At 38.3% G+C, this 122,156-nt stretch overlaps 4 protein-coding genes and 1 long non-coding RNA gene across 6 annotated transcripts; 3 read left to right on the forward strand and 2 right to left on the reverse strand.

The window, feature by feature from the left end:
• Nucleotides 1-7,185: 7,185 nt before the first annotated feature.
• Nucleotides 7,186-24,754, reverse strand: LOC149080876 (uncharacterized). Its single transcript, XR_016193397.1, has 3 exons — nucleotides 24,677-24,754; nucleotides 24,373-24,545; nucleotides 7,186-14,038 (listed from the first exon to the last, which is right to left on the reverse strand). It is a non-coding gene; the product is annotated as an uncharacterized LOC149080876 (long non-coding RNA).
• Nucleotides 24,755-29,453: 4,699 nt separating this feature from the next.
• On the reverse strand, nucleotides 29,454-60,545 carry LOC149080877 (uncharacterized). The gene is made up of 12 exons (XM_089237544.1): nucleotides 60,260-60,545; nucleotides 50,286-50,393; nucleotides 46,019-46,118; nucleotides 45,796-45,886; nucleotides 45,010-45,225; nucleotides 42,934-43,125; nucleotides 40,977-41,262; nucleotides 38,999-39,805; nucleotides 33,832-34,284; nucleotides 33,354-33,569; nucleotides 31,910-31,999; nucleotides 29,454-29,691 (listed from the first exon to the last, which is right to left on the reverse strand). The coding sequence occupies exons 1-12, from the start codon at nucleotides 60,276-60,278 to the stop codon at nucleotides 29,636-29,638; spliced, it is 2,634 nt and encodes an 877-aa protein (XP_089093670.1). The 5' UTR covers nucleotides 60,279-60,545; the 3' UTR covers nucleotides 29,454-29,635.
• Nucleotides 60,546-69,345: 8,800 nt separating this feature from the next.
• Nucleotides 69,346-75,082, forward strand: LOC149080878 (uncharacterized). Its single transcript, XM_089237545.1, has 2 exons — nucleotides 69,346-71,494; nucleotides 75,015-75,082. The coding sequence occupies exon 1, from the start codon at nucleotides 69,412-69,414 to the stop codon at nucleotides 70,681-70,683; it is 1,272 nt and encodes a 423-aa protein (XP_089093671.1). The 5' UTR covers nucleotides 69,346-69,411; the 3' UTR covers nucleotides 70,684-71,494; nucleotides 75,015-75,082.
• A 6-nt stretch (nucleotides 75,083-75,088) lies between these two features.
• On the forward strand, nucleotides 75,089-83,576 carry bai (Transmembrane emp24 domain-containing protein bai). The gene is made up of 5 exons (XM_089237546.1): nucleotides 75,089-75,396; nucleotides 78,794-78,914; nucleotides 80,526-80,596; nucleotides 82,473-82,599; nucleotides 83,032-83,576. Exons 1-5 carry the CDS (start codon nucleotides 75,217-75,219, stop codon nucleotides 83,151-83,153), a joined length of 621 nt encoding a protein of 206 aa, XP_089093672.1. The 5' UTR covers nucleotides 75,089-75,216; the 3' UTR covers nucleotides 83,154-83,576.
• A 4,877-nt stretch (nucleotides 83,577-88,453) lies between these two features.
• On the forward strand, nucleotides 88,454-96,283 carry LOC149080880 (UPF0415 protein C7orf25 homolog). Of its 2 annotated transcripts, XM_089237547.1 has the most exons (3): nucleotides 88,475-88,559; nucleotides 88,660-88,899; nucleotides 95,547-96,283. In XM_089237547.1, the coding sequence occupies exon 3, from the start codon at nucleotides 95,618-95,620 to the stop codon at nucleotides 96,233-96,235; it is 618 nt and encodes a 205-aa protein (XP_089093673.1). In that variant the 5' UTR covers nucleotides 88,475-88,559; nucleotides 88,660-88,899; nucleotides 95,547-95,617; the 3' UTR covers nucleotides 96,236-96,283. The 2 variants fall into 2 exon arrangements, with proteins under 2 accessions (XP_089093674.1, XP_089093673.1); XM_089237548.1 differs by lacking the exon at nucleotides 88,660-88,899 and having other exon boundaries at nucleotides 88,454-88,559.
• Nucleotides 96,284-122,156: the final 25,873 nt, after the last annotated feature.

Raw genomic sequence — 122,156 nt, forward strand, 5'->3', positions numbered from 1 at the left:
CTCTGTCGTCTGCATGCTCCGGTTTGGAGGGAAGGGAAAGAAAACACACAAGAGTGAAGAGAATATCAGCAATTTGACTCCTCCAGAAGCAGTCGGCCAATCACGCACGACATAAAACGCTGTCGTGAGGCGTATTGCGCTCTGTAGGAAAACAGTCATGCTGCTTTTCGTATTGGTGAGTGGACGGCGTGTCGCGCTGGGAGAATCACTCCTAGGAAAACCCGGCTTTACGCTCATGTACGAAACTACGTCATTGAAGTCGCCTTTTACATCGAGCCGTAGGCGTAAACTTGTATCCGGCCCATGGGCCCGAGCTCCCCAACATTTTTGAAGAGCCGGCTCGGCCCTTAGAGGAGAAATAAGCCCTTATATTTCTTCTCAATGGCTCGGCCCCCACCCCCTAAAAATTCGAATGGATATGTTTCTCACACTTGGCTCAGAAAAAACGTTTTAACAAAAAATTTCTCTAAATAGTAGAGATCATCTGCTCGAAATTCTATTTTTTACTTTTCTCTCTTTAGAATCTCAATGCACTTGTTCTGTGACAATAGTAGTCTTATCTCCCAATCACCCCGACAAACCAGTCACGACCCAGGCTCTGTCCCTCCAGGGATATAAGCCTTTTACCCTGGCGGGTTGGGTCGCACTGGGGAGTATCCCAATCACCCCGGCATCCATTCATCCTAAATTACATCCTCCCAGAGTACTGCTTGAAGGCACCTCTGGAGATAACTTGGGAGGGGGAGTCCTTTCTCTTGCTTGTACTGTCGGTAAAATTAAAGGCCCCTGCACACGCTCAGTTATACCTGTACAGGCATAACTGCGCAGGTATAACTGAACGGTTCGGTACATCCACACCACTCAGTTATACCTGTGCAGGCGAAGTCTCTAGAAGCGGTTATAGGTAAATTGTGGGGAAATTTTCATTCTTCGCGTCTGTCAATCAGTTCGAATTTTTTCAGCGTGCGAGCGCTCAAAAGTTAAAAATTTTCTAACATGATTTCCACAAATGATGCTTTGGATGTAGTTCAGAGTTGAAACTAGGCTGGGGGGGGGGGGCACTGCCCCGGAGCCTCTAACCGAATGGGTTAATCACAAAAAATGAACACTTATTTTGTGTAATTTTTTCTTTTTAAGGGGAGGGCAAGAAAATAAGCTGCCCAGGGGCCCCGAGAATGTGTGCTACGGCCATGGTGTAGTTGGATTGGTTACGGCTAGGCTGACCATATTTCCTCAAGAGAAATACGGGACATTGGGATTCAAAATACGGGAAAATACGGGACATCGCCAATTATTGCCAAAAATGACGCCAAAACCGAACGAAGTCGCCAAATATTGTTAAAATAATGGAGAAATCACAATGATGGGAAATGCAGCATTACTGCTAATTGCAGTGGATTAAAATGAATTCCACGAAAAAAAAATTTCACTAAGACAAATGTGGGAGATTCATATACTCATTTATAGTTGTAGTTATCATAATATAATTTATAACTTGAAAATAATTTCAATCTTTGACTTCAATAAAGAATAAAAATTCAAGTAGGCTTCGTGCATAATACGGGAAAAACCGGGACACTTTTGCTAAAAAGTCGGGACAGCCAAAAAAATAGAAAATACCGGGACTGTCCCGGGAAATACGGGACGTATGGTCACCCTAGTTACGGCAGTAAAAGTTATTAATTCCAAAAAAAAAGACGGGTAATGTGGTGCAAAGGTTCGTTAAAGAAAACGCAACAATTTTCGCTCGTTGAATTATTACAGGAATTGGAATTTGCACCGCAAAAATTGACATAATTTTATCAGAATGGATGAAGATACCTATTCGAGGCTGTCTCGATTGCTCTTCTACTCGTCTTTTTTATGTGTATTGTTGAAAGTACATTCTGGATTCCCAGAATAATCCGGATAAGTAACTTCTTTTAAATTCGTATTTGTGATTATCCGAATATTGAGAGAGAGAGAGAGAGAGAAAGAAAAGGTCAAATATAAGTTCATATCCCTATAGTTAATAAACCATTTCTGAATTCTTTGCACATATTGTAAATAACACTCCCCAGTACTAAGGACCTCCAATAATATACTAACTAGTACTAACACTCCTCAGTTAAATAAATACTGGATTCTTTTATTCATTTAATTACCCGTTAAGCCTATAAAACACGTATTGAAAAAATAAATGAAAATTTCTCAACAGATGATCTGAGAGGTTTTTTTTTTGTTTCAGCAGAGAAGAATACTTAAAAGCATTACATTATAAAAGCACTTTGTGACGATTGGTGAGGTGTATACGAAGCGACGAACATGAAGCATTCCTTTATTTTGCATTGACCTGCGAAACACACAACCCTTCGTCATGAAGGTTAAAATCGAACTCCTCGAGAATATCTTCGTCTCTCGATACAACTTAAATCTCACGTGTCTCGTGAATAAAAGTACTGCTGTACATCCTTGTTAACAGCTTGCCTCAGGACCAGGAACAATGAAATGTCATCTGATGATTCAAAACGCGGAACCGACACTTGAAAGTCCCGATTTGTCACAGCCGGTCGAACGGAAGCTTGGCACTTCTCTGCTTCTATCCTCAGTCTCTCGAGTTCGAACTGCATTTCTGCTCGCCGGTTCCTCTCTTCGGTTTCTTCTCGTCGAATTCTTTCTTCTGCTTCTTCTCGTCGAATTCTCTCTTCTACGAGGGTCTGTAGCACTCCTTTTGCGAAGACCTCGTCGTATTCTCTACTGGACGTAATCAGCTTCTTCAGCTCTATCACTTTCATCTCGGGTTCGGTAGGTTCGCCCATCTCTTCGGCAAGGCGACGGAGTTCGTCTTTTCGATATTTCGCTAAATAGGACATTTTCACTCACTTGCTACCTAATTAGGATGTCCGCTTAGCTAAAAAACACTCACGCGTCTATTTTAAAAGGTTGGGCGCCAATGTGACGATTGGTGCGGTGTATACGAAGTTACGAACATGAAGCATTCCTTTATTTTGCATTGACCTGCGAAACACACAACCCTTCGTCATGAAGGTTAAAATCGAACTCGTCGAGAATGTCTTCGTCTCTCGATACATCTTAAATCTCACGTGTCTCGTGAATAAAAGTATTGCTGTACATCCTTGTTAACAGCTTGCCTGTTACAACTTATTATTATCAGAATATTTTGCTTCATATTTCAGTGAGCTGGTTCTAAGTCTTTTTTTTTTTTTTAATTATAATTAATAAAATTAATCAGGGGTTCTCAACCCTTTTGTATTTCATGGACTATTTGTGCCAGTAAAATAAAGGTGACGGTATAACACCGTTATTAACGGTCCGTTAATAATATAAGAAGACAACCAATAATATTCAGTATATAGGATATGCAAAAACAATGAGTTAATCAGGACCGAAACTAGTGGGGGCGGTGGCAATTGCCCCGGGTGGCAAAATTTAGGGGGCGGCAATTTCAGGTGGGAACAAAGAACACCGTTATAAAATTATCAAACTTTAAAGTTTGAAGGGGTGACAAAAATCCTAGTTACGCCGAATAAGGCACCGAATCTCTCAATATTTCCTTGGAGCTCGTGCACACTGAAAGGGATCGTACATGGACGGCCGGACCAGACTCAGGCCAAGCTCACACCAGTTGTTAAAAGAAAACCCTTCGTATGGTAGCGGAGAGTGACGTCATCCTTATATAAGTCGCCATCTGGTGGCAGCGTCAGCAGTTGTGAGCTTGGTCTGAGTCTGGTCAATACCTTCTGCTCTAGAAGGTATTGGTCTGGCCGTCCATGCACGGTCCCTTTCAGTGTACACGAGCTCAAAGGAAAGATTGGGAGATTCGGTGCCTCTGTAGTCTAGTGCGTTCACCCGGAAAGTGAAAGGACGTGGGTTCGATTGAATTTTCTCTCTTTCCAAAAATATATCTTCGCAACAGTAAGTTGTTAAAAAAAACACACACACACCTTAATATACTGTATATTCGTAGAAGAGAGAAAACTTTTCATATTTTCTGTTCCTCGTCAGATATAGATTTTTTTTAATGAAATATTACCATATCTTCAAAACTGAAGTCGGCCTTTAATAAAATTAGGCTCACACTTAGGCTCGACCCTTCAACATCGAGCTCAGTACGTCGCGGTGGCCAGCTGCATATCTCAATTTTTCAATCTACTGTATATACAGTCGGCCCTCGGTATTCGCGGTCTCTTTCTCAGTTTTTTTGGAAAACGCTGTTGAGGTAATAATTCTCGTGCTGGAACAAAATATAATGTTGTACATGTTAAATAAACGTATAAAAAATCTCCCGCTTAAATATTTTTCTGGTGCGTCTGAAAATATTTATGCGAGACTGTCGTTTAAATGTTTCTATGAATGAAAAACGTGAAAGGAAAAATTCGAAATACGGACAAAGGTTGCTTCATTGCTGCCGGCTCCCGTCATTACGGCATCAATGAGTCTACAGCAGTGTTTCTCAAAGTGTGCGTCGCGGCTCCTAGGAGCATCGACAACCTTTTCAAGGGCGTCGCGACGAGCTGGAGATATTGATTTCTGCGCCTATATTTACACTTTTTGATGAGGTTCTTTTGTATATAAATGAAAATATCTGCAGAACTATTCTAGGGAGTCGATGGATATAGAGCTCACTCTTGGTAGGGGTTATTTTACAAATAGCTCAAAGATAAAGTCGTTGCATGGGGTGACCATATGTCCTGTATTTTCCGTGACTGTTCTGTTTCTTTTTCTACGTCCCGAATTTTTTGAAAAATGTCCCCTTTTTCCAATTTTCTGAAAATTTGCCTTATACAGGTATTCTGTAAACATAAACTTTATAATAAAATGAAATAACTTTTTGTTCTAAATAATAGTTATAACTTCAAAAACACGCTGTGCAATGCAGGTACACACAATTCAAACTTCACATCACACTTCGTTATATGTATTTCTTTAAATAATAATGCAATTTTTATGAAAGTGTTTAAATATGAATCATGGCTATAGGCCTACATTTCAGTATCGGGAAATTTAGATTTGAAAATTTCAGTGGATAAAAATGCTGCATAGATATAATAATAAAGAAAATTAATTCTCTCTCACACACACACAATTAAGAATAAAATTATCACTTTTTTTTGTAGTGAAAAGCTACATCTGTCAGGAATTGCTTCCTTGATATTTCTTTTCGGTCATCGTATTGTTTGAGAAGATTTTAAGTAACAACTTCCTATTTCTTGTATTTTTGATTAAACCATTTGCTATTTTGTCCACCGTTTATCAAAACATGAACTTTTAAATGAATAACTTTTAAAAAACAGAATATGTTTGGATTGGGATAAAAAAAACTGTCATTATGTACCGTGAATGACACGATTCGTGGTGCGTTCTGAAGTCACACAGGAACTTGCCCATATTACTGGAGGAAATTCTCCGTTATGTAATCCACGAATTTCTCAATATTTTTGCCTGAAGGTTGGTCCGACGTGAGGTCGTCTACGAAAGCGTCAAAAACATCTTCATGTTTCAAAAATGGCAAGCCGAAATACAAGTGAAGCCACTGAGATTTTTCACAATTCTGTGGTGTTAGGTCAGAACATATCACCAAAATGGACTCTGGACATCGAAAGGCTTTCGCAGCTGGCATATCCCAATTGCCCGCCAGACATCAAAGACGGATTGACCCTACAAGCCTTCGTTGATTCCGTCATGGACCCCGGCATCCAGCAGGCGCTGCGTCTGGGCGAGTACAAGGACGTGAGAGGTGCTCTTGTCTACGCCATGAAGTACGAGGTAGCCCGTCAAGCTTCGGCGGAAGAGCGACGAGTGGTCCGAGGCTCTGTTGTGGAGGACGTAGGGCGAACATCAGAGAGCTGAAAGATCTCCTGAAGAGTGACAGGAACGATTGAGGGCCCAGAAAGACAAGTCGTTGGGAAGCTGGAAACGTCACGAAAAAGTCAACCTGCGGATCGCATGCTCAGTCGCAGCTACCGGTGCCGAAGAAGCGCCACGCCGAGTGTACCACGTCTCCCAGCTGCACGGAGACCACGGACTACCACGTAAGAAGCGAGATAGATGGACTGCCGTGTAGGATGGTCATCAATACCGGAGCCAATGCATGGGCGGAGATAGGGGAAGTCATTGTTCCCCCCCCCCCCCCCAGCGTCAAAAGTGGAGTCGATCGATCTAATGTATATATCAATTGACATCATCGTGCCCCCCCCCCCCAGACTTCCAAGTCTATCTCCGCCTATGAGCATCGTCAGGACGGACCTGCTGACTCGGAAATTCCAGCAACGACTTCTCTACGTACCACCATCGCTGCAGACAGTCACAGGACAGAAAATGACTGCGCGAGGTAAATTGAGTCTCACTGAGGTTCGCCACGGTCACCTACAAACACACCGTCTTCGTGGAAGACGTAAGGGATCCGTGCATCATCGGAGTGGACACGGATTTTCCTTGGGCATGAGGAATCACCAGTTGCACACGCCGAAGGAACGTATCTCCCTACTCAGATGTGGTCGCAACGAAGTACCTCCAAGGAAAGTCTTGGACATTCCAGAAACAGAAAAAGAGTGCATCACCGATGCAGACAAGACCAATGACAGAAACTGTTCTATCACGAGAATCATATGGCATGAAGTGGACTATCCAGTCTCGTAAAGAAGAAGCACATGGAAATGCCGACGCCCTGAAGAGAGGACTGGATCCACAGAACCGTTGTCATTGCGTCAAGGCAGAAGAAAAATACCGGTCAGCGAACCCTGTAGTGAGATATAACATCTCAAGTCTAAGGTGACGACCCTTGGAATGACAAGAACACACGGAAGGCACAGCTAGAAGATCCTGATATACGACCGATCATGGACTTGAAGGAACCCACTGGGACTCACCATCGTGCAAGACCTTCCAAGTCTATCACCGTTTTCTCATGCTGAAACTTCACTCGAACTATTTGAATTACAATACGGAAAGTATAGCACAGGAAAATGAAAACAAAACATTCGAGCAAAATATGTATATATTTTATTTTAATTTGTGAACACTAAACAAATATATATTTATATTCGATATATTATTACAAACATATGTATAGGTCTTTGAATGATCTTATCTTGATATAACATATTCCATCTCTCTTTACAACTTTACACTAAAAAACTTCCACAGCATCAAGAGTCGAAGGGTGGAATGAAACTTAACACCGACTTTTTCCCAACTGAGTGAATCAAAAGTGACGTAGCAATGATGGGATCTGCAAATTTCGCCTCCGACATCTCGGCCCCAGCATGTTTCGTCCCCGCTACATTTTGCCTGCTCTGACCACACGAGTGGCCAAGTGATTGAGTGAGTGTATGAGTGACCAAGCATAGGTACCAGAACCTAGGGGCTGAGGCCATTTGACCCCCCCCCCCAATAAATTTTGGCTGAAATATAATGAATATACGATACACCACTCTCTTCCTCCTCTTGAGTATGCGTTTGAGTATACACGGGACGACTGGCGATTTTCAGCTCCCTCCCCAATGTTTTCATGTCGGCGCGTCGTCCGTGACTAGGTGATTGTTATTGACTGCATGAGTGAGCGAATGTATGAGTGGCCGAAGGAATGACCACACTCACTTGGTCACTTCCCCTTCAATATATCAATCATACGGTCACTCACTCACGCGGTCAGGCGGAATGTCCGAGATGAATTGTCGGAGGCGAAATTTTCATAAAAAAGATGCAAAACGTGCATCCTTTTGCTACTTCAGGATGAAAAAAAACCCCCTCATATTCATTTAATTCAACAAGATACATTCCCCATGTGTACTGAATACATTAAACAAATTTTGAACGCTCATAATGGAATGTTCGTTACGTTAAAGCAGACACGCAACACAATTTCACCGTTAAACAATCGAATACATCGCACACAGGCAAGAATAACATCACAACTCGAAAAACCTGAAACCACAGAAAATAACGAGAATAAACTTCACTTTTTCAATACAAAAGGCTGTCTACAAGAACGCAACTTTTGTTGCTTACAGGCCACTTTCGTAATCGCTACAGGAATGTCAATATTACCGACTTGTAGAGGGGAAAATAATTGCTATTTCCAATATGGAATCTAACTTGCATTCACGTGAGTCGCGACGTTATTCTTGAAGGTGTGCGACATGATTTTTCACGAGAAAAAAAAAATCATGCTAATTTCCAGATGGGATACCTAATCAGATTCTGCAGCAATTGTTCACTGAAATCTTCCGCTATTTCTATGCCCACCCCACGCCAGAGGTAATAGCGTTAGCCCTTTAACACCCAAAGACGATCCAGATAGGGAGTGCAAGTATGTTTTTGGAGGCTTTTGTGAACGGCGGAGAAGATGATGGAAGCTCTCGTCGGAGGTGGGGATCCAAAAGTACAGGTTGAAATCCCACAGGAGGGAATAGCTGCCAACTTTGTAGAATGAAAATTAGAGAGAGGGCCTAAATTCTTCGTACAAAAATAAACATAAAAGGCTGTTTTTGGGAAAAACAATGTAGGGATTTTCCCCACATTGGCTCTATGGCGAATTCTGTTTTTCCCCCTGAAAATAAAATAATTTTTTTTTGCATTACACTTGTGACGTCGTTTCGGGAATTAAAGCAGAAGGCGCAAGCATAGTCTTTTTTCCTCTGTAAATTGTTTGGAAATAATTTCTCCACCGCCCCTCCAAAAGTAAAGTTTTTTTTAAGATCACAACTGAAATTCTGGAGATAAAAAGAACTTTTCGGGAGTCCGGAAGATAGAGTAGAAATTAGAGGGCGGGTAGGGCTCCCAGAAAATTTGCGAGTCTTGGCAGTTATGGGAGGATGGGGAGAATTAGTCAAAACTTGAGTTCACTTGGAGAAAACATTTGATCTTTTCTAATCTAAAATGTATAGCCTAGGGAGGGGTCTTGGGACATTACTTGCCCCTGCATAAATATGATAGTGGGCTCTAACCAAGGGGGTTCTGGGAGAGAGACGAATCTCACAATTTTTTTTTTCACAAAAATGTAGTGGAGAGAACCCATGAAAAAAAATTGGGCGGAGGGCCTGACAAATATTTCGGCGCAGAGACCCTGCTCCAGATTGTAGGGGAGGGGGGTGGAAGACCATGCCTACATTTTCTATTTATAGCTTAGGATGAATCAGATGAAGAGACGGGCCCATTGACTGATACAAAAGTTGTCACACAACTGACAATGACTCTGAATAAGAGCTATTGCCAGTAACAATTTTTCGCCCCAGTAACATGATCTCTTCAGGACTGGAACGGAAACAGCACGAAATATGTTCATTTGATCATTTTTGTCGCACCACAGTCATTTTCTGTACACGAGGGCTAATTAGACGGGACCCACAATTTATTGCCGGTTCCGAACGGCAGGCTCGTTTTTTATACTCATCGGGGGGTTGGTGCGCTAACCCCTCGATGGGGGACTCCCTGCGGTAGCATGTTTTTGCTGCGGTCAAGTCGCCGTTTTTCGTTGCACCCCTGTGTCAGGACAGTTTTCTGACAAGGACGAACCGGGTATCGAACTCGCGACACCTCTAAACATCCTTTGGTACTTTAGGCAAGTATCTTATCGACCTGGGCTACTGCGCCCACAAGAGATATGTTTCACGAGAAAACAAGCGACACCTTATAAATTAACAGAAATGAAGGCAAAAAGTAATATGTATTAAACACAACAATACTGGTCTGTTATTGGAAAGATAGACAATTGGTGATGAAAATATAAATCAAGCCTTATGTTTGAGTGTGTAAGCAAATGAAAAGTAGGCCAGAGCTTAAATCATGAATGGGAATGTCAAAATACCCTAAAAAAAGGTTACAAATCGTGTCAATGGTCGTTCCGATAGCTGATCAGTACCTCTGAAACATTTAATCAGGACTCGTGAAAATGCAGTCTTATTATGAGGTCTGGTAGCACAAGAGATTCACATAACAGATGTTTTACAAATTGCTCTGGGTATAGCGAGACAACACGTATTAGAACAAAAAACTTTCAACACTTGAAGACATTTTTATAAAAAGGTGACTGAATGCATATACAATTGATTCGTGGTCCCTATATATAGACTCGTAAATAAAGTACACTTCTTGAAAAAAAAAAGTAATTTACAAAACACAAAAAACTAAACCAACATCAACAGTGAATTTGTATGATCCACAAAGAGGATCATCATATACATGTTTATCAGAATGTGTTTGATTGCACACCAGAATAACATTTACCGGCCATGAAAGCCTCAGACAATATTTACTGGCAAGTAAGTTTTAAAAAGTTGTAATAAAGTGGTACCTCGACTTACTAGTCTCTCCTGTTACAAGTAATGCATACATTGCATTGATACAGAAATAAGTACGGTGAAACCTCGCTACAACGATACCAGATGTAACTATAAATTCCACTACAACATTTTTTCGAATCTTGTTTGGAATTGCTCCAAACAAGTCCCCTCTTGATACAACGATATCCTTCACTACGATAAATCCCTCCATAATGATATTTTTTGAGCTGATTGTGAAACTGCTACAACGATAATTTTCATATTTCACTCAAAATCCTTTTAAATACCATTTTAAATTACTCACCAGTTTTTGTTCTTTCGTGGATAATTAACAACACAGCTATTTTGCACTATCTACCCTCTGAAAATGTTAATGAAGTTGCTGTTAAGCTACTTTGTGTACTACACAAAAAGCAATGCGAAGAAAGCTACTTTACACGGTAAAACAACCAACTGAATTTTATTCATCAACTGACCAATTAAAATTTGTTGCTGCCAAATGAATGAGTATAAATGCATTTTATGGTGGTACTAAGAACGCCAATTGAGAAAAGATGCCAACAGCAGCATAAATTTGGCGGCGTCTGATAAGGCTACCTCTCGATATAGCGATAAATCCCTCTACAACTATATTTTTTCCTTGATCCGCAGAGCATCGTTGCATCAAGGATTCACTGTACTTCCATGTTATAGCGAGCTTGATGAGAGAGGGAACTCAACGTGTTTTTGCGCCTTAATTTTAACAATAAAAATTAAGCCATTGTTAGCCTTAAATCTATACATATAAAAATAACATGTCCTGACTGATTTATCATCACTGAGCCAAAACTGCTGAAGCTACAAATATAAAATTTTTATCAGTAGTTCCACTTCTTGATGCAAAGACTCACTAAAAAGGGTTTTTGCGAAATTCTGAGGGTGGAGTTCAAAGGTTATACAGAGACATCACGCTGAGCTGAAACCGATGCAGCTATAAATATGAAATGACAATGCAGATATAACAGGGAGGTACCAAAAAAAAAAATTGCTAGAAATTTAAGTTGGTGAGCAAGATGGCGAATATTCAATTATAATTAATTTGTCCTTGAAATTGTCCTTGATGATTATTGTAAGTGAGGAACCACCTTATTAGTTTTTCGAACAAACAAAGCAAAATACAATCATTTGATCATTTTCATCTCACCACGGTCATTTTCTGCACATGAGGGCCTACAATTTATTGTCGATTCCAAATGGCAGCCTTTTTTACACGTACAGAGAGGTTGGTGCGCTAACCCCTCAGTGCAGGACTCCCTGTGGTAGCAATCTTTTTCTGTTATACCCCTCTGTCAGAAAAGTTTCTGACAAGGATGAAGCGGGTATCGAACTCGCGACACCTCTAAACATCCTTTGGTACTTTGAGCATCTTATCGACCTGGGCTACCGTGCCCCAGCAAAATACAAGACTGAGGCTGTGGAATTCCTCCACTGTTAGCAGCTATTGGATTTTGATTTAATACATCAAAATCTTATTATTCATCAAGATAGAAATCAATGTTGCAATTTGAACACAGGAATTTCCCTACAAATATTACTGTTTGATTCAGTCAGATTTGTTAAATCTGATTTTGTTCACCACACTATGATCCTCTGAATAGAAGCAATGAGGAGGATGTGGCGAAGATTGTATGGTATTTGTAAGATTGACTATGTAATGTGCAGGAGTAAAAACATACATAAATGCCATAACAAACATTTTTAAGGGGACGAAAAATTTCCAAATTTGGGCTAAAAATTTGACATAGACTAACAATATGTAAGGGATTTTCGATATAAACTGATTAATTTTTGAATTTTTGTTACACTTACAAATATTGTGCTCTTCCATTATAACCAAGGGGTGGGGGTGCACAACCTTTTCATCCTGCAGGCCAGATACGCAGTATTTCTGCCACTTGTGGACCAGAAACTTCTACATATAGGGTGACTATGTGACACGTGTATCCTTACTTTTTCATAAATTATTTCGTTTCCTTCATTATTTTTGATGATACTTAATCTTGAATTTTTGAAATCAAGAAAAAATTTCACATAGAAAGACAAACGTTTTTTGTTTTTTTTGGTGAATTACTTATTTTTTGGCTATAATCGGAAACCTTATAATTTTTTGGTGATAATTGATAACATTACTTGCACATTTGACAATTTTCATTTTTAATTTTGTCATTTTTCAGCCCCTCTCCACCCTCCGGTCAGGGCCAGACTTGAGCAGGTGCAAAGAGTGTGGCTGCACTGGGCCACTAAATTTTATGGGCCATAAAATGGGATAAAAAATACTTTGATTACATATATTTTGACTTCTTCACAAAATGTATGTGTATATATAGTTTAAAACTTTGTCCAAGACAGGGAACGCTCAGGACTAGGGTTTTGACATTTCCCCCCAATATTATGCTAAGGAGGTGGGGGCACTGTCACCAATGGAAGATCCGAATTCTTCTTTTAAACAAAAAATTAACTGGGGAGGGGGTATAAAATATATGCTTACTCCGGCTGAAAGAGTATCCAGTAGCGACCCTGGGTAGATGATCTGTTCTTTGTATTGTAGACCAGTGGTCCTGGGAGGGGGGGTCACATGTAATTTTTTTGCTGGGCAACAGGCACTATTGTGCAAATTCATTGCCAAAAGGCTTACTTATTAACATTAAATAGTCATTTGATACTACTCATTCTTGGGTGCCCACAAACACTGGGGGGGGGGGGGGGTGGGTGGTGAAGGATTAGAAAAAAACCAGTTTTAGAGGGCTGCAAAGCTGCTTTTACACCTGGCTGAAAAATACTCAGGTCCGTCCCTGCACTTGGTTGGACATTTCGTCTGTGGTGGCCTTCGTGATTTTATAATTGACATTTTTTTTTGTGATAATGGTGATATCCTGAATGCATCCCATGTTTTTGTGAATGAAATATAGTCACCCTTTGCATTTATCGTGTTGTGTTTATAGACTTTCCTCCCAGAACACCTTTTATGGGCTGGATGGAATCCCTTAGCAGGTCGCATTTGGCCAGTGGACCAGAGGTTATGCACCCTTGATTATACCATACCAATTGGCACTTCTTTTGTCTTGGCGAATTTTCTTCGAATCTATGCCTTCTGTTTACTGTTAAATATAATCTATAAATTATATGTCATGTCATTGTAGTGTAATGTCAATAAATTTGTCCCTTTTTTTGAAACAAGGCATGCAGAAAGAAAAACAAGCCAAAATGTGCCAATTTGGTGATGAAAATACATGGTATGGTTATAATGTAAGTGTACAAAAAATATATTAGAAACATGCAAAAAAAAAACATGAATTAGTAAACAAATCCAATATCAGCAGTTTGCAATGAATTGTTCTCTCATGCAAACTTTTGACGCACACAAAGCGATTGGGGCAAGATGGCACAAGAATTTCTTTGGCTCAGCTTTAGTACAGATGTATAAACAGAAGAAGACGAACAGATACGGAACTACCAGCAACAACATCCACACGTGGAAAGGTATGTCTGGGAGATGGCGCCACACGAACCACCACCACGAGGACTCTTCCTCCGCCATCTGGGAATGATACACTTTCGCATGTTCCAGAGCGAAGGCGTGGTACTGATCGCTCAGTTCAAAAAAATAGTAGATCACCAGGAATGACAGCAACAGGTAGAAGAACAAAAGCACCCACGCTAATCTCTGGCGAAACTTCATGCTTTGTTACAGCCATTCGACTTTGGAATGTGGATGTCTGAAACATAAATTTCGAGAAAAAAATTTTAGAAGTGAGAATTGCTCGGGTCAGTAGAGTTCACTTTTTAGGAATACCGCGACACCCACTGATATCAAGAGTAAATGACAATTTACGGTACACATTGTAACATGTCGCCCCTTTGGGTCTCCCGTTACTTGTACTGATGTCCCAATAATCCCCCCAGCTAACACTAGGTCCTTCCCCCAGGTGAGGATCCGGTTGTGTCAACAACCTTTGATGATTATGTCCAATATAAGTTATTATTCTTTGTAAAGAAATATTGTTTTCAATTACCTTGTTTAATTAGCAGAGGGCAGCGGACTTCCGCTGATTATGTGCAGTCCATTGCCTTGGTCTCACCCTCAATAGCCTTGCCGATATCGTGGGTAAAGTCCGACAGGCTTCATTCACGGTTGTCGAACTGTTGCCAACCAGAAATACAGAATATCTGAAATAGTTCCTATTGTTTGGATATGCAAATCAGCAAGATTGACATCACAGTTTTCTTGATGCGCCGGAGGAAACCTGTTCTCGGCTATTATAAATAGGCTGGATAAACCTGATATACAGCGCATTCTACCTTCTAACCTCTGAGCAGTTCGATCTTCTCACTCCTCTCAGTGGTCATGTTGGCTGAGTAACCATTACTAACAACTAGATGTTGTTGTGTTAATACTAATGTCGTAAAAAAGTGATAGCTAGGCTACTCCGGCTGGTCCGGGTAGTTGGTCCAAACATAATATTCTAGTCATTAATAGTCAATTTTTGTGCATTCTAGTCAGATGAAATGTGATTCTTAGAAAGGGTCAGGTGAACCCTACAATGATACAACCTGCAGTTATGTACAACTAGGTCTTCAACGTAGTGCAGATGGTTGATAGCATGTTTTGCCGACTGGTGCGATTCAGCGAGGTCCACAAATGATGCAACTTCATAATGATACTAAGACTCCTATAGGTTCTTGAGGTGAACTTCGAGAGGTCAACGGCATCCCCCCTCACCTGAAAAAAGGGACACTTCATTCTCGATGTAGGACATTCGGGTTGTTCAACGATGTTACGCTGATAGTAGGAGCTGATTCTCGGCTGTACTTGAGTGAGATCTAATCTTGTCGTTTTGCGAATCAATGCTGTCAATTTCTGAATTAACATGTATTCATTTGAACTAGAGATGCCATTGATGCGATATAACGCGTCAAATACCCGGAATTTCGGAAAAGGACTTGTAAAAATTTTGTTCACATGTCCTCCGGGACAAGTTCTTTTCTAGTTCGAAGAAGAAAAAGTAGATAGAGAAACCTCTTCCCCATCACTTTTCCCCTTTCTTTTTTTTCCCCTCCTTCTTACCATGTATCATGATCGCGCGACCTTGAAAAACTGGTTTTACTACTTTGTACACTGTACTGTTTTGATATACACACGGGTTGTTGAAGAATAAGATGAGGGATCTCTAGTTGCTTCTCTAAATGAGGGGGCGTGTACAGAAGTTTCAAATTTCGGATTTTTTTATCACTCTGCAGATTTTCTCCGGTTATATGTGGGAAATTACGGTACTTTCGCGGCTATCGGCCAGCATTCAAAAACTGCGTCTATACGGTGTAAATTTGTCTTGTTCCTACAATATTGCTAATGCGCATTTTTTTTTTTTTAAATCGTAAAGGATTGGAATGCCTGTTCAAATTGTAAAACCTACCCGATATTGTGAAAAAAAACTGAATCTGTCAAAACTCGACCTTGAATATCCACAGTTTTGTCATCTAACTGCTATGCAGTAATCACAGTTTCGCATCGCTAAAATCATGGGTGTGTAAGCAGAATCGGCTTTTGGAGGGGTACAAGGATCTAATTCTTCACAGATAGTATAAAAGAAATTTCATTCCAATATTTTAATTCTCTACAAAAATATTTTTAATTTTTGATCTCAAGGGGGGGGGGGAAAGGAGAGAAATGAATTACCTGATTCACAGATACCTTCTTCTCTTACCCAGAACATGACCCACTGCTCAGTCTCAATGAAGAAATATAAGCAGGTGATCAAAGCAAAGACATGGGACATGCTGGAAGGAAATTCATAGAGATACCAGTGAATTATGGGGGGGGGGGCATAATTTTTTTTTTTGAGAGGGACCCACTTTCACTCAAAAAGGCCCCAGATTTTTCAAATAACCTTGGTCCCGGGACCCAGGTAAATTAGAGTCCACAGGCATCTCTGCTAACGTATAATTTATATTAAGTATTTGTAACAATAAATGTTTTGATCTGGAACTTGCCTATTTCACTTATTGCCTGTTGAATTGTTGGATCATTGAATCACGGGAATTTAGCTTAACAATACGCTACAACATTATGTCATTGCTAACAGACTGGATTCTCGTTGAGGACAAGAAGCTGGCACGAAGCTGGACAGTCATATCAAGCTTATCAATATAAAAAGAACATTTAAAAAATAATACGAAACTAATGTTATCAGAGAGGCCAAATGTGACTCTTATGATCACTCTTGGAGTGATCTGATATCGCCCGTGACGTCAAACCTAATTTTGTAAAACCGAACTGATTCATATTTCAAGATTACCTATGTGACCTGTGGTGTAGTTCCACATTACTTTAGTGGCCCTTAGCATATTCAAAGATCATTTGAATGACTCACGGCACATTTAATAAATTACTCAAGTTGCCCGCTGCATGTTTTCAGGTCACTCAAGTGCCCCGAAGCATATTTATACATTACCACAGCACAGTTCCAGACAGGGTTTAAGCTATGGTCACATTTTTCACAAAATGCAAAAGAAAATCTTAGAATGCGAAGGAAGTAGTAGCCACTTTCACAAAAAATGCGTACAGAATGTACGAAATGGGTAGACATCCATCAATCATTAGCATTTTCAGAGTTTCCAACTGCTATGGATTGTCTGTGGTTTCTACGGATGGCCGCAATAAATTATGAAGCTAAGGGAGACGCTTTCAATACTACAGAAATCAGATTTAAAAAAAAATTGGGCCTGAGTTTCTTGCACAGTGTTTTATTTTTATTTATTTATTTTTTTTATTTTTTCAAATTGCATTGATCTCTACCATAACGGTGAATTCGTATGTGCACATGAGAGAGTTCGAGACAAGACAAACTCAGAACTGATCTGTTTTGTCTGTGTGTGGAAGACAATCTGTAAAGCCGCGCCTGAACCCGCCGCTCTACTCAGTGCCCAAATGAGCAAAACCTGTTTTCCGTCAAAACCGACTCACGCTGTGGGCTAAAAATAGGTTTCTGATTGCTTCAAAATGGTGGAGTGAACAGGATTTTCGCGGCGGTTGCGGCCCCAGCTTCATTTGCATAGTACATGGTCAAGCTCACAGAACTCGTGTCTGAAAGAATGTTTCATCATAGGTGCCGTAAGAGCTCTGATACGAAAAAAACTGGAATGGGGATCTAGGGATAGCAGAACTAAGTAGAATCAAGAATAGAACAAATGAAGATACTGTATATAGGGTCTAGGGTTGCACAAGACGTCCATATATACGGCCCAGAAGGGCGTATGCATATTGGGAGTGCATTAAATATCCATGAATTATTTAGGGACTCTGCGAATTCGGGAAGTTGCTTCAGGAGGGGGGGGGGGGTTCATGTAGTCTGAGCCTTCTAGGTTCCAGTGCCAATAAGGTGCTGTTTTTAATGAACTTTCAATTAAAATTAAAAAAAATTAAATTTTTGAGTGTTTATTTTTCATTGCACTATGATTATGATGTCCTAGAGGGCCCCCCTCCCATCCCCTTCACATGGCAAAGCTGAACATTCACCACTACTGACAAACTTTAAGCCAATGTCGGCATGTCTGCATTTTGCTAAAGCTTTTTTTTTCCCATTTTCGCTTTTTTGCTAAAGGAATTTTTTATCTAGCTTAAACCCTGGTTCCAGAGCCCTTAAGTGACCTGTGGCACATCTGCACATGATTTAAGTGCCCCATGGTACATTCTCAGATCACTTGAGTGACCTGCAGCACAAGTTCCAGATCACAGAAAGAGCCAGCAGCACAGTTAAAGATCTAACTGTTCCTGCAGTGCAGTTACGGCAATCCCTTAAACAACCCCATGGCACAATTGCACAAAATTCAAGTGATCCCAGGGCGCAGCTCCAGATCACATAAGCAATCCATGACATATTTACAGAACACTTGTGTGGCCCACGGCACAGTTTCGGAGCACTTAAGTGTCCTGCAGCACATTTAAATACTGCTTACGTAACCTGAGGCACTGTTCCAGATCACCTAGTAAAGTGGCGTATGATATATTTTCAAATTAATGAAGTGGCCACCAGCACAGACTTCCTATTAAGGGGTCATTCAAGTATTATAACAGCATTGATTGGTGGGGTAGCAGATGAATTGGTAGTTTGCTGAATTTTGATGACAAGGAAGGATTTGAATGATGCTTACATCATCAATATCCCTTAATAAAAATATGAAATATTCTTGATGACATCTTAGGTCCCTTTCACACGGAGCGGATGCAGACGCGGGTCCGCATACCCTTTCAAATGAGCGCTGAAGATGCGGACGAATCGCCCGCATCTTTAGTTCGAAATTCGTGCATATAAACTGTTTTTTCGCAATTTTTGTAATTATTTTTCTCCTTCACCCCTGATTCAGTGGCCATAGGCAGCCTAGAGGCATTCTTTGGTGGTTTAATCTAGAGCCACATAGAATATGGGAATAAAGATGTCTTCATTCCGATCCTCACAAGTAGTCGATGGGAGAAAATATCTTAAAATATTTTCAAAAAATTTTGAAAAAAAATCTGTCTTTTCGGAAAAATATGAAAGAAAATTCCAAAAACACATCCAATGTTCGAAGAATCCAATCCAAAAACATTCGATGTTCCAAAAAAAAACAAAAAATTCAGCAAATATCAAAGAATTTGCAAGTATAAAAAAAAGGAGGGGTTGGGACTTTCAAAATGTCTGTGCTTAGAAATATTCACATCACAATTCTGTCTTAGGCCGGGATTACACTATAAAAGTTTTGTAAAAGCTCTTTGATAAAACGTGAAAAATTCAACCATTAAGATCACCGATTGCATTTGCTTGAATTCAACCGATGCGTCTATTGGTTGAATTTTTCAACTTTTATAAAAGATCTTTTACAAAACTTTATAGTGTAATCCCGGCCTCAAGTACGGATTACACTATAAAAATTTTATAATAATTCTTTTAAAAAAGCAACTAATAAATTTATCGGTTGCACTTGCAATTTATTAGTTGCTTTTTTCAAGTTTTATAAAATAACTTTCATAAACCTTTTAGAGTGAAATCCCATCCTTAGATTAGTCTCACTTCTGAAATATAAAATTTCATTTTTTTAAGTTTATAGACTGAATATCGAGTGAAATAAACTTGTAGGTATCGAGGGAACCACCAAAAATATTCAAGTGCTAGGGTCTTCAAACGTCTTAATCCGGCCCTGAGTGAACACCGTACGTGGATAACACTGTTTAATAAAAGAATTTTTTTTTAAGTTTGAAAAAATTAAAAGATTAAAAATTTAAAAAATAATAAATATTTAAAATAATATTTCAAATATTTATAATTTTTTAAATAATTTTAAAAATTTAAAAAGAAAAAAATTAAAATTTTTAAATTAAATTTAAAAGTTATTAAAGTATTTAGTCAATTAAATATTCGTAATGAACAAAACGGCTTATAGTTTTGGTCCCGTCAGTGGCCGTTGTTGGCAGGTTTTATTATATAAAATTGTGAAATATGGACAAAAGGCAGTTGAAGTTGCTATATCTCCATCTCAGAAGGAAACGGAGGGATAGACGTATGTAGGTACATTATATTAATGAGCAGGGACCATCATATGGTGATTTTAAGGGTATTTATGGCAAATAATTAAAAAAATTCTGTGAAAAATCACCTTCAAAAAGTAGCCAAAGATGCGGACGAATTTGCTCCGCATCCGCATCGTCTGAATAGCTCCGAATAAACCTATTGTCAAAACTTCTATGTGCGGATGCGGAGCCCGCACTTAGGTTTTGACACATGCGGACGATGTCCGGACCCGCATGAACATTTCCTAGGTGCGGAGATTTTTCGGCTCGTCCGAAAGGCGCAGTATATTCCAATTGTTAAAACTTCTTCCGGACCCGCATCCGCTCCGTGTGAAAGGGCTCTTACTGGGAATGCCAAAAAATGAGAAAAACCCTTTGCTAGTTTGTGGGCTCCTGAACTAACATTCTCTATATTGACCTCTACAGCGCCACTTTAGTGATCTCTGTTCTGCAGATCCTTCGAGTGATCTGGGAATGTGTCAAGGCCGCTCAAGTGCTCTAGAAATGTGTCATGGGCTGCTTAATTGCTTTTTAAAGCTGTGCCGTACATCACTCAAATGATCCATAATTATGCCACGGGTCACTTAAGTAATCTGAGAATGTGCCACATGTCACTCAATGGATCTCTAAATATGCCACTGACCATTTGATTGTTCTGGAACTGTGTCGCGGATCACTTAAGTGATCTGAAATGTGCCACGTACCATTTAAATGGTCTGGAATTGTGCCGCAGGTCACTTAAGCAATGTTTAATTATATTGCTTAGTTCATTTTTACAAAATTAGGTTTGGGCAGGCCACATCAGATAACCCCCCAGGGCCACAATTGGTCTGCGGGCCAAGGGTTTACCATATGTGACTTGGGGAGGGGGATCGCAATGAAGTTCTTATAAAGAAATTTTGGGTTCCTAGCCTTCGAATAACATTGTAATTAACAGGAATTGACTATAACATATTGAAATTTTAATTTTCTAAAAAATATTTTTTGATTGCATGGGAGGGGGTACAAGTCCGTCACAAACGTCTCTGATCCCAATATACATCATGAGGTATGAGGTAGGGAGCAGAGCTGACGAAATTCTGCTGACTATGAGGGGGGTTAAAAATGGCTAAACATATGCTGATGTCATACTTGAACACCCCTAAACAATAACTTTAGGTACTTGCTAAAAGAAATTGGGAAGAGGGGGGGGGGAAAGGAACGGCACAAAACCATAAACCAAGGGCGATTTGATTGGGCAGGGGCCTCCTCCTGAATATATTTATTTTGATTTCAGAAAGTATTTTCTCGCTGTAATACAACATGGTTAAATTTTTCACGTATCAATATGGTCTGCCGTCCCACTTACACAGGCATATATGGCAAGGCGGGTTCGATGCAATGATTATAATTTCATAACGATATAAGTAAATATTAAGCAAACATAATTTTCCATAAGTATGGTCAGCATAAACATGGCAACCTTTGTCTTACACCAAAAATTAAACCCTAAAACCCGAATTGGTATTTGCTGGTTTTGGCAACCCTTTATCAACCACATATTTCATTAATTTAACTTTTTTGTGTACAATATTTTTGCAGACTTCGATTATTTATCAAATATTAGAGTAATTCATGTTATTAATATTTTTTTGTGTAATTTCATTCGTGTTCTTTGTCGCCATCTTGAATTGACCAATCTGAATTTATTATTTGGTGTGAAAAAAAGTTGCAGTGTTGGTGTTGACCACCAGGGGCACTGGAAGTGTTTTAAGTGTTTTGAACCTGTGGGTGCTCCTCTTGATCTTAACGTACAAAGTTTCGATTTCTCAATAATTCAGTGGGTGCTCAGACTCATACTATAAACTACAGTGTTCACTCGAGGCACCCACAGCACTCCCGGCTAAGATGGCACTGCTGACCGCTCTTAAGCCAGATTTTCCTATGAGCAGGTTTCACGACATGAAAACTTACTCTTAGGAAAGCCCGGCTTTATAGAAGCCGGAGCTTCCGGGGTTTTCTTCAATTACTGGGGGATCGAAAAAGTAGGGAAGAATATTATCCGCAATTTCATAACACGTGTGTGGGCGAAAGCAAAAAACCATCAGCTCAGTTATGATAACAGGAAAATAAATAGCAAAAGCGCAAAAATTTTTGCTCGCAATGCGAACCATCGCTTGTTAACTGAGCTTGTTGTTCAAAACTTTTGCTCGTTATATGAATTGCTCATTAACCAAACTGCTCGTTAACCGAAGTCCCCAAAGCAGAACATGCCGAAATGTGTGACGTACGTCGCAGAACAACCAGTGCTGTTGCAGAACAATCTGGAAGAATTTTAAGAAAAGTGTAGAAAAACGCTATTATGCATATTGAAATTTTTACCGCAGAACATTTTCAGTCAGCTGAGGGCTCGTTGCAGAACATCGCAAAATATTCTGCTTTGGGGACCGAAGTTCCACTGTATATAAATGTGAAAGTATATATGTATGTATGTGTTTGTTCTTTATACAAATCTACAATTTTAGACTGATCGTCTCCAAATTTTTCATATATACCAAACAGGACCTGGATTGAACCATAGGCTACTTTAAAAGTTTGTCATAAATGGGCAAATGCCCAAAATCGGCAGAAAAACGTCAGGCAACAATGGTTCCTGGGTCCCAACAATCACTTTCAGAATGGTTGCCTTGATTCCCTAACAATGCGTTTCAGACATTCATATGCTGTGACAAATGAAATGCTTCTGTAATATTGGTTACGCTGCATTTGATGTCATTTATAACGGGAGCGATTGGCCAGATTATGACCTCACTTAATTAATATAATAAATAATATTAATCCATTATATAATAACTATTATTTATTAAAATATACTCTAAAAAAAATATTGAAGTCATTAATAACTACACCTATAACCTCTAACTATATCTATAATGTAAAGTTTTTTCTCTAATTGCATTTGTAGTGGTCCGAGGTCGATATTTTGCTGTAAGGAGGTAGGGAGGGCCCTTTTTTGGTGCAAATAGAGAAGCCATGTCCAAGCCCGAATGACGTTTATGTGGGTGGCAGTTGTTTGCACGCCATGTAGCACATAGGCGAAGCAACAGTATTTTATATCACAATGCCACGCATGCGCACTGGTCACACCACTACTTGCTCCCATTTTACACGCATGTGCACTACTTGATTAATTACTTTTATTACCACTTGAGTTTTTCTGGTGACTGCTGGTTGCGCCAACATATCTCCTGGCTACGTTTAACAATACATTTACTTAATTCCACATAAAACCCACAATCCCAATTGGTGTAGTGGTTAATGTAAGGGTTTTTAGCATCGAAGGTTGAGGGTTCAAATCCCACTTAGGTCAGCTGTCACTTTTTTCCCCTGCCTTCCATCTTCATTTCTTGATCTCTTAATTTTAATTGTTCTGGTAAAAATTGGAACTTCGGAACATTTCTGGCCATGGTATAGTATTACCCATGGCAATTTTTTAGAATATTTTGTTTGAAATTATCAGTTTTGCCATGTTTCTGGTTGTGATGAAAACAGTGTCAATATTTTCAGGTCCGGGGGCAGGCTGCCCCCCCCCCTTTATCGGCCCAAGCCCAAACAAAGTTTGGCCTACAGGTGTATTTATTAATAAAGTAGTCTGAAACATTTTTTTTTTCTTTGTATGTTGTTGTATTATATATCAATATTATTTATTATGATCATCGTTATATTACTATTAAATTACATATCATGGTAATATTATCGTGCGAGCAATCATGACAAAGGAAAAGCGAAATTGTTATAACGAACCCTGGTGTTTGGCGATAAGTTGCCACACATAACAGCCGGAGGCACACTTTAAACTCGAAGAAAAACAACGCTCTCATATTGCACATGCGCGTGAACCTGGATCAAAACTACTGTATCTGCAACTAAAGTCTTGTTGCGTACTGCAGCCACACGCCGTACGAAGTACAGCCCAAAGGAACCAATAATCAATTATTATTATTAACTGAACACTTATTCTAATATAAATAATAAATATTAATTACTATTTTTCAAATCATGATAATTAATTTTTATTTCTCTTCAAAATCCACGCTTTTAAATTCATTTTAGTGACGTCACAGTCTCCACATGAAGCTATTCTGATACAGCTGCTGTATAGAGCCAAGTACCACACATTTGCGAAGGAAAGACTTTGCCAAGTCGGCTCCAACCTAGATTACGGAAATATAACTGCCAATTCTTATATTTTAGTCGCTGCGGCACATGGGATTTGTCAAACCCTGGACACATGGGCAGAGATACGGGGTCGGAGCGTGCATTGCCGCAATAATGACCATGCCCGCCCCCCCCCCAGGCTTCCAAGTCTATCCCCGCCTATGCCTGAACAGGTTAAAATACCTCCTTTATGGAATCATAACATTTAAATTTAACGCTTTGGGGAGGTGACGAAGTGTAAGAGATTAAGGAAGAAATCATTACTGTTCATAACGATTATCTTTGATAGCTATAGTAATCAAGTATACTCACCAATAAACAAACGTTATCTCCACTTGGTTCTTAGGCACATCTATGAGAGTTTATATAATCTAAAACCAGCTATTTTTTTTTCAAACTTCTTCCCCATTAGAGATTGGATTTAACGTGTTGACAGTTTTAGTAAACACTTGTATAACTTCCCTTCATGCTTTAGTGTAGGATATCTATTAGGAAAAACGATTAGTAAACTTTGTATAGACATCAAAACAATATGCAGTGAATTATAAACAAATATATCATTAGTTTCTAATAAATTATAAGCAAATTAACGGTAATACTTCGTATATTAACGCACCTAGACCCCCCAAGAACTTACAGATACAATTTCCTTTCAGATTACCGCTTAAGTAAACAAAGCAACCACGTGATCACTAACTGGGGACGATTTAGTTTTTCTCTTCGTTTTTCGGGAGCGATACTACTACCGAGTTGTTTACGAAAACGAAAGATGACTATGAAGTTGCGGTCACAAAAATGACGGAAACAGAAGTCTACCGACTTCGAGTGAAGAGCCGCCAACTAGATGACGTCACAGTTTTTGTCCGCCATTTTCAGTCCATATTGCTGGACTTAAGCTTATGTCATCCCTTATGAACGGACACATTCCTGTCCGTTTCAGCTGCCAGGACCAGGAGCGCTTCTAAGGTCACAGTTCGGGGTGGGGGAGGGGGACCGAATCCGAGGTGAGAAATCGAAAAAAATTAGGGGGAAGAATTTCTTGCTATTCTAGGAGGGGTGCCAAATACGGTGACAGGCTGGGGAAAAAACCTGTGAGCCCTAGCAAATTTGTGAAAATTATTTCTGGCAGCTCTTGGGGGGGGGCTAATTTTTTATTTTGTTGGGAATTGTTAAGATAAATTGGGAAGTATGGCAGCCAGGGGCGCCACAAATAGGTCCGCATGGGTAAAGATTTTGTCTGACACACACGCATGCCACTCTGAACAAGTTGACTTATAGTAGTTGATTTCCAAACAATGCGCCACAGTACTTAAGGGTGCAGTAAAACAAATAAAATAAGCAACGAGACATGATGGAGACCCCACCCGGATAAAGTGATTTTTCTATCCTACCTGGCTAAAAATATCTGCCTATCAAACTCTCGAGAATTGTATCGAAATCTCATTATCATAAGCACACCCTTCCTCCCGGGCCCCCATGCATTTGGACGTCACTTGGTGGAAATATTGAAAGTAGTAGCAAAGCTGTGAGTCTTCACCCTAATTCATTCCATTCTGTTTGACTTCTGGCTATTCATTCAGTCATTCCAGATGATGGTTGGATTGGAGTACCAGGTTTCAACTTATTGAAATTTGGGGTTAGCCCCTAAACATTAGAAAAACTATCATTAAATAAGTCTCGTCTGGTCTCCACCAGAAATCGAACTCGGGTCCTCTTGAAAACCGAGCAAGCATGCTACCATACACACTACATAAGACATGACCTTGCCTTCCTTATTTCATGCACTGTGGCAGGAGGCACTGAAGTAGAGACAGTAGCCGATGGTCCACAAGTAGCATGGTAAAGAGAGTGAGATGGCTTTTTTCAGAGCCCAATACATCAAGAAAATAGATCTTTTCTGGATATTATGCCGAGTTGAACTCGGAAAGAAAAGTAATCTGGTTTCTGCTGGACTATCAAATCCAAACCATCTTGCAAACTTGGCAAGTGTGCTACCATATACACCCCCTGGAGACATGACTTGACTCAGAACCTGTGTTTCTTATCAACACTGGAAACATGACCCTGGGTACATGGTAGCATATGACACTCGCCCGGTTCTAAAGAGGGCCTGGGCTTGATTCCCGATAGAGACCGGATGACTATTTTTTCTGAGTTTATATCAGCATAATATCCAGAAGAATTCTTTGATGTACTGGGCTGAGACAAAGCTGTCTTCCTCTTTCTATCATTATATAAGATTTCAATATTTCATAAAAATTATAAAGAAAATTAAATTATGCAGGTCACTGAAAGTTTCAGGGTAAAAAAAAACTTGATGTTGATATAGACATTTTTCTTTGGTTTATTCCAAAGTATTATGTGTGGTATTCAATATAAATTTAAATATATCAAAACCAAGAATTGAACACCAAAGACCACTCATCTTTTCCACATTCATATAAAGAATCTATATCCATAACAGCATATTTTTTGACAGCATTTTTTAGGTTTGAAGCAGAACCAGTCCAAGACATGAGCAGTTGCATACATTATAATTCTAGATGGGAAGCAAAAGTTTGAAAAAAAAACTAAGACAATAGTGGATAATAATAGTGTAAAACTGCATGATTTTTGACAATATGAGAGACACTGTGTTGTCAAAGTTGATAAATGAAAAAAATTGAGTGAAGAGTTGAAAGTTGATGGGATGTTCAAAACTAGATCTGAGAAACTGCAAAAATACACTCTCATTCGTTTTTGCTATCCCTATCCCTCCACAACATTGATAAATCAATCAAAGAAATAAATTGTAAAATTTGAAGTCTTGTAAAATTATAAAATTTTAAGCTGAATCTGATGTCTGGCACCCAGAGTACAACAGAGATATTCAGCAGTGTAGAGCTAATATATGTCTAATTTCATAGAAAAGAGGTGCCCAGTCATAGTTTTGCACACACACAAAAAATAACACTTGAACAGACTCTGGTTAGAGAAAAGTGCTTCACAAAGACTTCATTTTCAGCAATGGAAAGCAATCACACACAAGACAAAGCCTGAACCATAGGATGGATGAGAAGTCAGTTGAACCCATGAATGACCTCTGCAGAAACTTGCTTGAACTTGATGCTGAATGACTGACTGCATTTCTATGTTGAAGGAGAATACCTCCTTGTCTGTCTCCCAACACCTCACATGGATCTTCAAAAAATACTGCTGGAAAGCAAACTGATGCGAGTGCTGTTTGACATGAAGTTTAAAAATCACTACTTTTTCCAGGAAAGAAACCATTTCTCTACACCCAACACTTCTAGAACATTTTAATTTCCTCTCTTTTAGGTGTTATCTTTATTTGTGAAAAGAAAAACTTGGAACTGCTTCTTCGTTAGTGGATGTTATTGATAGAATCCAAATGCCATCATCTGTGATAATGTCTAAGACAGTTACGGATCAAATGGGGGAGTGATGGGGGATCAACCTTCCCAAGAGCCGAATAGGATTTGTTTTGAAGCATCATTGTCAAATTTTTCCATCACATACTTGCACCAATCAATAAATAACTTACTTTTTTGCTTATCTATCAACAAGTGAGACACCCATCAACTTGTGACTTCTCTCAAAACACTATGAGCAAAAAAATAAAATCATTCACTACTACTGATGCAATACCTACTTCCATGTAAGTTATTTAGGGGTCCTCTTTTGCCATAGGTGCTCTATGGGAATGTAATTTTTTTGGGTAAGGGGCTCACAGCTATGGGAAGTGACCTAATTGGTTCTTTATTTTCAAGGTTTGCTTCGCTACAAACAAAATGCTCAATAAATCAGTCAAGAACACATGTCGATGATGAAAGAAAATTTTAAAATTGTAGACAGCTTCTACACTGTGCACGTAACTCATATAAATTCTACTGGGGAATTTCTAACAAATTAGTGCATGTCGAAATGAGCAGATTACTACTGCTTAACAGTACATATGTCTTATAAGCATTCCTCTGGAGAATTTCTAATGAATAAACATGACAGCTTTACATGCTGGAATGAGTGCTCTGAGTGTATGTGTGACTTTGGTGTATTTATGTTGTCAGAATTATATGTGTGTGTGTTTCTTGTTCCAATAGTGCTTTCATCTGTCTTTTGTTTTGAGGTGAACACAGCAGATATCCAAATTCTCATGTTATGTAAGTATTGTGTTGATCATGCCTGTTATCCAAGGAGCTTTGATAACAGATTACTACTACATCATACATACACCTTGTATAAATTCCCCATTAGAGAATTTATAATGAATAGACCCACGCCACAAAATGTGCGTGATTTCTGAGTTACGCACGTTTCATGTTGCCTTTTGTCTTCTACATTAGAAATATAGGGATGCAGACAGCAAACGGTCAAATCACTCGGTTTTGAAAAACAAGATTTAAAATCATAAAACATGCGAGCTCTATCGCAATACAGAGAACTTAGGAAATTATATCAGAAAAAAGCTTCTCTTGAATAAATACTTTGCATCCTACATTCTTTCAGTCTCAATTCTAGCACTACAGTGGTAAGATGTTTGCCTATCACGCCCCAAGGGTGCTGTCAGGTCTGCAGGTTGGATATACAGAAAGAATATAAATACCAAGATCTTTTCCCCACTGAGATTGACGTGACCACCAAGAGTTGACCCCTTCATTTCTAACCCAATTCCATCGGCAGTATAACGTCATGGCAGGAGTTGGTGTGTGGTGAAGTAGTCTCAATACTCATAAAAGATAAAATTGCCAAACTTTGTTTATCTAAAAAAGTTCCAATCTTTTTTACACCCTGAAACTTCCATACAGTGACTTGCATATTTTGCGCTTTCAGTCTCTTTTAAATTAATTTAAATGTCAAATTTTCATAATTATATATTATTACATAATTACATAATTAGTCTATGGGACAGTTCTTTGGAATCTGTAGGTATGGAGCCCAGAAACAGTTGATGTTATGCATTCCTCTTGAGGAATTTTTAACAAATCTGTACATGTCGGAACACATGTTGTGTGAAAGCATGTATATGCATGGCTCTGACATATTTCTGTTCCTAGAGTTTGTGCCTGTTTCATATTCTTGCTACTGCTGCCATCTGTGTTCTATAGATGGTAAGTGCTTGAATTTTAATGTTATGTAAGTAGCATGTTGAAGGTCTGCCTGCTCTTTGCAGAGAGACTTTTTCAAATGTGAGACTGACTCGCATTTGTGGCAGTTGATGTAACTGCAGCGAGTCAATTAAATTTCAGTGCTGATTCAAAAATATCAATACTGAATTGTTTAAAATAAGCTTTCAAATTTTTGAAATAGTGCTCAAATTGGGATCTGAAAAAACGATTTCTCAATGAGATTTGGCCATATTCTGAATGATAGCACAAAAATTATTTCGTGTGAAATTATCATACATTAACTTTAATTCCAGTTATATAAAAATATTAACAATTGGTATAATGACTGGTGCAACATCATCATGTCATCATTGTAAGGCTTTTCGTTTGTTTTCGTCTTAAATATTTATAATACAAGTAAACACTCAACAATTTTTTTTTCGTCATTCTAAAAAAAAAGTTTCATCAAGCTATTTGGTTGCTTTGTTCTTTAACAGTTGATACAACATACCTCTGTCTACAGCATCTGAAAAAGAAGCGAGAACAAAGAGTTAGATACGCTGTGAAATATTTGACAGACATTGAGTTTATTGTGGCAAAAGACAAAGCATTGAAATAATTGGAATTAGAAAGAATCAACTTGTTTTTAAAGCTTGAATTATATTATCAATTTATGGCAGCAGCATTTTTCAACAGCTCGATTTACAAATGGTAAAATCACTACAAGTTCAAATTTTTTGGCTTTACTACTATTCTGAGCTATGTGAGCATATTGTTATGTATTATGTAATTGATTGATTCAAATTAATTTTCCCCCCTTCTTCATTTGTCTCCTTTTTCTATCAATATCACAGGGAATATATTGAAAAGCTACAAGAACTTACAATGGGGAACAAAGTTCTTGCTACAAATAATAGGTGGCCAGATGAGTTGCAGTAGTCATGTTTACAGTGTAATTTGCATAATCATGATCATTTTGGAAACGCTAAAGTGTGTTCTAGCAGTGCGCAAAATTTTGTTAGTTGCTTGCAACTTTTAGGTGTAATACGGAAAGTGTAAAATGTCTGTTGAAAAATCTAAAATTCATCACATCATTTGGTTCCACTGGAAATCCAAACTTAGTGCTTCCAGGTCTGCAACCACAATAAATTCTGTCTTAAGAGAGCCCACTGTAAGTGCCAGATCAGTCGAATACTGATTTTACTATGGACATTCCCCTCAACAATCCAGCTGGAAATTATCACCAATGCAAGGGCAATAAATATCACCAGATACACACTAACACACAAGAAGGTCCTATTGTCTGTCTGGTGAGATCACCGTGGAATAATCTTCTATGACTTTCTTCTCAGTGGACAAGCAATCGATGCTGAAGTGCATTGTGGCTATTTAGACAATAATCATGAAATTTTGAAGCAGAAAAGGGCATTGCTTGTGAACTGCAAGAATCTCCAAGATAACGCTAGGTCACACACAGTGAAACGTACGAAAATAAAGATTCAGAAATTTAGCTGGCAACTTCTGGACCCCCCTCTATACTCTCCAGACCTTGTTTTCACTAATTTCCACCTCTATTCATGTCTCTACAGAATCACTTGAACAAGAGCAAACCAAACATTTCTGAAGAGGCCAAAAATGAGGTTGTCAGTTTTCTCAACTCAAAAACTCCCTATTTGTTTTGAACAAACTTTCCAAAAATTAAAATAGAGATGGTTGAAAGTAAAGATAGGACAAATACTCGGCCACTATGTGGTATTCAGTCTATTTGACCCTTTTGCAGAATATTGGGGGCTCAAATTACTAAGCCGGATAATGCGGAGGTATTCTGCCGAATATCTGTGTAAATCTAAGCACAACAAGCTAATTTTAAAAAGTTATATTAATTGGAATTTTTCTCATAAATTAAGACGCTACTGATTATATTTTATTGAGAGGTGTATATTCGTTTCTGTGAAAGACGTCATGTCAGGAGGGGGGAGGAATTTCTGGGACAGTGAAAACATGAAACTGAAAATATAATCCTACCCCAAAAAAGTGAAAGTGGGCATGAATTATACACAAGTTCACTAACTAAAGGATGTACCCGGACAAGATATGTATTGAGTTATTGAAAGGGCCAAAGAAAGGAAGAAATTACGACACTAAGTAATAAATTTTACAATGCTTTGCTAGTTAAGAGTAAATAATGGTTGACATTCTTTTAATTCAACGTATAATTGGTAAAAAGTGTTTAAAAAAATTGATACTGCAAGTAAGATTGAAATACAATTTATGATTGTTAAATTTTATTGTCAATATCATGACAGTGAAAGTCTTTCAATAGCCATTTTTTTTAAATATTTATTTAAATAATAAACTGCATAATTAAAATTCAATCATTCAAAATTACCAATAATTTTATTTTTAATGAAAAAAATAAGTTTTATTCATAATTGTGATGAATTTTGAGAAAGTTGATATTTGGCCAAAACTTTAGAAGAATATTTGAATATTGGGCAAAATCACGATTCGTCCCACCCCTAGTTGAAAGTTATAGATAACAATGGGAATTATTTCTGAAAAGAAATTTCTTGCTTTTTTTCTGAATACTTTTTTCCATTTTCCAAACAATAAATTTCTGGCAAGAAAAGTTTCTCACCTAATATTTGAGGATCCGAATAACCTAAATTTTTTCTAGTATGAACATTTTGTAATCTCATCAATGTAATATAATGCTTTTATCGCCATAAAGATGCATATCTTACCGGAAGCTGATTTAGATACATCTACTTGAACATCCGGCACCGTGCCATGTGATTTTTCTCGCTTAGAGCTTGACAAATCTAATGGTGCTTCTACAAAAGAAAGAAGGCATAACATATGTATTACATACGTGCCAATTCAGACTTGAAAAATCGACAGTTAATCATGTGAATTATATATTTTCATATAATTGTATATTTTGCACCGAAGAAAACATGTAATACAAATAAAAGGGAAAATTGGGGATTTTTGGGATTGTATAAGACAGAAGTTTTCAACCGGATCTCCATGACTACTTGAGGAGGAAAATAAAATAAATCTGTAAATTTGATAAATAAAAAAAAGAGGCCTACAGGGTCCACCATAGGCATTATATAATAAAACGGGCTCCACTGGCATAGGATAATCATAGGATGACCCGTTTTCCTCCTGGGATGTTATCTACATATTTTTTTTATAAAAATGCTGCGTTCCCCCTATCTTCAACAAAGCCTACTACTACTAAACAAGACCTACACCTCATCCATATTCCTCTGCAGAACTTCTAACGAATTGGTACAATGGTGTGTGTGTGTGTGTGTGTGTGTGTGTGTGTGCGCGCGCACGCGTGTAGTGAACCTTTTGTGAAATTTGTTTCTGTGTAATGTTTGTTACACATAGATCTGCCATCAATTTTTCTAACTATGCATGAAGTGTTATGATTGAATAGTACACTGCTATAGGCCTGTTGCTCTCTGCAGCAACACTTTTTAATGGGGAGATCAGCTCATGTTTCTGCCTCGAAGTTGGGAACCACAAAAAACAAACTTCAGCCGACCAACCCTGTGGAGACAGTGGGGGAACAAAGCCTACTGGAAAAGTTTATTCTTCACTGAAATCGAGAATTAAAATTATTTTGCCAACTTATAAAAGAAAACTATGATCATAAATATGTGAATGTTATATCACACATATTTGCCTCAATCAACATTTCTTTGCACAATTAATTTTAATCCACTGTGATTTGCAGTAGCGCTTCATTTTTTGCCATTGCCGATTTTAACAATAATTGACAACTTCACTCACTTTTGGCACATTTGGCAATAATTACCTGTTTTTTATAATTGACATCCTAATTTCCTATATTTTTCTGAGAGAACTCAATTCTTCTCTCTCAATCACTCCCCCATCGTCATGCCTTTTTCACATTCTTAATTTTTTTAAACACATTGTATGGCATCTATATCGTATTCCAAGTATATACTTTCTGTATTTTTATTCAAGTATAAAAATACAGAAAGTATGCTAGTACAGCTTTTTTGCTTGTCTTTTTTCCCCAATAAAACCAACATTTAAAGCATTTTTTATTTTTGGATAATTCAAGGTGACCTTGGTCCCATCCACCTCAGATTATCGAGGTTCTACTGCAGCACTGAACAATACAAGATAATAAAGCACATTGAGTACCTGTAGAAGAATCTTGAACAGTTGTTGGATTAATGCCATAAGCAATGTAATAAGGGTAGGTGTGAGGGTAAAACTGGAACAATGACGAGGCAGGTGCTCCATACCAAGGGATTACTTTCTGAGGGCAGGAATCTTCGTTGGCTGAAGTAACACATAAATCATTATTTTGGTGATTCGGGCTTCCGGAAACTTGACCCTCCTTATTGCACACTTGGTCTGAAAGAACAGAGCAAAAGAAAATATTATTGAAAATTCAACATTCAGCCAATCAGCAGTGAAATGAAATATAAGCTAAGAGATAAAACTGACCACATATAGGCATTGAAATTTTTTCTAAATGAAACAAAAACAAGTCCTATTTAAATTGTTGAATTTGGGGGGGGGGGGGAATTAGACTTTATATTAAAATGAGTGTAACTACCATTTGTCAAGTGAAACATTCATCAAAATCAATGAATTGTTGAAATTTGATCCTCACCTGGTGATGAGTGATTCTTGTTGCACTTTGGCGAAGCATAAGATGAGGTCTGGTCAAGACAGCAGGTGCAACGATCACAGTTTTCCTTGACCAAATCTTGCGCAGAACATTTCTCTGAGTAAGTGGGCGTACCATTGGCATCAGTGTACTGGCAAACGTTCAGTTTTTTGCGACAAGTTTTAACCCTACTGTCCTTTGCATCCGTATTAGGCACCTGATGTGATAGCGACTTGGCTTTGCGGCAAGACAAACAACTGGAAGACTTACATGACGATGACTTACAGCAATTGCTGCTAATGTTATCGATGCTTGATGGGGTGTGGGGACTCCCCTCTGACGAGCTGCAATTTTCTATGCATCTGGTTGGTGATATGTGAGTGTGTGTTTGGTAGCTCGCATTCGCTTCCCTACTCTTGGACTGATCTGTTCGAGACGAAAGATCCAGCACATTTTCTGATGGGGAAAAAAGAATGTGATTTATATTTCTTAGAGTTCAAGAACATAAATTATTACATCTGCAGCACAGAAATAATTTCTACAACCGAAAGAAAGAAGCGAAGCCTCGATTAATATGCAATCAATACAAAAAGAAAATGTTAGCCACATTTCCAAAAGAATTTCTGATCAAAAAATGCCAACAGCAACTTTTGAAAGACATCAGAGCAAAATGCACACCTAATCAAATAAGTTAATTTCAATGGACACATGCAGAAGAGTAAAAAATTATCCATACTACAGCTTGTCCCATTGTCTTAGCACTTTACCCATAACAGAGTTCCCAGCAAAATTGCTAGATCATTTTCCTGACTTACCATAACTCCTGAAGAAAGAAATATAGACCTAATTTAAAATCTTGAACGTCCAAATTTTGAATTTGTTTTTTTTTTAAATTCCTTTTCTTTCTCCTTCACAGAATTTTTCCTAGCTATTATCGGAATATTTCCCTGACTATAACCAAAAATATTTTACATTTTTCTAGACTTTTGCCAAATACAGTGAAACATGTCTAAGACAGACACTGTATGCTACAGACCAGCCTCTTACCTGAGTTAACAGGGCTACAATTCTTTAATTGCTGTCTGTGCTTGTACAAAAGCATTATAATACAAATACAAGGCCACAATAAGCAAAACGTCCAATGATGTGAATTATGCCAGTTCATCTATAATTAATGATTGCAAGAAAAATGGTAGGCCCGCACTTGTGATTTGCCAAAAAGAAGAACAAGGCGAAATAATTTTTTTTCTTTGAGTGTGCCCGATGTCAATATTTGAAGGGTTTGACCAAATTGACCAGTCTGTTAAATAATGTTACTTTTTGTAAAATTGGGTTTCTGACTGAATAACGTTCTATGTAGCTTCTGTTACACGTTCCTTAAATAAGTTCCTGCAGAAACCAACAAATATCATTGCTATGCTACTTTACATAGCTGCAATAGTGAGTTGTATAATATGAACAATGATCTACATTGCCATTAAGCTTGTTAGTTTTCTTCATTTACCTTCCCACATAGGTCATAGGAGTTTGAAAGAAACGGTCTATGTTACTTAAAGGCAAAAAAAAAGCTGCTTCCTCTAATTCAGCTATGACTTTTATTGTCTCCTCTATAATTAAAAAAAAACACATAGACAGTTATTTGGCTAAACCCTTTAATTATTGAAGCAACAACTAAATTTATCACTGAGCTAATAGCTTCATGCACATAAATGCTTTTCCACATAATGTTGCACACTTTTTGTACATGTGCTATGTGAAGCTATTTTTAAACTGTTTTTATTGCAATTTCCAAGTAGTAATATGTGGTATTTACATGTAGTATATATTACTATGTTGTATATACAACTAGGTGCAAATCGAGAGCTGGGGGAATACACATCACCTTGGATCTGCATCGGTTTTCTAATGTTGAAATTTAAGCTATTTTATACATTAGTAAATACATACAGAAGAGTCTCGATAATCCAAGGTAAACTGGACCAACACCATCTCAGATTAATGAAAACTCTGATTGTCCAAAAAGTAATAGAAAAAGACTTTTTAAGTGAGTGTGTATATAGGGGAGCACCTACTCTTATGTTTTGCCCTTAATTCATCACACAACTGCCAAGACCCATGGCCTCTTTCATAGCTCCCATATTCTGCTGCAAGGCCCATAAGGATGGTATCTTTCATGAACCCTTCAATAATGAATTTACAGTGTGAAAAAAAGAATTGTTCAGGGTTTCCTGGCTGGAGCTCTGCCAGCCCTACCCTTGTGGGGACCATAACCTCTTTGTAAGTGAGACTGACAGGGGCTCGAGGGCCTGAACCAATATGAATGTTGTTTTTTTCTTTTTGTTAACTATAAATTTACTAGGAAAAGGATTGTGAAAACTTCTGACCTGAAAGGCCACAGAAGAACCCTGCCTAGAAATCAAGACCCCCTTTAGTTCCCGTTAAGATCCCCTTATGACAATGAAATCTTGTGCCCACCCAACATACACAGCCTGGGGGCACTCAAGTGCAGAAGCTTCCCCCCTGCCCTCTGGTAACAAGATCTGGTTAAGATTTGAGATCAAGAATTTAAATTGGTGCACAAGCATTTTGAATCAGGTAAGGGGATGGGACTCAGAAAAATAATTTCACCTGGAGGCCTTGATGCTGTTAAGATGGCCCTGCCTTAAGACTGAAATTACTCTTATTTTGTAACAAAAATGAGACAAAATAAAAGAAAATTTGTTATTGGTGAAAAACAAAGAGGCTCTGAGAAAGGAATTCCAAACAATCAGAGCACCTGAGATTATCCAGACCCTCAAAGTTTCAAGATTCTATTGCAGACCTGCCAACCTTGAAAACGCAAAAGTCCTGTAATTTTCTTACAAATCCTGAAATTTCCAGCAAAAAATCCAGCAATTTTTCCCAAAAATCCTGCAAGCCTACCGTAATTTTCTGAGCATAATCTGTGGGGTATGAGTCAAAATAAAGAAGAATTAAATGTAAAATTAGCAAAATATGTGTATATTTTTTTCATAAAATAACAGACTGTGTATTTCCATTTGCGTGTATGTGTATTTCCCTGAACAGAGATTTCCATTTTCATACTTAGTACAAGACAACCATAAGTATTCTTTATGGGCATTGTATAGTATTTCATCATGTGTATATATTGATTATAATTTTTGTTCATTTTTAATTGGGTTGCTATATTTTTTTGGAAATATATGACATCCATATTTTTATGGACATCTTTTTCTCAGCCACCTCGTTGGGCATTTTACCTGTTGTGGTGGTGTATTTGTATGGATGCAACATTTTCTCTGAAAATCACAAACACTTTCCCCTAAATTTCTCAAGGTTTCACTAAAGTGGGAATAAAATTTACTCATGCAGATGCCAGGACATTTTTTTTTATTCTCATTTTTCAATGCTTTAAAGGAGCTAAATGCCAATGTGCAACTTATTGCAGCTATGTACTTTCATTCTTTAACATGCATATTTTTTGGCAATTTCACTGTCTGGAAACATTTTTTTAAAAAAGCACACTGGCATGCTCCTCCGCACAAGAAAATGATAAGTTATGTTCCACAATAAATGATGTAAATAAACACTCTATATGGATAACAGAGACAACAGATAACATATACATCAGAAGCGGAACTGCTTTGAGCAAAATTTAATTTTTTGTCACTTTCCATGATCTTACAATTGTCCACCACGTGCTTCTGTGTATGAACGTGTTTTGTAGAACATCTGCTTCGCCTTGGTGTGCTACAGAAAAATGGCATCTACAAATGGAGCAGAAGGCAAACTGCTGGCCCTTCCTTGATTCGATTATAGAAGAATAATCGACCGTGAAACATTTCTTGAAAGCGCACTGATATTTTCGACCAGCCATTGTGAGCTCTAAAGCTGGGTTTTCCTAGGTGCCACACGCAACGTGATTCACCCAGCGCAACACGCCATACACTCACCAATAAAAAAAATTACAAAAGCAGTACGACTGTTTTCCTACAGAGCGCAATAGGGCTCATGTCAGATGTGATTGCCGACTGCTTCTGGAGGAGTCAAATGCATTGTGCGGCGCGCGTTTTCTCGATCTCTTCATTTTTTTTCACGTTGTTTATTCGTTGTTTTCTTCACTTCTTTTCAAACCGGAGCATGCAGACGACAGAGTTGCTGATGCAGGGCCATATACTATATAGCCGCCCTGAGCTGATGCACCAAGCTAGGAAAACGCAAACGTGTAGCGTGATTATGTAACATGTTTCTGCTGAATGGTCCAATTCATGTGGTGCAAAAAACCTACTCCAAGGAAAAAAACCCGGCTTCAAACATTATAAAAAAAAACGATTCAGATTGAGTTATCGAGGGCTATCAGCTGCACGCTTCTAAGGCAAGCTGTTTTTGTTAACAGGTTTGAATGGCTTTCACCACATTTCAAAATTTTGTTTTATCATCCTGAAAAATATCCCCATGAAGGTACCAAAGCTGTATTAACAATAATAAAGCTTAGGAAGATAACCTGGAGCACAGCCGACCCTAGAGTCAGGATTGCACAACGTTTTGTAAGCGCCCCTATTCTGGTATTGCAATTAAAGTTTGAATAACGAAGATTCCTGTGGGGGGGGGGGGGGGGGGTGAACCGCGTTCGAGGATCTGTTTACCAAAAAATATTTTGATTATTTAATAATTTCGATTTAACCCGAAAAATAATTTGATTTTTATTTTTCTTCAATTTTTTCTCATCAATTCAGGCAATATGTAATTAAAATCTGGAAACCCTGCAATCGTTTAAAAAATCTGGCATTGCTGGACCAAATCCAGAGAGTTTGGCAGGTCTGCTATTGTATATTAAATTACATAATCGAACTGTGTTTGAGTGTAATACACTCCGATTGTGTAGTTGTGGGAATGGGCAATATCTGACAGTGAAAAATTAAAACTTGGGTATTTCCTGAAGTGTAAACAAAAAAAGGATATGTTGCAGTCAATGTCCGAAGTCTGGGCATTTTGTGAAATGGCTGGTTTTAGCCAATATGTGAAATGCCATACTTTGGACAATGTTTAACATTAACTTCATTAACCTTATGGCATTTATAGACTATATTAAGAGAATTAATTAGTATAATTGGAAAGATATATATTTTTCACTTGATCACCACCTTGCAATGTGATACACTTAACTCACCTCTAACTGGGATTTCTGTAGCCATCATAGTCGGAGATTGGAAGCCTAGTGATGATCTGGCCCTTTCAGAGAGATCAGAGCATGGGCTGGGACGCTTGTTGAGTATTTTAGCACTAGGACTACCAGAACGAGGAGCTTTCATGTAAAAACTTTTCGTGTGTGACAAGGCACTCTTATGGTTAAGCACTTCATGGCTACAGGTACTATCATCCGGAAGTGATTTTGGAGACGTGTTCTCTAGCATCCGACCAGAGTTCTGCATTAAATAGTTCTCGGTACAGGCGCTATCTGAATGTGAATTACAGGCTACTGGCAATGATTCCATTTTCAACCGAGCATGTCTGCTATCTTGAATGTCAAGATGCTGCTTATGGTCAACTGGTGTGTCAGTTCTGACCTCTGACTTGATACCACGGGGACCGAACACAACTGGGGACACACACCCCTCACTGGTTTTAGACGATGCATCATCGAGCTCTACGGGTTCTTGTCCATCTGCTACCGGCGGAGTCCACGATGAGCTGCACAGAGGAGGGAAGTCCAGTTCAGAACCAAATGGCTGAGTTCTGGCTTTCTTAGCAGCAGGGCTGCTGTCACTTGGCGTCGTGTTGGAATCATCCTCTGTTTTCTTCTTGGGAGTGGGACTGTCTGTCACACCCTGCCGATTTGTGTCTGGCAAGACTTTTGGTTTCTTAGGTTTAAGCTTCCTTAATGGATGTCGTGGGGTATCATTAGACTGCACCCATTGGCACCTGGTCCCTGAGAAGTTGCCTTGCTGAGCGTTGAGTTTAAGTACCAGCCTTCCCCCTATAAGAATGGAAAAAGCAGACATATATATATATATTTCATAGAAGCATCATGAGTTCAATTATAGAATATGCAGTGGATTTGAATTAAAAAACCTCCTCTTAACACGTTTTATCACTCGAGGTCTTATTTTCAGTCATGTTTTTTGTTTTTTTTATATAGAAAAAGATTCTTGGTTAGAGAGTATTCAATCTTAATATGTTTTCATTGTATGGTCCTGACAAGTCTCAAATGTGATTCACATTCATTGTATTATTCTGTAACCAATTATATGACTATTTTTTCCTTCAAATTTCTGGCTCAGAAATTAGCAGATCATCTTAAGTGAGAGAAAAAAAGAGAGAAAGTACCTATTCCAATGCTTACCATGTGTCCCCCCATATTTTCATCAAAATAGTAAATTATCACCAGAGTTACAAGTGGGTATAAAAGTTTCTTTTTCTTACAGTATTTACTTGTATATAGGACAATCCTACATGACGAGATAATGATTTTAGAAATGTAAATAAGGGAAAACTAAAGTGCAGTTTCCTCACACAAAGAAAAAAATGCAACTTCGCTCAAGCATATAGGATGGCCTAGGTTTTTGAAGCAGTGAAAATTGAATAAAAAAAACCTTGTCCTATATGCGAGTAAACATAGTATTTTGACCAAATTCAATTTCAGTTGTCAACACTTTAGATCAGATTTTTCTCTCTAACCATTGGATCCTTGTTTTTCCTGACCGAAGAATTGTTGATTTGCCGATTAATAACAAATATGAAAATTTTAGTATTTACATATTATGCTGTGAATATTGATCAGATACTGCTAAACTTGCAGAAATGTGATTTAAAACGTATGTGGTACACTTAATGCTAGCAAGCAGCCAAGTTTAGGTTCACTTGCACTAAAAGCCGATAGTTAGAGTGTGCACATCCCCGGAGGGGGGTGCGGGTCATCATGCTCTTGCTGCGTGGGATGATGGATCAGCACATGACGCACCCCTGTAAAAGCCATCATGACAAAATAATCATATTGCCCATCCATTATCAATGCAAAATCTACTGTTTGATGAAGTTAGAAATGATCAATGCCATAATATGCAAGTACCTGAATTTCATATACAAGCGTAGAATATTGATAAACAGGTGCTAAATATGACTAGAAATCATTTAAAAAAAAAACTTACCTAAAAAAAACTTCAGACTTCCAACTGTTGTTTGTGAAGGCCCAGCAGTTTCTTGTGATAGCTCAGCAACACTAATCGTCTTCATGTCATCGCAATCGTCCTCAAGAGCAACTGGAATATCTTCATCAACTTCATCAGAAACCATGGCAGAAGCTGCTATGATGGTGGCGGGTGTTGGCACTTTTGAATCATCATTTACGTCTGCCTCCATCTCTTCTTCTTTTACCTCTTCTTCCGGCATCTGCTCCTCAGCAACTGGGTCTTCTTTGGTTTTTTGACATTCAGCCTAAGGATTAGCCACAAATGAACATTGACCAAATAAATAAATCCTCAATGAGTCAGCCCTTGTATCATAGAACAAAAGCATCAAAACTGTAGCCAATCATGCAAGGTTTGTTAAAAAAGTATTCGAGCATAATTTTTTGTGCATGAACCAATGAAGATAGGGAGGTGTGGTTTAGTGCATGTATATAGGAAATCCTAGTGTGTATGCTTCAATTTTTTTCCTGTCTGCAGAAGCTGCCAGTCGCCGGCAGACTGCCGATGAGTGAAGAAGAGTAAGTGAGTGCCATTGCATTTCAGTTTTTGGCAAAATGGCAGAAAAGCTTCACCACAGCTACTGCAACTGCATTAATCATGATAGAGCAGCCAATTGCGATGCAGAACCTCCTGCTAATACGCCTTAGTAATAGTTGAGCCATACGATGTGTACTCGTGATGAACCAAGCCACTAGAGTCAAAGAAGATACTCAGCATGACTTTGACATTTGAGTGAAGAACAAATCGTCACTCAAGATAGAATGAATGGATCTAATGCTCGACTCGTTTACAAGTTCTCTGTGATTTGATGATCCAGCAACACCAAAGTCTGCGCTTTTTCAATGATCTTGTTTCTGGATGTTGAGGGTCTATCAGAAACATGTTTCACTCTTCATTGATGTGTAGCCATCTTTGAAGTTGTTGTACCACTCCTTTATCGGTACAGTTCCCATTTCTTCAACCCAGAATATCTGTTGAATCTTGTGGATTGTTTCCACTCTGGAACAGCCAAGCTTCACTCAAAATTTAATGCAGCAGCATTTTTTAAATATTTCCTGACATTTTGTCAAAAACAAAAATGTTTTTTGAAAATTAATGTAGGGATTTTTCATTAATGATGGGATTTTCCCCTTGTGAAAAAACGTGACATAGTGCAAAAAACATTGCTTAAGAGTGCAAAGGTGCTGATCATTTCCAACCAATAAGTTAAATTACCTGTCTTTACTACTTTTCCAATCAAATCATGCCAACAAAAAAATTTCCATCGGCTCCAAACGGTCATACAGACTCAACTGGACATATGATCGAAGCAAATAAAAGTCATCTCACCAATTCTGGATATCACGAGACCAAATTGATACTGACTGTTTGGCAAATTTTGTCTCCCTCCGAAAATGAAATATTTTCTTTGTTATTTGATGCAATGGTGACAATTTACATTATGCTTGTATGTCATTTCGGAGGATTAAAACGAAAGCATGTCTCTCTTCCAAGTAAATTCTTTAGGAATAATTTTTCCCTAAAATTGGGGATTTTTTACAATCACGGCCGAAATTCAGGAGATATAAAAATTATTTGGGAGACCGGGAGATGGAGTAGAAATCCGGGAGACATGGCAGCTATGACTTAGTCTTAGTCTCTTCGATGGTCTGCCCACCAACTGGCAGCTTCTGTAGGCAGGGAAAAATTCAAGCATACGTGCTAGGATTGTCTATATACATGCACCAAACTATGCCTCCCTAACTTTATTGGTTCGCAAACAAAAACATTTGGTTGGATACTTTCTGAACAAACACTGTATTCATGAAAGTGATGGTTTTAGGGTTAAAAATTATTATCTGCATTTTATTAGCATCAAATATCAATTTTCACTGCATTAGAAAATTAAAAGTTAGAAACTGAGATTTGAGTTCCATACCTCTTGAGGATCATCTGGCTTTCGTGAGCAGCTTGGAGAAGGCTCATCCTCCTCCTTCTTCTCAACTTTTATATTAAAAGGCGATGGCACTTTAGAAGGCTGGGGAAGAGAAGGAGGAGGAGTATCTGGTTTTTCAGGCTTGCCGTAGCTGTAATAATATTGTATCAAACTCCTGACAGGCTTCCAAGGCAACTAAAAAAAAGTTGTAGGGAAAAATAATACATTGTGATAAAAATCTTCATTTCCGCTGTGAAACACATCATCACTGCATAAAATATTACTTGAAGAAAGTTTTTTATAGGCCATGGCTAATGTCAGAAGTCTGGGCACTTTGCGAAAAGGTTAGTCACTTTGCACAGTTTGTGAGGTGCATAGATTTTGGGGGTTGAAACACATATACAAATACATTTATATCAACAACACGATGGAAGAAATGAATACAGTGAAATCTTGATACAACGGATAATCTGGACCAAGAAAAACATCATTGTAGAAGGATTATCATTATTTGAAGATGTCAGCTGCTCCCCAGCTCATACCAAGTTTCAACAGCTTGCTGGTGCGAAGATGAATTCAGGAAAGAAAATTCAACTAGATTCACTCTAAGGACAAACACATAGTGGAATGAAGAAATGTGCGATACAAGAATTACAACTAGGAAGAAAAAACTACATAGGGGTGTAAAAAGATATAGTCAAGGCAAAAGATAGAGAAAATAGTCGGAAGGGTTCTGAAATGTAAGGGTGTGATGATGATGATCCCTCCACAGAATAGGGAATGAAGAAAAAATGGAGAAACAGACCAATCAGCAGATCGAGGTGAAAACAAACAGGTTCAAGTTGCGCACCTTGTTGAGCAGCCTCTTTCTTTCCTTTGCCTCGTTTCATGTTTACCATGTCTCATACAATGTAAATTTATCAAATTCTACTTGTACAATAAGCAATATATCGGCCCCATCATGCCAGAATCACGAATGTGTAATGACCTTGCAAGAAAAAAGAACGCGGGAAATGACATTTGAATGTTTATTCAACCCATGTTACTCTATGAAAGTTATTTTTCCAAAATGTTTTGTAACATGTGTTTTAATAGGGATACACATTGGCGTTTCAGGCACAACTTAGATAGCAAAACAAGGTATCCAAACAGCACATAAAAAAAAGAAATTCGTACATTCATGCTGCTGGCATGTGACAGACGATATCAAGTTAGTACTTTTACAGGGTGACTCAGAGAAAATCACCCAAAAACTGTATATTTCTTAAAAATTTAAAACGCAGAATAAAATGATAAGTAATAAGTGAATATACGGGAGTGGGGGGAAATGTTTCTCCATTTTATGAAGTTTTTGTCAATGGTCGATTTCAAGTGTAGAATCATTTTGAAATCGGATAATTCTTTTTTTAATCACCCTGTATACGAAAATCAAGGACGCCATACACCTCACTATACTTCCATCTTGCATAAGAGACACTAAGTATATGAGAAAACAAAGTAAATATTTACTTTTTAAAGATTAAAGATATTTACTTTTTAAAGATTAAAGATATTTACTTATGTAAAGATATTAAAAAAATTTAACATCTTTGGAAGTCAATATTGTCTAATTAAAATCGAAACAAGAATTCCGAAAAGTGCTTTTGGGATAGCATATTTACTGATAAAAAATTGGAATGTCTTGGGAAACCGGGACATGTGGTCAGCCAATAAATTTTTTTATCAAAAGGGGGTTGCACTTCAAAAAGTTTATGCAACATTGCTTTATATCATACACAAATGCTGAACTGACTGTGTAATGAACAGCCTTCTAACTCAGCTAGTGGGTCATAATGACAATAGCCCCATTCCTAGTCAGGTGCTACTGGTGTTATCTTAAAAATAATATTGAAGGGTAATTTCCATAAGGGTAATAGTATTACAGTATGACCTTTAAATACAATAAAACAAAATAGTTACAACCAAAAATTTGTAAGCAAAATTATCATGTATAACTACCACACATAGCTTGCCAAAAACACAGCATTCACTAATGGCATTCGAACATAAAAAAAGAAATACTTGGATTTAAAAACTCACATAATCTTTTTTGATAGCACAGAAATTTTTTCCACAAGCCTCGACTGCTTGAGAAAAAATGTGAGCTTCGGATTCAGATAATTCATTGGATCCCTGTGAATTACATGAAGGGGTACTTCGTCCAGATGATGAGCATTCAGCGCGATGGCGTATGGAAAGAGGCACTTCACAACCAGCATCCTGATGGCAAGGGTGATGTGATTTCACGAATTCACTCTGCAATCATACAAAAATAATTACACTTTCAATGGTAATCATAAATAATAATGCTCACCTGATCAGTACTTAATGAAAATTGAGTCAAAACACACATATTTCTGATTATGTGACAGACATGGGCTCTATGTAGAACATACATGATTGTTTCCCCTACTCGAATTATAAATGAATGAAATGTCTTTTACTGAAAATGTCTTGCAATAAATATATTGTACAAAATACATTATTGTGCATGGGTATGGATGTTATGCTGAAACAAATCTTTGGAAGGATAAGTTGTTGGCCACATTTAGCACTTCACACCAATAGCGCTTGTTATAAAGAGATGAGGGTTGTGTCTGGTGTATTGGTCAGTGCACTTATCAGTAAGAATGAGGACCCAGGTTCGATTTCCAGAAGAGACAAACAAGTTTTCTTTCAAAAAATATATTTCGGCATAACATCCAGAGAAAACCCTATTTTTCAATATATTTCAGGCCAAAAAAACATCCATATTCATAATTGTGTTTTGGATGCCACCCTGTAAATTACCATCATTACCTATAATAAAAAGAACATTTTTCTCACCAATTCTTTCACTGCAGTCTGAAAAGAACTTTCATCGGTTTCTTCAAGGTCTTGGCATCTCCTAATGGCTCTGGAAAATGAACTTATAGCCCTATTGGGAAAAGGGGGAAAAATCGGAAAATTAGAAAGGAAATTTATTAAAATACAAATCAGATATTTTCTCATTGGTCATGAATTAAAAATTTCATCGGAACATTTTACAGAAAAGAAATGTTCTTTTCACCTAGCCATAGAAAAATACCGTTCCACTTCAGAACTATTTAGCTGATCAGGCTTCCATTTTAAAGTTTCTAGGTCTTCGAACCGTCTGCCATCTTTATCACCTATTAAAAATAAGTGAGGAAACAAGAGGGGAGAAAAAACTATTAATATTAGAGATATGAATAACCTTGATTGAAACTTATCACAAGAAAGACAAGTCTATTTGCAGTCAAAATGTTTTTCTTGTACATGAAAATATCTTCATTTTGAAACTTTTTTGTAGCAAACCTTTGCATGCTACTACAGTAAAACCTGTCTTTAATGGAAAAATATTGTGGTCCCATGATTTCAATGCCAAAACACTCATTAAAAAACCTGGATTAAACAGAACCTGCCTAATGCGGAAATGGAAAGAAAAATTTCACCCTTTAATGGAAAATTTCACACAAACACTTTGACTGTTTCACAACCAATTGACTAAAGGATCATACAAAATATTAATTCTTCTATCAAAATTTTTAATGCACTGACTGCTTGCCAATGCGAGTTATACTTCACCCTCTCTTAGATTTGTAAAAACCATTACTGTACTTGATGCCTGTGGTTTTTGAAAATCCACATGTAGTTAAACAATTGCTTTCTTCTACAGAAGAAATCAGCATAATCGTTAGATTTCCAAATGATACAAAATTGTATATGAGTGGCTTTCCATGATCGCAAGTGCTGAGCCGTGCCGATATTAGAGGGAGGCAGGGCAATCGCTCAGATGGCAAATTTTACACTAGAAAATCATCAAATATTATAGTGGTTATGGCAACGAAATCATGTTGCCCTCCACAAAAATCCTAGTTACCACCAGTGTTGCGGATTACATAAATATAGATGACAATGTACAAACTGAACCTGACATGGCAGATATTGACACTTCCATTGAAAATTTCAGAGGAAGTCAACCAGAACATAAATGTAGTTATTTCAGATGCAGAACAATGTGGGGTAAAGTTTTATACAGATGCTGTGAAAACCTAAATATTTAGTAATTATAGAGTAAATAATGTACTACATTATTTTATGTACATTTAAATTAACTAGTTTATTTTCCAAGTGATTTATTTTTACTATACTGTTGTAACACAGCAAGCCGCAGATAGTGTTACAGTTTCTGTTACCTCGACAGACTTTAGAAATAATAGAGCCACCAACATGAAGGGAACCGGCGAGTTCCAAGAAGCAATTCTTCTGAGGGACCGCTAATACTATCAGGCCCATATACGATGGGGTGGTGCGAGAAACAGGGTCTTTTTCCCTGTAGTCGAAGTCAGAGAAGGAGGTTCGAGGTTGAGGATGGACGGAGAATGAGGAAAGATCTTGTGGTGAAGTGAAGGACCAGGGCTGAGATGCATCCAAAAGATGAATAATTGGTGGTGAGTGCCATATCAATTTAGTTTAAAATGGGTGTGACAGCTCGTGCAGCTGAGATAGCTGTTCTGAAGTTAAAAAAAAAAGCTATGGCTACCGCCCCAAACCCATAAATTGATTTCCATGAATAATCTTGCCATGCAAAATACAAGTCTGCTCCTAGTTGAGCCCTCCCATTCACAGGGTGAAAAGGAGTAGCTAGTAACTAATGCAATCATGAAAATGAATGAAAACGATAAAATTGGTATACTTCTTGCTAATATATCTAACCGGCCCAAGCATCTCAATAAGGAAAACAAAGGTGGCTTACGTGTATCGCATGGATAATAAAGTCGACCAAGAAGAACCAATACCCTTATAGAAAAAGAAATTGCCCCCACTAAGTGATAGAGACTTTAATTTGAATGAAGTGCCTAGAGCCATGAAATGACTGCTAGTGAAGTTGCTTCTTAAGAATAAAGGTGCTTTTGCTAGAGATATCATGGAACTCGTAAGAATTAATTTGGTCCCACGTAAAACAAATTGGAATAATATTAGCCTCCAGCACAAATCATTCGTTTGATTTTTCAACTCATTGCGTAATATGTGTATGGTGTCCTATACATTGGCGAGAACTATCAAATAAAAATAAGGATTATCCAAAGAGAAGATCCACATCCACGTTTATTACTACTGAGAATATATGCTCTGAATACTAAATGATTAAATATCTCGATAAGTAATAAATGATTAGAAATTGAGAGAGAGATAATTTCGACTAAATTGATATATGGCACTCACCACATTAATTATCTTTTGGATGCATCTCAACCCTGGTCCTTCACTTCACCCCAAGATCTTTCCTCGTTCTCTCTCCAACCTCAACCCTCCTTCTCGCACTTCGACTACGGGGGGAAAACCCCTGCTCATCGCATCACCCCACCTTATATGGGCCCAATGGTATTGGCGGCCTCTCAGAGTTCCAAGAATTGCTTCTTGGAACTTGCCGGTTCCCTTTATGTCTGCAGCTCCATTATTTCCAAAGTCCATCGAGGTGCGAGAAACTGTAACACTATCTGCGACTCGCTGTGTTACACTGTACTTCAATTACATATGAGATCCTTATACAATTTCACACATTATGTCAATTGAAACTCTTAAGCAGAAACCTGTGTTCGACGGAAAAAAATTTTGGTCCCTTGCGATTCTTTTGAAGACAGGTTTTACTGTATTTCTGTCATGGTGGGCTACTGGTGCATGGCCATAACATGCAGGGCCATACATTGGCTATGCCTACTCGATTTAGATTTGGCACACTTTTTTGCAAAGAATGAAATAGAAAAACAGTTTAAACATAGCACATTTTACATTTTAGTTTGCAGATGCCTGAATAATTACAATTTTTTTTTAATTTTAATTCCTGCAATGTTTATTTTTTTCCCTTCTCCTAGTGAAAAATGTTTTCTTTCCTAGCAAATATTCACCAAAAATGGAACTCCACCACAGGGAGCTTTCACACCCTGTAAACTGTTACCCAATGAGGCCAGAAAAATATTTTGGTCCTGTGGTTGCACCATCTATATCTGTGGTTCCCCACGTTGAGGAGCAAATATGAGTCGATTCCCTGTTAAAGTCTCACTTCAGAGAGCAACAGGCCTACAACAGTACAAATATTCAATCATTTCATTTCACTCCCAATTTTAAATATAGACAGAAGCACTAAAATACCCATATAACACCACATATGCACTCATACTGTTAGGTACACACTTTTTGTTCCAGAATCTGTAACGAAGATTGCTGGAAGAGATCTCGGCAACAGGATAAGTCAGGCAGAAGAGTCCTTGCATTCATTGTTTTATTGCACCGTCTATATGCATGACGGAGATGGAGTGTTTGCTGAAATGGAGTAGACACATGTTCAACTGCAGTGGTCTTCCCAAAAATGCAGTTCATATGTGTTCCATACCCAGGCAGTCGAGAGATGTGTCTAACTTGTTACCAAGGCCTCAACTAAAGTATGTGGACATGAAGCTAGAAATAACTACATCATATTTACGCTGTTATCAAAATCAGTCATGACTGATTTCTTCCAAAAGTCAGGACTCAAATGTGTACAATTGGAAAAGAAACAGGAGAAGAAACTGTAAACCCACAGAATCCTAGTGAATTTCAGCTACTAGTTTTAAAATATAATGTAAATTACACACAAATGCTACTTTGGATGGTTGATTGGGTAGGGTGTGGGTGGAACCTCAATGTGCAGCTACCTCCTGTGATGAATTCTGGGTCATATTGTTCTGACAAAACAGGCGAAGAGCTTCACAATGAAACTTGCAAAAATTTGGTTAATTCCTGTTTTTCAAACACATTACGCGACCAATAAGCATCAAAATATTCATAATGTTTTAATTTATTTTACTTTATTGAACTGTAAAATAAGCACAACAACCTTTTGCGTGTTGATCGTAGAAATTTAAGTAATATTAAAAAATTTAGGAAAAATGGTCAATTTCCATAAATTTCAGGTACGATGCGCGACCGGAAGATATCAACCGATTTTAAAATTGTTTACATCAGTTTTCTTCTTATTAAAGAAGGCAACTTTTCCGCACTATAGCGATTTGTAAATAAAAACTTCATTTTTTTTTTCAACGACAATGTTTACATCAGTTTTCTTCTTATTAAAGAAGGCAACTTTTCCGCACTATAGCGATTTGTAAATAAAAACTTCATTTTTTTTTTCAATGACAATGGTTTGTCACTCCTTCAATGCTCCCAGTACATTGAGAAAATCTGGGCAGCGCTGTGGGTATTATAGTTAGTAGATACATAAAGTATGTCTTATGTGGAATAGATAATTTGCAAGAAAAATATTGAGTAATACATGCCTGGTTTTAATAAAGGAGGTATGGTAGCTTGATATTGGCGGCCAACTCTTATTCGATTTCTGTTCTTGTTCTTGGCCTCATATTCCCAGTAAGAGTCAAACTCAGCATCTGAAATGAAAATATATATATATTTATTTATTTATTTATTTATCATCACAGGTTCAAGTATCTGGGGTACGACTTGTCAAACCCCAGGCACATGATTGGCACTGCGAATAAAAAATTGATGTTGGTAATTATGATTGATTGCTAAATAGAAGTCTGGGGATAACACACCATTTTCTGAATTTGTGTTTACCAGTGTGGAAAGGAATTTCAAGTCTCAGTAAAAGTCGAAACAAATATTATAAAATCTTCACTCACTATATGCAGGGCAATTATAATTAAAGTTCCCGTACTCTGAGTAGTTTTTCTCAAATACTGCTTATCCAAATACAGCCAAACTTTTAGGATATTTTAATGAGACCATGGGGGGAACTGATTTATGAAATTAAAAAAATAAAAGTTTGATTTTCAGGAATCAGGTAAAAAGTTACACTATTTCATTGAATTTCCTTTTTTTCCCCATGCACCACATAGCATATATACCAAGTTTCAATAGAATACGTCCTCCAGAACGGGCGCGACCTTAGATTGGAGTAGTTTCAGTATTAAATCGGATATCGAAGAAGTCAAGGCTGACTATTCTCTAGAAGCAACAGTCACTATATAAACAGAAACTATCTTACTTTGGTCATATGCGTACAGAAGGTTCACTAGAAAAAATTGTAATGCATGGAAGAATGGAAGGAGAGAGAGAGAGAGGAAGAGGCAGACAGAGCACCAGATGGATAGAGGAGGTGTTGCAAAACACCGGAATGAAGCTAGCACAACTGAAAAGTGCTGTGAATGACAGACCAGCTTGGAGAGCCATGATCTATAGTCACCAGGAGTCAGAATCAACTTGATGGTTTCTAACAACAAACGTCAGTATACTGATGGGTGCTACATTGGTCTGAGCAGTGTCAATATACTGAAACTACTCAGACCTATATAGCACCGATTCTGGTAGACGAATTCCATTGAAACTTGGTATATACGCTATATGGACCATGGGAAAATGTCAAATGCAAAAAAAAGGTTTTGTTTCCAACTGGGCTGAAGCAAATAAACATTGATTTGGGCCTGTATTATTTCATTTTACATTGGGCACATAAGGGAATTTTTTAGAGATTTTTCCAGCCCTGGCTTCCAAGAATTTTAGCTGACACTTTTTTTAACCCCGATTTGTCTTAAATACTACCCTAGATCAGGACTCAACATCTTCAATCTGGCACTCACTGAAGCAAACAAGAGTGCTCGATGTAGCCAGTTCAATTCTGTTGAAACACATAAAACCTTTGGAATTCAAATATAAATATATTTTAGACCAGGGATTACACTATAAAAGTTTGATAAAAGATCTTTTACAAAACTTGAAAAAAAATAACCACACAATAATCCTATTGGTTATATTTACTTGAATCCAACCAATATGCTTATTGGTTGTTTTTCACGTTTTGTAAAAGATCTTTTATCAAACTTTTATAGTGTAATCCCAGCCTTATAGGGGGAAAAAAAAAAATTTAAGTTTTTCAGAAAATCTGTTTCTTAAATTAAAGCCTAAACCCATTTCAAACTATTATTACTTTACACTTTTAAAAAAATCTAAAAAAACAGACATCATGTCGTCCAAATCAACAACTCATTCACAAATCAATCGTCACTTTAACACACCCACTTTCTGGTCAGATAAGTTTTTGAACTGTAAGGTGTCACGACACTTTAACAACCTCCGGCCCTTGAAAGATGTTCTGGTAGAAAGGTATCCCACATACATTCAATATGATAAATACCTACACTGACTGCATAACTTTCATAAAAATACAGGAAATCATGATCCATACAGGGCATCGCCAAAACAATGTCAAATGCAAGCAAGGTTGTCATTTGTAGAAAAAAATTGTCAACAGCAAGTAAAGTTGACAATTACAGCCAAACAAAATTGCCAAAGGCAAGTACAGTTAACCAATTAAAATAAAAAAAATTATCAAAAGCAAGTAGTTGCCGGTTTACAGCCAAAAAAATCATCAAAGGATAGTAAAGTTGCAAACTATTGCTAAAAGCGCTGAGAAATTGTGAATGGCTAAAATAGAGGGCTATTGCAACTCTCCCAGTGGGTAAAAATGTAATTCATTAAAAATATGTGTATGCTGTATAAGAAAAATATGCGAGATGAATATATTTATATCACACAGTAATTAATTATGATAGCCCTAACTGTCGCAATATAATTTATGTCATGAAAATAATTTTATATATATAATTATTGATCTTGAAAATATAAGTAAGCCTCGTTAAAAATGAGGGAAAAAACTGGACATTTTATAAAAAAAAGTTGGGACAGCAAATATTATGGGATTATCCCATAAAGTACAGGTCATATGGTCACTCCCCATATACAGTGATTCAAAACTCAACGTATAAACTCACTTAGAAAACGCATTACACACAAACAAACTTCACGTCAGGTTTGCTATACATACATACACACACATTCCAACATGTACCGATTCGCTAAAAGTTCCATAGAGGAATATGGACGAGGTGCATGTCAGGTTCAATAGTAACTGAAACTCACTGGCGATGTGCACAACTGTGCCTGCCCATGTATAAAAATTTGTATTTGTTGCCAGTGATGGCCGGCAATATAATTTTAATATTCAATAAATCTCCGGGGGCACCCCAGTTCCCATGGGACAATATGTTTAAATCATCATGTGAGATAGAGCATGAGTCTCTCGGTCAACCACCCTGGTCAAAATGGAGATTCAACCGTTTCCTAACAAAAATACTCTGGTGCTTGTTAATGGTAAAAATTTAATTTTAATTTAAAATTTAACACAGGGTGGTCAAAAAATAACTTTGCCAATATACTAGCCCCTAACAGCCAGAAATATCAACGAATGTGAATGAAATTGGAGACGTAGGTGTTTCAAAGTATGCACTCAAGGAAGAAGAGAAAAACAAAACCCTTGCTCTCACAGTTGCACTCATAGCAATAAAATTTTAAGAAATTCAAATAGCAGCATTCATTTTTATTCATTGCTAAAGGATAAATGCAGAGAAAAATCACAAATGGCGTTGGAACGATAGCTGTAGCACTATAAACCCTGGCACAGTATGCAGACGAAGAAAGGAGATATCACCAAGGAATTGGTGAGCTAACCCCTCTGTAGTGAACTTCCTGTGGCAGAATTTTGATCTGTGTTGGTTGTTTCTTTGCGTCTAGTTCTGGCGTTTACCATGCTATAGGTATGATTCCAATGGCACTTATGGTTTCTACTGCACTTTGCGATGCATAAGAGAAAGTGCTGCTATTTGAATTTTTTTTTAATTTTGGTGCTGTTACTGTAATAAAAATAAGAGCGATTTCTTTTCTCATTCTCAAGCTTATACTCTGAAACACCTATATCTAAAATTTCATTGGCATTCATTTATTTTTGCAGCTGCTTGGGTCCCGTACATTGACAGTTATTTTATGACCACCTTGTATGAAAGAAACAGTTAAAACTTTTACCACACCAGTTTCAAGAACATTTCAATGTATTGCAATAGTCCTGACCACTTTTGAGTTGGTCGCCTAATTTCGTCCTGGTCGAAATTGGTTTTGACTGATCAAAATTACAACCCTGTTAAACAGAGGTCTGACTGCTCATCTCTCTCTTTTAACCCTAGAATACTATCTCTGCATCTCAGAAACGTAGACGTACAGGCAGTTAATATGCAGTTTTTATTTTAGTTAGTATTCTAGGGTTAACGTCACCTGCCTGCAACTAACGTCAGTTCTTAAAAGGTATCAGCTATAACCTATTCATTTTTAACTCTAGATAACTAAACTTAGATCAGTGTTACTCAGCTGTCTATTAGATGAATGTTTAGTTACCTAGGGATAAGTCACCTAACTTATGAAGTTGATTTTTTTTATTGTACCCAGTGGGTGACATTAAAGGCTTACATCCCGGAAGGGACAGAGCCTGGGTCGCACTGGTTTGACAGTGGGTGACATTACACCAAAGTCTGATTTAGATCATTCAACTAATTTTGTCAACCAAAAAATCCAAAAAAATTCTTAACCACTTCTTTGCCTGCTGATAAATAAAATATAGTCAGTAGCGAAGTTTGCTCATTAATGGCGAAAAAATTTAATTTAAGGTTAACCACGTTAACCCTTACAGCGGCAATCCTGATATATCTCATCAAACTTGATCTGCTTTATTTTTGCCACCACAAAATATCTCAGGTTCTTAACACACTTTCATTTCCGATGAGACAGTTATAATGCGGATCAAGAAAACTTTAAAAACTGCTTAAAGCGTGAAGAAATAGGCAAACTGATGTGACATTTTGCCTGTTTCAGCACGTAACTTGATATTTATGCTTGACCACTACCTCCCAACATGTCCCATCTATTTTGGGGTTGATCATCTTCATTTTAGACAAGCACAGATACTCTGAATAGTTTTCTTTATCAATTGCATTTTATTTCCTTTACTGAAGCTTGATGTTGCAGTAAAAAAAAACTGGATTTTTTAAGATTTTTACCACCCTAACTTATGATCAAACCTTCCTTCTGCTTACCTAATGTCTGGAAAAAAAACATTTTTCTATGTTTTGCAACACTGATCTTACTTCTTTTAAACATGTTGAAAACATGTGCTTTTCAGAAATAGTACAGTAGAGCCTTGGGAATCCAAGGTGGATGGGACCAAGGCCACCTTGGATTATCAAAAAACTCGATATCCAAAAAAAAACAATAAAAAATGCTTAAAATGTTGGTTTTATTTAAAAAAAAGAAGACAAGCAAAAAGGCAGCACTAGCATACTTACTGTATTTTTATTACTTGAGATGCCACAACACATATGATGTTTCAAAAAATGAAGAATATGAAAAGAGTGCAAAGATGAGAGATGATCGAGAAGAGTTGGGGAAGTGGGACTGATGGCGACTGACGCTGAGACACTAATGGCTTTCAACTGCCTTTTACATAAGCATCCAGGGTACAATGCCATTGTCCGACCTCATGAAGAAAACGGTCAAGCTTGTCCCTTTTTCTCGATGGCCCCCCTCCCTCCCCTGAAAGTTAAAATGGTCTACGTCCATCCAAGGAAGTCTAATATCTTATTACACCGCTTATACCAATTATAGGGTTGGGGGCCTAGTCCTTTTAAAACTGAAATTATTGTATATACTATATAGTACTCCTGGAAAAAATAATAATAAACTTGGATTCTTGGAGGGGAAAAAAAACAGAAAACATGGGTCTCAAGAAGGAAATTTGGAAATTTTCTGTGCCTCAGATTATCCAGAAACTTGAACTTTTGGGGCCCAGATTTTCAAGGCTGTACTGTATAAGTCTCTGAACTGAAGCATTTGGTATCAACAACCATTAATTATATATTTCTGCTACAAGTGGAGGCTAGAGAGAGAGAAAAAAAATGATCTCACCAACCTAAACTACATTTATCCATAAAAACTTGTAATCATCATTGATGCCGTTTGACAGATACGTGTCTCGCTTTCATCCTTTTAGTAGATTCTTTGTTAGTTAACATTTCATTGCAATAATATTAGTAATGATAACAGAGAAAAGTCAATGACACACCACCTACAACACACTAGCTTCTTTTGTGCAGAGCCGTGAATGAGGGAGAGCAGAGTGCTGGACAAGAGGAGTGGGTGCCAATTTACCCTTTCAATGCCACAACAGGACAGAAATGTGTGTTGCTTTGAAATCAAAGCATGAGAAGATAATATACTAGGGAACAAAAGATGTGTAGACCCAAAACTGAAAAAAGAAACTACAGCTAGACACGTTTTGGAACTGTATGAAGTTCCTTCATCCGTAACAAAGAAAAGGATTGGAAGATAGTGAAAATACTTCTTATAGAAAAAGTTACTCGCTGCTCTAGACAAAGAGTCAAAATAATATTAGATTTTACTTCAATTTCTTTTCAATTTCGACTCTGTCTGGAACAGCAACTCCTGCTGTAAGAAGTATTTTAACTATCTTCCAATTCTTTTCTTTGCTACTGATGAAGGAACTTCATACAGTTCCAAAATGTGTCTAGTCGTAGTTTTTTTTTTCCAATTTTGGGTCCACACACGTTGCTTTTTTCCCTAGTATACTGTCAAGTGAATAGACAACAAACATACAAATGTTCATGTTACAGTGAGGTAAACATGAGTGCGAAAAAAAGTAATATTGTAGGAGGTTGGGGTGGGGGGAACCAGCAACATGAAATAAATACCAGCGCATGCTTCAAAGTGAATGGCGGTTGAGGTAAGTTTCTATGTATGATTAAAAAGTGCAATCAACAATTTAATCAAGATTTTTTTTTCAAAGGTGGATCAACAACCATTAAATAGATTTCGCTACAAGTGGGAAGGAGAAAAAAAAGGGATCTCATCAACCTGAACATTTATCCATCAAAATTTGTAATCATTGATGTCGTTTGATAGATACATTTTAAATGTCTTCCTTTGATCTTTTTAACGAAGGTATCCTAGATGAAATCTGCGACATACACAGAACAATATCAGTACTACTACTACTATTCAACTACACATGTACCTCATACACATTCCTCTGAGGAATTTCTAACAAATCAGTACATGTTAGAATATATTTGTAAGTGAATGCATATACACATGGCCCTAACGTATTTATGCTATTAGAATTGTGCTTGCATGTTCTCGCTAGTGCTGCCATCTGCATTCCATATTCTGAAGTAAAGATTGTAATTCCTTAAATTTTCATGTTGTGTGTAAGTACAGTCAATTCATGATAACTCAAACTCTGATAGCTTGAATATCTGTTTAAGTTGAAGTTTTCACTCAGCCGCAGAATATTTTTCCATATTTTAAAATTTTCCCTCCCTTTTTTCATGTTTGAATTTTCCCTTAACTCGAAATAGAAGTTTATCTTTAATCTTAATCTCCTTTAGAAGTTTTTTTCCGTTAAGTCCAAGTTTTTGAGAATGTTTTTTAAATGCAACTTCCTAAATTTTTCTCAAAGGAATATAGCATTTAACAGTAGAATTCAGCATTTAGCAATAGAATATAACATTCAGCTATAGCATTTAGTAGTAGAATTTAGCAGATTCTTCTAGCTGATTCATTTGTCTGCTTGCGAAATGTGAATGACTTTCTCCCAAAAGAAGAGAAAAACAGTCAAAAATCATTTCATTTTGTGACAGAAAATAATCATGTATACACTTTATTTATGATTCGTTTCATTCATACGAGTATGTGATGTATGCATCCGTTTCCATAATACAGTATGCACATCTAGTTTATTTGTAAATATTTCCAGTCACTAATTAAATATGATTAAATTAGAACAGCGGTTCTCAACCGGTGCTCTGCGGAGACCTTGGGGATCCTTATGCGCTCTTCAGGGGCTCCGCGGCCGCTCGAGGGAAATTTTAAAAAAACAGTAAAATTTTAGAAAAATAATTCTAAATATTTTTTAAATATTTTAAATAGTAAAAATAAATCAGTAACTTTAATGAATAATTAAAAAATGGACCTATGGGGCTACACCGTAGAATTTTTTTTACTAAAACAGGCTCAGAGAGTCAAAAACGATTGAGAACCGCTGAATTAGAATAACTTATCTTTTAGGATTTCTTTATCTCTAGTAGTTTGACATGCTTTACAAAAACTATATTCGTAAATAGCAGTTATTTTAATAAATTTTTCTTCCCCCCACTATAAAATCAGAATTGCCGATAAGTCAAACTAACGGTAACTCAATGTTTTTTTGTCTGCCCACTGCACATTCGACTTACTGATATTTCACTGTATTATGTTGCAGGCCTGCCTGCTTTCTACATAGACCTGCAACATGATACTTACATAACATGAAAAGTCAATGCTACTGCACAACAATCGGAAAATTTCAAGAAAAAGTAAAGTACAGAAAAACACATCATGAGAATCATTACAGCAGAACATTTCCCAATCAGCCGAGTGCTCGTTACAAAACAATTCAAAACATTGTGTTTTGGGAAGGGGGGCTAAAACGTGTTTGCCCTGGCTGACCACATATATAGTTGCAGTCTAGTTTTTGTGAGAATCTTGTCAAGAAATCAAAATATAAGTTTAAATTGAACTAATAAATCAAATATATCATGAAATTTACAATCATTGTCGAATCGCACATGCTCATTCCCCTCAACATCGCATGTAATTGTTACACCAATTGTAGTACGATTGTTGAACACAATATCATAATTACAGCACGAAATTGACCATGCAATAGATTCTTACAAAAATGAATCCACAATAATAATGTAAATATTCATGTTACAGTGAGGAAAACATGACTGAAAAAAAAATTGCAGTAGGGGGGGGGGGGCCAACACCAACATGGAAAATAAATACCTGCACATATTTTAAAGTGACGGATGTTTGAGATAAGCATTTTCAAGATGCATCAACAACCATTAAATAGATTTCTGCTTCGAGAGGAGAGGGAAAAAAATGGGGCATCGCACTAACCTGAAAACTACATTTATCCATTAAAACCTCTAATCCATGACGGAGTTTAACAGATACATTTTAAATGTCTCGCTTTGATCTTTTTAATTGATTTTTCACTGATTAACAGCTCAGTGTACTAATAATGTTGATAATGATGATCTCCACAAACAGCGATGGAAAGTAATGACTGGCTACTACTAAACCCCCACATGCACCTAATCCACACCTTGTCGTTCCTCTGTGGAATTTCTATCGAATTGGTAGGCTACATGCTGGAATGCATGTACGTGTATGTGTTGCGAACCTAATGTGAAGCTTGTTACTGTGTAATGCTAGTTATGTGCAGTACTGCCACCTGCCATCAATTTTCCAGACTATGTGTGACGTGTAATGATTGAAGTTTTGTACAATTGTAGGCCTGTCGCTCTCTGTGGCGAGACTTTTTAACCAGGAGATCAGCTCGCATTACCGCCTTGAAGTTGGGAAATACAGGAAACCAACTTCAGCCGATCACCACTGTAGCGGCAGTGGAGTTCAAACCTGGGTCCTTGCGATGCGAGTCCCTCACTATGACCACTCAACCACTACAGCGGCAAATGACTGGCTACAACACCATCTTTTGTGCAGAGCCTCAACTGAGAGAGCGGGATGGTATCCCAGATGCTGGACAAGAGGAGTAGGATGCCCAACTCACCCTTTCAACACTCAACTAGGGCCGGTTCTGGACACTTTTTTTAAGTATAAGCGAATAATATTTTTGTGATTTAAAAAAAATCAACCCTAAAAAATCGGCTTCTTGAGGCGGCACCTTCTGCGGCTGCGTAATTTAAAGGATTCAATATCCAGCCCTGCACTCAACACTAAAATGTGTTTGCCCCCCCCCCCCCAAAACTGATTATTAGTATCTAGTTGCTGCCCAACTTTTGTGAGGATCTTATCGAGGAATCAACACATTAAAACATGTTGGAATCGAACTAACTAATCAAATCTATCATTAAATTTACAATTACTGTCCAATCATACACCTGCTTATTCCCCATTAACATCACACATTGCAATTGTTGCACCAACAATCATGTACTCACAATTGTTGAACCATGAGATAGAATTCTTAAAAAAGTGAGTCCACAATAATTATGTAAATATTCATGTTACAGTGAGGTAAACATGAATGATGGAAGGAAAAAAAAAAGCAACATTGTAGGAGGGGGGGAAACCCATCAACATGGGAAATAAATACCTGCGCATGTTATGTTCGAGATAAGTATGTACAAGGTGATTAAAAAGTACAATCAACAATCCAATAAAGATTGTTGTTGTTGTTTTTTTCCAAGGTGCATCAACAACCATTAAATAGATTTCCGCTACAAGTGGAGAGAGAGAAAAAAAAAAGGGATCTCGCACCAACCTGAACTACATTTATCCATCAAAACTTGTAATCATTGATGCCGTTTGACGGATACATTTTAAACGTCTCGCTTTGATCTTTTTAATTGACTCTCCGCTTATTAACATCTCAGTGTAATAATAATGTTGATAACGACGATGATCTCCATGAGCAGCGATGAAAAGTCAATGACTGGCTACAACACACCATCTTCTTTTGACGTACTCTATTGCTTTTCTTGCAAATCGGACGGGCGAGGCTTGGGTTCGCTCGCTCCTCGCAACGATGATAAGCGCCCCAAGTGTGTGTGTGTGTGTGTATGTGTGTGAAATAAACTTATCCGGACAGGTGGCGCTGTGTGTATGTGTATGTGTGGATAGGGGGGGGGGATTTTTTTTTCCGGCAAATGGCAACATTTTTCTTTTAGGGCGTTAAAAAAAAAATGAAAGGAAGTTTTTTTTTGGATAAAAGAAAAGTTTTTTCGAGCAAAATCTGTTGGTGCAAAATCTGCGCCAGATTTGAGCAAGTTTACGGTTTCCATATCGGACTCCGGAAGCTGAAATACGGGACGCATATTTCTCGTCCAGCTGCTAACTTGGATAATAGATGGCAGCATCAACTATCATGCATCATCATCATCATCATCACTAAAGGCGTTAATTTCGCGAAAGAAAAATTTAAAAATCGATAATTTCGCATTTATTCGCAAAAATGAAAATTTCCAAGTTAAGATTTTTGTATTCATTCGCAAAAATGATAATAATAACAATATTTTAAATCAAAAAATTTGAATTCACATCCAAAATAATTTTCAAATCAAATTTTGCATTCGTTTGAAAAAATATATATTTCCCAAATCACAAACACAAAAATTTAAAATTTTGCATTCACTTGCAAAAGAAATTTCAAATCAAAACATACATTCATTCTATTTCACAAATACAGAAAAAGAATTACACTCATTCACAAAAAAATAATTTTCAAATTAAAAAGTTTGCATTAATTTGCAAAGATATTTCTCTGATCAAAAATTTTGCATTCACTCTGGAAAATATTTCTCAAATCAAAAAATTCTGTTCGTAAGTAAAAAAACGTCCAAGTTGATATTTTTGCATTCATTCGCAAAAAAAAGATTTTAAAATTAAAAAAAATTGCATTCATTACAAAAATATTTCTCAAATCTAAAATTTTACATTCAATCGTAAAAAAACTAGAAAATTTTACATTCACGTGAAAATTTTGCATTCATCACAAAAATATTTCTGAAATCAAAACAGACATTACAAGATATACAGAAGACTGGATGTTGTGAAGATATTTATTATTTGAGATGTTAATTTAACATCTCAAATAATAAATATCTTCACAACATCCAGTCTTCTGTATATCTTGTATTGACAAGTGGAGAGCGACATTCATGTCATAAAACAGACATTGTTACAGAAGGAATAATAATGCTGAAAATCATCTATATGAAATTATGAACAAATTAAACAAACATGAACGGAAATTAAGATATGATGAAAATTTGAAATTAATGAGAGAACAACGTAATTCCAGAATTAATGAGAGAACAACGTAATTCCAGAATTAATGAGAGAACAACGTAATTCCAGAATTAATGAGAGAACAACGTAATTCCAGAATTAATGAGAGAACAACGTAATTCCAGAATTAATGAGAGAACAACGTAATTCCAGAATTAATGAGAGAACAACGTAATTCCAGAATTAATGAGAGAACAACGTAATTCCAGAATTAATGAGAGAACAACGTAATTCCAGAATTAATGAGAGAACAACGTAATTCCAGAATTAATGAGAGAACAACGTAATTCCAGAATTAATGAGAGAACAACGTAATTCCAGAATTAATGAAAGAAATAATTCTAGAATCAGCTTTCTATAATTTTATGGCTATGGCCCATGGATTAACCATTAATCAAAATAAGCACGTGCTTGGGGCACCATATTAAAACTGTTGACTTTCTTATCTTTTCTGTTGCTTAACGTCACAGTATAGAAAATTAAATCAAGGGATATTCACTGAGAATACAAAAAATAGAAACACCAAACAGCTATTTAAAGGCAAAAATATAGCCCGCCCCCCCCCCCCCCCCAGTAGTTCGAACGGCGACAAAGAAAGGGCATCAGTGGACTTATTCTATTTATCACTCACTCTGTCTAAGGTAGATACTATTATGAATTGGAGAGAACAACTGTTTAAAACTGAATAGCCAAACCACGGCCGACAAAACATTCACTGTTTCGTCGGCAATGTATAACTCCATGGAGGAAAGAATAACGTATGTATAATGTATAATAATGTATGAATAATGTATTATTTCCTCCATATGGTATAACTCCTCCCTCTTCCCATGAAAACGGGTGGGAGCTTCACTTATCTGACAGGGATATATATCGTTCTATTCCTCTATTCCTTCTTCCTTTCTTCTTGATCCTTATTAAAGATTACATCCTTCTCCCCCTCATCGTGTGCACTCCTCTGGGAACAGCAATAATGCGTTCAAGGTGAATATCATTTCTTTGTTGTTGTTTTTTTTCAACGGTGCTTTGACCATTGATTTTCCACAGTGGCCTGTGGCATGGACATCACCAATGACTGCTTTCGAACACTCTTTTCATTTACGTAGTTCACATCAGTGTGATTGCCCGGTTATTGTCATTCCTTCATTCAATGTCAGCACAGTGTTTATGGTGTCCAGACGCGAACCAACCATAAGAAAGGAAAAAAAACCAGAAAATAGCATAGACAGCCTTCACAGAAGTATTAGTTCATGGACCAGACGAAAACCTTCTCAAAAACTACTGTAGTGACAAAGGGTAAAAGCCGACAAATGGTTGTTCACGGAGATATGAGAAATGTTTATTTAGGATACCGAAAAGTTGTGTATATATATATAAGAGGAGGAAAAAAAATACAACACTGACATTTATTTCTTAAAATCGTTGAGTATTACTGTACAAATTTTTTTAGTTCTCTCAATTCAGCTGATCGTCTCTTAATTCATCAAGACTCAACTGGAAGCAGATCATCAATACATTGCTATCGACCACGACTTAATCTTGGTAAGTGCTATCTCATTAACAGTTTCTTTAATTTTGGGGGCATTGGCAAGTACACCACACGTTCATATAAATATTCTTGAAGCCAAAAGCTTTCATGTGACAAACATGAATGGAAACAAGGGTGGCTAACGCAATCCGAAGTATAGTAGAACTTCGATTATCCGGGAAGTGAATTAACAGGGGTACAAAAATTTGAAAACTTGAAATTTTTGGAAGTTGGAAGAGAGACGATCATGAAATTACTGTCCAGCTAACGAGAGGTTGAAGGTAATATGTATTATTTGGTAAAAGTAGAAGAAAATGCAGCGTATTGTTATTGAAGATATAGTTATGTAGATTATTCAAACTTGTTTTACGTAACTACAGGTTTCAAAATCCGAATAATTAGAAGCAAAAACTGCATAAAACAATGACTATAAACAGTTCAACTAGGGGGAGCAGGTGGGTCTGGTGCCCTGGCGCTAGACTGAGGAGGGGGTGCTGAATTCATCCAGTAAATATGTTTTTCCTGTATATTCTCTCGCTTCAATTTAAATGTGATTGCCTGACATGAGTAATACGAGGGCCGTCTTAAGAACATTATGGGGCCCGGGAGAAGTGATTTCACTGGGGCACTACCTGTTAAATTATCAAAAAATTCCCCTACTTCACATTTTTCTGAGGCCCCTCTTCTCTTGAGTCCCCCGGGTTGGCCCATGCTTTAAGATGGTACTGACCTTAGCTCGAACTCGTAAAATGGGTATTTCCGCTGTTTGATTCAAATTGTTAGTGCTGCCAACTAGTCTCAAAATTAGAGATGACTAGAGCCCGGAAGTTCGGGCACTTAAAATGTCTAAAATAGGCACTGAAAAAAGGCATAATTTTTGGAAGGAAGAAAAAAAAAACTAAACACAAAAAGGTATTAAGGGTCAAAAACTAGTTGAAAAATCAGTTGCACTTAATCAGTCTATTGTTTTAATTATAGTTTATAATAACTGCATTATTATCCAAGTTACATTGATTTCAAGTCCAAAATAAAATGTTACTAGACTTTCAGGAATAGGCCAATTCTAGAGCCGCCATTACTAGAGTCGGTAGGGAAAATTATCTGTGGGGGGATCTCTCGATTTGCAAATAATTCTCATTTATTTGTTGTATTATTTGGAATAATCATTATCATTTCTATAATTGAAACATGGCTATGTTGTTCTATTTTTGTAAAAAGAAAGAAAAATATTTTTTCATATTACCACGTATGCGGGACTCCTTCGAGCGCGGGGGCCTTGTATACGAATACAACGCAATCCAGTGCCTGGCGGGACATATTATGTGTAGCCTGTGCGGAAACAAATTTATAATTTTCCTCTGCTTTTCTAACACAAGCTACGTTCATCTGAAACAAAAGCACTCACGTCTAACACCATCCGGTCAAAGCAAAGTTAATTCATGCCAACACCAATCTCTCAGATCACTTTGTTGCGTAAAAATTGGGCTGGAAGGGGGAGGGGATTGATTGATAATTAATACTGAGTGTTGGAAAACTTTAAAAAAACCATTCTTTTGGAGTTGTCAATGCCAAAAATATCCTATTTTTACAGATTATAGCCTCAGAAATTTACTAATAAGCTTGAAACTATGTTAAAATAGGCATTTCTGGCATGAAAATTTCAAAAAAATCTTTTTTACCAAAAATAATTTGAAAATAGGGAAAAAAAGGCATTTATGGCATTTTGCCTGAACTTCCGGACTCTAGAGATGACTAATACAGAATCGGGCAAGAAGCAGAATAGAAATAAAGTGATAAAATGCCTGTGTTTTATCAATTGTCCTAAAGCCCCCAGTAGGTATAGAGGACACTAATCATTCAAGTCAAGTCAAGTGTGAATTTCCACTGTTCTAATACACTGTTTTTGATGCCATCTACTGTCAAAAAGGAAGATTACTCAAATCCTGATAATGAATTTCGAATCAAGAAGCAGTAATTTTTATCAAGTGTAGTTCCCTACGAGAAATTCCCACAAACAGAACTGAATGGCAAGCTCAGTTCTTTCTTAAAGCCGGGTTTTCCTAGGAGCAGGTTTCCTGTGCCGCTCACAACGTGAATAGCCCAGCGCAACACGCCGTCCACTCACCAATAAGAAAAGCAGCATGACTGTTTTCCTACAGAGCGCAATATTGCTCACGACGGCGCTTTACGTCGGGCGTGATTGACCGACTGCTTCTGGAGGAGTCAAATGCGTCGTGCGCCGTGGTTTTGCCGATATTCTCTTCACTCTTGTGTGCTTTCTTTTCCTTCCCTTCAAACCGGAGCATGCAGACGACAGAGTAGCTGATGCGAAAGCCATATACTTTATATAGCCGCCCTGATCTGATGCGCGTCGCTAGGAAAACACAAACGCGTAGCGTGATTATGTAACACGTTTCTGTCGGCGCGAAATAGTCTAATTCGGTTCACGCTGCGCAACAAACCTATTCCTAGGAAAACCCGGCTTAAGAGCACAAGGAAACATCAAAAACAAAGCACCCAGAACGAAGCAGACGACAGCAGAAATTTTCGTTCACAACGGTTCCCTACTATCCAAGCTCACAAACTGAACTGAATGACAAGTTCAGTTCTTTCTCAAGAGCATAAGGAGCCATAAAAAACAAAGTACCTAGAATAAGGCTGACGACAGCAGAAGTTTTCGTTCACAACAGCTCCTTACAATCTAAGCCCACAAACTGAACTGGTGGCAAGTTCAGTTCTTTCTTCGGAGTGTAAGGAGCCGTCAAAAACAAAAAACTTGGAAACGAAGCAGACGACAGGTGAAATGAGAACTTCCACTATTTGAATTTCGTCTGAATGTATAAAACATTGTCGAAACAAGAAAAAAAAACCATGCGCCCCCATCCCAACTGTCGCATTTTTATATATTTTTATAATCTATGGACCCTGAGACTCGGAGACAGTAACATCGTGCCAAGGTCTCCTGTAATGGGGCCCAGACCAAACGAATGCCACCAAAATTATTGACACAATTATAGACTTACAAACACAAGATTTTTTTTCAATTTATTTTAGTTTGGCCCTCAGGAAATTTATGGGGCACCTGCTCCTGTTCACCACTTAGTGTTTGCAAAGTACTGTTCTCATATGTATGTATATATATTTTAATTTATTACCAGAAAAATTTCAAATTCCGTCCCTGTTCAGGGTCGTTTAGTTTGGGAACGAGAATTTTTTTTTTTACATTGATGATTACGAATTGCTCTGCTGAGCGTTCATTTTCGCAATTAAAGCATATAAAAAATCTTAACAAAACAATTATGCAACAAAGTAGGCTTTCGATACTCTGTCTTTACTGTGTATAGAAGCATAGAAACAGATGTGTTGCGGAGCATTGGTTTTGAAGACCTAATCAAGGATTTTGCGCCAAGGAAAAGTAGAAGAAAACATTTCAATAAATAAAGTGCTGCTGCGTATTTAGAAACATTCATATTACAAATTTCGGCTCAGATGTTCATTACTTTGTGAAAAAAATATATTGCATGGTTTTATTCATTGATAGTGCAAATATTGAGAGAGAGAGAGAGAGAGAGAGAAATATATTGTTACTATTATTTATACCTATGATGGAGAGGGGGCACGAAAATCACCAGTGCTTAGGGTCTTCAGACGTCTTAATCCGGCTCTGCCCCCCCCCCCTCCAGGAGGAGGAGGATCGGTGGGCCCCTCCATAGTGAATTTATAGAGTGAAAAAAAATGAGAATTGTCCCGGGCCCCACTGCCGAAGCCCTGTCAGCCCCCCACTCTTGCGAGGGCTTTTTTTTTCTTTGAGGCCCACTTTGTGTTTGGGGCCCCTGGGTTCCGATCCTGTTGGTCACCTGTTAAGATGCAATGGGCTGGTTCCACTGATTTTGCAAAATAGACATATTATTAGTCGGCGATATGATTTTGGGTAGCGGCTAAAAAAGAATCCCTGTCATAGTCTGATTCAACCCATAGTGTCAATACTAGAACAAAAGGTGATATTAACGAAACCAGACATGGGGGCCACTAGCATCGTTTTCATTTTGTCTTTTTCATATTGTGATTTTTTTGAGTAACTTGCTATTCTAATGATTTTCATTTGTTTCACGTTATATGCAGTTGCTGCTGCAAAAATTCTCACTAGAAATCTTTGTTGTACAGGAACGGATTAATTCATTTTATACTGGGAAAAATTGTTTCAGTTTACGAACAATTCTTGCAAACGGACTTCAGGAACGAATTAAGTTTCGAGGATTGATGACCGAGGATTGACCAGGGACGTAGCGTGTGCCTTATTGGGTCCCCGGGGCAGACGTTTCTTGAGGCCACCTGAAAGGGATATTATTATGTAAAATAAGTGTATATTTTTTTGTGAAGGGCCAAATTCAGCTCGAGGTCCCAGGACAATGCCCCGGTTGCCCCAGCGAAGTTGCAGGCCTGGGATTGACTATAGTTTAATTACAACGCCAAATATGCTTTATCCGTCAAAAAAAAAAATGAATTTATCTCCAACCCATTGCCTATCATTGGCTTTCTTCTCCATTGCGCGCTACAAACAAGTGTTTCTTTCCTTTTTCATTGCGTTGAAAGCAAATGTTCGTTTTCTTCCTTGAGCGTTACAAGCAAATGTTTGTTTTCTTCATTGAGCGTTGCAAGCAAATGTTTGTTTTGTTCATTGAGCGTTGCAAGCAAATGTTTGTTTTGTTCATTGAGCGTTGCAAGCAAATGTTTGTTTTCTTTCTTCATTGCGTTTTAAGCAAATGTTCGTTTTCTTCTTCACTGCGTTGAAACAAATGTTTGTTTTTTTCTTCATTGCATTGAAAGCAAATGTTCGTTTTCTTTTTCACTGCGCGTTGCAAACAAATTAGTGTTCATACAAGGATGACGTCACTCTCCGCTACCATACGAAGGTTTTAACAACTGGCTGTTGCGAAGATATACTTTGGAAAGAGAGAAAATTCAACTGCCCCTGCGGGGAATCGAACCCACGTCCTTTCACTTTCCGGGTGAACGCCCTAGACCACTAGACTACACAGACACCAGATTGGCGATAAGTCGCCATCTGGTGGCAGCGTCAGCAGTTGTGAGCTTGGCCTGAGTCTGGTCCGGCCTCCATGCACGGTCTCTTTCAGTGTACACGAGCTCCAAGGAAAGATTGAGAGATTCGGTGGCTCTGTAGTCTAGTGGTCTAGGGCAGTGTTTCTCAACCATCTGGCCGCGGCCCGGTACTGGGCCGTGACATCATTCATACCGGGCGGCGACTAATCTGCCGTTTCCTTTTCCCCCATTCATGCTCCGGTAATCATGTGTTTGACCGGGCCTTCCACTTACAAAAATAAATGAAATCGGGCCGCGGGCTTCCAAAGGTTGAGAACCACTGGTCTAGGGCGTTCACCCGGAAAGTGAAAGGACATGGGTTCGATTCTCCGCAGGAGCAGTTGAATTTTCTCTCTTTCCAAAATATATTTTCGCAACAGCCAGTTGTTAAAACCTTCGTAAATTAGTGTTTGTTTTCTTTCTCTACTGCATTTCAAGCTAACGCTCGTTTTCTTCTTCATTGCGTTGATTGCAACTGATTGATCGAAAGCAACTTTATTGTTTGTGCTCTTTTTCTACCGAGTTCAAAACAAATGGATTTTCTGTCATCATTGTGTTTTCTCTTTATTGCGTTGGAAGCGAAGCGAGTGGTGCAGATTTCTCCAATTTCGGCAGTTTCGACGATACTTGGCGACTGTTTCGGCGACAATGAATGCTGTCCCGTATTTACTCCATTTTTTTTGCATAAAATATGGTTTACTAACTCATATAATTGTTCTAGAGTTTTTGAAGGAAATGATTTCAAACATTTTATCAAACCATAAATATCAAATTTTATAAATTTATCGAAAGTTCAATTTCAAATTTTATAATTTGTCAAAAAAGGTGAATTTTTATTGAATTTCACATTAAGAAACCGCCAGATGGCATCACCCTTGGAAAACTTCCATGTTGTGAACTCGATGTTGTAGTTATGTGTCGGAAGTGAAGGATCAAGGCTCTTGGTTAGGGCTCTGCCCGTTTCCGGGGTCTAGTTTGACTCCTTCAAATGTGCAGCTATGGCTGTTGAAATAGATACACAGCCAGCGGGCAGTGCAGACAAAGTCTCGTCTACAAGTCATAATTGGAATACTTTATTATCTGATGAAGACATCTTGGACGGTTTTGGTGAGTCCCCTCGCATTTTGCTAACTTTCAAGTTTTCGGGTGCAGAAATTATTCCCAGATCCAGGCCTTTGTGCCTGAAAAAGGATATCTGCTCAAAAATCTCTGTTCCTAAACACATCTCGGAGATTCGATTCACACGCTCAAGTGAGCTGTTAATCTCTACGGAAAATATTCACACTGCGAAAGAGATAAAAAAAATAGATATGATTTTGAACATTCCCGTTAAATCGGTCCTTTTGAAGGATTCGATTACCTCCAAATTTTTGCTAAATATTCCGTGTGATATTGCAGTAGTGGAAATTGCGGAAGAACTGCAATCGGAGGGGTTACAGGTCATCGGTATTCGAAGATTTATAAAAGAAAGAATTCCTTTACAAACTGTTCTGGTAACGATTCTTGGTAGGAACATTCCGCTGGAAATAAAGTTATGGTTCTTGATATTTCGACCACGTAAATTTATTGAGCGTCCTAATCAATGCCTTCGCTGCTGGAGCTACTTTCACCGCTCAAAGTTTTGTAGAGTATCATCTCAGATCTGCAAACGATGCGGCCAAAATCATAACCATGAAACCTGCCAAAACCCTATCTCCTGCATTAACTGTAAGGCTTCCACTCATCTTGCCTCTGATCGTCAGTGCCCTGCTTATGTCTTGGAGTCAAAAGCATATCACTATAAAGCCGAACATCATGTTCCAATAAACATCGCTCGAGAAAGATGTAAAATGAATTCCTCTTCATATGCTGCTCGGACCAGCATTTCCATGTCATCTGACTTCAGTGCTCTCAAGGCTGAGATCAGTTCCCTGGTCCAAGCGGAAGTATCTGCCATCAAAGAAATTGTACTTAAAGATCTGAAAATAAGTCTTCAGGAATCGCTGAATGACTCTATTAGAGCGCTTATTCCCGAAATAGTCAATTCGGTTAACCTAGCTGTACATAAGGTGAATATAATACCGCCACTTAATTCGAATGTAAATATGGACACTTCTGGTCCTTCGACTGCTATCTTCAATCAACCTTTGCCCCCTGAGCATAATGATGATAGTGACTTTTCTCAAGATCCTGAATCGAATAAATTCTATACTTCTCCTGCGGAAAGGGTTAAACAAAGACGATTAGCTAAGAGACTGAAAAATGACTTGGCCTCAAATGTTGGAACCTAGTTTTTCACTTAATTTCATTTTTGTCTCCCCCCCCCTTTTTTTTCCCCTCTCGTTTAAAGTTTGTTCCTCGTTTGATCTTTTTTCCTTTCTCTCTGTTATCGAGTTTGATAATGGTTTTTCTTTACCTCATTTAGAGCTGACAAGAGTTCAGTATTCTTATTTTTGTGATCAAATCGAGCTTCGTTTGATTTTTTTTTCCCCTCCCTTTCCTATTGTGTTTTTCTCGCTTGATATTTCCTTTTTCTCTCCCAAAAATAAGTGTTGTTTTTTTTGTTTTTTTTTTTTCTGTGAATTTGATGCTTTTTCCCTCTCTTCAGTTCAATATATTTTTCTAGTTAATCCTTTCCAAAAAAAAAAAATACTATGAATAATATGAATTTTAGAGTTCTTCAATGGAATGTCCGAGGCATCAAGTCCAAGTCAACCTTTATCAGAAATTTTTGTTTAAACTATGATATGTTATGTTTACAGGAGACTTTTCTGGAACCGAAGGACCATTTTTTTCTTGCTGGTTTTCAGATTTTTAGAAATGATCGACTTCTCCCAGGTGGTGGTTTAGTGACCGCGGTAAATTCATCTCTTTCCTCATCTTTGATATGGAAAATTTCGGACCCCTTTTTTGAAATTATGATTGTTCAAGTTTTTCTAAATAATTTTTCTATGTATGTTGTAAATTTTTATCGTCCTCCAGGTGTTTTCAATATCGCTGCTATTGACAATATTTTCTCATACATCTCTGGGAATTTCATCATAATCGGAGATTCCAACAGTCATCATCCAAACTGGGGAGGACATATTGTATCTCCTGCAGGTACTATGTTATTTAATTGGTATCTTAATCATAACCTTTGTCTAGTTCCTCCATTTTGCCCCACCTTTTATAGCAAGGACTCACAATCTTATATCGACTTATGTTTCTGTAGTCCAGGTCTTTATAGATATATTATCTGGACTCCCTGTGAATCCTTATTCAATAGTGATCATTTGCCAATTAAAATTTCCGTCTCTTTGAATAAACAATTCATATCTCAGGAATTCCGTTACATTAAATGGTCAGCAGTAATGGCAGGTCTCTCTGTCATCCCCGCTACTAACGATTTCGACAGTATCTACAATCATGTTGTTTCCATTGTTAACTCAGCTAGGTACTCTGTGTACCGGAAGAAACAACCTTGGCTTAAGTTGGATAAAGAAGGGCGTATTGCTCTTATCGAAAAAAAACGGGCTTTCCGCTTATTTCGACGTGTGCCCTCTCAGGCCAACTGGATTAAATATAAAAAATTAGCTTCGGTTTTTCGTCGCCACCTTCGCATTCTACGATTGAAGACTCTGGCTCAAGAACTTCATCCTTTTACTCAGCCCTCAGTTCTCTTTTCTGTCTTGCGTAGACACCGTTATATCGTGGCGAAAACTTGGGATGATTCCCGGCATATTTTCAAGATTGCTAATAATAGTTATGTCGAGCCTCTCGTACAGATCCAACTTTTAAAATTTTACCACTTCTCTTCACCTGGCCGATCTCAAACCGTTACTTTTTATGGTCCTCCTCGTGAGTTCCAGGCTCAGATGGATGCACCGTTCACTCCCACGGAAATTCGTAGAGCCATTTGTTCTGGTCGTTCAACTACCCCTGGTCCAGATGGTGTTCCATTGAAGGTGTACAAACTCCTTCCAAATAAGGGGATTGAATTTCTGAATGCTTTTAATACCCTTTGGTCTTCATCGCTGGTGCCGCCGTCTTTTAAAGAAGGACGTATTATTTTTATTCCAAAGTCAGGAAAACCAACTACTGATCCGAAGAACTTTCGTCCTCTGACCCTTATAAACACTATTAGCAAAATCTTTGAGAGAATCATTCTTTTTAGGATCACCTGGATTGCATTACGATTTGAGCTCTTTCCAAAAAATTTTTATGGTTTTCGACCAAAAACTGGTGCTGAGATTTGCATGAGAGATATGGTGTCCTCTATTTCATATGCCCTCCAAAGGGGCTATACTAGCTACATTATTGCTCTAGATTTGAGAGCTGCTTATGATTCTGTGAGGCATGATTTGCTCATTGCCAAATTAGCCCGCTTGGGCTTTCATGGTAAATTTTTAACTTGGCTCTTTAATTATCTCTCGAACCGTAAACATGTCATTCATTGGAGGGGTTCCATATCTGGTGCCTTTGCTCCCAACTGCGGTCTTTTACAGGGTTCTACCCTCTCCCCAGTACTTTTCACCCTGTTCACATTAGATATAACCTCATATATTAATTCTGACATTAAGTTTTTTATGTATGCTGATGATATTTTCCTTCAGATGAATGCGTTAGATGGGAAGTATGCTGAGTTCAGATTGATGAACACCTTGCCTAACATTCTCAGATGGGCTGAAAATAGTGGATTGTGCATCTCTCTATCCAAATCTCGTTTTTCTATTTTTTCACGGAGACGACCTCCATACTTTCCTTCTTTCAACATTAATGGCGAATCCATTCCGTTTGATCCGTACTTGAAAGTTCTGGGTGTTCATCTGGATTGTACTCTCACCTGGAAAAAACAATTATCATCTCTGCGTTCTAAGGGCACTCTATATTTAAACATTTGTCGCTCCATCTCTCACTCATCAAGAAATATTCCTTGCAAGTTCCTCAAACCTGTGCTAATGAGCATCATTGGAGGTACCATTGGTTACGGAGCTGTGGCCTGGTTTAATGCAGCCAAATCTTCTCTCACCAAGATAAACACAATCTATAACTCCTCGATGAGATCTATCTTAGGCCTCCCTACGTCAACTCGCATAGATAAACTCAGAACCATTCTCGCCCTACCCTCCTTTCAGGATTCCATTCTCTTCAGGATTGGGTTATCTTGTATTTCTGCCACAGCCTCTCCCACGCAGGGTCACTCTAACCATATAGATTCGGGTTTTTGTCGCCTCTCGCCATCTTTGGCTAGGAAAATATCACAGTTCAATAATACCATTGGTTTCTCCCACAGGTCCATGCTGCGTCCAATTTATTCTTTTTGGCCGTGGATACCCTCAAATATCTATTTCATATCGGAGGGTCTTAACTTTCAAAAAACTAAGTCTACCATCCCTTATCAAACAATATTCCAAGAGTACATTGAGTCTCTGCCGCTGAATGCTCATGTAATTGCTACGGATGCGTCTAAATCATCTCAAGTGGTTTGTGGAGCTTTCTGTTTGGTTACAAAAGTTATCAAGTCTTGGTTCATTAATAAAGACTCCTCAGTTTTCACTGCGGAGGCCCTTGCTATTACTTTAGGTCTTAGATCCTTCATTCAATCGTCTAATTCTTCAATATTCATATTTACGGATTCCAAATCAGTCATCATGGCTCTCGACAATTTCTCTATTCATTCATCTACGGTGACTCACCTACTGTATGCTCAACTGGTTCATACTAGTTCTTTGGTTAACAGCATATCACTAATCTGGGTCCCAAGTCATTCGGGCATTGCCATTAATGAAACTATTGACAATCATGTTCGTACTGTAGCTTCTACTACTGTTGATCTTCTACCTTCTAGCCTTTATGTAGAGGACATTCGTTCTCTTTACTATCGCCACTTCAAGGAAAATATTCGCAATGCTCTTTTCTTATCTATTCCTGAGTTTAGCTCCTTCTATAACTGCTGCCAGAACTTCTCCCCTTTGTTTTCGAATAGAAGGTTGGAATGTTTATTTTACAAACTTATTTGCAATAGAGCTCCCTTGAACGAATACCTACATCGTATTAAGAAAATGGCTAACCCTCTCTGTCTACAATGCAAGATTCCTGAAACTTCCTCTCACTTTTTGTTTTCTTGTATTAGGTTCTCCCAGGTTCGGTTCTCAACTTTTAATTCTCTTTCTCCACCAGTTAGGTGTTGGTCCGAGTTCTGTTCAGGCAGACCTGAGAACATTATCTGTTGCTTTGAGAGGTTTGTTACCCTTAGTCAACGATTTTCTTGAGTTTTTTTTTCTTGTTTTTTTTCTCTCCCCCTCTTTCTTTCTCTCGTTTGGTTTTTTGTCCTTTTCTACCTTGGTTGTTTGGTTTCATTTTTTGTTACCACACACTCATCCAGGGACTCCATGTCATCATATCATTTTAAAGCGGCTTAGCATCGTCCCCTAAGCCTGAAGACTTCTTCTCCATCTCATATAACATCTCCATCTGCGTTTGTTTCGTCTGGTTTGTGTTTTTTTTTTTTTTTTTTTTTTTCATACCCTTCTGAAGAAGAAGGAAGAATGGAAATTGCTGAAATTTCTATATGTTCTGTGATTGTTGAAAGCTCTTTCGTTAGTACATTTTTATAACATATTCTATGCTCTTGTGGAAGTTTCTTTCTCTAACAGGGGATGGCCCGAAGGCATAAAGCCCTGTATAATTGAAGAAGAAGAAGAAGAAGAAGAAGTAGTTATGTGTCCGACTGCCACGTCTCGTTACTGTAACTCGGTTTTAAATTGTTAATAAGTTCTTAATTAGAGCTCGGAGTTTCGTCGTCGCCGCACACCGTAGAAATATCTGATCGTGAGAGAGCCATGGGTGCGTCAAGGGAGGTCTTGCTAGTTTTGTTTTGTTTCGTCGCCGCCTCACATGGTCTGATGTTCCGCTTACCACCGAACAGTAGGAGGTGTTTGAAAGAAGAGATCCACAAGGGCGTCCTGGTCAGCGGCGAGTACGAACTCGGTGAAGCTGCTGGACAGAAAGCCGATTTATTGGTAATTCCGCTGAGTTAATTATCTGTCGATTTGTTTGGATTTGACAACTCCAGATGGGGGTGATGTACACGTGAACAACCTATATTCTGTACCTATGCTATTACACTGTGTATCATGGGCGGGCGCCCCCCCCCCAAGGGTCAAAAGTGAAGTGGGCAGATCTAATGTATATGTGTATATATGAATTGACATCATCATCATCGTGCCCCCCCCCCCCCCAGACTTCCAAGTCTATCTCCGCCTATGCTATGTATTCAAGCTTGTTTCACTCTAGATATGTGTTCTCAATACGTGTTGTTTCGAAATTTCGCAAAAATCTCAAGCTCTCCCGAGGCGAAGATTTATATCCTGCTTCGTTTATTAACCTCTTAACTAACTGCTGGTGAAATCTTACACAATTTGCTCCCTAGCGCCACCCTTTCGTCGATCACAAAGACTTAAGCCGTGTGTATATATATATGCCCGTGGCAGTTAGCGCATAGACTACCCACTTGGGGGGGGGGGGTATATATACACCTTACAGTTCACTCATAGTCCAAAAAATATGTGGCAAATGTCAGCACTATACAAGCACTACACATAAACAAGCTTCACGTTATGTTCACAACAGACACGCATATTCCAACATGTACCAATTCGTCAGAAGTTCCGCAGAGGAATATGGACGAGGTACATGTGTGGTTTAGTAGTAGTGGTATGTATACACCTATGGCAGTTAAGGGGTTAATTTCATTGTGTAAAATGGCAAAACTGTTTGACATTAATCCCTAATTAGGACCTTATCGACCTTACCTGTATACATGCTCATCCAGATTACTTAAGCAGTCCTATGACAAATTTACAGATTACTTAAGTGACCTGGCACACTGTTGCAGATTGGTTAAGTGGCCCTTGACACATACTCATTTAATTGAGGCCCACGGCGTATTACGATATTACTTAAGTGGCCCACAACACATTTACAGATCACTTAAGTGATCTTTGGTTGACTTGTACAGTTCCAGATTACTTACGCAGCCCGCCAAAACATGTATTCTATTATTATATGCATCATGGCAAGTTTACAGATTGCTTGAGTGACTCGTGGTGCACTTAAGTGGTCCATGGTTCATTTTGAGTTCACATAAGGTCACTTACAGTACATCTACAGATCACTCAAGGGACCTAGGATGCTATTCCAGATCACTTAAGTTACCCTTGGTACAGTTTGAGATCACTCAAGTAGCCCATGATGAATTTATGGATTAATGTATAGTCGTGTATAAGCCGACCCCCCCCCCCGCCCACTTCATGACCACCAAAACCGCAATAAATTGAAAGCCTGTGTATAAGCCGACCTTGAAAAATCCGTGCATTTTAGAGAAAAAAACTTATATTTTCATGCAAAATTAATAGCTTGCGGAAGTTTACAGTAGAAAATAATTGAAACTTTCTAATCCACTTTTTCTTAGTCTCCAATCATAATCCATCAGATCATCGTAGGGGGTGCAGCATCTTTGTTTTTATCCTCATCTGGACTGTCATCGCCATTGTGACTGTCAAAGAAGATATCGTCTTCAGTTCCGCCCATTGCATTGCTGATGCAACACTTTTGAAGGATCGGCAGAAACAGAATTCCACGCCTCATTGTAGCCTACCCATTGGCACACTAAGCCAATATCAGGTTTCTTTGAAGGCACCACTTTTTTTTGTAGTTTCTTTATCATCAGAACTCATTCATTTGATCCATAAATTCCTCAAATAGTCTTTGAAAGGCTTGTTGATGCTCACACCTAAAGGCTGTGCAGTCAACGTTAGCCCACCTGGTATCACATCCAATGATGTTTTCGATTTCTTTGACACTATCGGTTCTGTTGGGGTTTGAACATATCCCATACCAATAATGCCGGTTTCTCGAACACTGCTACAAAAATGAATACTGATTGCTGGGTCGATATTTTCTCATCAAAAACTGACCCGAGTATAAGCCGACGCCCCCACTTGAGGAACGAATTTTTCCACAAAAGAAATTTGGCTTATACACGAGTATATATGGTACTTAAAGTGACCCACAGCACATTTCCAGATCCTTTAAGTGGCTCGCAACATGTTTTCACACCAAAGAAGTGGCCTGCACTCTCCAAAACATTTGAGCACCCTTGGTTTACACTCTGTATTCAATTTTGTTTTGCTCTAGAAATTATTTCTCAATACAGTAAAACCTCTCTTCTACGGACACCAATTGGACAAAAGAATTATCTGTAAAAGAGGTTTGAAATGTGCATAATTTTGTTACGCAATGGGAAATTATTTGGCCACAAAAAGGGGGGGGGATGACCATTAGAGGTTTTACTATATGTAGTAAATTTACTGTGTAAAACGAAACAATTTGACATTAAATCCTATTTAGAATATTATCGCCCTCATCTATATAGTAGGGGTTCACAGACCCTTTCGGAGTCATCATAGGGGTTCCAGAGGGGGAGGGGCATGAGCTTGAATGCAAACACTTAGGTATTGTTTTTACATTATCTCGTACTTGATATTATTCAGAATGCTGTTTTTACACCAAAGAACGACCAATACCCCCTTGTGACTTGGGAGCACCCCATGAATGAGACTCTTTCAAACCAAGCACAACTCTGGCCCTATCACAATGGTTAATTTACTACCGATTAAGTGCACACGCGTGCGTACTGTAGTGTGAATTTTTAGTGCTGACATCTGTATTTAAAATTGTGAGTGAAGTGTGTAATGATTAAAATATTTGTACCGTTATAGGTCTGTTGCGAGACTTTATGAGAGAGACTTATGGGGTTTGAATTTGTGCCTCGAAGTTGGGAACCACAAAAAAAAAACTTCAGCTGATCACCACTGTGGTGCCGGTGGGGTTCGAACCCCGGTCCTTGTGAGTCCATCGTCACTTGACCACCATGGTAGCTCATGAGTGAGGCTACTTGGAAGTCTACTGTCGACTTAGCGCTAATCCACTAGTGTTTTCACTAGTGTGGATTAGCGCCAAGTCGCCAGTAGACTTGTTTGCGTAAAGAGAGAAAATCTCAACAATCATACTTTTATTAATGAAAAATTTTTACATTGTTTTTCAAAAATCCCTTTTATATTTGTGTTGGAATTTGGATCCGCTCGAAAACCTCCCTAATTCCCATTCTCCGAAGTTGGCAGCTATGTTACATACCCCCCTCTAGGAGTGTGAATCTTCAGTGAATTTGTCCGGAACTTGTTTCTAGGGATGCTTATCTGCATGTCTCGCATGCTATATGTTTCATGCTAACTATGCTCATGGGATGTTTATTAATAGTTTTTTGTAAAATGATGTGTCGGCTGATGAAAGAAAATATTGTGTATTATTGAGGTCACGGAATTGAAACTTTTAAAAATATTTTTTATGTTTTTATAGGTCACCGATACCAAAGGTCATATACTTGTATCCAGAGATAACATAGACAAAGGGAAATTTGCTTTTGTCACGGATGATTATGACGTTTTTGAAGCTTGTTTCATATCCAAGCTTCCAGCTGGTAATTATTTTAGTTCATAAAGTATAAAATTTCATATAAATTCATATATAATATTCAAATTTCATATAAATAAATAAAAAAACATCATGTTTTGACTATAGGTTAGGATCTGTCCAACTGAAATTTAGGCCCTCTACCTAATTTCAGATCTGAAAAACAGACCGTTACCAAACTAAAAATTAGTGGAAACATCGATTTGACATTTCTTTTGTGATAAAATTAACTAGACTGTTTTGCTTTCAGCAAAATTAATGATGATTTTCACAAAAACCAGGACCCAATCAAAGGGGTCATAAGGGGGTTCGAAGGTTATATGGGACAATCATGGCAGAGGCATGTAGCAATATTTATGAAATTTGGCCAGTAGTTTTATTTCATGACATTAAAGACTCGCTAATTAGTTGTTGTTGTTTTTAAATTCAACCCCCCCCCCTTCCTAAGGAGGTGCAAAGTGTATACAGAGCAATCATCACTGAGCCAAAATCGCCAAAGCTATAAATATGAAATTTAGTCAGTATTATATTTTGTAATGTATATTACAACCCACTAAGATCGGATTTCTGAAAACTCAACCCCCAAGGAAGTCACAAGGCATTGAAACGTTACATGGCGGAATCATCGCAAAGTAATTTTCAGATTAGGCCTATAAAATTCATTTGAGTGAACTCTCTTCAACAATGGAAAACTTCTCTTTTGACACTTTGGAAGACACCAAAAAAAGAAGGTAATATGTTGTGAGGAGAGAGACAAAAGATTTATCTGTGGGTGCTAGTACCCTGTTTTGGCCAGGTATTGTTTTTGTAACAAAGTCATTTCTGTCATTTTGTTTTGACTCGAGTCAATCTTATCGCGTACTGAAATAGTGCTGTGAATTTTTCTACTTTAAATTAAGGAAGAAAAAACAATTCAAGGGATTTTTTATTATATTGATGCGGTACTCTCCCTGTCCTACGTTTTCAAATTTTATGAGTGGGAACCCTGCAGATAGTGATTAATAAGATTTATTTTAATTAATAAGTAGTCAGTGAATATAAATAAAAAAAAATCTAATTTAATATGAATACATACCCTGCCAGGTAGGATGATGGGGACATAATGCTGTTCTGATATAATCAAAGGGTAATTACAAGATTCATCGAAAGACTGGTTATTTGTGGAGATGATGATTACAAGGATCTCCGTGGGGGGCAGAGAGATTAATTTTCTTTCTTCCTTGTAATCATCATCTACACGAATAACCAGTCTTTCTATGAACTATGAATCTGGTATTGACGAGTGGAGAGGACATTTCTTTATACAAAGGGTAATTGCCAATGAAAAAGTGTACTGTATATTGGGAATTAACCCACTCCATGTATATCTGCACATTAAGCTTAGAATACTAACTAAAAAATAAAAAAAAAAGATAAAAACTGCATGTTACCTGCAGGTTAGTATTCTAGGGTTTAAAAAAATCTTTATTTTTTAAAACAGGTTTATTTATTATAAAATAGTGTTTGAATGGCTAAAGTTCTTCTTACAGTGTACCTATTCTATTATTACCATTTTATTTCCGTCTGGCAGTATTAATAATTGTAAATTTGAGATTCTTTTTTGTTGTGTACATTTCAGGCCAGAGAGGTGTGGACAGAGATGTGGCATTGAGTCTTAAACATGGGGTGGAGGCCAAGAGTTACGATAGTGTGAGTATGTGCACGAATGAAGAAATTATAGAAATTATTGTGGAATACTCAACTGTGAAAGATTTGTTGTTTATTAGCGCTGGTCCAGTTAATGGGGTCGGTTAATCTATCAATTGTTAATTGTTAAAAATTAGATTACATTGAATTTTGATTACAATCTATGTAAAAAGTTGTGTAAGATGTCTTAAATTATGTACCTATATACAGTTGAGTAAATAACATACCCTGGGTATAACATATAATTTTGTAATCCCTGATTTTTTGCCTATTCACTTCCATGTATTTTTACCTCTGTTATTACACACCCCATTTTAAAACATACACTTTGTGTATACACTCACAGACCAGAAAACACTCTCTAAACCTAGAAAATTATTTGGATATAACATGCTGCAAAGAAAAAGTTGTAAAAATGAAGTCAAAAGTTGACTTATTTGTGCAACGTTCATTGTATTCGGGTGATGTATTGATGTATTCTTTCTCACAGAAGTTGTGGGAACATCTTTCTTTACGAAAAATTTAGTCAAATTAATTTAATGCTACTCATAGATGACTCTATAATGGGTCTCTCTCCTCTGGATCCAGAATATATATCTTCTTAGAGCCAGAAATACAATTGAAAATAATGGTTTCGTCCATAAAATATGGGATGTATATTCACCACATGCCCTTTGCTCCCACTAATTTGCCCTCCCCAACATATTACTCTGGACTCATGCCTGTGGTGGATGGCTATAAAGTGCTACCTCTTAGTATGTACTTGTATTTTGTGGGAAATTTCTTGTTTAAAAAACACGTTTTCTGTGAAAACTGCATTGTCGATGCTTTTCAAATCATCTAATGTTTGCTTTTTCTGTTATGTTTGGATCACTTGGTAGATGGCAGTAATATAAGAACACAACTTTTGTGATCGGGTAAAGCAAAAATTTGCACTGTTTTAAAAGCATCCAATATTTACCTGTTTAAAGAATATGCAAAATCATACCGAGCAATGACAAAATTTATGAAAATTCATTCTTCTTTACAAATATGATGACAACCTTGAATGAAAACCATTAGCATAAACCTAAATAATGTCAGTCAAATCAATTAAATTAAGCACGGAACAAAACGATGAACCTCTCAACTAATTATATGAAGTACAGATGACACACAGTGGATACCAAGTGAAGATAATTGGAAGGAAAAATGCCACATTCCTCTGTGGGGAAATGTAGCTTCTACTGAGTTAGGAGGCTGTCTATTGTGTGCAGTCCTGTTCAGCTCAAAGGAACACCCAGTGTTCTTAGGAAAGAAAATATCTCCTCTGTAGCTTAATGGTAGAGCAAGCACCTGGAAAATGTGAGGTTGCTGGTTCGTTCCTCACAGAGAAATGTAACTTTTCTTTTTCCAATTATTTTTGCTTGGTATCCAGTCATCTGTACTTCATAAATTAAGCATGTAATTTATGCATGTTCGGTATCTCATGCTCTTATTTGCTGTGATAATGAATAAATAACTGCTCTTGACACTTTCAGAAATTTGTATACCATTTTTAAAATGATTTCACATGCAGGAAATGAACAAGTGAAAAACTGCATCCAAAAGTGATGTTTACAAAACCAAAAGATGTTATTAAACATCTTCACTTACATTAAATATCTGTACAATAAGTAGCGTTAAAATGATATAAAATGAAGAATATCTTTCAGTAACTTTTCCCGCCCTGCAACTGAAACTTTAGCTTTATAGTTGTCCCAATTAGCAAATATCTGTGTGGATTTTTTTGAAGCTCCAATATCTTGGGTTATGTGCTTGATATTCCTCATCTAAATATATTTTTCCAGTTTGTAACAAAATTCCAAAAATGTTTTCATTTTGCTTGTCTCATTTACAGATAGCAGAAGTGGGTAAATTGAAACCACTAGAAGTCGAGTTGCAGAAACTTGAAGATTTGTCGGAATCGATTGTTAAAGACTTTGCCTACATGCGTCAACGGGAAGCAGAAATGAGGGACACAAACGGTAATAAATCATTTTGATTATTCTTCAGTCTGAATTACATGTTGAATCGTTGTCTTAAAAAACCTATGTTATCTCTAGTAAACATATATAGGGATGTGTAGTCTCAATTCTTAATTTTTCTCTAGTTATAGAATTCATGACTATTTACACATGTCGTAACTGTAACCTGGGAGTTTAGACACTAAAAATGGGTGAAATAGACGGGTAAAAAAGGAAAATAAAATGATAAATAAAGAAGCAGCTTTCTGGTGTTTTTTTCATTTTATTTTGATCATTTACGTCGGAATTCACTTTTATTACTCACTTTAAAGATATTCCTTTATTTTTAAGGATGTAACGTGGTTGAAATGACATTTGTGTCATTTTCTTTCACACTAAAATAAAAAAATCATGTTCCGTTGCTATCATGGTTTTTTTTTTTTTTTTTTACAGAGTCTACCAACCACAGAGTCTTGTACTTCAGTATATTTTCAATGTGCTGCTTGCTTGGTCTGGCGACATGGCAGGTCTTGTACCTGAGGCGATTCTTCAAAGCAAAGAAGCTCATCGAGTGAGATGCCTTTCACAAGACTGTAAATTTTTTTCTTTTTAAAACTGTAATGAAATGAAGCTGTTGAGTGAACATTCAGACCATTTCCCCCCTATTTTCTTCTGTGTGGTACTTCTGAAGTATATTGTCTACAGTTATTTTACAAACTGCTGGTATTGAGCATGATGCATTTTTCCCTGGTTTTCACTAAAAAAGTTGTTACATATTACATTTCTCTTCTTTCACTGTATTTCTGACTGAAAGTACATTTATTCGACAATAAATCAAATGTCATGCATCAAAAAAAGGAAATTTCTAAAGTTTTGGTTTTTCTCAGTATTTTGCTTGAAATTCAGACGATCGTATCATTTAGTATTTTTTTCCTTGTAACAAATTTGTGTACGAAATATTAGAGGAATAAAAATTTCCTCTCATTTTTAAAATTGTGTGGATGTGTTTCTTATTAGTTATTTTTTTAAGCTTTATCGCCAGTGTATATTTTGTCTTAACTCCTTTTATAGGCTTTTGGCAACGAATTTGAATGATCTGTATTTGAAGCGGGGGTGAATTTTTGACATGACAATCATCAAAAACTGATTTAAAATCTTAAATGAATTCTTTTGGATAATGTTTTGAACACTATCCAAAAGAGTATTGTATTAAGTATCGGTGATTATCTACATAATTTAATAACAGAAATCAGCATTATATATACATATATGGCCTAAAAAGAATTTCTATGCACCTATCTATTATTAAAAGTGTACAGCAGATATTTATATCTATACACATATACAAAAGGTACATGACAAACAGAGTGTATACATTTTAGTGGCTAACCATAGACGCATACTTCCAATTAGAAAGATAACGTATAGTACTCAGGTATGTCATTCGTGTTGCAAGGGCAGGGCCGTCATTTCAACTTTTTCCGGGGGGGGGGGGGGAGAACATGTTCAGTGTATATATATACACTATTTCTAGTGTATTTTCTAAAGCCAGGGCTGACCTCCCCCAAATGATAGGCCTGTGCAAGGGGTTGTATAGTTATTAAAATAAAAGTAAAATACTTTTTATACAGTTCCTGTGTACCCCAAAACAAAGTTAGAAAGTTGTTGCCCTGTCTCTTCTGATGCCAACAAAAAAAAGAAATCAACATTTGTAAGTGCAATATTTGCTGAAATATTCCAGTTTGAAAAACAGCATGAAAAGCGGGTAAAATGGTTATACCCGCTTCTAATGCTGTTTTCCCCCCAAATTTCATTTTTTTTAAATTCAAATATCTTGGTGTACTTAGAAACATGGATATTTTTTTTTTGGTGGCACCAGGAGAGACAGGGCAACAACTTTCTAACTTTGTTTTGGGGCACACTGGGACTATATAAAAAGTTTTTTTTAATAACCATTCTAACCCTTGCAACATGAATGGCATATCTGAGTACTATACGTTATTTGGCAACTTTTTCTAATTGGAAGTATACCTCTAGGATCAATGGTGTGCCAGTAAAATGCCATATGCCCTGTTTTCTATGCATCCTTTATACGCAGTTAAAAAAGTTTTGGAAGATCAAAGACTCGTCTCTTGCATTGGAGGATATCAAATCATTACAAGGTTTTTCCTTCAGCATTCATGCTATGCTTTTATTCAAATTATATATTTTATAAGAAAAAAAAGCATATACATTGTCCAAAATAATTCTGTAGAGAGTAGAAATTATTTTACAATAATATACAGTCGAATCCCGTTATAACGAACGCCAAGAGATCGGAGGAATCACTTTGTTAAAACGAAATTTTGTTATAAAGGAATTCCAGGTTACTTAGCATTGTTCCCATGTAAACTTATTTGGGGGATTAGAAAAGTGTTCGTTAAAACCAGATTTTCGTTATAACGGTATTCATTAAAACGGGATTCGATTATATGGAGTATTTATTCTTTATATAACATTGTCACTTTGAATTACATGTGCAATATTGCGGCATCATTGAGAGCACCTAGCACCAAAGCACTTCTCTGCAAGCGCTTTGCCTTTTTTTTTCTCTTTTGTTGTGCTGTAAAAAATAAAAAGAATGGAGAGAAAGTCTCGTCTCCCTCCATAACCCCCTTTTTTTGTTAACGAGAGTAACGTGGGGAGTATGAAGAGAAGGTGTAATAATTACAGAGAAAGGTTTTTTTTGGGGGGGGGGGGTGGTGGTAAAGCGTATTTTTAAGCAGAGCATTTCTTGTTTTTTTTAGACTTCCATTAATAACATGGAATGGAATCATCAACACATTACGCATTTGAAAAAAAAAAAAACCTATTGAAGTAAGAAATATCAGTATGAATAAAAAGTTTCTATGATTTGTAGGTCCTCTTTCAATAGGAATCTTGCGTTTAGGCCACGTTTCTACCCGTCACACAAACCGGAACAAAAATGCACTCTCTCACACACGGGAAAACCTATGCACTTTGGCACCCCCTGACCACTGATCCGTCTTCCGGCTCGCCTGACTTTCCTAGTAGTGCAACCAACTAGTAGTGAGGCAGCTCGATCTCACTAGGTGCCCCCCCCCCCCCCGGAAAGGGGCGTCAAATCCGACGTGGAAGGACAATAAAAAAAAATTAGCAACCAGGTGCAGAAGCAGAGTAATATGTTGGGGAGGGCTAATTAGTGGGAGCAAACAGCGTACGGTGGAAAAAAGGCCCCGCATTGACGGGGCAAAACATTCATTATTATTATGCATTGTATTACTTGTTCTTGCGGAAGGCATCGCCCCAGGGCCGCAACCAGAAACGAAAATGTACTCTGTTACACGGGAGCCATTGCTCATTTTGGCGCCTTCCCGAAGTGTGGATTGCCACATCGCCCCCTCTGGATCCGTGTTTGCTAGGAGCCTCATAGAGTCTCTGTCTAGGAGGCATTGGTAAGGTACGGCCACACCGGGCCCTTTTTCCCCTTTTCCTTTCAAGAAACGAATGAGGAGATCAGCTCTCATTCATGTCCTGCAGTTCGAAACCGAAGAAAACCAGCTTTAGTCGTCCACCACTGTACTATCAACGGGATTCGAACTTGGATCCTCACGTCGCCTCAGAAATCAAAGACTAATTTAGGTGTTGGCCAAATTTTGTAATTGCCAAGTTTACTTAATTTTTTCCACAGCGGTTCCAAATAATTTTTGCAGAGACTTTCTAGGACTTGGCGATCCTTTTAAAAAAATTTTGATCATTAACCAGTTCACGTTCAAGGTTTTGGCCAAAGAATTTGGATTATATCTCTACTTAACGAATCGGCGATAAATGTGGTAACCTTGTCCGCACATTAGAAAAAGGAAGAAGGGGAAAGAAAAAAAGAAGTATAAAAGGAAAAGGTATAATATAGATATAATATATAGGTAGAGTGTGTTTGCGGGTTTTATAGTCCTCTTTTCACCCCTCACCCTACGTGTCTCTTTCACTCTTGCATGTGTATAGTAGAAACAGAAGAAAGATACATTGTAAGAAAAGAGGGAAGGAAAATGCAACTTCCGTAGATAATGGAGTTGCTATAAAGCTTCGCGGTGGGGAAGATAGAGGAAAGAAAATCACAGGGAACTTGTTTGAATTTATTCTACTGGTGTTTGGACGTAATATTACGCCGTGATTGTAAAAAATTTTATGGATATCAACACAGATTTTTAGTCGCCACAGTGACTGACTTATAGCGGCCTCGAATTCTCCGAGAGATGGAAAGGAACCCAGCAACTATTGCACTGCCGCAAATAGAATCGAAGCCAAAGAGACGCATTCACGTAAAAGTATTTACGCGCAGTGAAAAAAATAATTTTTGTGTTCAGATGGGACTCGGAAACTGTCAAAAACGAAGCGGGAAAGACGGAGGGGGTCCTAACTAGTTTACACGAGCCAAAAATAATTTTTGCGGAAAGATGGAAGAGTTCCGGTGATTCAGCAATGATTGGCGACTTTGCTCAAGTTTGGTAACATTTTTGCCGACAATTGGCAATTTCGCGTATTTCGGAATTCTCATTATTGTGTGTTTTTCGAGGGAATATATGTAGTCAGCCCTTTCTCCCCAATGACATATATATATCGATTCCGCAGATTTGTTTGAGTCCCTTATTGCCAGTCCATTTGTCATTTTCAAGCATTGATCGACATTTTTGCAGACAATTTGGCGATGTTAATTTTTCTTGATAAAATATGGTCGTTTTAGTTATTCCGTATGAACTCATTTCCTGATAAAACTTGAATAAAATTCATGGTGCTCTTTTCTTTCTTTCTTTCACACCGAGCACATCCCAGGTCTATCACCATCTACGGGCGATTTACTACCTAGTGAGCTGTGCCGGAAGTGTAACTGTGTGTGTACCTAACAGTCTGAGTGCGTATGTAGTGTTGTGGTTTGCCATTTATATTTCAGAAGTGAAGTGAGTGATGTGTTATGATTGAATTACATTTACACTGTTCCGCAGGTCTGTTGCTCTCTGTTTGCGAGACTTTTTAAAGGGGAGATCGGCTGGTGACCTGTCACATACTGCAACAGGGCCCCAAGGCTGGGATCTTTTGAGGCCCCCCATTCCGGCCAGACTTCCCACGGGCAGTGCCGTCTTAACTCATTGGCCCACCCGAGTGCCTCGAGCGCAGAGGCGTCAAAACGACATCTGCGTGCAATTTTTGATTGCAAATTGGTAGGCCGGTATTTCTAACTCAGGGGCCTTCAGAAAAATCACACTCCGGAGGGGGAGGGGGGGGGGAGCTATGACCTTCTTAAGACGGCTCTGCCCACGGGCACCTCTGCAAGACCGGAACTAGAAGGGATGGGCATCTGCCTTGGGCGGAAAAATTTTTAGTTATGGTCTTTCTCTCTATAGTGAATTTATAGTGTGAAGAAAAATAAAAATTACAAGAAAACAACCCGGGTCCCTAGGATGGAGACCCTGTAGTTCGATTTTTTTTCCCTCATTGCCCCAACCCATAGGATCCTATGCTAAACTCATAGCCTCTATCGTCCCTCTCCCCCCCCCGAATATTCAATATTCTATCGCCCCCCCCCCCAAGGAGTGATTTTACCCACTTTGAGAAACACTGATCTAAATCTTGTTGATCTGACGCAACTACTGAAAGATTTCAATTATTCATCAACAGATGGTAGCAAGAGTGCTGTGGAGTTTATTTCCCCTCTGAAATAACATCAAATAACATCAAAAACAAATTAAATAATAAAATTAGAAAGATCAAAACAGTTAATTAAGTCTGAGTGATCTTTGATCAATTTTATATCTTTCATGATTCGTTGCACTTTAATAAAAATTCCCCCTCCTTCTCTAATGTAAGAAATGCAAAAGAAATAATCAAAATGTTTGTGGTCAAAGTCGTCCATATTTACATCATGAAAATTGACTCGTGTTGCTTTTAAGTATTGAAGAGCTCGTTTTAAGTATTAAGAAAGGGAGGTAAATTTAAAACACCATTTTTAAAAACTGCTTTTATTTGTATAGTGTAAATAGTTTCATTATTAATGCTATTGTTTCTAATTATTTGTCTATTCATTAGGTGTAATATTTGTGATGACAGTATAGGAGAGGGTTTCTGTGAGTGCTCGAGCACCCCTATGATTCAGAAAATCGAATTTCCCTTCATTAGCGTGCTGATCAACATATGGCCCGCGGGCCACATGTGGCCTTCGAAGCTTCTTAGCAGTGGTCCGCCGACGGCTTACATCAGGAGTGCACAACCTTTGAGAATCCGCGGGCCAGACATGCGGTTATTCTCCTGCTCGCTGGCCAGAAACTTGTATGTATAGGATGACCATCATATAACCGGTATTTTACGGGACATTCCCGTAATTTTGTTCCTCTCCCAAGTTTTTCCTAGAAAATGTCCCGTTCCCCCCTCCTCTCCCCTCTTCCCCCATTTTCAACGAGAGTCACTTGAATTTTTTTATTTCATGAATCATAAATTTATATTTTTGGCAATTTTTTTTTTAGTTGAAATTGACAACCATCTTTCTTTTGAATTTTTTTTGGTTGTAATTGGCAACCTCAGAGACCGTTCAAGTATTACGTAAGCAAATTTTTAGCCTTTTTTGACCCCCCACCCCTTGTCAGCAAAATTTCGTCATCAGCTCTGCCCCTCTGAATCGTAACTCATATTTTCATGAAGGGTGGTTGATGACGTAAGCATTATTCAAACCCTCCCCCCCTCCCCTCCTTGTCAGCAAATCGGAAACCCCCTCCCCCCATCGATGATGACGTAGTATTTGTACGGCCGCTTACTTATTATCTTAAACATTTTATTTGGCTCTAAATTGGCAATCATCTGGATTTTGACAGTTTTTCTTTGGATATGATTGGCAGCTTTTCATTTACCCTCGACACTTTTCTTTTGTTGTAACTGGCAACTGTACTTGCCTTTAGGGGCCGTTCAAGTATTACGTAAGCAAATGTTTAGTCATTTTTGACCCCCCCCCCCCCCTCCCTTGTCAACAAAAGTCAGCAAAACTCTAACCCTCTCCCCCCGTCAGCAAAATATGTGTGTTATTATAATCGATTTCTGTTAATTTCAATGCTATTTAAAGGGTAAGAACTCAAAATTTCTCTTTGAAAAACTCATTTCGATCCACCCTTTAAGCAATTTTTATATGGTAAACCTTTGACCCGCAGACCAAATGTGGCCCTGAAGGCTATCTGATGGGGATTGCACCGCCCCCCCCCAACCTAATTTTGTAAAAATGAACTAAGCGGCACATTTACAAATCGCTTAAATGACCCGTGGCACATTTTCAGACCACTGAAGTAGGCCTCAAAGATCACTCCCATATTCAAAGATCACCTAAGTAACCCGTGGCACATTTTCAGACCACTGAAGTAGGCCTCAAAGATCACTCCCATATTCAAAGATCACCTAAGTAACCCGTGACACAGTTACAGAACACTTAAACGATTCGTGGCACATTTAGATATCCCTTGAGTGACACGTGGCACAGTTTTAGAGCACTTAAGCGGTCCCCAGTGCGGTTCCACTGGGTATCACTCAAGTTACGCGCGAAACATTCCCAGATTACTTAAGTGATCCGTGGCATAATTACGGACCACTTGAGTGATGCGTGGCACAGTTTCATAGAGCACTTAAGCGGCCCGGAAACATTTTCAGAGCACTTGAAGGATCCGTGAAATAATTAGAAATCACTGAAGTGGCTCTGTAGGGGACTTATCAATAGGTAGAATGTTAGTTCAAGTGCCCAATAATTATCGAAAGGTTTTTTCCGTTTTTGGGGCACCGAATAAGATGTCATCCAGGGCGGTCTTAGGGCAGTGCGACCGGTGCAACTGCACCGGGCGCCAAATGAGAAGGGGCGCCGAAACACGTTAAATATACATTACTAGAAAAATATCTTTAAGATACGTATTTCCTATTACTTCAACCAGAGGCAGCTCGGTGGCACTGGGTGTGCTCCAGAAGGGCGTCAAATCCGAAGTGAAAGGGCAAAGAAAACTTTGGAAAAATTATTATTGCCCGCTGTAGGAAGGGCGCCAATTCTGAGGTAGACAGGGCGAAAAAAAGTTAGGGGAAATGATTTCTGCCCCCTCTAGTAGGAGCGCCAAATCCGGCGTAAAAGGGTGGAAAAAATTACGGAAAATTATTTCTGCTCGCTTTAGGAGGGTCGTTATATCCGAACTGGAAACGCAAAAAAAAAATATATATATATATATATATATATGTATTAGGGCCGTTAAGTTCGAGGTAAAAGGGCAAAAAATAGGAAAATTATTTCTGCCCGGTCTAGGAGCGCCAAATCCAAGGTAAAAGGCGTAACGTTATGACGTAAAATATCGCTGTTTCTTAGAACGCATCAAAACGAAGCGAAAGAAACAAACTTTTCTTTTTAATTGGGGAGGTCGGGGAGCCCAAAAATTGGTCACACTCGGGTGGAGATTTTGTCTCGAGCTGCCCCTATGAAAAATTCTAACAAACCGTACATATACACAACTGAACATCTTTTCGGAGTTTCATGGATCTTGTTCCAGATACGCGGTGAGTAACGGTAAAGCCGCCTATGAGGCTCCTAGACAATATCTATGTATGTTACGGTAAGCATTAATGCATGTTACGGTAAATGAGTTGAATCGGTAATGCATAATCACCAATCGTCTCGGTAAGTTCGATAAATTTCGCAACATTTATCCCTTTTACCGGCGATTATGCATAATCCTTTTATAGCACCCGGTATGCACAAACGTGTGGTTGCTTCTTTTCGCGCTTTAGATATTCTTTTTTTTAACCTCAGAGATGTTCAGCCCAAACTTCAAGAATTGTGCGTTATCGTTGAAATTTAAGTCGAAGTCCCCGAGGTTAAACGAGCGGGGTGGGGGGCGGCTCATGCCGTCTTAACGCATGAGCCCACCCGGGCACGGCCTGGAAGTATCAAGAGAAGAGGGGCCTCACAAAAATGAGATCTAGTTAAAATTTCCTAGAATTTCCTAGGTAGGGCCTCAGAAAAACCACTTTGCCCGGGGACCCATGATGCTCTTGAGACAGCTCTGCCCCCTTCTCCAGGGCCGTAGCATGCTTTCTCGGGTGCAGTCTTTTCTTGGAGTCTCCTTGAAATAGTTATGCTCAGAAAAAGGAGGATTTACAAGTGCCCCCCCCTCCGTTCGGATCGGGGCACCGCCCAAGTTGCCTCTGAATAGTTGGGAGGGGGGGGGGGCTGCCCAAGCTGCAGGTCCCGGTACTTTAGCTGGTGTTTACCTCCCCTTCCGTTTCTTAATACTGAATCTGAAAGGGATAATTTCAATGAAGAAGATATATTCTTCGTGATGCATTCTCTGCATAAATATGTGTGACGTTTTGCTTTATTAATGTTTTTAAATCTGTTAGTTGGGTTTTATGCTTGTTTACAAGTTGAATAGCAGTACTCCCATTCTAGGAGGAAAGTTTTTCCGACTTCTTCTTCGTCCCTTAATATCCAACCAAGAGGGTGGGGGGGACTATCACCACACCAAGAGTCTTATAATATGGTAGAATACATCTGTCCCGTATTTTACGGGACAAGTAATGAATAGGAAAAATTTCCTCCTCCGACACGATTTACGACTGGGGGGGGGGGGGGGGGAGAGCGCTGACTACTGCTTTTGCACCGCGCGCCACTTGGTCTAAGACCGGGCCTGGATGTCATTAAGAATATTTCATATCTTCAAAGAGGGTGGTTGATGACCTAAGCATCATCTAAACCCTCCTTGTCATTAAAGGCCAGCAAATAGGAACCCCCCCCCCATTCTATGCTGACGTAATACTTGAATTACCCTTAACAATGTTTTTCGCTATAATATTGGCGACATAGGCGTACGCAGAATTTTCTCAAGGGTGGGAGTTTACGTTTTCTGCTGCAAAATAACACTATAATCTCGACTTAAGGCCCCCCCCCCCTTTGCGTACGCCAATGATTGGCAACCTTACTCGCCTTAGACCTCCTCCATGCCGTAGAATATAGTTTCCCAACCTTCTTTTATCCCATTACCCCCCCCCCCCCCTTCAGAATTTTTTTTCTCCTATCGTCCTCCAACGCAATCTAACTCATAGGATCCTATGTTACACCCGTAGCTTCTACCGCCCCTCTAGAACATTCCATCGCTTCCCAGGGGAGCGTTAACGCCCACGTTGAGAATCACTGCCTTAGACAGTATTTTTTTGGCTGAATAAATGAATGAACGCCTGTACTGTCCCACCTAACTTATCCCGAGTCTAGAACAGTGGGTCTTTAACCGTTTTTATTCAACCCCGCGCGCAACTCTATTCACCTTCCCGCAACCCCCCCCCCCCCCGCTTGGAACTTAGAAGATAATTGCAAAATTAATTTATTCAAATTTACAGGGTGGGCAGAAACTTAAAAAATTCATAAAAACCGGAAAAATAACCACCGAAAAATAAAAAACGGTTTCTAGGGTTAGCATCGGTAAAAGAGGTCACGAGAATTTCTTTAAAACAGGAGGGAAAAAAAATTGCAGATAGGTGGCACTGAAGTACACAAGTCAAAGAAAAGATACGCAAATAACGAATAGAATGCCTCCAAACCGTTTATTAAAGCTAAAACCCCACATGTACCTCGTCCATATTCCTCTGCGGAACTTCTAACGATTTGGTACATGTTGGAATGTGCGCGTCCGTGTTGAGAACCTAACGGGCTGCTTGTTTCTGTGTTAATGCTTTTTATAGTGCTGCCATCTACCACATATTTTCCGAACTATGATTGAAGTGTAATGTTTGAAGATTTTACCGTTGTAGGCCAGCAGTGGCGAGACTTTTTAATAAGGAGGCTTGCATTCGCACCTCGAAGTTGGGGGACCGCAGAACCGTTTATTACATCAGTATGTGTTCCACATGACCACAAGGGATAACACATTGCAGGCGAGTCACAAATCCAGCAGGTCCACATACACGGTTTGCAACGGTGAACTGGTCAAGGATGTAATATTGCGTCCAAACGCATTTGGAATAAAGTCAAAAACAAATACAACGCCACAACAGGCAAATTGCCCAACGAGGTAGCTGACTTAAGAACATGATGGATCCCCGAGCCATTTTTTGGAGGCCCTACCTACTACTGCTACACCACACATGCACCCCCCCCCCGGAACCCCCAACGAATCGGTACATGCGGGAATGTACGTGTAGTGAAACCTGACGTGAAGTTTTTTTTGTTTCTCTGTAATGCTTGTTATGTGTAGTGCTGCCATCTGTCACCAGGTTTTCTAACTATGAGTGAAGTGTTATGATTGAATGATTTATCGTTGTAGGACTGTTGCTCTCTGTGGCGAGACTTTTTAACGGGGAGATCGGCTCGCATTTGCGCCTTGAAGTTGGGAACCACAGAAAACCAACTTCAGCCGACCACCACTGTGGGGTTCGAACCCGGATCCTCGCATCGCGAGTCCGTCACTATAACCACTCGACCACCACAGCGGCAACAAGCTCTCTGTTTTCTTTCCTCTCTTCTCAGCACCGTAAGGCTTTGTTGTAACCCTACGAAGTTGTTCTTTTTACCTTCCTTTTTTTATTTCTGTACAATTAAATTAGTGACTCTCCCCCCACCCATATATGGTGTATCCTACTATATACGTATAAATGCAAAAGAAGTGCTTGGGTGAGGGTGAAAAGAGGAATCTACGTCGTATATCTACGCTCACTTATCTCTATCTCTTATCTGCACTTATGTATTATGCTGGGTTTTTTTTTTTCATTTGTTTTTTCCCCTTCAACTTCTTTACCTTTCTCTAATGTGCGGTTAGGTTAGAACGCGGTTACCATATTTTTCGCCCATTTTGTCAAATAGAGATCATCCGAATTCTCGCCAGTACTTTGTAAGCAAAGCGAGCGGTTAAATCTAAACTCTTGACGATTTTTAGAATTCTCTTCCCACTATATCAGGATTTCCCAATGGTTGTTAAGAAAAATGTTTACAGTATTTTTTCCCGAAGGCTAATATTTCAGGCTAGATAGATCGCCAATCTTGCCAATCAACAATCGCGCCAAACAGTAGCTTCCAACGACTACTTTTTATCCTTAACGTCTAATCTGTTTTAGAATGAAATGCGTACAGGGTGTTCTGTTAATGAACCGACAAACTCGGAGGGTTGTTAGTAGGCATCGAGAATAACAAAAATTGCAATGAAACATGGTGTCGCAAACCACGTTGGCAGGGTGGAAATCGTGAAAAACGCATTCAGGTTTTAGAATTCAGTCGAATTCAACGACAAAAAGTACAATAATAACTACAAAAAGATTTATTTGATTAATTATTACAAGAGTTGTTGAAAGTGCCGTACGTTGCGCGGTCTCCCTGCATCACGCCGTGCTGGGTGAAAGGTTCCCGTCTCCCGCAGTAGTCGATCGATTGTGGCGAAGGTAGTTCGATGGTACGGACAACGCCTCATCGGATACTGCTGTTGGTACATCCGCTGTGCTAAGCGCCCATTGGCATCTGCTCGACCGTAAATCAGATGCATATCAGCGTATTCCTCGTCCGTGTAGTCCGCCATCACGATGCTCATTGAAACAGACAACTAACTGCTACACGTGCTTACTACCGCAATAGCGTTAATTTACGTCGTCCGCAGCGCGTGATCCTACACCCCAGCGCATGCGTTTCGCGACGCTGCTTACGTCAGATATGGTGGGCGAACCCGCGAACTCATTCAGCGATCAACTGACATCCACATTTCGTCTCCTCTGGACTCAGAGCCTGCATGAGTTTTTCGCGATTTTCACCCTCCCAATGAGGTTTGCGACACCATGTTCCATTGCAATTTTTGTTTCTCTTGATGCCTACTAACAACCCTCTGAGTTTGTCGGTCCATCAACAGAACACCCTGTATAATTCATGAACATTATTTTGTGCTGTCGTAACCTCTTGTTCAATGTAATGTGCTTCGTATTTTATTCAGAAGCTGGTTAGTGGCATGAGAAATAGATTTTACCGAAGTTCACCACCGGAAGAGGGCGTAGCTGGCAAACCATGACGGAGACGTCACGTCAAAGAATGCGTCATGACGGACAAGATAAAGATCCCGAAGATGACGACGAAACAATCGTGAAGAAGCTCCAGGACATCGAGCTGTCCATCTCGAGGATACCTCGAGACATCGCCCTGAATCTGGACATCTCCTGCATGTTGGCGTACGTGTCGAATCTCACCAACGGCCACAACGACGCCAAGTTCAACTGCGACTTTCTCACCTGTCAAGCTGCCGCGGAACATACCATGCCTGTCGGGTACGTACTGGATCGCCTGTTCGAGAACAGGACGTTGGTGAGTTGCGAGTCGGCCCTGTCGCGATTCAAATTCATCCTGTCCAGGAGCGCCGGGGAGCTCGAGAATAGGAGGGCGGCAAAATTGCTCCAGAGGATTTACGTCATCCCGGATTTCGTTTCCGAGAAGTTCGATGGACTCAAAGAAGGCAAACAGATCTCGAACCTGTCCAAGATCGTCTTCTGCACCGGCGACTACCATAACGTTGTGACCGTGACTGCCAACGTGGGCTTCCTCCGGGCTGCCCAGAGCCAAGGCGTCGACTTCGAAGTGTTCGTTCACGAAGCCAGGTCCTTATCTGAAGCTAAAGAAATCACCAGCTGAGGATGTGCTCATACTTGTGTTTCAGCTTAATAAATGCGTATTATAGACCATTGTGTCTCCTTTTTTCACTTATGTGGTCCCAACAAGGTACTTGGTCAGCCGGGGCAAGCACACGATTTTGCGTAGTCAACAATTGCAATACATACATGTATTGTAAAAATACCCCCCCCCCCCACACCTTTAAATGTTCTTCATGTAAACGTGCAAAACTATTTCATTTTCAATACCTACGTTACATAGAAAACTATTTCGTTACACACGAATAGCAACAGAGATTCCAGATAGATAAAAAGACATTTGGTGCATTTTGTGTGTTTGTGTGCAAAAATAATCCCTTTTTTTTAATTCTACCTATTACTATATATACAAAACTACCTAAACCTGGCGCTGCCCGCGATTTCTTCAATTACTGGGATGATTGAAAAAGCCGACAAACTATTATAAAGGAAGAAGCTATTTACATTATGCTGGCAGCATTAACCACTTTACGATCAAAGGACGTAATATTGCGTCCTAACACCAGTGGAACGAATTCAAACAAGCTCGCTCTGTTTTCTTTCCTCTCGCCTGATTATCCTGAAGCTTTGCTGCAACCTTATAATTTTTTTTTTTTCTTTTGGTTTTTTGTATACCCTGATAGTACCAACACCTAATAATATAATTTACGCCCATGAAGACATGTGCCAACTGTTTCATCCTTTTCCGGATTTTCCAATTTCAATTGATCTAATTTTCGTGAGGCCCGGGTGAGCCCATGCGTTAAGACGGCACTGTTCACGCATCTGTCCCCTCCTGAATTGATGTAAACAAATATGGAAATAGATTAAGAAATGAAGGCGGCCGCTTGAAAATTTATTTAATATCTACCCCCTTTGCCAGAAACATGAATGTGCAAATTTCTAGAACTTGGAAAACGGCTTAACAATTTTTACTCTACTCATGTTACTCTACGGAAGTTGATCTACTGAAATGTTTTGTGAAATGTGTTTCGATAGGGGATACGCATTTGTGTGTTTCTGGCAAATCTTAGCAAAATAAGTGATCCAACCAGCTGATAAACTCAAAAGTCAAAATTTGCGCATTCATGTCTATGGCATAAGGGCGACGATATGCTGGACATTTTTTTTTGTTGGTTGTCGTATCCTTATCCTGGAATTTCTTAACTTGGATCTTGTCGGTTTTTTCTCTTAATCAGTAATTTTAGAAATCGTCACTAGTTTTCGATGAATCGACCTCATGTCGAAAAATTTTATCAAAATGTTGATTCGGGTATTTTTAAATACGGTCACTTATCTGTGAAATGTTATGTATAGGAACATAATTTAAGGCATTTAATCGGTTTAGTCAAATAAATCTAGTTAAATTATAAACTTTTAATAAAAATTTTAATCGAATTTTGATTTATCGAGTCGATTAACTCAACAAAAATTTTAAACTGCGATTAACGATTGATCGGACCAGCCCTATTATATATATATGTATATACAGGGTGATCAGCGAATAAGCCCTTATTTCAAAATTAAATATCTCTACAACAAAGATCAATAGAAATATGCGGTAAAAGGTACGTTTATTAGCAAAACTGTAAGAATGCTGTACAGAAATTTCGAAAATTTAGGTTTTTTTTTTTAAATTTTTTTAAATTAAAAAAAAACGAGATTTTGGGGTTGCGAAAATCCTCATTTGTGCGAAGAGAAACCACTGCATTCGCCTAAAGTTACTGCATGGGCTGCAGTATGCGCCAGAGTCATTATCGGCCCCTTCTTCGTGCGAGAAACGATTACCACTGAACGTTACGTTACAATTTTGGAACAATTTGTCAGCACATATATGGCGCATACCGCAGCCCATGCAGTAACTTTAGGCGAATGCAGTGGTTTCTCTTCACACAAATGAGGATTTTCGGAACCCCAAAATCTCCAGTTTTGTTTTTGGTTTTTTTTTTAAATTTTAAAAAATTAAAAAAAAACAACTAAATTTTCGAAATTTCTGTACAACATTCTTACAGTTTTGCTAATAAACGTACCGTTTACCGCATAATTCTATTGATCTTTGTTGTAGAGATATTTAATTTTGAAATAAGGGTTTATTCGCTGATCACCCTGTATTTGGTGAATGCAAGAATTTGTATACAAAATATACACAAGGTGATTCAGAAAAGATGGGAAAAACTTTTGTTTTCAACATCGATCATCCGATGAAAGTCCTAAAATTTTAAGAACACTTGATTGTGTAATTGAAGATCATTATCACAGGGATGACACAAAAGATCAGAAACTAATAATATTGCAAACTAGACCATACACATTATTTTGCTGAGTTTTTTGATTAGCTTTTCACAATTTTCATAAAGTACATCCAGTGCTGTCATAACATTATCATGCGCCCACGTACTAAGCGATTTTTCTCAGAGAGGCACTACTACATAGCTAAATATTCCTATCTACCTATTTGCATATTTACTCTTGAAAATCGGAATCAGATCTAATTGCCACTTGACACAAGTGATTTTTCTGAGGCTCTACCAGGCAAATTCTTGAACATTTCGGCCAGATCTCATTTTTGTGAGACCCCTTTTCTCTTGAGGCCCCCGGGCAGTGCTCGGGTAGGCCCATGCCTTAAGACGGCACTGACCAGATGGGCCCATGCATTAAAGTTCTACAGAATAAGGACATGATTTTTGTGGGTCATTAGTAGATCAACTGTGTAGTTTGATCTATAGAAGTAGAAGAAATGCTACCAGGTGTAAATTACAAACTTGAGAATGTATCTAAAAGGAAAAATATACCCAATATAACGGTGATTCATCAGAAAACATACCTACTGGTAGGCCCGAACTGGCTACTTGGTTAGCCAGGCAACCACTCATTTAGACACCCCCTCGTAATGCTGAAGGATAACTTGAATGGTGGAAATTTTCCTCCTTTTGTGATGCGCGTGGAGCACCAGACCCGCCTGCTCCCCCCCACTACTTGCGGCCCTGCAAGTATTGGTAATATTATGCCCATTCTAACATTCAATGGTTTCTCCTTGGAGTGTTGTTACAGCCTTTGTCTCATCAACCGTTTGTCGTAGCGCTATGGTTCTAATTTAAAAAATTCTGAAAATGTGACCAGAAATCACCCTGTACGAGTTTTTAAGATGAAAATACTCCTTGCGCCAGCAAATTCAAAATCCAATCCAGATGAAAATACAGTGTACACAAAATAAAAATTTTATACGATCCCTCCGTCCTCTAACTTCCAATTGGACAGTTGTTTCTGTTTCTCTTCTGAGCCCAAGAAACAAATTGCATGTTTTTAACTGCATTATTCCCTGAGATATTTAAATTCAAAAATCGGAGACAGGTCCGGGCTTAGGAGAATTTCACGGCCCAATGCAAAAAACATTTTTGCGACCCCCTCTAAAACATTTTATGTAGTTGCTCCCGACTTACAAACTTTTCGAGTTGCGAACATAAATCTTGGAGGGGAATTTTTTTTTCAGAGAGAACGCATTTTATTACTCTAATTTTTTTCATTATTTCAGGAACGCGTTGATAGTCGGGATCGTAATCAAACACGATCCATTGAGAAGGAATGACATTTAAATGAATTTTACAAAATTCATAAATTATTAATAATAATTAGCGCGTGGTCCACCTGCTCACATTTCATCGTGGCTCGAATCATATTGAACATAAATTTTTGTAGCGCTTCATCATCTCTTTATCAAATATACGTCGCAATTCGTTAACTTTGATCATTTTTCGAATGTTTGTATTGCCGTTTTTGTTTAATTAATGTAAATTAATAGAAGTAAAGGAATCGAGTACTGGAGCTCCATGACGCCCGCAAGGGTGGGGCTGACAAGCAGGATCGTCTTAATAGCATCATGGGCCCCGAGCCAAGGGATTTTTTGGAGGCTCTACCTGAAAGATTCAACTACGTCTCGTTTTTCTGAGGCACCTCTTCTCTTGTGGACCTTCAGGCACGGCCCGGGGTGGGGGAGGCATGCGTTAAGACGGCACTGCCTAGGGTTCGCACCAGGCGTCCTAATTGTTCAGTAGTGAATCTGGCAACCCTATCTGAAGACCACACATAACCCGCATTTTCACTTATTTGTTCGATCATCCATGTTGTGCGAATTTTTTGTGGAAAGAAATAATTATTTTTCTCTACATAAAATCGATTATTGCAAATGTACGAATTTTGTTTCCTTAGAACTCCCTTTCTCTATTTTTCATCATCGCATGAGTTGCCTGAAATTTCGAGATTAGATGGCAGCACCAACAGTATGTAAATCAAGCTTATATTACTGGAGAGAGCATGACATTAGTGGGCTCCGCCATGGCAGTGCTGAGAACGGTGTCCCCCCATCTTTCGTCGGAAGATCACGTGACTCGATGAAAACAAACACGATCCCCGATTTACTTATGGCATAAACAGCAGTTTAAAACAATAAATGAAAGAAATAATTTCAGCATCGATGAGATAATTCCAGAATTAATGTAAAAGAGATAATTCCAGAATTAATGTAAAAGAGATAATTCCAGAATTAATGCAAAAGAGATAATTTCAGCATTGATAAAAGTGATAATTCCAAAATTAATGAAAGAGTTCATTTCAGCATTAATGAAAGAGATAATTTCAGCATTAATGAAAGAGATAATTTCAGCATTAATGAAAGAGATAATTTCAGCATTAATGAAAGAGATAATTTCAGCATTAATGAAAGAGATAATTTCAGCATTAATGAAAGAGATAATTTCAGCATTAATGAAAGATATAATAATAAAATTATTGAAAGATAATTGCAGAATGAAGGAAAGAGATAGTCCCAAAATTAATGAGAGAGATAGTCCCAAAATTAATGAAAGAGATAGTCCCAAAATTAATGAAAGATATAGTCCCAAAATTAATGAAAAATAGATGGTTCCAAAATTAATGAAAGAGATAGTCCCAAAATTAATGAAAGAGATAGTCCCAAAATTAATGAAAGATATAGTCCCAAAATTAATGAAAGATATAGTCCCAAAATTAATGAAAGAGACTATTCCAGAATTAATGAGATATAATTTCAGAATCAATGTCCCAAAATTAATGAAAAATAGATGGTTCCAAAATTAATGAAAGAGATAGTCCCAAAATTAATGAAAGATATAGTCCCAAAATTAATGAAAAATAGATGGTTCCAAAATTAATGAAAGAGACTATTCCAGAATTAATGAGATATAATTTCAGAATCAATGAAAGAAATAATTCCAGTATTAATAAAAAAAATAATTTCAGCATTAATGAAAGAAACAAACCCAGAACTGATGAAATTATTCCAGAAGTAATGAAAGAAATAATAATTAATAAAGTAGATAATTCCAGAATAAATGAAAGAAAATTCCAGAATGAAGGAAGGAAAATTCAAGAATTGATGAAAGAAATTTTTTCACCATTAACGAATTATTCCAGCATTAATGAAAGAAATTATTCCAGCATTAATGAAAGAAATTATTCCAGTATTAATAAAAAATAAATAATTCAATCCTTTTTCACCTTTAGATGAGAGAGTTCTCAATCTTTTTTTTTTAATCTTTAAAATCCAATATTTAGAGGCCGAACTCATAGCTGCCAAGTCTCCCGAATTTTTCGGGAATCTCCCGAATTTTAGCTTCATCGCTCGACCTCCCGAAAAGTTCTTAAATCTCCCGAAATTTTACGAAAATCACAAAAATCCCTAATTGTCCCTAAAAATTTCCTACTTCATTAAAAAAAAAATCCCCGCTTATGAAAACAATCCCTAAGGAATTTCTTGTGGGGCATGAAGCAGGGCCGTCTTAAGACGCCTTCATATACGGAGTGTATTAAGGAGTTGTAGGCCGTCTCTGCATGAAGCCTCTTTTTTTTCCCCCTTTCGAAATGATGTCACACGTCGTAAATAGGGAAATACCCTTTTTAAGGAAGTTTTACAAACCCTCTGATGGTAACAAGAAAGTTGTTTGTTTTATCGTGCAGGGGAATGGCTTAGCAGTCAATAGTCCTGGATAATAATCGAAGATTCTAGTGACGCGTATATGGTCAAAATTTCTTTTGTTGAAGTTACGTACGTGCGATATAACAAAGCATGAATAATGATAAGCAAAAACATATTTAATCAATTTTAAAGATAATTATTCCGATGTAACGTTCCAGAAGAGGGCCGACTTTTCCTTTTTGTACAAGTTGTGTTACGGACATAAACATCGGTCATGGTGGAAAGAGTGACATCATCACTCATGTGAAATGAAAAAAACAACAAGCAAGTGTCACAAAAAGTCAGTGTTCTTCAAAAATTGACGGTGTTTTCCTTCATCTTCCAATGATTTTGGGGTCATTCGCGCAGATTCTGATTGTGTTCACAGCGTTTCTGATTGAACACAATATTTATTTTTACATCATTGAAGTTTTGACCTCCAATTTCACTTGTTTTTGCGTAGGGATTTTATTCCCTACGCTTTAACTTTTATGTTTGGAAAATCCCTATTTTATTTGGAAAAATCCCTATTGTATTTATTAGGGAGTGGTTTTAGAATAAAATACGGGTTTGCGCGAAAATCTCCCGAATTTTCATTTTCAAAAGTTGGCAGCTATGCGAACTGTACATTTCTATGTGCAAATTGCCAAAGATGGGAACTTTGTTTTCACCGAGTCACGTAATTTCCTTGCATTTGATGTCGCGGCGGCTGGATGCTTCCTCCAGTAATATAAGCTCGATGCAAGCAAGCCTCAGAATCTCTGTCGTCTGCTTCTCTCCAGGTTACTTGTTTTGGACGTCTCCTTGTGTCCTGAAAAAATAACTGAACTGGCAGTTCGAACTTCCAGTTCTGTTTGTGAGCATAGCTTGTAGGGAACCGAACAAACCGTCTGTCGTCTGCTTATTAAGAGGTTCTTTGTTTTGGACGTCTCCTTATGCCCAAATAAATTAACCGAACTTTCAGTTCAAATTTCCAGTTCAGTTTATGAGCTTTGTTTATAAGGAACTGAGCGGAACGAAGAATATAGTTTTCTTACTTTAAACTTCATCATCACCACAAGAGTCACTTTTAAATTTGTGACTAGATGGCAGCACATTACTATAAAGTGGAGTGAGGAAAAATTCACTTTTTACGATCTTACCTGTGGTCTGCTTGTGTGAAGAGTGCTTTTTCCTCTGTTTTGGATGTCTCCTTGGGTCTTGCAAAAAATTACTGAACTGGAAGTTTGATCTTTCAGGTCAGTTTATAAGCCTTGTTTATAAGGAGCAAAGCTGAATGAGAGAGAGAGAGGAATTTAGTTTTTTATATCTAAGCTTCGTCATCACCAAGTAAGGCACTTCTGATTTCGAAAGTAGAGAGCAGCACCAACAATATTTTTAAAAATGAATATTTTAAAGTAGTCTAGCTCCGAATGGAGCGGAGGTACAGTCATCTTCAGCTGCGAATAAAGCCGAGGCAGAGATCTTCAGCGGCGAATAGAGCCTAAGCAGAGATCTTCAGCTGCGAATGGAACGAAGGCAGGTATCTTTAGCTGCGAATAAAGCCGTGACAGACATCTTCAGCTTTGAATGGAGTGAAGGAGGGCGGATCCAGGGCGATGTGTCAGAGAAACGACCTCCTGTGTAGGTGCATTGGATCATCCGTATTTCACACGGGACAGACAAATTTCTCCCATTTTATTCGGCTCTTGGGAGGGGCGATCGCTCCCTGTCTGGATCCGCACTTGCGCACTGCTCTAAGAAGAGTGAAATTCGAGTTGAAAAAGTGAGAAGCTTTGTCGACAAAAAAAAAACGTGGACAGGGGACACCAAAAATAGGTTCCGCACAAGTACAGATTTCTTCTCGAGTCACCCCTGTTCTTAATGCATATTGGTGAATCAGGCCCTCCACCCTCCAGAAGCAGGGCCGCTGTGTCAGATTTTTTTTTACCGGATATTCATTACTCTGTAATGAATTTATAGAAACCATGGATCCCATATCATACAACATGGCTTCTAGGCTGGGATCTCTGGTACGCCTCCAGGCCAAACTTTTCATGCCCCCCCCCCCCCCATAGTAAGTTTATAATGTGGGAAAATACACAATAAATGATAATTATCGTCCCGTGTCTGCTCCCCTCTAGTTGCGGCCCTCGGGAGCAGCGTGTTTTGTGACTCCGATATCGGATCAGAGGGGGGTGGGCACCAAAATGCGTCCTTGCCCCGGCTGGCTAAGAATCTAGATGCAGTCGTTGCAGGCCTGCCTATTCTTGTGGGAAGGGCCGCAACTAGTGGGAGTGGGCAAGCGGGTCCAGTGCCCCTGGCACCGGACCAGAGAGGGCACCAAACATTACAAAAGGCGCCAAAATGTGATCTTGCCCGGCTGACCAAGTATCTACCCTGTTGCGACCCTGCTTGTGGGAAGGAGCCTATGGGGGTCCACCCAGGGACGTAGCGTGCCTTCTTGGGGTCCCGGGGCAGACGTTCTTGGAACCTCTCGAAAAGATTTATTATCATGCAAAATAAGTGTATATTCTTTTGTGAGCACTCCCCTCCCCCATTTGCTCGAGGCAGGACTCTGGTTGCCCCAGCCCTTTTATGGGCCAAGGTCCACCCGGGAAGGGGGGCTCAGAATAATAGGATTTGGTGAAATTTTTTTCAAAGTATTTTTCATACAAATTATTAGGTGAGCATTTCCAGATAGCAGGGAGGGGGTTTGGGGCTTAGATATATCACTTTGTTTGGGTGCCAGGGCCGTCTTAAGAACACCATGGGCCCCCGTGCGAAGTGATTTTTCTGAGGCCCAACCAGGCAAATTTACATGTATGCTTCCCGAAAATTTCAACTATATCATTTTTGTGAGGGTCCTTTTCTATTGAGGCCCCAAGGTCCGTGCCCGGGTGGATCCATGCGTTAAGACGCCACTGCTGAGAGGGCTTTAGCCCTGGGATCCGGGACAATAACCATAATTTTTTTTCACGTAATAAATTCATTACAGAAGGGCCCGTGAAAAGTCTGGCTTGGGGCCCGCTGAAGATTTCAGCCTAGGGGCTCTACTCCAGGATGTGGAATCCACGAAAATAAAGAAAAACATTCTGAAAAACGTTAGAACTACATTTGAAAATGTAGATTAATTTAAAATTACTACAGCATATTCCTCTTAACGGTCCCATTTAAAAAGTTTTCTCGCTTAGTACGACTTATTTTCGTGATCTCCTAACTTTTACTAACACTTATTGAAGTATCCCGTTTAAAACGTTTTCCCACCAACAACGTTTTTCATGAGTTTATGGAAAACGCTATAAGTGGGATTTACTGTATATGAGCTCTTCAATGTTATTACTTGTTTAAAACCAAGAGTTTCTTGGCACAAACAAAATCCAAGATTGCAATCTAAATACAGTCGAATCCCGTTTTAACGAATACCGTTATAGCGAAAATCTCGTTTTAACGAACACTTTTTTAATCCCCCCAAGTAAGTTTACATAGGTGCAATGATAGGTGATCTGGTATTCCTTTATAACGAAATTTCGTTTTAACGAAGTGGTTCCTCCGGTCTCTTGGCGTTCGTTATAATGGGATTCGACTGTATTTGAACATTCAAATTCGAAATACAAAAAGACGCTCTTGAGTAGGTTGTGCCGAATATTAACAACAATAGCTGCAATCGGTCTAAATCTCAGATATAATTAATTTAATAGTAGGCAATGAACTACCGGGGCTGTAAGCAACGTAGCCTACATCCTAAATGTTCGGAAATTTGTGCTCTTAAATGTTTTTATGCATGAACTCTCTGTTCATGAAAAGGGTCGATTCTGGACATTTTTCAAGTGTAAGCGAATGATGTTTTGGTGATAAAAAAAATCACCCCTTTCAGTTGGCGCTTCTTGTAGCCGCGTAATTCGCAGGATTCAAGATCCGGCTCTTGTTCATGAAACAAAATATCTCTAATGTTGGTACTGTACTAGGAGAATAATTAGATTGAAGAGAAAAAAATCAGAGAGAAACGTCTTACTTTTTTTTTTGGAAGCTCTGTAGTATAAATTGTCAAAATTTAGAATTTACACATTGTGTATCTGTCTTCCGGAATATATGAGAGAATGATACAGATGGGAATGTTTACGACTGAAAAATTCTCAAGCCTCCCTAGGGAAACATGACAGTTCAGGGGTTTCCAGGAAGGTATGCAATTAACACACCAGAGGACAGTCGAAGTTGCCTCGCTCCGGGGCAGTCATCATCTAATAAAGATATCCATGCCACAGTCTACTATGGAACATCAGTAGTGGAAGCATCGCCGAATGAAACTACAAACATTCACTTTGCTAAGGAAAAATTGCTAAATATCTTTTTTAGTTTCCATTTCCGTTTGATGCTCTAAGCATGTTTTCTTGTTGGTTAATATAGCCCTGTTATCGTTTAACGGCAGAAAGAAAGGCGAGACTTTTTTTAAGGGATAAAGAATGCGACCATCTGCATAGCATACACTTTTTCTTTTAGAAATAAGCTACTGCCATACCTAATAACGCTAAAAATTATATTGTTGGGGGGCTTTAAACTGAAAGCCCCCTTTCACAATCAACAATAGTTTAATGGGAAAAAAAATTAAATTTTAATCAAAAATTTCCAAAGCATCTGCCGAGAAAGGAAAAGGTTTCTTTTGAAAAAATTGCGGCCCGGTGCGACTGCACCTTTCGCACCCCTCCTCCTAAGTTCGGTCCTGATCGGAGAAAAGGTGGGAAAGAACAGCATAAATGAGGGAAAGAGGCGTTGTCCCTTAGTTTACAATGTTCTTTCCCAACTTTTCGCAGATTTTTGTATTTGCAACAGCTTTCTAATTGGGTTTCTTAGCACAGGGTGTCCATGTGAAATCCTTTTTTTCATTTTGTGACACACTGTATTTTCATTCACAAAACTCAAACAGAGTAGTTTTTGGACACATTTTTAGCATTTTTCGAATTGAAACCTTGCCTGTACGACAAATAGTTGATGAGATGAAGGGCGAATTAACAGAGGCCACCCTATATAGTAAATTCATGGTCTATCTAAAAAAAAAGGAAAAAAAAAATGTCGAAAACGTGCATTTTGGCAATTCAAAAAAAAAGGTAAAATTGACATGCATGTCTCTTTTATCTTGCATAATTATAAAAATTAATCTTTTTTAACAAATTTTTCATAAGAATTTTCAATCAAGAAAAGTATAGAGAGAAATCAAGCGCTGAATTTGGGGATGGAAAAACCAATAAAATTTAACATTGTAATTTCAAAGCCAGTATCAAAACACTGAAAGGAAAATTTATGATGCGTTGAGTTAAGAAGCAAACAATTTGTAAAAAACCGTTATTGATTGAGGGTCCATTTCCTCGATTAAAGTATGTAAAAATGTATGATGGCTCATATCTCTACTAAGTATAGACACAAATTTGGTAAGTAGCATTAGATATTATCAAAGACTTTGAACTAGAAAATGTAGGAGAAAGCTTTTAGATAAATAAAGTGAGTGCTCAGAAATATTATCCAGACCACATATTACACAGTCACGGATCCACAGCGATGAGTCAGGAGGGGTGGCTAATTGTGTAAGATTGTAGGATTGTCCTGTATTTTACGGGACAGGCTAAGTTTTACCATATTATCCGGATTTTGGGAGGGGCGATTACTCTCCACCCTACTTTTGGATCCACTGCTGGTCTTAGATTAGTTACTTCTGAAATGCAAAGTTTCATTCAATTTTTTATTTTCTCTATTGATAGATTCAACATTGTGTAAAATATACGTATGAAGGGGGGGGGGGTGGCACCAAAATCATTTAAATGCTTAGGGCCTTCAAACATCTTAATCCGGCTCTGGTGTAATTATTGGGTGGTCGATAGTATCCACCCTGTATAATAACCTTTTTTTAATTTCTTTAAAAATTTTTGTATAAAAATATTTCGTTGTACACAAACATTAAAATCAGAAATCCCTCACAGATATATATATTTTTTCAATATTTTCAAATTCCTATAAAAATATTTGTATACAAAATTATTTCGTTGCACACAAGTATCAACAGAAATTCTACATACAGAAAAACACATCGATATTTAATGCACGTCTGAGCTTTTGTTTACAAAATAACCCATATTTTAAATTCTTGAAACATTTGTATACAAAATTGACACAGATAAAGCAAAAAGACATCATTATATTTGGTGGATGCAAGAACTTGTATACAAAGTGGTAACCCTTTTTGATTTCTTAAAACATTTGCAAATAAAAAATATTTCCTTACACTCGAACATTAAAATCAGAAATCCCTCACAGATATTTTTTTTACATATTTTAAACCCTTAAAAAACATTTGTATACAAAATTATTTCGTTATACACAAATATCAATGAATATTCCACACAGATAAAGCAAAAAGACATCATTATATTTGGTGGATGCAAGAACTTGTATACAAAGTGATAACCATTTGTGATTTCTTAAAACGTTTGCAAATAAAAAATATTTCCTTACACTCGAACATTAAAATCTGAAATCCCTCATAGATATTTTTTTTACATATTTAAATTCTTGAAACATTTGTATACAAAATTATTTCGTTATACACAAATATCAATGAATACTCCACACAGATAAAGCAAAAAGACATCATTATATTTGGTGGATGCAAGAACTTGTATACACAGTGATAACCATTTCTGATTTCTTAAAATATTTGCATATAAAAAATATTTCCTTAAACTCGAACATTAAAATTCGAAATCCCTCATAGATATTTTTTTTACATATTCAAATTTTTAAAACATTTGTATACAAAATTATTTCGTTGCATACAAATATCAACAGAAATTCCACATACAAAAGAAGACACCGATATTGACGCACGCAAGAGCTTGTTTACAAAATAGCCCATATTTTAAATTCTTAAAACGTTTGTATACAAAATTATTTCGTTACACAAAAATATCAATGAATATTCCACACAGATAAAGCAAAAAGACATCATTATATTTGGTGGATGCAAGAACTTGTATACAAAGTGATAACCATTTGTGATTTCTTAAAACGTTTGCAAATAAAAAATATTTCCTTAAACTCGAACATTAAAATCCGAAATCCCTCACAGATATTTTTTTACATATTTAAATTCTTAAAACATTTGTATACAAAATTATTTTGTTGCACACAAATATCAACAGAAATTCCACATACAAAAAAAGACACCGATATTTGATGCGTGCAAGAGCTTGCTTACAAAAAAAATTACCCATATTTTAAATTCTTGAAACATTTGTATGCAAAATTATTTCGTTACACACAAATGTCAATGAAAATTCCACATAGATGAAAGAGACATTGTTACTTGGTGCGTGCAAGCACTTGTATACAGAATAATAACCCTTTTTTGTGAATTCTTAAAACATTTATGTACAAAATTATTTCGTTACTCACAAATATCAACAGAAATTCCACATACAAAAAAAGACACCGATATTTGATGCGTGCAAGAGCTTGCTTACAAAATAGCCCATATTTTATATTCTTGAAACGTTTGTATACAAAATTATTTCGTTACACAAAAATATCAATGAATATTCCACACAGATAAAGCAAAAAGACATCATTATATTTGGTGGATGCAAGAACTTGTATACAAAGTGATAACCCTTTTTGATTTCTTAAAACATTTGCAAATAAAAAATATTTCCTTACACTCGAACATTAAAATCCGAAAACCCTCATAGATATTTTTTTTTACATATTCAAATTTTTAAAACATTTGTATACAAAATTATTTTGTTGCACACAAATATCAACAGAAATTCCACATACAAAAAAAAAAAAAGACACCGATATGTGATGCATGTAAGAGCTTGTTCAAAAAAAAAAAATTACCTATTTTAAATTCTTGCAACATTTGTATACAATATTATTTCGTTGTACTCAAATGTCAATGAAAATTCCACATAGATAAAAGAGACATTGTTATTTGGTGCGTACAAGCACTAGTATACAAAATAATAACCCTTTTGTTAATTATTAAAACATTTGTATACAAAATTATTTCGTTGCACACAAATATCAACAGAAATTCCACATACAAAAGAAGACACCAATATGCAAGAGCTTGTGTGTTTACAAAATATCCATATTTTAAATTCTTGCAACATTTGTATACAAAATTGTTTCATTATAATGAAATGTCAATGAAAATTCCATAGATGAAAGAGACTGTTATTATTTGGTGTATGCAAGAACTAGTTGTACAAAATAATAACCCTTTTGACTTTTTTTTCTCCTTCGAACATGCAAAGTATATGGAAATATTTCATTACACACAAACATCAAAATCAGAAATCCCTCTCAGATATTTTCAAGACATAGTAATTTTAAAGTAGAGGAAGAGACTTTGCGAACATGCATCAATATGTATTGGCATCTACATTGTCCTCATCAGACTCGCTCTCCTGTTTTTTGTGACCGGTTTTTTCTCGCGCAGTTCTTTGCCGCATGTTTTTGAACCAATCGGTGATTTGCTTTTCCTCGAGGTTCGTCTGCTCGGCGAGAATGTGCTTCTCCCAGCTTGTTGGATACTTGATGAAGGAGGAGAAGTACTTCAGAATCCTTCTGCTCCTCTGAGGGAAGCCGTATCTCATCACGACTCCACCTGAGATGGTTGATGGCGGTGGGTTCCTCTCACGGACCCTGAACTTCTGGACCGGCCCCAGCGATGAGCGACACTTTCCTGCTCTTTCTACACGGTACTGCGCCTCGTACCACATTTCCCGGAGGTCACTGTGGTATTTTGCATCGAAATTGTTGCTTCTTATTAACCTGTTGAACTTGCCGATGTCTCCTGCTTCGAATGCCTTCTTGGCTTCATAGTAAGGCACATTACCCTTAGTTTTTGCATTGTCCCTTCGGCCACTAGATCCCTGGTGTCCATCGCCTTTGATGCCACTAGAAGATGACGCTTCAGCGTCATCTCGGAATGGTGCCTTCACTTGTCTTGGTGGTAAGGTACGTCTTCCATCTTGGACATTCTTCGCGTGACTGGTGACTGCCTTTGACCTTCTTCCAGCCATTCCATCGGACTTGCCAATGTCTTCTGCTTTGAATCCCTCCTGTGTGTCACTATACAACACGTCACCCTGAAGCGATTTCAAATTGCTCTTTGTGCCACTTGGTCCCTGATGTCCATCGCCGACGCTGCTGCCAGAAGATGACTGTCCAACGTCATGTCCGAATTGTGTCTTGACATATGTTTTTGATGACGCATGTCTTCCGCCTTGGATTTTTTTCGGGTGGCTTCCTTCACAGGAGCGATTCTTCCTGGTGACTGCTTTTGACCTTCTTCCAGCCATTCCATCGGACTTGCCAATGCCTTCTGCTTTAAATCCCTCCTGTGTGTCATTGTACAACACGTCACCCTGAAGCGATTTCAAATTGGTCTTTGTGCCACTTGGTCCCTGATGTCCATCGCCGACGCTGCTGCCAGAAGATGACTGTCCAACGTCATGTCCGAATTGTGTCTTGACATGTGTTTGTGATGAAGCATGTCTTCTGCCTTGGATTTTTTTCGAGTGGCTTCCTTCACAGGAGCGATTCTTCCTGGTGACTGCCTTTGACATCCTTCCAGCTATTTCATCGAGGTTGCGAATATTTTCTTCTTCAAATGCCTCCGTAGCTTCATTGCATGATGCGCTGCCCTGAATCGTTCTCAAATCACTCCTTATGCCACTCTGTTCCTGATGTCTTTTACCGGTGCTTCTGCCAGAAGATGATTCTCCAGCGTCATATTCGAATTGTTTCTTGACTTGTCTTGGTGGCGAGGGTCTTGAGGAATGTCTTCTGCCATGAATTTTCTTCTGGTGGCTTCTTTTACCGGCGCGATTCTTCGTCGTGACCGCCCATGACCTCTTCTCAGCTATTCTATTGAGCTCGCCAATATCTCCTACTTCGAATGCCTGCTTGGCGTCATCGCAGGGTTCGTCACCCTGATGCGTTTTCAAATTGCTCCTTCGGCCACTCGATTCCTGACATTCTTCTCCAGTGTTGTTGCCGGAGTGATCGCTCAAATATGCCTTGACATGTCTCGTTGGTGAAGGTGGCGAGGCACACCTCTTGCCTTGGATTTTCTTCGGGAGATTTGTTGTACCTTTGCGATTCCACCTGGTGACCTTCCTTGACCTCCTCCTAGTCTCCTCCTCATCTGACTCTGATAAGTCTCTGTACGATTTCTTTCTGTTGCGCCTGAAGTCATACTCTCGGAATCTTCCATGTTGGAGGTGCTTGTATTTTTCGACAATGTTCACATCCATCCAATCGCTATCGTCGTCAGAGCTCTCGGCTCTTTCCTTCTTCATTTCAATGGGAAAAACGTCTTCCGTCGTTTGATTGTTTCCAGTCCCAGGGGAGTGAGGCTGTAGAGCGGGAAGAATTTGATCTTTCTCCTTCGAAGAGAATTTATTTTCTATTTTGTATAGTACCGATTGTTGATTATTTAAGACCAATGATTTTGAGAAATTCAAAGCAGCCGATTCTTTAGTATCTATAGGCTCATGTGATTCCTTGGTATCTAGAGGTTCATCTGGTTCGTTTTTTATTGCGGTAGATTTGATTAACCCATGGACCACTTTGGAAGAATTACTAGCAGAATTATAGTTCGATTTCGTAAGTATTTGGGTGTTATCATCAGAGTGTCCTTGGTCCATTATGGACGTACGGGAACTTTCATGAACCGTGGGAATCACCTCATCGGGATTTTGGGGTTCTATGGTAGGCTTCAGCTCATCACGCGTTTCTGTGGCATCTGTTAATTCCGGCTGCAGAATTTGTTGCTCCACCCATTCGATATTTTCGGCTCCGAGAAACATTAAGATATCTTCGAATGATTCCATGTTTTCGCTATGTAGAGCGAAAAAATCGTAATCCTCAGAGGAATTCTCGGCAGCTGACGTCTGGGGTAACATCTCATCTGGGCGAGCTTGACACTGAGAAGTGGTTTCATCTAAACTAACCGAATTATGTGATAACATTGCATCGAAACGAACTGAATAACCAGCTGAACAAAGTGAATTATTATCATTATCAGACGCCTGTGCTCCAACAGTTTCGTCGATTATAAGTGGTGGTTGCCACCCAGCTGAATCGTCACAATATTCATCGAAGTTGGTGGGATCTATCGAATTGAAGTTTCCGATGCTGTTGACGATGCCTTGGGTCACTGAATTTTCTTCGGAATTTCCGTCGTTACCCGATTGAAGATGATTTTCTTCATTTCTGTGGTTCCCCTCCATTGCAAGCAGTGATTTTAAACAATCGAGAGAGATTCTAATTTCACACCTATTGAATTTAAATTCACGAAAAATATAACTCACCGCCACTAATCGTGTCCGTCCGTCTGTGCGAACGCTCGCTATCGTAGATGAGAGGCAAGCACGAACTTCACTCAGTGAGAACAAACCAGCTAATGGTAACTCAGACAGGGAGCAGTTGGTATTTTATAGTGCGAATACTGCCGCTCAACGCTTTCCAGTGACGTAAGCAAGTCTCTGCTACGTTCAGTATATAACATGTATGTATTTTCATTATTTCACTTCCGAGACAGGTACGTACGCCAGACAGAGAAATGGAATATTCTAGATGGACGCTAAGGTACTTGGTGTCTGAGAAGGGGAAGAGAAATTTCCAGATATTCCGTCTGAAAAATCATGGAAAATATCAACGTTTTCGAAAGACGTTTCTTCTTTCGTGATCGAATTACGTGATTGGCGAAAGTAAAATATAAGTGCGTATACGTTAAGCCCCACGTCTGTAGTGGGATCCAGAAATTTCGCTTCCGACATTTCGTCGCGACATTCCGCCCATGGAACGTTTCGTCTCGGTTACATTTCGTCCCCGGAAATTTGACCACGACATTTCGTCCCCGGAAATTTGATCCCTGACATTTCATCCCCAGAAATTTCGCCTGCAGTGAAAGTGTGAGTGAACGTATGAGTGACTGACTGTGTGAGCGACCAAGTTATTAGGTGAGTGACCATATGCGTGACTAAGTGAGTGTGAAATCGACTGTATGAGTGAGTGGCCGTACAAATGACAAGGTGAATAACTGAATGAGTGACTAAGTGAACGAATAAATGAGTGACCAAGTGAACGACTGAATGAGTGACCAAGTGAGTGATCATATGTCTGAGTGTGCACTTGCCTGTATGAGTGAACGACCGTATGAATGACCAAAATATAAATGTTTAAGTGAGAGACCGTATGAATATCCAAGTGAGTGACTATGAATGACCAAAAAAGTGACCTTATAAATGCTTGAGTGAGTGACCAAGTCAAACACCGAGTGATTGAACATATGAATGACAAATTGAATGATTGACTGAGTGATTGACCGTATAAGTGGCCAAGTTAGTGAGCGAGTGATTGTACGTATGAGCGACCAAGTGAATGATTGAGTGATTGTACGTATGAGTGACCAAGTGAATGATTGAGTGATTGTACGTATGAGCGACCAAGTGAATGATTGAGTGATTGTACGTATGAGCGACCAAGAGAATGATTGAGTGATTGATCGTATGAGCGACCAAGGGAATGATTGAGTGATTGATCATATGAGTTACTGAATGATTGACCATATGAGTAACCAAGTGAGTTACTGAGTGATAGACCGTGTGAATGACCAAGTGTGTGACTGTATGAGTAACCAAGTGAGTTACTGAGTGATAGACCGTGTGAATGACCAAGTGTGTGACTGTATGAGTAACCAAGTGAGTTACTGAGTGATAGACCGTGTGAATGACCAAGTGTGTGACTGTATGAGTAACCAAGTGAATTACTGAGTGATAGACCGTGTGAATGACCAAGTGAGTGACCGTATGAGTATCCAAATGAGTGATTGCCCAAATGAGTGACCAGGTGACAGAGTGATCATCATACCATCAGTCATATGTTCATTCATACGGGTGCTCATATAGTCAAAGCCGGCGGAATGTCACAGGGTAAATGTCCAACTTACTTGATGACTCATATGGTCACTAACTTGGTCATTCATTTGGTCATCGGTCCCATTCGTAGCCTGCAGGCGATGTGCATCTGTGCACCTGACCAATGTTCCCCCCATATCTGTATATTTAATATGCCATTTTATTTTTATGTACAGGAAATGGGGGAAGTGTTTGTGCGGGGGGGAGGGGGGAGTCCTGCTGCTGGTTGGCTTGAGGCTGTCTGGCCCGGTGCGGGATTGCCGGTGCCGTTGAATCAAAAAATATACATGACTAGCTATAATACCCGGCGCTGCCCGGGTTTTCTTCAATGACGCTGTTTTGGATTACGTGATATCTCCCTCTTTCTTTGAGGGACACGCAAACCGTGTCTAAGTTAGCCAATATGGCGACTTCATTAAATAAACAAATCTAGATTTAAAGAAACATAGAAACGAATATATATTTTTTCCTTTTTTAAGGGGGGTGCTAAGTATTTCGATCCCCCTCCCGAACTTCAAGTTGTCCACATCTGCCTGTTTCTGCTTCCAAAAATGCTTAATTCAAGCTGTGGAATTTCTTCGATGTACTTTACGAACCAATAATTAATTTTAAGACAACCTAAACTATATGAATTTATGAAGTTGAATATTAAAAGACAATACAGACACATTTTCGAGCTTGAGAAGATGCAAATAAAAAATTGATTGAAATCAATGTTATTGCATGGATATCCAACTCAAACGTAGGTCCAGCGAAATACGTCGTATTTAATCTCCTGGGCTTCGTATATCTCTAAGCGAACTGAATATTTCAAAAATCTAGAATTCAATACAATTTTTTAAATTATTGATGGGGCGGAAAACCCCCACAAAATTTCCGCAATTTCTACAGTAAAATCGGCAATTTTAACACTGATTTCTATGGGACTCATCCTTTGCCTGACCCTCAAACTGATGCTGATTATTATGACGTCATTCAAAATGCCTCATGTGGCAAATCATTATAAAGGCATAAACTATTATGCATATAATAACACGATTAAAGAAGTGACAAACCGTTGTAAAGGCATATACACGTCTGAAACGCATTGCTAGGGAACCACGGTAACCAAAGTAAACGTTCGGAAAGTGATTGTTGAGGCCCAAAAACCATTGTTGCTGGACAGTTTTTTGCCCATTTGGGGCATTTGCCCTGGGCTGACGAAATTTTAAAGTAGCCTATCGTTCAAGTCGGGTCGCATTTGGTATATATGCAAAATTTGGCGACGATCGATCTAAAATTGTAGATTTGTATAGAGAACATACACACACACAGACACACAGACACACAGAAAATCAATTTTATATATATAGAAGATAGATTGTCTAAACACATTCCTATTTACAGTGTTATTCACCGCACTTCCCAGCTGACGACAAAGAACATTTCAATAGCTCGATTTCGACTCTCTTTGAAAGTAAAAAGTCAGAACATTCTACAACGCAGGTTTTTTTGAATACGAGGGGAAAATATACCCTCTAATTTTAACGACGCCTGCCATATGGGAAAGAATCTCCTGCAGCAAAGATGCTTTTATTGGCGCCGGTCGGGGCTTTGGTGAGTCTTTGGGCTATGGCTGCCTATCTGGAGAGATAGAAACAGCGTTAAATGGATATAATATAAATACCTGCTCTTTCAAAGAGAGCTGTCCTAAGGACAGCTATCCTAACGTGACGTTTCCCAGGAAAAAAAAAGGGGGGGGGGTAAATGTGGAGCTAAGCAGAATCTGCATTTTTATGAATTGTATACGGTATTACATTACACTACACGCGGTTACAAACGCAGAATTGCCAACAAAACGGGGGAAAAAATCCTCTTCATTCTACTGTTACGATCTGTAGATGATAGATGGCGCGATTTGTTACGGCTCTCAAAAATATCCACATCTGTTGGCAGCAGCAGATGATACCGGTTTCGGTTTAGCGCAGGGACGTGCGATTGGCGGAGAACTGGTAGAGGGTAGGTAGTAGAGGTAGGTAGTTGGCAAAAACATTCCAGAGGGTTCCGCCCCTCCAGACACTAGCGCCACAAACCTGGTACTATGAAATAGAAATTTGTGGAATATTCTTTTTCTCGAAGTTTCGACCAGAGCTATGAATAGTGAGGCGATAACAAGAGTTGAGATTTCAGTTTAGAGAGATTCGATGAAAAGCCAGTTCTGATTGAACTTTGCGAGAAAGTTGTTCGCTCTTTGATTGGTTTGTAAATACGTGTAAATTGCTATTCTGTACATAAATCTGTGTTTGTCCGTCGAACCGTTTCTTGTTTTACAATCTCTAAGTCTTGTGAAAAATTACCCGGAACAATTTGGTGTTAGGAGTGGGATGAAGACGAGAAGAATGGACATGGATGAAATGCGAGAACAGCTGAATCAACTGATGTCTGTGATGGGCCAGATGAAATCAGGCATCGTAGAGAAGATTCAGTCTACGAGCTCAGCTAGGAAACACGAAGTCACCACTTCCATTGCTGCTGTCAAAGACGATGTCACCACCTCCATTGCTGCTGTCAATCACTCCATCACTGGCGTAAAAGAAGATGTCGAAGCCGTGAAGGATGGCATTGCCACTCCGTCTTAAGAGCATCATGGGCCCCCGGACCAATGATTTTTATGAGGCCCCACCTGGTTAATTCTAGAAAATTTCAACGAGATCTCATTTTTATGGGGCCCCTCTTCTCTTGAGGCTCCCGGGCCGTGCTCGGGTGGGCCCATGTGTTAAGATGGCACTGCAGGACACCAAACGGGACAACCGGGACATTTTTGCAAAATTTTCAGGACACCAAAAAAAAAGCTGTAAACCGCGATTCTGTTCCGGGAAATACGGGACGTATAGTACGCCACTACAAGCATTAGTGGAAGTTCGAGGTTTGTTCGCTTATATCTGTGACTGACAACAAACTGTTTGCAAAGCACTCACATCTAGTGAGTCATCTGACATCATCATAAGCTGAAAGAAATGTATTAGGCTTTCATTACTTTTTTAATGAGGTCACTGTGCCGGTTTCTTCTGTTTTTCTTGCTGTTCCGACTTTTCTGCAAAAATGTCCCGGTTTTTCACGTAATTTCAACGAAGCTAATTTGACATTTATTCTTCAAATCAACGATTAAATTTATCTACACAACCCAGAAATGTAATTGCGATAATTACAACTACGAATAAGAATATTTATTTCACACTAGGTAGGCGTCCAAACCCACTAAACTTCTCCAAAGGACCTAACTTCTCGTCACATTTTTTTTTATCAAGCAAAATATTTCTCAGGCACTGCGAATGCCTGCAAAATAGTCATTCAATTGCCAGTTTCCCACTCTGATTTCATCATCGGCGATCAACCACGATACTACCATTATATGCAGTGCACCACAAGAAATTCAGCGCAAAACGCAATGTATCACTATCGGCAATACAGAAAAATAAGTAATACACTGACATCATAAATACAGGATGCCAGCATAATACACGATGCACCGCAATACATACGTTATACACAACAATAGGCAATACACAATAAGTAATGCACCACTTATGCAACCAATTGATCCACTTGATGCATCGCAATTGGCAATGCATCACAATAAGGAACGCACCACTATATGCGGTGAATCTCAACACGCAAAGCGCCATCATCGGCAATAAAGCACATTACTACCACTATATGCAGAGCACCACAATGAAAAATACAGCACAAAACGTAATGCACCACCATAAACCAAAATAAGTAGTAAGTTGTGCAACATGATAAGGAATGCACCACAATACGCAATAAAACACAATACGCGAAGAATCGCAATTGGCAAAGTACCATAATACGCACCACAATACATAATAATAAGCGCTGCATTAGGATAAGCAAAACAGCACAATATGCAATGCACCAGAGTACGCAATGTATCGCATTAAGCAAAGCACAATAATATGCAATGCACCACAATGTGCAATAAGCACTGCGTTGCTATTAGAAATTACAGCATGCGATGAACTACAATATGGAAGGCGCCATTGTTTGCAGTACGCCGCAATAGCAATACACCACCAATGCGAAATGAGCACTCATTAAAATAAGCAATACAGCACCTGATGCCCTACAATACGCAATGCACCACTATTTGCAGTGCACCACAATAAGCAATACAGCATAATATGCAATCCACCACAATACGTGATGTATCGCATTAAGCAAAGCACAATAAAGCATTAAGCAATGCACCAAAATACGCCATAAGCACAGCATTAAAATAAGCAATATAGCACGTATGCACTACAATTCGTAATGCATAACAACCAATAAAATCAGCAATGCACTGCAATCAGCGAAGCATCGCAATAAGCAACTCATCACAATACGCAATACAGCCAAATACGCAATACGGACTGCATTATAATAAGCAAGCAATACAGCATGCGGTGCACTAAAACCAGCATTGTATCACTATTTGCAGTGCACTGAAATAAGCAATACAGCACAATAGCAATTACCACTGCATTATATTAAGCAATACAGCACGCGATGCACTACAATATGTGATGCATAGCATAGCCACAATAAGCAATACAGCATAATATGCAATCCACCACAATACGTGATGTATCGCATTAAGCAAAGCACAATAAAGCATTAAGCAATGCACCAAAATACGCCATAAGCACAGCTTTAAAATAAGCAATATAGTACGTATGCGCTACAATTCGTAATGCATAACAACCAATAAAATCAGCAATGCACTGCAATCAGCGAAGCATCGCAATAAGCAACTCATCACAATACGCAATATAGCCAAATACGCAATACGGACTGCATTATAATAAGCAAGCAATACAGCATGCGATGCACTAAAACCAGCATTGTATCACTATTTGCAGTGCACTGAAATAAGCAATACAGCACAATAGCAATTACCACTGCATTATATTAAGCAATACAGCACGCGATGCACTACAATATGTGATGCATAGCAATGCACCATATTGCAGTGCACCACAATGCATTGATGCATAAAAATACGCAATACACCACAATCAGCAATTCACCATATTGCACCACAATGAGCAATACAGCCTAATAACATCACAATGAGCAATACAGCCTAATAAGCAGTAGGCATGACATTATAATAAGCAACCACGGCACACCACGTACTAAAATACGTTATGCATAAAAATACGCAATGCACCACAATACGTACTGCATTATAATAAGCAATAAAGCAGGCGATGCACTACAACACGTAATGCATAACAATTCGCAAAACACACCACAATAAGCAATACAGCTCAATACGCAATACATCGCAATAAACTACACAATACACTGTAACCACTGAAATTCGATAAGAAAGCGATGCACACTTATTTGCACTGCACTACAGTAAGCAATAATACGCAGTGCACCGCAATATGCAATAAGCACTGCTTTGCAATGAGAAATGCAGCACGTGAGGCACTATAATGCATAACAATACGTAACGCACCACAATGAGCAGTGCACCACAATAAGTGATACAGCACGATACGCAATACGTACTGCATTATAATAAGCAATACAGCACGAAATGCACCACAATGCGCAATACGCGATGCATGGCACACAATAAACAATGTACCATAATAAGCAATGCATTAGAATAAACAATACAGAACGCGATGGACTACAATACGCAATGACCAAAAATAGCAGTACACACTATTTACAGTGCACCGCAATATAGCATAAAACGTAATTCACCGCAATACGTGATATATCGCAATAATCGCACCACCATAATATATGGAAAAAGCAAAAGCACTGCATTACTACATTACAATAAGCAGTGATGCGTGATGCTCTGCAATGCGCAATGCACCATTATTTGCATTGCATACAATAAGAAATACGGCACATAAAACACGCAATGCACCACCATCGGCGATTCAGTACAATAAGCAATGCACAAACCATCATAAGTTAATTGGGTGCACAGTGCACGCTATCTATTCAGGGCACCGCAAAAAGCAATGCACTACTCTATATTCAGGGCACTTAATGTAATGCACCACCAATACAACACAATACTTACTGTACCACCATCGGCAATACGGCACAATAATTAGTGCACCCCATATTCAAAGCACCGCAATAAGCAATGTGCCACTATATTTAGTGCACCACATTAACCAATTCACCACCATTGCGATAAGCAAAACAACCCAATGCGTAATGTACCGCCCATGGGCAATGCAGAACAATAAGAAATACACCTCCACCATAGGCAATACAGGACAATAAGCAATGCACTACCATACGCAATGAAACCCCAATACACCATAAGCACTGCATTAGAATTAGCAATATGGCACGTGCATATGTAGCAATATAAGTAGTGCACCGTGATAAGTAATGCACCGTGGTAAGTAATGCACAATAGTGTAATAGTAAGTAACGCACAATAGTGTAATAGTAAGTAATGCACAATAGTGTAAAGTAAGTAATGCACAATAGTGTAAAGTAAGTAATGCACAATAGTGTAAAGTAAGTAATGCCCAAAATACGCAATACATACGCGATGCATCGCCAATAGGCAAAGCACGATATTGTGCAATGCACCACAATGCATAATAATAAGTATTCATTACGATAAGCAAAAGCACTAATACGCTACACACACTAATCACAAAATAAGCAATGCAGCACCGAAATACAGCACAATACGCGATGCATCGTAATAAGCAAAGCACCAATACGTAATATACGTAATACGCAATGAGCCAGAGTATACCATAAGCACTGCATTACAATAAGCAATACAGCACTCAGTGCACTACAGCATGTAGAGCATCACAATCAGTGGATGTGTGTAATCAGTAATATAGTGCACCACAATGCAGCATTCTACTCGCTGTATTGGACTTTTACTACGTTTTAGGCTTTGGTAAAATGTCGATTTGTTTACTTATATTTGT

This window comes from Pholcus phalangioides, unplaced genomic scaffold (genome assembly GCF_987345545.1).
Source record: "Pholcus phalangioides strain wild (caught in Gottingen) unplaced genomic scaffold, Ppha-v1.0 ptg000010l_1, whole genome shotgun sequence".
Taxonomy (NCBI): domain Eukaryota; kingdom Metazoa; phylum Arthropoda; class Arachnida; order Araneae; family Pholcidae; genus Pholcus; species Pholcus phalangioides.

Bases quoted from the DNA above. Each gene is read 5' to 3' on its own strand.
- LOC149080880 (XM_089237548.1), top strand. From the start codon at position 95,618: ATGACGGAGACGTCACGTCAAAGAATGCGTCATGACGGACAAGATAAA.
- bai (XM_089237546.1), top strand. From the start codon at position 75,217: ATGGGTGCGTCAAGGGAGGTCTTGCTAGTTTTGTTTTGTTTCGTCGCC. The intron at 75,397-78,793 runs GTAATTCCGCTG...ATGTTTTTATAG, and splicing joins GACAGAAAGCCGATTTATTG to GTCACCGATACCAAAGGTCA. The intron at 80,597-82,472 runs GTGAGTATGTGC...TCTCATTTACAG, and splicing joins AGGCCAAGAGTTACGATAGT to ATAGCAGAAGTGGGTAAATT.
- LOC149080878 (XM_089237545.1), top strand. From the start codon at position 69,412: ATGGCTGTTGAAATAGATACACAGCCAGCGGGCAGTGCAGACAAAGTC.
- LOC149080877 (XM_089237544.1), bottom strand. The intron at 45,887-46,018 runs GTGAAAAGAACA...TTTTCCCAATAG, and splicing joins CGGTATTTTTCTATGGCTAG to GGCTATAAGTTCATTTTCCA. The intron at 39,806-40,976 runs GTAAGTTTTTTT...CCATTCTTATAG, and splicing joins AAGTCTGAAGTTTTTTTTAG to GGGGAAGGCTGGTACTTAAA.